A 144179-nucleotide genomic window follows, 5' to 3' on the forward strand; every position below is an offset into this window, starting at 1 on the left:
CTAACTCTCCCACTAACAACAACTAGAAATGTTTAGGAATCCATTTTTAAAATAGGTATTTAAAAATATTCGAGAGCTAAAAAGGTAGTGAAAACTTAAACCAAGATCCTTGAGAAAAAATAATTTATAAAGAGGTGAGCTTGGCAATGATTTCATATGGCAAATAATTTCTTTTTTTAAATTTCACTTTAAGTTCCAGAATACCATGTGCAGAACGTGCAGGTTTGTTGCATGAGTAAATGTGTGCCATGGTGGTTTGCTGCACCTATCAACCTATCACCTAGACATTAAGCCCCTCATGCACTGGCTATTTGTCCTGATGCTCTCCCTCCCCTTGCTCCCCACCAACAGGCTTCAGTGTGTGTTGTTCCCCTCCTTGTGGCCATGCATTCTCATTGTTCAGTTCCCACTTATGAGTGAGAACATGTGGTGTTTGATTTTCTGTTCCTGTGTTACTTTGCTGAGGATAATGGCTTCCAGCTTCATCCATGTCCCTGCAAAGGACATGATCTCATTCCTTTTTATGGCTGCATAGTATTCCATGGCATACATGTACCACATTTTCTTTATCCAGTCTATCATTGATGGGCATTTGGGTTGGTTCCACATCTTTGCTATTGTGAATAGTGTGCAATAAACATAGGTGTACATGTATCTTTATAATAGAGTGATTTATATTCCTTTGGGTATATATCCAGTAATGGGATTGCTGAGTCAAATGGTATTTCTGGTTCTAGATTTTTGAGGAATCACCACACTGTCTTCCACAATGGTTGAACTAATTTACACTCCCACCTATTTCTCCACAGCCTTGCCAGCATCTGTCATTTCTTGACTTCTTAATAATCATCATTCTGACTGGTATAAGATGGTATCTCATTGTGTTTTTGATTTGCATTTCTCTAATGATCAGTAATGTTGAGCTTTTTTGCATACGTTTGTTGGCTGCATAAATGTCTCCTTTTGAGAAATGTCTGTTCATGTCCTTTGCCCACTTTTTGATGGGGTTGTTTTTTTCTTGTAAATTTGTTTAAGTTCCTTGTAAATTCTGGATATTAGAACTTTGTTAGTTGGGTAGATTGCAAAAGTTTTCTCCCATTCTGTAGGTTGCCTGTTCACTCTGATGATAGTTTATTTTTATGTGCAAATCTCTTTAGTTTAATTATATCCCATTTGTCAATTTTTGCTTTTGTTGCAATTGTTTTTGGTGATTTTGTAATAAAATCTTTGCCTATGCCTATGTCCTGAATGGTATGGCCTAGATTTTCTTCTAGGATTTTTGTGGCTTGGAGTTTTACATTTAAGTCTTTAATCCATCTTGAGTTAATTTTTGTATAAGGTGTAAGGAAGGGGTCCACTTTCAGTTTTCTGCATATGGTTAGCCAGTTTTCCAACACCATTTATTAAATAAGGAATCCTTTTCCCATTGCTTTTTTTGGCCAGATTTGTCCAAGATCAGATAATTGTAGACATGTGGTCTTATTTCTGAGGTCTCTATTCTTTTCCATTGGTCTGTATGTTTTGGTAACAGTACCATGCTGTTTCGGTTACTATAATCTTGTAGTATAGTTTGAAGTCAGGTAGCATGATGCCTCCAGCTTTGTTCTTTTGGCTTAAGATTGACTTGGCTATACGGGCTCTTTTATGGTTCCATATGAATTTTAAAGTAGTTTTTCCTAATTCTGTGAAGAATGTCAATGGTAGCTTGATGGGAATACCATTTAATCTATAAATTACTTTGGGAAGTATGGTCATTTTCACGATATTGATTTTTCCTATCCCTTATCATGGAATGTTTTTCCATTTGTTTGTGTTCTCTCTTATTTGTATTATTTTATAGCTCTCCTTGAAGAGGTCGTTTATGTCCCTTGTTAGCTGTGTTCCTAGGTACTTTATTCTCTTTGTAGGCATTATGAATGTGAGTTCAATCACGATTTGGCTCTCTGCTCGTCTATTATTGGTGTGTAGGAATGCTTGTGATTTTTGCACATTGATTTTGTGTCCTGAGACTTCACTGAAGTTGCTTATCAGCTTAAGGAGATTTTAGACTGAGATGATGGGGTTTTCTACATATACAATCATGTCGTCTGCAAATAGAGAGAATTTGACTTCTTTTCTTCCTATTTGAATACCCTTTATTTCTCTTGCCTGACTGCCCTGGCCAGAACTTCCAATACTATGTTGAATAGGATGAGAGAGGGAATCCTTGTTTTGTGCTGGTTTTCAAAGGGAATGCTTCAAAGGGAATATGGTGACAGAGGGCATCCTTGTCTTGTACCAGTTTTCAAAGGGAACACTTCCAGCTTTTGCCCATTCAGTATGATATTGGCTGTGGGTCTGTCACAAATAGCTCTCATTATTTTGAGATACGTTCCATGAATACCTAGTTTATTGAGAGTTTTTAATATGAAGGGATGTTGAATTTTATCAAAGGCTTTTTCTGCATCTATTGAGATAATCATGTAGTTTTTGTCACTGGTTCTGTTTATGTGATGGATTATGTTTATTGATTTGTGTATGTTGAACCAGCCTTGCATCCCAGAGATGAAGCTGACTTGATCATGGTTCATAAGCTTTTTGATGTACTGCTGGATTCGGTTTGCCCGTATTTTACTGAGGATTTTTGCATAGATGTTCATCAAGAATATAGGCCTGAAGTGCTCTTCTTTTGTATGTCTCTGCCAGGTTTTGGTATCAGGATGATGCTGGCCTCATAAAATGAGTTAGGGAGGAGTACCTCCTTTTCAATAGTTCGGAATAGTTTCAGAAGGAATGGCACCAGCTCCTCTTTGTCTTACTTGGGCAAGGGTTGGTGTTTGTGTTCTATTCAGGCCTTCATCTGATTGGATGAGACTCACCCACATTGTAGAAAGTAATCTGCTTTCCTCAAAGTCCACCAATTTAAATATTAATCTCAGAGAGAGGGTAGAGCAAGATGGCTGAATAGAAGCCTTCACCAGTCATTCCCCCCGCCACCCCACATGAACACCAATTTAACAATAATCTATACAAAAAAAGGCACCTTCATTAGAACCAAAAATCAGGTGAGCAATCACACCATGTGGTTTTAACTTCCTATCACTGAAAGAGGCACTATGGAGGGTAGGAAAGACAGTCTTGACTCCCCAGTGTCACCCTTCCCACATCCCCCATCAGCGGCTGTGTAGTGTGGATAATCTGTGCAGTAGGTGAAGGGAGAGGACAGTGATTGTGGGAGCCTGCATTGAACTCAGTGCTGCCCTGCCACGGCAGAAAGCAAAACTGGGCTAAACTCAGCTGATGCCTGCCCATGAAGGGAGCATGTAGACCAGCCTTTCCCAGAGGGGAATCGCCACTCCCAGGGGTCAGAACCTGAGTTTTGGCAAGCCTCTCCACTGTGAACTAAAGTGCTCTGGGGTGTCAAATAAACTTGAAAGGCAATTTAGGCCATAAGGACTGCAATTCCTAGTCAAATCCTAGTGCTGTGCTGAGCTCAGAGCTAGTGAATATGGGGGGCACATGACCTACTGAGACACCAGCTGGGGTGGCTAATGGAGTGCTTGCACCACCCCTCCCCCAACCCCAGGCAGCACAGTTCACAGCAACAAAAGTGACTCCCTTCTGCTTGAGGACAGGAGACAGGACAGTGAAGGGAACTTCATCTTGCATCTTGGATATCAGCTCAGCCACAGTAGCATAAGGCACTAGGAAATCATGAGGCCCCCATTCTAGGCCCTAGCACCCAGACAACATTTCTACATATACCCTAGGCCAGAAGGAAATCCATTGCCTTGAAGGGAAGGGCTCAGTCCTGGATGATGCATCATCTGCTGACTAAAAAGCCCTTGGGCGTTGAAGAACCAGCAGCAATACCCAGGTACTATGTCAAGGGCCTTATGTGAGACTCTGATATATGCTGGCTTCAGGTGAGACCCAGCACATTCCCAGCTACGGTGACTACGGTAAGAGACTCCTTCTGCTTGAATAAAGCAGAGGGAAAAGTAAAAAAGGACTTAGTCTTGTACCTTAGGTACCAGCTTGGCCACAGTGGGGTAGAGCACCAAGCAGGCTCTTGTCGTCCCTGATTCCAGGCCTTGGCTCTTGGATGGCATTTCTGGACCTGTCCTGGTCTGGAGGAGAGCCCACCACCCTGAAGGGTGAGTCCCAGGCCTGGCAGCATTCACTACAAGCTGACTGAAGAGCACTTGGGCCCTATGTGAACATCAGCAGTAGCCTGACAGTACAGTACACCACTGCCATTGGTCTATGGTGGTGGTGACCATGGGGAGAGGTTCCTCTGCCGTGGAAAGGGAAGGAAGGGTAAGAAGGATTTTTGTCACATGACTTGAGTGCCAGCTTAGCCACAATAGACTAGAGCATCAGGTAGATTTCTAAGGTTTTTGACTATAGTCCCTGGCTCCCAAATGGCATCTCTGGACCTGCCCAGAAACTGAAGGAACTTACCACCCTGAAGGGAAGGACACAAGCCTGGTTGGCTTTGCCACCTGCTGAATGTAGAGCCCTAGGACCTTGAGTGAGCATAGGTGGTAGTCAATTAGTGGTTACAGTGGGCCTTGGGTGAGACGCAGCACTGTGCTGGCTTCAGATCTGACCTAGTGCAGTCCCAGTGGTGATGCCTGGGACTTGTGTCCAAAGAGATGCTTGTGTCACCCCACTCTTAGCTCAGTTCTCTCAGAAAGAGAGACTGTTCGTTTGGGAGAAAGTAAGGGAAGAGAACAAGAACCTCTGCCTGGTAATCCAGATAATTCTTCCAGGTTGTATCCAAGACCACCAAGGCTTCTATGAGTACCTCTATGCGTCTGCAAGAACCACAGTATTACTTGGCTTGGAGTGCCCCCTAATACACATACAACTTAGCTACAACTCCCAAGTCCCTTCAAATACATGGAAAAGCTTCTCAAGAAGGATGGGTACAAACAAGCCCAGACTGTGAAGACTATAATAGATACCTATTTCTTCAATGCCAAAATAGCAACAAACATCCACAAGCATCAAGACCATGATGTCACCAAATGAACTAAATAGGGGACCAAGGACCAGTCCTGGAGAAACAGAGATATGTAACCTTTCAGACAGAGAATTCAAAATAGCTGTTTTGAGGAAACTCAATAAAATTCAAGATAACACAGAGAGGGAACTCAGAATTCTATCAATAAATTTAACAAAGAGATTAAAATAATTAGAAAGAATTGAACAGAAATTTGGGAGTTGAAAAATGCAACGGACATACTGAAGAATGCATCAGAGTCTCTTAATTGCAGAATTGATTGAGAAGAAACAATCTGTGATCTTGAAGACAGGCCATTTGAAAATACACAGTCAGAGGAGACAAAAGAGAAAAGAATAAAAAAGAATGAAGCATAGCTACAAGATCTAGAAAATAGCCTCAAAAGGGCAAATCCAAGAGTTACTGGCCTTAAAGAAGAGGTTGAGAAAGAGATAGGGATGGAAAGTTTATTCAAAGGGATAATAATAGAAAACTTCTCAAACCTAGGAAAAGATCAGTGTTCAAGCACAAAAAGGTTATAGAACACCAAGCAGATGTAACCCAAAGAAAACTACCTCAAGGCATTTAATAATCAAAATCCCAAAGATCAAGGATAAAGAAAGTATCCTAAAAGCATCAAGAAAAAGAAACAAATACCATACAATGGAGCTCTATTGCATCTGGCAGCAGACTTTTCAGTGAAATCTTACAGGCCAGGAGAGCGTGGCATGCCACATTTAAAGTGCTGAAAGAAAACACTTTTATTCTAGCATACTATATCCAGTGAAAATATCCTTCAAACATGAAGAAGAAATAAAGACTTTCCCAGCCAAAAAAAAAAAAAAAACAGCTGAAGAATTTTATCAACACCAGACGTGTCCTAAAAGAAATGCTAAAGGGAGAAAGAAAGTGAAAAGGAGGAAAGAAGGAAGGAAGGAAGGAAGGAAGGAAGGAAGGAAGGAAGGAAGGAAGGAAGGAAGGAAGGAAGGAAGGAAGGAAGGAAGGAAGGAAGGGGAAGGGAGGGGCAGGGAGGGAGGGAGGGAGGAAGTGAGGAAGGAAGGAAAGAAGGAAGGAAGGAAGGAAGGAAGCGGCATTAATGAGCAATAAGAAATCATCTCAAGGTACAAAACTCTCTGGCAGTAGTTGACGACAGAAAAACACTGAATATTATGACACTGTAATTAATCTTTGTAAACTACATTTAGATAGAAAGACTAAAACATGAACCGGTCAAAAATAATAACTACAACAACCTTTAAATATATAGACAGTACAATAAGATATAAATAGAAACAATAAAAAGATTAAAAGTGGGAGAGTTTTGTAAGTTTTTATTAGTTTCCTTTTTGCTCATTTGTTTGTTTCTGCAATGTGTTGTCATCAGTTTAAATTTGTTTGTTTCTGCAATGTGTTGTCATCAGTTTAAATTAATGGATTATAATATAGTATTTGCAAGCCTCATCGTAACCTCAAATCAAAAAACATACAGCAGATACACAAAAAATAAACAGCAAAAAATTAAATCATACCACCAGAAATAATCACCTTCACTAAAAGTAAGATGGGGAGGAAGAAAAGAAGGAAGAGAAGACCATACAACAACCGGAAAACAACTAACAAAATGACAGCAGTAAGTCTTTATTTATCAATAATAACACTGAATGTAAATAGACTAAACTCTCCTATCAAAAGACACAGAGTGGCTGAGTGAAAAATAAAAAATAAATAAGACCCAATTACCTGTTGTCTATAAGAAATACCCTTCACCTATAAAGACAAACATAGACTGAAAATAAAGATACGGAAATAGATATTCCATGCCAATGGAAACCAAAAAAGGGCAGGAGTAGCCATACTTACATCAGACAAAACAGATTTCAAGAAAAAACTGTAAGAAGAGACAAAGAAGGTCATTGTATAATGATAAAGAAGTCAATTCATCAAGAGGATACAATAACTCTAAATATATATGCACCCAATACTGGGGCACCCAGATATAGAGAGCAAATACTATTAGAGCTAAAGACAGAGATAGACCCCAATACAATAATAGCTGGAGACTTAAGCATCCACTTTCCTCATTGGATGGATCTAATAAAGAGACATCAGACTTAATCTGCGCTATAGACCAAATGGACTTAATAGATATTTACAGAGCATTTCATCCAATGGCTGCAGAATACACATTTTTCTCCGCAGCATATGGATCGTTCTTAAGGATAGACCATGTTAGGTCACAAAACAAGTCTTAAAACATTCAAAATAACTGAAAAAATAGCTAGCATCTTCTCTGACCACAATAGAATAAAACTGGGATCAATAACAAGAGAAATTTTGGAAACTATACAAATACATGGAAATTAAACAACATGCTCCTGAATGACCAGTGGGTCAATGAAGAAATTAAGGAGATTGAAAACTGTCTTGAAACAAATGATAATGGAAACACAACATATGAAAACCTATGGGATAAAATGAAAGCAGTACTAAAAGGGAAGTTTATAGCTTTGAGTGCCTACATCAAAAAGGAAGAAAAACTTCAAATAAATAATGATTCATCTTAAAGAACTAGAAGAGCAAGAGCAAACCAAACCCAAAATTACTAGAAGAAAAGAGATAATCAAGATCAGAGCAGAAGTAAATGAAATTGAATTACAAAACATCAATGAAACAAAAAGTTGGTTTTTTGAAAAGATAAACAAAATTGACAAACCCTTAGGTAGACTAAGAAAGCAAAGAGATCCAAATAAATAAAATCAGAGATGAAAAGGAGGCATTACAATCAATACTGCAGAAACTCAAAGAATCTTTATTGGCTACTATGAGCAACTATATGCCAATAGATTGGAAAATCTAGAAGAAGTGGATGAAATTCCTAGATACGTACAACCTACCAAAATTAAGCCATGAAGAAATCCAAAACCTGAACAGACTAATAGCAAGTAATGAGACTGAAGCCATAATAAAAAGTGTCCCAGCAAATAAATGCCTGGGACCCGACAGCTTCACTGTTTAATTCTACCATTTAAAGAAAAACTCATACCAATCCTATTCAAACTGTTTCAAAAGATAGAGGAATGAATAGTTCCAACTTCATTCTACAAAGTCAGTATTACCCTGATACCAAAATCAGACAACTACACATTTAAAAAAAAAAAAAAAAACTCACAAAACTACAGGCTAATATCCCTGATGAATATTGATGAAAAAAATCTCAACAAAATACTTGCAAACAAAATTCAACAATATACTAAAAAAATCATGCATCATAACCAAGTGAGATTTACCCCAGGGATGCAAGGATAATTCCACATACACAAGTCAATCAATGTGATACATCGTATCAACAAAATGGAGAACAAAAAGTATATGATCATCCCCATTGAAGCTGAAAAAGCATTTGATAAAATTCAACATCCCTTCATAATAAACATTCTCAAAAAACTGGGTATAGAGAGAACATACTTCAACGTAATATAAGCTATACACAACAGACCCACAGCTAGTGTCATACTGAATGGGGAAAAACTGAAAGCCTTTCCTCTAAGGTGTAGAACATGACAAAGATGCCCACTTTCACCACTGTTACTCAACACAGCACTGAAAGTCCTAGCCAGAGCAATCACACAAGAGAAGGAAATAAAGGACATCCAAACTGAAAAGAAAGAAATCAAATTATCCCTGTTTGCAGATGATATAATCTTATATTTGGAAAACCATAAAGACTCCACAAAAAATCTGTTAGAACTGATAAACAAGCTCAGCAAACTTGCAGGATACAATATCAACATACAAAAAATCAGTAGCATTTCTATATGCCAACAGCAAACAATCTGAAAATGAGATGAAGAAAGTAATCTCGTTTACAAAAGCGACACATAAAGTTAAATACCTAAAAATTAACAAAAGAAGTGAAAGATCTCTATAATGAAAACTAAAAAACACTGATGAAAGAAATTGAAGAGGACACGAAAATCATGGAAAGATATTCTATGTTCATGGATTGGAAGAATGAATATTGCTATAATGTCCATACTACCCAAAGCAATTTACAAATTTAGTGCAATCCCTATCAAAATACCAATGACATTCTTCACAGAAATAGAAAAAAAAAAAACTTAAAATTTTATATGGAACTGCAAAAGACCCAGAATAGCCAAAGCTATCTGGAGAATAAAGAACAAAACTGAAGGAATCACGGGACCTGACTTCAAGTTATACTACAGAGCTTTAGTAACCAAAACAGCATGGTACTGGCATAAAAACAGACACATAGACCAATGGAACAGAATAAAGAACCCACAAGCAAATCCACACACCTACAGCAAACTCATTTTTAAAAAGCATATACATGGGGGAAAGACAGTCTCTTCAATAAATGGTGCTGGGAAAACTGGCTATCCATATGTAAAAGAATCAGACTAGACCCCTATCTCTCACCACATACAAAAATCAAATCAAAGTTGACTAAAGACTTAAATCTAAAACCTGAAACTATGAAACTACTACAAGAAAACATTGGGGAAAATTTCCAGGACATTGAAGTGGACAAAGATTTCTTGAGTAATACCAGACAAGCATAGGCTACCAAAGAAAAAAATGGACAAATGGGAACTCATCAAGTTAAAAAGAAAGAAAGAAAGAAAGAAAACCTTCTGCATAGCAAAGAAAACAATAAAGAGAATAGACAGCCCACAGAATGGACTAAAATATTTGCAGACTACCCATCTGACAAGAGATTAATAACCAAAATATAAAAGGAGGTCAAACAACTCTATAGGAAAAAAAAATCTAATAAGCCAATTAAAATATGGGCAAAATATTTGAGTAGACATTTCTCAGAGAAGACATACAAATGGGAAACAGGCATATAAAAAGGTGTTCAACATCATTGATCATCAGAGAAATGCAAATCAAAACTACAATGACGTATCATCTCACTCCAGTTAAAATGGCTTTTATCCAAAGACAGGCTATACAAATGCTTGCGAGGATGTGGAGAAAACCTCGTACACTGTTGGTGGGAATGTAAATTAAGACCACCACCACGGAGAGCAGTTTGGAGGTTCCTCAAAAAACTAAAAATAGAGCTACCATATGATCCAGCAATCCCACTGCTTGGTATATACCCCCAAAAAAGGAAATCAGTATATCAAAGAGATATCTGCACTCCTATGTTTACAGCAGCACTATTCACAATAGCCAAGATTTGGAAGCAACCCAAGTTCCATCAGCAGACAAACAGATAAAGAAAATGTGGTACCTATACACAATTGTGGACTATTCAGCCATAAAAAAAGAATAAGATCCTGTCAATTGCAACAATACGGATGGAAGTGGAGATCATTATGTTAAGTGAAATAAGCCAGGCTCAGGAAGACAAATTTCACATGTTCTCAATTACTTGTGAGAGCTAAAAAATAAAACAATGAAACTCATGGAGCTAGAGAGTAGAAGGAAGGTTACCAGAGGCTGGGAAGGCTAACTGGCGTGGAGGGTGTGCAGGAGGGGGAGGGGAATGTGGGGATGGTTAGTGGGTACAAAAAAGTAGAAAGAAAGAATAAGACCTAGTATTTGATAGCACAATACAGCGACTATAGTCAATAATAATTTAATGATACATTTTAAGATAGCTAAGAGTATAATTGGATTTTTTAAGATAGCTAAGAGTATAACTGGCCAGGTGTGGTGGCTCATGCCTGTAATCTCAGCGCTTTGGGAGGCCAAGGCCGGTAGATCATGAGGTCAGGAGATCGAGTCCATCCTGACTAACACAGTGAAACCCCGTCTCTACTAAAAATATGAAAAATTAGCTGGGCGTGGTGGCAGGCGCCTGTAGTCCCAGCTACTCGGGAGGCTGATGCAGGAGAATGGCGTGAACCAGGGAGGTGGAGCTTGCAGTGAGCCGAGACGGCACCACTGTACTCCAGCCTGGGCTACAGAGTGAGACTCCATCTCAAAAAAAAAAAAAAAAAGATACATTTTGTTACTTCATATTTTCCTACAATTTCATATAGGTGTATTTGTAAATACCGAGCAAAAATCATGTTGTGCTGGTTCATTTACTTTCCTCTGGTTTTGCAGTTAGTTCTACATTTTCATTTCTAATACATGGCTTTATGTCTTCCTTTTAAAAAACGATTAGATGACCTAATAGTTTATATATTTCTCTGATTTTTCAAACAACAAACTCATGCATTTATTTAGTTTCTATAAATGTTTCTGTTTTCTAACATATACATTTCTGCTTTTATTTTTTCTGCTTTTCTTGGGTTCATTTGATTATTTTATTCCTAACTTTTTAATTCAATGCTTATTTGTTATGACCGTAAGTATGTGGAGTGTATTTTTTTCAAGTTCTTTCCAACTATTATTGGATTATACTATTTAAAAAATGAATACACATAGAACAAAGTTTTCTAAGAAAGTACATTAAATCTATGTTCTATTTTCAAGGCTACTGGAATAGTAACCTTGACATATATAAAAGACGTGAATAGTAGCCTTGAAACATATAAAAGATGGGTGATCATTTACTTTTGTTACTCTTTGAAAATATGGCAAAATAGCATAACAGCAGTATAGCTTATGGCTGTGAACTTGGACTCTGCCATCTTGCAGCTCTGGATTAAACTCTCGACCTTATTACTTACCTGCTGTGCGATGTTTGGGAGGTTACTTATCTTCCCTGGGCTTCTGTGTTCTTATCTGAAAAAATAAGGATTTAAAAAACAAAAAGATATTTTATTACATAGGGCTGTCAGCAAGAGGCGAAGCTGGCTGGGCTTCTGCGTCCGGTGGGGACTTAGAGAACTTTTCTGTCCAGCTAAAGGATTGTAAATGCACCAATCAGTGCTCTGTGTCTAGCTAAAGGTTTGTAAATGCACCAATCAGCACTCTGTAAAATGGACCAATCAGCACTCTATAAATGGACCAATCAGCAGGATGTGGGTGGGGTCAAATAAGGGTATAAAAGCAGGCCACCCACTCTTGCATCAACCACCACCTCTTGTTTCATTGCAGGCTGTGTGCAATAACTGTTATTGCTGCTCACTCTGTCTCTGCGCCACCACTAACACCGGGAAGGTCTGAAGCTTCACTCCTGAAGCCAGAGAGACCACGAACCCACCAGAAAGAAAAAACTCTGGACATCTGAACATCTGAAGGAACAAACACTGCACACACCATCTTTAAGAACTTTAACGCTCATAGCAAGCGTCTGTGGCTTCATTCTTGAAGTCAGCCAGACAGAAAACCCACCTGGAAGGAACCGATTCTGGACACATCAGGACGATGAAAAGTAAAAATCTTTATGAAAAGTACAGAATAGTGCTTTGTCACGCAAGTTCAATTACTCTGCTTGTTTATGAAATAAGTGAATACTATACTTCTGGTTTAGTATAGGCTGATAGCATATCAGTATTTGCTTACAGAGGTCTGGACAAAAAGGCCTGGAATGGAGCATATTCATTCACCACGTATTTGTGAGGGTCCATAGCTTCCCCGCAAGGGCTTTCAATGGCCCTTGGAACAGAGTTTCCAGTGGAGCCAATATCTCCAGTTACTTCCATTGGCCTTGGGAGAGAGTACAAACTCCCTGGTGCAGCTCTGCACACCCTGGTCCCTACTAACATCTCCCAACCTTCATTCCCATTCTAATAAAACTGTTTCTCAAAAAAACCATAGTCTCTCTGCAGCTTTCTCTATCACAGGTTTCTCAAGCTTAGCACTACTAATACTTGGGAGCTAAATATTTGTTGTTGGGGACTGTCATGGGCATTGCTGGATGTTTAGAGCATCTTTGGCCTCTCCCCACTAGATGTCAGGAGCAAACCCCACTCCCTTCCCCAATTGTAACAACCAAAAATGTCTAGTCATGGACATTGTCAAATGGCTCCTTCCAGGCAAAGTCACTCCTAGCTGAAATCTGCTCTATCAAGAATGCTGTTACCCCTATTTGCCTGGCTAACTTCAACTTATTCTTAAAGTTTCAGCTTGGAAGTCACTGCTGTATCCCCACTGTCAAAACCAGGGCTTGTGTAATTAAACAAATAGGTGATCCAAAAACCGGTGCCATTATTCAGTACAAACGGAGAGGAAAGGGAGGGGTGGGGGCAGTCATGAAGTTAGGGAGCATTAAGGTAGTAGATTGGAAAAGGCACTAGACTTATGTAAGAAAATAGGATGGCTTTTAGCTTCCAGAAATGATTGGGTGAAAAGGTGACATCAGGCCGCCTGGTGGCTCACGGCTGAAATCCCAGCAATTTGGGAGGCCGAGGTGGGTGGATTGCCTGTGGTCAGAAGTTCGAGACCAGCCTGACCAACATGATGAAACCCCGTCTCTACTAAAAATACAAAAATTAGCTGGGTGTGGTAGTGGGCCCCTGTAATCCCAGCTACCCGGGAGGCTGAGGCAGGAGAATTGCTTGAACCCGGGAAGTGGAGGTTGCAGTGAGCCGAGATCACACCACTGCACTCCAGCTTGGGTGATGGAGCAAGACTTTGTCTCAAAAAACAATAAAACAAAACAACAACAAAAAATTCACATCAGTGAGGATGAAACTATAAAAAGAATGGATTAGGGTGAGAGGATGGAGAAAAGGAAGAGTTCAATTTTTGTGTTTTATTTTGTTTATTTTATTTATTTTTTATTTTATTTTGAGACAGAATCTCACTCTGTGGCCCAGGCTGGAGTGCAGTGGCGCGATCTTGGCTCACTGCAAGCTCCGCCTTCCGTGTCCACGCCATTCTCCTGCCTCACCCTCCCGAGCAGCTGAGACTACAGGCACCCGCCACCACGCCCAAGTAATTTTTTGTATTTTTAGTACAGACGGGGTTTCACCGTCTTAGCCAGATGGGTATCGATCTCCTGACCTCGTGATCCGCCCGCCTCGGGCTCCCAAAGTGCTGGGATTACAGGCATGAGCCAGGGCGCCCGGCCTACTTTATTTATGTTTGAGACCGAGTCTCATTCTGCCTCCCAGGCTGGAGTGCAGTGGCCCGATCTTGGCTAACTGCAGTCTCTGCCTCCAAGGTTCAACCGATTCTCCTGCCTCAGCCTCCCGAGTGGCTGGGATTACAGGTGCCCGCTACCACGCCAAGCTAATTGTTTTGTATTTTTAGTAGACACTGGGTTTCGCCATGTTGGCCAGGCTGGTCTCCAACTCTTGACCTCAAGTGATCCACCCGTTTCGGCCTCCCAAAGTGCTGGGTGGCGTGAGCCACCGCACAACCAAGAACTCAGTTTTTTAAGTAACAGTGTGAGAGGCTATAGAACAGCTCAGCAGGGATTCTTGAGGCCAGTGCTCATGGCCTGAGGGAGGGAGGCAGTCGCTGTTTCTCTTGCCTGGAGTTCGATCTGTGTCCTTAGGGGGCAGCTAAGGTTCTTGTGGAACCTACAAACTCCCTTTCTTCCACGGGCACCCCACCACACCAAACACACAGTTTCCCTACCTTCGAAATCACGCAAACACCGCTGCTGGAAGGAATCTAATGTTTAAATGGAACGAGGAAGCGATAAGTGAAGAGCGAAGTGGGAGAGAGAATGACGGTGGCCGAGAGAAGCTGTCTTCAGACCCTGCCTGCCCTCGCCCTGGGCCTGTGGAGTGCAGGAAGGCACTTTAATCCGAACAGCTAGTGCCATCTAGTGGCCGATCCTTAGAACTAGAGGAAAGGTTTCCTGCGGCCTGAACCAAAGAGGGTAAAAGCCGCCAAGAGGAGAGGAATGAGGGACTTGGGGAAGCAGGAAAGGATACAGGCAGTAATTGGAAAGACAGACATTAGCTGTTCTCTGGGACCCAGAATTCAAACATCCAGCTCGGGACAGGGCACATGCACTATATTCAGGCTGCCCGTTGGCGGCCCTCCATCTGCAGCAGCCCCTCTCAGGGAGGCCAGCTGCTCAGAGCCAGATCACTGCCCACCAATGCCCCTCAGACTTCTAGGCCTCTTTGTTTGCCCGATCATAAGATCCCTCACGCCTGGTTGATGCTGTTCCTTGCTGAAGTTTTTCTCCCAATTATTAGCAGCCTGTATTACCAGTGCTTGTGTATGTTATTTCTTATTTGGAAATCCAACAAGCTTTTAATTAGAGAAGCAACAGGAAGAGATATTAAGCTATATTAATGCACCTGAAAACCCAGCACAGCTAAAAGAAAAATAATCTCATAGATAACAGCACTGTTGAAAATTACAGGAACAGCTTCCAGTAAATAACTAAATGGAAAGTCCCAGAGAGGGTCAATTGTTGCCGATTAATATTTGTAGTAAAGTACAGCACTTGATAATGCTGCTGTTTCTTATTCTTATGGGAAGCAAACAACAAGAGTTGGGCTTTCCCCTTGAGATCCTAATTCCCAGATCCTGCTACAATGAATTTAATGAAAGTTTATCTTATAAATACTTCCTGCGCCAATAACTCCTAGAAAGGTCTCTAGGATGCTTTTCTTTCCAAGAATGTCACAGACATGACCATATCTCAGGTCTGAAGGCAAGCACCAAAGTATACTGTTTGCAAAAATGCCTACAATTATTCCCTTCCTTGTATGCATTCCTTGAATCTGGGCTCCCTTTGACTTATTTTGTCCAATTAAATACCGTGGAAGGCACTTGTTAATGCTGAGCCTGGGCTTCAATAAGCTAGCCAAGGCACCAGGACATTTGAGAGAGCTCAGCCAAGATCAACAAAGCCATCTGTAGCCAAGTAGGGGACCCAGAAGGAACCAGAAGAACCTAGCTGTTCCCACCCCAAATGGTCAATCTTCAGAATCATGAGCTAAGTAAATGATGTTTTGGATTTTTGGGGGTTTTTTTTTTTGGTTGTTCTGTTTTTTTGTTTTTGTTTTTGTTTTTTGTTGTTATTCTTGTTGTTGTTTTGAGACAGAGCCTTGCTCTGTTGTCCAGGCTGGAGTGCAGTGGCACGATCTCAGCTCAATGCAACCTCCGCCTCCTGGGTTCAAGTGATTCTCCTGCCTCAGCCTCTCGAGCAGCTAGGATTACAGGCACCCACCACCATGCCTGGCTAATTCTTATATTTTTAGTAGAGATGTGGTTTCACCATGTTGGCCAAGCTGGTCTCGAACTCCTGACCTCAAGTGATCTGCCCGCCTCGGCCCAGGATTACAGCACCCGGCTGATGGTTGTTTTAAGACCCTAACTTTGGAAGTGGTTTGTGATATAGCAATAACTAATAGACATAAGCATTATGACTAAATTGCATCCTAAAAAGTTTATGTTTCCTGACTGAATGGAAAACCGTGATACACATTTTCTTAAAGGGGGCATTTGAGGGACAGGCCAAATAGGATTAAGGAGGTTGGGCCTTCTCACGTTGCTGATCAGGGAAGTCTCTGGATTTCCCTTTGGAGTCATCCAAAGTAACCCTGGCTGTAAGAAAACCTATTCAATCATTAGCAGATTCTAGTTAAGCAGATAGATTAAATTTTAATAAGGTATAATTCTGGTTGTTACTATACTTACCTAACTTCCTCATTTATTTCATGCCTAATTTATTGTAACAGCTAATTTCTCTTACCCTAGATTTATTTCTACTTCAATTTATATTGTTGTCTACACTCAAACCAATTTTTGTCCTAATGTCTCTTTCAATATGCTGCTCCCCTGCTGAAAATTCTTCAACATCTCCCTATTTCCTACCACACAAAAATAGTCTCTGCAAACAAAGTTAGCAAAATTAATTAATTAAAAGTTAACAAATTAGACAATAAAAATTTTAAATGTCTTTTCTTCTAAAAATACGGTTAAGACATTGAAGACAAGCCACAAACTGGGGGAAGATATTTGTAAATCACATATCTGATGAAGGCCTTGTATAAATAATATGGATTTTAAAAACTCTCACAATTCAATAAGAAATCAAATAAGCCAACTTTTAGAAAAACTGGAAAACCATGTAAACAGCCAAAAAGATATGAGTAGCAAATAAACACATGAAAAGATATTCATCAGCATAGAGAAGTGCAGATCAAAACTATAATTAGATCTTGCTGCACACGTATTAGAATAGCTTTTTTTTTTTTTTTTTTTTTTTTTTTTTTTTTTTTTTTTTTTTTGAGATGAAGTTCCACTCTTGTTGCCCAGGCTGAAATGCAATGACTGACCTTGGCTCACTGCAACCTCTGCCTCTGGGGTTCAAGCGATTCTTTTGCCTCTATATCCTCTGCCTCTGCAGTTCAAGGGATTCTTTTGCCTAAGCCTCCAGAGTAGCTGGGATTACAGGTACCTGCCACCACATCCAGCTAATTTTTTGTATTTTTAGTAGAGATGGGGTTTCACCATGTCGGCTAGGCTGGTCTTGAACCTGCCTCAGCCTCCCAAAGTGCTGGGATTACAGGCATGAGCCACTGTGCCTGGCCAGAATAGCTTTTTAAAAGCTAACAACACAGAGCACCGGTGAGGATGTAGAGCAACTGGAACTCTGATATATTTCAGGTGGATATGCAAAATGGTACAACCACTTTGGAAAATGGTTTGACAGTTTCTTACAGGAGATAGGGAGAATTATTACATAAACTTTAGCACATTCACTCCTTGAAATTGTATACAGACTTTTAAAATAGCTAATTACAAAAATTGAGTTGAAATATTAGAAAATGATGAAGACATTAAATATAAAAAGTGGAGTTTATTATATTATAATATTAGTATAAAATACAGTTTACATTGGATAAAGATGAGTAAAACTAAACTTCTAATGTTTAATATCATTATATTGGTTAAATCTGAATTTACAGATCCTCCCAAATATGTCTTACTCGGGTATTCAGAGGTACTTACAACAATGTTTCTAAACACTTTTAGCTTTTTAAAAACTTTATTGATATGTAATTCAGATACCAACCAAGTCACCCACTTAAAGTATACACTTCAATGGTTTTAGTATATTCATAGATATTTGCACTCATCACCCCAGTCAATTTAAGAGCATTTCATCAACTCAAAATGCAACCTCACACCTTTTGCAATCATCCCTGTATCCACCACCCCCATCCTCTCTCAGCCCTAAGTAATTACTATTCCACCTCTGTCTCTGTAGACTTCTCTGTTCTGGAATTTCACATGAATGGAATCATATAATGTATATTCTTTGTGACTGGCATCTTTCACTTAGCATAGCATTTCCAAGATCCATCCATGCTTTTGCAGGTATCAGTACTTCATTCCCTTTTCTGGCCAAATAACAATCTATTGTATCATGTAGCACATTTGTTCATCTGTCAGTTGATGGCATTTGGGTTGTTTCCACTTTGGGCTACTATGAAGAATGCTGCTTGAAACATTTACATACAAGTTTTTTTTGTTTTTCTTCTTTCTCAATATAGACATTTACGATGATAAATTCTCCTATAAATGTTGCTTTAGCTGCATCCTATAAATTTTTGGTATATTGATCTTTATTTTCATTTACCTCGAAGTAGTTCTGAATTCTTTTTTTTTTTTTTTTTTTTTTTTTTTTTGACAGAATCTCACCCTGTCACTCAGGCTGGAGTGCAGTGGTGTGATCTCAGCTCACTGCAACCTCCACCTCCTGGGTTCAAGCAATTCTCCCTGTGTCAGCCTCCCGAGTAGCTGGGACTACAGGCATGCGCCACCATGCCCAGCTAATTTTTGTATTTTTACTAGAGACAGGGTTTCACCATATTGGTCAGTCTGGTCTTGAACTTCTGACCTCAGGTGATCCACCCACCTCGGCCTCCCAAAGTGCAGGGATTACAGGTGTGAGCCACTGCGCCCAACCACTTTCTGAATCCTTTTTTTATTTCCTCCTTGACTCATTGGTTATTGGGGAGTATTATTACATATTTGTAATATTTCCTGTTTTTTTCTGCTATTGATTTCTAATTTTATTCATTGTGACTGAAGAGCACACTTTTTATTATTCTACCCTATTTAATGTATTGATGTTTATTTTATTCCCTAGCATATGTCTTTCCTGGAAAATGTTTTATGTGCACTTGAGAAGCGTATATATTTTGTTGTTAAGTGACATGTTCTATAGATGTTGTTAGGTCTAGTTGGTTTGTAGTATTATTCAAGTCTTCTATTTCCTCAGCAATCTTCTGTCTGGTTGTTCCATCTATTATTGAGAGTAGGGTACTGAAGTATCCAACGATTGTTGAATTATCTTTCTCTCACATTTCTGTCCGTTTTGCTTGGTGTGTTTTGATGTTTCAGTATTAGGTGCATATCTATAGCCACTTCCACTTTCTTGTGGTTGTTGTTTACCTGCTACGTCTTTTTATCCAGTATTTTACATTCAACCTGCTTGTTTCTTAGAATCTAAAGTTGGGTCATGATTTTTAATCCAGCCTGACAATCTCTGCCTTTTGATTGGATTGTTTAACTTTTTACTGGAAAATAAATACATATATACACAGTATGCAAAAATGCATAGCTTAATGAATTATTATAAGCTAAATACCCTTGGAGCCCAGCACACAAATCAAGAAATGGAATTTTTCCAGGCCACCCACAGTCCACTCTGCCGCCCAAATTAACAATGATTCTGACTTTTACAGTAATCACTTCCTCAATTTCTTTAAAGTGTTGTTATGCAGTGTAAATCGCTACACACTATAGCCTCTCCCATTTCTTTGTTTTTCTAGTAAGCTTCTTTATGAAAGCAATATGGTTTGGTTCAAGCTGGCCTACCTGAAATGAGAATGGAAATGAGGCTCAGGCTCATTAAGAAGGCCTAGGTATTCAATAATCAGAAAACTGAACATCTTGCAGAGTTGCAGAATGTCAAATGTCTGTCGTGTGCTAAATGTCTGCCGTGTGCTAACGCCTATATATGAACAGAGGCAGAAGGTGGCAACATGACAGGAAATAAGATTGGGGCCGGAGAGGAATCGCATAAATGGGCAAAATGAGATCTGCAGTCCCCTGCCACCCTCTGCTGTCTGCCAGAGATAATGCCTCTTGCCATCATGGAGTGCCAGCCCTAGAAATGAGGCCTGAGGGCAAGGAACAGCTGGTTTCTACCCTCTGCTACTATTGTTTACCTTCAGAAGCAGAGGAAAGCCGCCACCTAGCTGAGACCTAGGATATGGTAAGAGACAGGAACTCTAAGGGCAGGATGCCCACTCAAGGGTCACAATGCAACATGCTTTCTGAAATTAGAGAGTAGAGCAGAGTCCCCACAATCAGATTGTTGATCAGCCTTTTAGAAAATCCTCAGAGCCGTTAAATGAGGGGGCAGGGATTACTTATCCCCAGATCTTGCCTGGCTTTCTGAATGATGCAAACAGGAAGTGAGCTGCTGGTGGAGGAGAATCCTCCTGAATCCTGCTCTCAAATGAAGCTGTGGAGAACAAGGGAAGAGGGAAACCCTTCCAGGGCCAAGCTGGAGGTCAGCCAGGTATGCTGTGTTGGAGAGCGAGGGCCGCCAGAAGCTGGAAACACCATTCTCTCCAGAGCAGCCAAGAATACGTACTGCTTCCATTGTTCTCCTGTTCCGCTTGGACAGCTGTTCTCAGCTGAACCAGCCCAGCCATGCACCGCCAGCTCCAGGGAATGCTGTGAAGGCACTGACGAGGTGGCGACCCCAGAGATCATCATAGGAGGTAGGGGAAGGCTTTGTGGATGAGCTCTCACAGCCAAATGAGGGAAACTAAGGAATGCTCTGGAAATATCCATGGCACTTGGGGGTGCTGGCCTGGAGGGCATCTCTATGTTATCCAGCCCTTGGAGTGCCACTGTGCTGTCCTATGTCATGGGCCCCAGTCCTGCCATCACAGATAGAATCCTGGAGGCTCAGTCCATAGGAACAACCCTTCGTCATGTGCTGGCAAGACAAACCCGGCTTAACAGAATCGACTTTAAAGAGCTGGTTCAACAGAGTCAGGAAGCTACCTTCAACCCAGCTCTGTGCCGGGTGCTATTAGGTATTCAGACGACACATAGGTGGCATCCTTCAAAAAGGCTTCGGTGCTCTTCAAGAAGGGGAAAACCAGCTTCTAAGGGCCACTTTGGCAATACTGGGGACATTTTTCATCATCAACATAGTTGGAGCTGGGATGTGACTTGCATTATCCGGCAGGGTCAGGGATGGTGGATGTCTTGCAGTATTCGGGGCAAGTCACACTAGAAAGAACTGTCCCATATCCTGCACAACTTTCCAGGGTCCTAACAGACCTTTACATAGGCAAAAACATGTAGGGTTTTACTTAAAACCTAGGCCAAGTGTAGGTTTACATTTAAACCTAGATCAAGAATACAACTCCTGGGCAGGGCACGGTGGCTCAAGCCTATAATGCCAGCACTATGGGAGGCGGAGGCAGGTGAATCACCTGAGGTCAGGAGTTCAGGACCAGCCTGGCCAACGTGGTGAAACCCTGTCTCTACTAAAAATACAAAAATTAGCCAGGCGTGGTGGCACACGCCTGTAATCCCAGCTACAGGGGTTATGGGAGGCTGAAGTAGGAGAATCGCTTGAACCCTTGAGGCAGAGGTTGCAGTGAGCTGAGATTGCACTACTGCACTCTAGCCTGGGCAACAGAGCAAGACTCCGTCTCAAAACGAAAAAAAAAAAAAAAAAGAATACAACTCCTGTTTATACTTAAATGCAAAGTATTTGGGGCATAGTTTCAAATCCACTGCATTTTCCCAGGAATGTAACTGCTTTGCCAATTAAGGGAGGATTAAACTCTCTCTTGTCAAAAACTTTCCTAACATGTTCATATTTTCGGGTAATCATGTCAGCGACAACAGTGGCCTTTGGGTCACTGGCACATGGGTAAGAGTCTGCACTTGCAACTGCTGCATTAAGGTGATGAGATATGTAAGTACAAGGCTGCACAGTGGCTCACGCCTGTAATCCCAGCACTTTGGGAGGCCGAGGCAGGCAGATCACGAGGTCAGGAGATTGAGACCATCCTGCCTAACATGATGAAACCCCGTCTCTACTAAAAATACAAACCGGGTGTGGTGGCGGGTGTCTGTAGTCTCAGCTACTCGGGAGACTGAGGCAGGAGAATGGTGTGAACCTGGGAGACAGAGCTTGCCGTGAGCCGAGATGGCGCCACTGCACTCCAGCCTGGGAGACAGAGTGAGACTCCATCTCAAAAAAAAAAAGAGATTTGTAGGTACAAGCATCTACTTCCTTATGCCTCCTTGTGTTTTCAGATGAGAGCATTTACTTATTGAATATAGGTCATTACAATTTAATGCTCCCTCTTTCTCCTTTATATTGCAGTTAGATCATTATAATGCCTTTGAAAAATTAAGTAATATATATGCATACACATACAGACACATATATAGACACATAGATACTATCAATTTCATCTCAGGAGAGTAAACTAGGTACAACAGTCAAGCTACATTGTGCTGAAAAAGGTTATTTCTGGCTCAAATTACATGTGCACATTGTTCTTTGCTCCAGCAGAGGGAACAAGAGCGTGCCAAATACACAGATTTTTAGTGTTTCAGCAACGAAGTGGCTCAGCTTTCTGCTGTTCATTGACCACAGCATGCCACATGGTCACACCCAACTTCAGGGACCTCAGGCCAAAGTCATCCAACACTGTTCCCTGAAAGAAAAGGATCAGAATATTTGGAAAAGCCTTAATGACAACCCAAGTGTTAAAAAAAGGAATGTGCAATTTTGTAGAGTTGTTAAGTCTTACGTTAGGAAGATCCTATCCCACACAAATTAGAGAAAAATAACTTCAACTCTAAGGCCAGTCTGCATCAGAGTAACCACAGGAGCCTCTTTGGAGGAGGTGAGATTTGCAAGGTGGGCTGTTAGGTTATGGGAACAGAGGAAGACTTTTCAAAAGTGGACTGGGTGGAAGACGGATATCATTCAGGGTGCTTTAAAGAATACTAGAGAACAGGTGGCTTATAAGCAACAGAAATTCACTTCTCATAGTTCTGGAAACTGAGAAATCCAAGATCAAGGTGCCTGCAGAGGTCCCAGATCAAGGTGTCTGGTGAGGGTCCACTTCCTGACTCATCCATGGCCATCTTCTCTCTGTGTCCTCACAAGGCAAGAAGGAGGAAGGGAGCTCTGTGGGGTCTCTCTGATAAGGACACTAACTCTATTCATGAGAGCTTCACCCTCATGACCTAATTGCCTCCCAAAAGCCCCACCTCCTAATACCATTCAGCAGCAGTTAAGTTTCAACATACGAATTTGGGTGGAGAGGGGGCCACAAACATTTTGTCTATTGTAATGTGGACAGCTAGAGAATGAAGTATCTTGAGCACCTACTGTATACTGACAGGAGCTGGATGCTGTATGCAAGATTTCTGTGGAGAAGCCATTTGCCCTAAGTTACACACTTTGGGGTGCCTTTCTGTTCTACCAGGCAGCCTCTGAGTGGGAGAACAGGCTGAACTGAGGCACAATGGCTGGAAAGCTAGAGGCCTGTTGAATAGAGAGAGGATTCTGGCCTGGCTATTGGGATCCTAAGAAGGAAAGGGCAAGTGGGCATTGTGGAGGACCCTGGAGTTCACTTATTTCCACCAGCTTCACTGGTTAACGCCTGTGTAATGGGATTTTGCTGTGCCCATGAGGCATAGGAAGATGAATAAAACACATGCCTGCCACCAGGCTTATAGGCCAAAAAAAAGGACATTTTCTCTTCTGAGGCTACAGGCCTTAGGAAGGCTTATGGGATCAAAGGACAGTATGGTTGTAGGACATTGGCACGGAGAATGGAATCAAGAGAGCCGCTATACAGGATGCATCGACCCTGGGCTCTCTCAAAGGCACAGTTCCTTTGTCCCAGGAGCATCTCTTGGGCAGCCACAGGTATTGGTTGCCAGCAAGGACAGGGACTACAGCATCCCTGGTCCTTTAGACCAGAGGACCTGGGCCAGACAGCAGAAGAGAGTGGCAGGTAAGCAACCATTACCGCCTGAGCTCTGCCTCTTGTCAGATCAGCAGCTGCATTTGATTCTCACAGGAGCTCCAGCCTATTGTGAACTGTGCAGGTGAGGGATCTAGGTGCATTCTCCTTACAAGCATCTAATGCCTGATGATCTGAGGTTGAATGGTTTCATCCCAAAACCATCCTCCTGCCACCCAGTCCATGGAAAAATTGTCTTCCATGAAACCAGTCCCTGATGCCAAAAAGATTGAGAACCACTGCTTTAGAAGGCTGCCTCTCTGCAGTGAGTCCAGAACCCAAACAAAATGCTTCAATGGATGTCATGTTATATGGAAAGCCCAGAGAATGCTTCAAGATCCCAACTACAGACTTCGGTTTATTTTAGGTTTTGTTTTTTGTTTTGTTTTGCCTTGTTTTATTTTGTTTTGTTTTTGAGACAGACTCTTACTCTGTCACTTAGGCTGGAGTGCAGTGCTGCAATCTCAGCTCACTACAACCTCCATCTCCCAGGCTCAAGTGATCCTCCCACCTCAGCCTCCCAAGTAACTGGGACCACAGGCATGCACCACCACGCCCGACTACTTTTTTTGTGTGTGTGTGTGATAAAGATGAAGTCTCACTACGTTGCCCAAGCTGGTCTCAAACTCCTGAGCTCAAGGGCTCCTCCTGCTGGGGCCTCCCAAAGTGCTGGGATTACAGGTGTGAGCCACTATGCCAGGCCCCAAATACAGACTGTAGAGTAAGTATTTGAAAAATGTTTGGTGGTCAACGCCATGGTTTAAAGTGAGTATCCTCAGCAGGAACTCAATGGAAGCTGACATTGACTGAGCCAGCACCATTGGAGATGAAGAATTATGACAGGAGAAAGGTTCCAATGGTTATAACTAGATATATGAATCACCTAATTTCTCAAGGGTAAGTTTTTGGAGAATTGTAGGAAAATGGATCTGGTGACAGTAGCTGGTTGCCATATTTTATTTTCACTACTGAACATAACTTATCCGGGTACAGTAGCCACACCTGTGATCCCAGCACTTTGGTAGGCTGAGGTGGGTGGACCACTTGAGTCCAGGAGTTTGAGACCAGGCTAGGAAATATGGAGAAACCCCATTTCTACAAAAAATAAAAATAAAAATTAGCCGGGTGTGGTGGTGCACACCTGTATCCCAGCACTTTGGTAGGCTGAGGTGGGTGGATCACTTGAGTCCAGGAGTTCCAGACCAGGCTAGGAAATATGGAGAAACCCCATTTCTACAAAAAATAAAAATAAAAATTAGCCGGGTGTGGTGGTACACACCTGTATCCCAGCTACCCAGGAGGCGGTGGGAGGATCAATTAAGCCCAGGAGGTTGAGGTTGCAGTGAGCTGTGATCCAGTCACTGCACTTCAGCCTGGGGGACAGAGTGAGACCCTGTCTCCAAAAAAAAGAAAGGAACTTAACTGAATTCATCTTATTCTCCATTGTTTATTTCCTGCTTTTTTCCCTCTCTGCTAGAATTATTGTGCCAGTGATAACAAGATTGTCATATCTGCTGCTATGCCCCAAGGCCTAGAAGAGTGCCCAGCTCATTGAAGGCACTCAGTCAATATGTGTCAGTGGGCTAGATGAACAGTTCTTCCATGCCCAGATCTAACCTGACCTTCAAGGCAAGTTTTCCCTAATCCTGAAACTGGATCTTATCTTTTCTGGGCCTTGTTGATGGCACATGTTTTTGTCTAGATTCTGTAGCAGTAGAGCCTGAAGTAGAGATCCTTGAGCAGGGAACTTACAGAAGGAGTGCACTGGGAGACACCGAAGGGCAGTGAGGAAGCAGGGACAGGTGGAGGAAGGAGCCAGGCCTCAGAAGAATCAGCCTTATGCTGATTCAGCAGGAGGCACTGATGTGAACCACAGAGGTTGTCCCACCCAGAAGCAAGGTGGCTGGGCAGTGTTACCCCTACACCCCTCAGTCACTGGCTACTGGCCACCCTGGATGAGAAGGGTGAAGGGGGTAATGTTACCCCTCAGGATTCTGCCAACAATTGTCTGCAGAAGAGGGCAGGGTAAGCTCTTAGCAACCCAACCTGCAGCTGCTGGACTGGGGAAGGCACCTGGTCCTGGCACTATCAGCTTCAGCGAGGATGCATTTCCCTGTTTGCCTGCTTTTAGAGTCTTTACTAACTTTCTTAAAAACAATAAAGCGTCTTGGGATCAAGATTCTTATCTCTTTAATTTTCATGTCCTCAAAAGCATCGGATGATGGACTTAGTAAATATCTCAATGAAAAGCCGAAGATGGATGGATCAGTTATGTTAGTGTTTACAATTTAGTGTGAAAATTCTTAGACACACGTTCACTTTCTAAATGACACCAAAGCCATGCTTCTTACATTTATGTGGTCTCAAGGAATAAATTTTCTGTATGATCAGAAAAAAAAGTAAATGTGTGCTTTATCAAAAAGAAATATAAAGGGTTAAACCACTGCAAAATCCTCTGTAGGTCACATTCTTTCTACAGGCAATGTAAGACTAAAGTTTTTCCTCCAAATGTAAATTATAGTAAATATTTTAACTTGTTCTTGCCCCTCATTATCTCACTTATGAGTCATTGTGTGGAAACAAGCCTGGTTGGCAGAAAAATCGAAACTGGGAAGAACTGCTATTTCCAAAGGGGAGCTCTTGGCTGCTCGTGTTAACAACCGAATGACCAGAAGAGGGCAGTGCAGACCCAGACGCTGAATTTTGCCCTAAGAAACCAAGATGGGGAACTTGTTGAGGGGCAGCTTGGTTGGGGGAGGAAGTGGCTCTGAGTTTCAGACATGTTCTATTGTCTGTTGCCTCACCCGCCACTCACGCTAAGTGACTGTGGTTGGGTCACGGCCCGCTGTAAGTGTTCCTCTGCTTGGGATCTGCCTTTCTGTGCTTCCAGGTTTGCTGCTGTAAACCAAAAAGTGCCTGCGATAGGTCTCAATTTAGACATTTATTTTGTCAAGGTTAAGGACTCATGCCCGAGAGACAGGTCTGTGCCTTTCTCCAAAGATGATTTTGAGGACTTCAATATTTAGAGGGGAAAGGGCAGCTAATGGGGAAAGAGGAAGACATTTTTAAAAGGTGTGGGTACGTAAGAGGCAAACAGTCGCATTCTTATGAATCTAATCAGCTTTTCTCTATGCGAGAGGGGGAAGAGAAACAGTCACTTATGCTTTCATCTAGCTCAGTAGATCTGCGCTTTTACAGAAGATAAAATAAACATAGGGCAGAGGAAGCAATCAGATATGCATTTGTCTCGGGGGAGCAGAGGGATGACTTTGAGTCCTGTTCTTTGTCCCGTTCCTATGAAGAGAAGCTATCAGTGTACTTTGTCGGGGTGAAATTCAACAGAATTGTTTTAGGGTTGAGACACTGGGACCCCACAAGGAATTTCCCAGTGGGCAAATCAAATTGTGAGGGAGAGAGGGAGTTTATTTATTTATTTTTTTTCCTTAAATCTTTGTAGCTATCTCATTTAGCAATAAAATGAGACAAGTTTGCCCCCAGTTCCCAGCTTCACTTTTCTCTTCAGCCAGTGATTTGGAGGTCCCGAGCATTTTTTTTTTCCTTTCACGCTGCCCTGTGGGCCGGGCCCAATCTCAGGCCTGGTGTTGCTGAGAAGCTCAGTGCAGCCTGGGCCTCCCATAGGCCACAGGGCATGCAAACCTCTCCTCAGACTTGAGTATGTGGTTCGGATGGGGCTCCAGCCAGTCACTGGGGGGCCAGTCAAAGCTGAAGAGGGACATTCTGAGGACCAGGGCTGGGTCTGATATTTTGATTGCTTGAGTGGGCGACATAGAGTGGTGTTTCCTTAAATTCCCCCCAAAGATAGAACTCATTCCGTTCCCAACCTAATCCTTTCTTCTGTATCCCTTTCACTCTGGTGGGAGGACTCCTTTGCAGCAAAATTGTGTCTTGGAGAGAGGTGGCAATGTGCTAGCAGCCCTCGCTCTCGGTGCCTCCTCAGCCTCGACGCCCACTCTGGCCGTGCTTGAGGAGCCCTTCAGCCCGCCACAGCACTGTGGGAGGCCCCCTCTGGGCTAGCAGAGACCAGAGCCGCCTCCCTCTGCTTGCGGGGAGGTGTGAAGGGAGAGGCACAGGCGAGAACCCGGGCTGCGCGCAGCTCTCGTGGGTCAGCGCGAGTTCTGGCCGGTGAGGGCTCTGCGGGCCCCTGCATAGGGAGTGGACAGCTGGCGCTGCCGGCCCAGGACAGTGAGGGGCTTAGCACCCGGGCCAACAGCTGCAGAGGGTGCTGGCCTGCACTGCCCTCGAATTCTCGCAGGGCCTCAGCTGCCTAGCCCCGGGGCAGGGCTCGGGACCTGCAGCTCACCATGTCCGAGCCTCCCCCGCCGCGGCCCCGGGTGGGCTGCCGCGAGGCCCGAGCCTCCCCTATGGGCACCACCCCCTGCTCCATGGCGCCAGGTCCCATCAACCACCCAAGGGCTGAGGAGTGCTGGTGCAGGGCATGGGACTGGCAGGCAACTCCCTGGGGCGGCGCCAATACAAGACCCACTAGGTGAAGCCAGCTGGGCTCCTGAGTCTGGTGGGGACTTGGAGAACTTTTATGTTTAGCTAAGGGATCGTAAATGCACCAATCAGCACTCTGTGTCTAGCTCAGGGTTTGTAAATGCACCAATCAGCACCCTGTCAAAATGGTCCAATCGGCTCTCTGTAAAGTGGACCAATCAGCAAGATGTGGGTGGGGCCAGATAAGGGAATAAAAGTAGGCTGCCCAAGCCACCGGGTGCAACTTGCTGGGGTCCCCTTCCACAGTGGTGGAAACTTTGTTCTTTCGCTTTTTGCAACAAATTTTGCTGTTGCAAACTCTTTGGGTCCACGCTGCCTTTAAGAGCTGTAGCACTCACTGCGAAGGTTTGCAGCTTACCTCCTGTCAGCGAGAACATGAACCCACCAGAAGGAAGAAGCTCCAGACACATCTGAGCATCTGAAGGAACAAACGGCGCATACACTATCTTTAAGAACTGTAACACTCACCGCGAGGGTCCACAGCTTCATTCTTGAAGTTAGCGAGACCAAGAACCCACCAGTTGCGGACACATTGGGAGCAAATAAGGACTGAAAACTGCCAGGTCCCTTTCACAGGGAGGGGCCTTTCTACTGCCACTCCATCATTTCCAGGGCTTGAGTGTGAGGCCTGGAACCTGCTTACTCCTTTGCCAGGAAGTGAGAATGAGGATCAGGACTGGACTTTCATGGGAGAACTCTCCATGGCCTCTCCCAACCCTGGGGCCACTCCCAGTGGATCCTAGGGGCAACAGAAGACCCCCAACTGAGCCATGCTGCTCCAAGCCAGCTGCCAGCTCTTCCTCACCCAGTCATTTCTGCTGCCTGGTTCTCAGCTCTGGAGCCATGGGGCAGCCTGGGATGAGGCCTGGGCTTTGGTGAGAGTGGCCCCCTGGTTCCTAAAGGTGTGGAGCCTGCCCCTAACTGCGAAGATAAGTGTGGACTGCAAAAGGACCAACCAGTTCCCTGTCTCACCACTGTCAGATGACTTCTAGGTCTACAACCCCTGGGGAGCCAGAATGAATCCTGGACCCTCCTGGGGAAAGCTACTCTGGTTTATATAACACTGCCCTGCACACCAGGCCCAAACTCAGGCCTGGTGTTGCCAAGAGGCTCAGTGCAGCGTGGGTCTCACACAGGCTACAGGGCATGCAGACGTCTCCTCCAAGCTGAGTGTGAGGTTCCAAACAGGGATAGGGCTCCAGTCAGTCCTGGGGATGCCCAGTCAAAGCCAAGGATGGAGACCCTCAAGCCTTCTTCTCTCAAGCCTGGGGCAAGAGATGACCCAGCCACCTTCCTCTCAACCAGCTGTTGGTTTCCGTTCCACTCTTCATAGACCATTAGCAGCATTTAATCCAAATGACTGTCCTCTCCTTCTAGAAACTCTTTCTTGGCTTCCCTGTCACTATACTCCACTGGTTTCCTCCTACATCCACACCCTAGATTTCTGTTGTCAACTGGCATCATTCAAATATATCCGGGTAAAGAATTTTCCAGAATTAAAGACTTGAATGAACAGATTGGCAAAAGCGTAACATGTGCCAAGCAGGGTAAGAATGAAACTGTACATCAACAATAAAGACCAAGCTTAAAGGCAACCAAAGAAGGAAAAAAAGTGTCAGACTATTTTTATCTTCAAAAACAATGTCAGTAGCAATCATAGTGTAAAAGTACTGAAAGAAAATAGCTGCCTAACTGAAATACATAACCACTTTCTGAACGTAATCCTATAAAGACGGAGTGTTCTTCCCTACACAGATCTACTTTAAAATATTCATTTCGACAAGAAGGGAAGATTAGAAATCAAATATTTTAAGCAAAGAAGTATATTGATAGAGCTCAATAAGCTCAAACTACAAACAATTATAATAACTATATTTAGAATTTTAAATAAGGTGTGTCTAAAAGAGTAGACAACAATAACAGATTCTGGAAATGTGAATATTGGAGAAAGTTACACATGCTTAAGTATGTATCTTGTTTTGGAGAAGGAAAGAAGGATGATCAACTTTAAAGTTTTATGGAAAAACATAAAATTAGGTATTTTGTTAAAATTGCAGAGGTAAACAACACAATTAGAATAGAATGTATGTTTGCCATATCAGTAAAAGAAAGGGAAGGGAAATAATGCAATGGAAGGCAAAAAAAAAAAAAAAAAAAAGGAGAGTTGAAACAAAGGCATGGCATGTAGACTGTAAGATAATGAAATAAGTTCAAAATGTCCTCAGTCGCAGTGAATAACCATAGACTAATTATGCCCATCTAAACATAGGCTATCAGTTTGGATTAAAAGAATTTTTTCAGCAATATGTAGAAAAGATATATCTAAAATATAAAGAGATAAGAGGACACAGTGAGAAGGCTCCATCTATGAACCAGACGGCAAGTCCTCTTCAGACACCAGATCTGCCAATTCCCTGATCTTGGACTTCCCAGCCTCCAGAAGTATTTAAACAGTCAAGTAAAATCAAGCTGGGTAATCATGGCAGAAAGTGGGCTTGATCCCTATGAATATGTTTGTTCTCATAAATATGCGATGAGAAGGCCGACCAGTCTGTTGTGGCAGCCCCAGTTCTGCTGCACAGACACAGATGCCTGCAAGAATGACCAGGACACTGTGATGATAATGGCATCAGTGATACTATGATCTTGATGGCCTGACTGGTGACTGCAGTGATCTTGTTCCTACTGAGTCCTCCTAATTGAAGAGGATCCGATGTACCTGAAAAGCCAACCAGTCCTCATAATGAACAAGATCCATCGGCTCCTCCTGTGGCTAATTTTGTGATATGGGAAGTGAAGGTGGTTAACACCTTGCAGGACCAAATGAACAACAATGACCAGAGTACTCTTAACTCTATAAGGACTGTTTTTCTTTTTGCATTTGCAATATGGGATGAGATGGTTTCCACCAGCCTCTAGAAATTTCACTTGCAAGCTTAGTTTTGCTTCCTTTATTATCGCCATTTCTAATTACAGCATATTTGAGTAAATGATTGCATTTTTAGAAGTTTCATGGGGTCGGTTGTCCTAAACTTAAACATTCCACTCATTCTGTTTGTAACTGTGATCATAATTTTTGTGATGATTTCTGGCCTGATGGAAGGAAATTTGAGCACTCTGCATTTAAATGTTTTAAATAGTTTTGATAACTTTTTAAATTCCTTTTTGATAAGGTATTTATAAAATTATTTGAGGCTGTCTGGGATTGTACAAAAAAAAATTAGAATCATACTGTATTTATGTTTACTTTGGTATGTTATTTGTGGGTGGCAGTTTTCTCTGGTTCCTGGGACTATGGCAACTCTTGGAATATTTACAAATTGCAGCTAAAACCTGTATCATCCATTACAACTGGCTTATGTGGCTAGAGTAGAAGAACAGAAGAAGTGAAATGGTTGTTTACTTTTTTCCTACCCCCATTAAAAATGTCTAATGTTAAGAAAACTTTAAATATGATTGATCAATATGGTAGGTGATTTACAGTCCATTATCTGACTTTGTAACATAGCCTTACACAGTTCATGAACGGAGGAAAACATTCATTCTTTCTGTCTTTGCTTAGTATAATCTATATGGTAGTAATTTAAGCTATGATTTATGTTTAAAATGAGTCCCTCTTGGGAAACTTCTTTTCTGTGCTAATATTTCCCTGCTAATATGAAACTATCTGAAAGCTGTATTAGGGCCTGTTAGGTTACTAACATTTGAATGCTTATTTACTTATTTACTGTATAATTTTATTTAAAAAAGTCTTTGAGGCTTTTATTATCCTTATAATGACTTATTTAAAATTTTAATGAATTATTAGTTTATTTCAAGGAAAATTAGAAGCACTCAAGGATCTTCTCCCCTCTTATCTCACTCCTGTTTTATTGGTAATGGGATGAGTTGAAATGAGAAGGAACATTAATATAAGTACAATTGTGAAATGTGTAAAGAAGTAAAAGTTGCATTGTTTTGCTCAGTTTGAAACAAACTGAATACAATAGCATTTTAAAAGTCTGCATGACCTATGTGGTTGTGGAAATGTTTTCTATCAAGTGATTGCAGATTATTTATGGGGGCTAGAAGATATTTTGATACCAATGTAAGGAATTTTTCCTCTGGAAGTCTAGCTTTTTACTTTATAAATTTGAGAAATTACTTGTATAAACTGAATAAACTTCTGTATGTCATTGCACAGTTAAAAAAATAAAGAGGCAAAAAATTGCAAGTGAATGGGTAGAAATAGATAACACCATGTGTACATTAACCAGAAAATTGTTGCAACTATATTACTATCAAACAAAATGGAATTTAAGGCAAAAAATGATAAGCATTAATAGAAACACAGTGAGGCATCCCTTAGTAGTAAAAACGAAATGCTATCCACCTCTCCTTCCTTCTTCTCTGAGAATTGTTGAAAATTTCACACCCTTGGATCCAACTCTTTCAATTCTAAGTCTAGAGAAACTCCTGCACGTGTAATAACCAGATCTTCATAAGACATTGTTTGAAATAAGTTCAAAATGGAAACTACATACGTTTCCACAAGGAGGACAATGACTATGCCTGGCATGTTTCTATGATGTAATATTATACAATTAAAAGGGAATCATCTAGATGTAAATGTACAAGTATGAATAAATAAGTAGCACATAGAATTACTTAGGAAACAAAGGCAGAATGATAGATCTAGTGTGATGCCATTGATGGAACTTAAAAGCACACAGTCACACATACTAAATAATGTTGATGGATATTTAGTATAAGTACAAAAACATAAATGGCATGGATACATACTAAGTTCTCATTAGTGGCTGCCTCTGGAAGGGGAGAGGGAGGGAAATCAAACTGAGAAATGCCACAATAGAGACCAAATTCCATCTGTCATGTGTTCTTTCATAAAAAAATTAAAATATTTGAATCAAGCATAATAGCATATTGTTAGTTCTGGGGTGGACACAGAATTTGTTATGTTGGTCTCTGCACTTTAGTGCATTTATTTTAAAAATTCATGATAAAAGGATGCCTTTTCTATATCTTGTCCATTCAAATAAGCCTCCTACTCATCAGTCCCTAGGAAAGTCCATGAGTAAATCAGCCTTCAGGTGAGGCCTGATCAAGTGGTTCCAATGATAATGCCAAGGACCCAATTTCCTTCTCCTCTGCCTCCCCTGTCGTCTGATTCATCTTGAAGATCCCTACCATGTTCTCTGAACAGCTCCAGTTGTTTCTCTCATAATTACAAATGACTGTGGCACCTGCCAGCCTCACATTCTCATGTCATGCTTTCCAGGGGACAAGAGGGTGTCTCTCCAATAAGCTTCCTCACAAAAGAGGAATCCCTCTTTCCCAGAAACCCTAGAAATAGACTCCTCACATGACCTGTGTGCCTGTCCCAGAGATAGTCACTATAGCCAGAGGAATGAGTGATAAGGGCCATGTGGCCTGGCTTGTTTATCTGGGCCCACCCCAGGCTAGGAGTGTAGGCACCCAAACCTTGTGTTTGATCATGAAGTGGGCACTTTCCATGAAACAAAATCAGGGAATTATTGGAGGGAGCTCAGGGCAACGGAGGCTGAAGCAGCAATTACAAATATTTATTAACCCACAGATCCCTTAATACCTTAATTATACCTTATCACACACCATGCCTGGTTGATTTATTTTAGTCTTCTCCACCTGACTGTGAGGACAAAATGTTTCTGGTTCGTTATTGATGCCAAACTGTGCCCTCAGTGCCTCTACCACATAGTCAGGTCCCAGTAAGAGATTCTTGAATGGAGGGGTAACAGCCACCCATCTAAAGAGTGACCTGAATGCTCCAGAGAGCACATGAAATCGTTTGAAAACAGGGACCTCAGAAATCTCTGGTTCTCTGCATTACAGGCTTAAGTCTTGTAAAACTGAAAAATATCTTCCTATGATGATAAATAGATAAATGTGGGTCATATCCAGCACTTTCCAAGCCCCTCTCTCTCACTTGGATCTCAGAAATGTGTTCACAAGATCTTATGTTTTTGGAAAATTTGGAAAAGTAAATTATTTGCCCCAAATTGGATAAGCCTGCAGCATCTCTCCACCCTAACATCTCCTCTACCACACCTTCTTACATGCTTGGTAGCACTCAACTGCCAGGAACACTTTGGGGATCCAACGGAGGGGAGGTTAAGTTAGACAGACACTCAGTTTGGTTCAGTGGGTTTCACATGAGTGTGTGCCATTGCTTCATTATACAGTGATATTACAATGTCCTTCCAGGAATACTCCTGTTGTTCACTCAGCATTATGTACAAAGGCAGAGAGAGGGCCAGAGATCATATCATATCATCATATTAAAATGTCCTACAGTGCCTGGCAATGTGCACAGTGCTGGAGAAACAAAGTTGGATGTGTATGGAGCCAGGTGCTAGTCTGTGAAAACAATCTTCCAGTCATCATATCTGTAAAACCGTAATTGGAGGATTCTGTTTTCATTGGTGCTGAGTCCAAATGTTCAATAATAAAATACACATTTTTATTAACTATGTGACTAAATTACACTTAAATTTTATGAATAGAAAATGATATAAATGTTGTCATCTAATAAAGAGATGATCAAAGAGTATGCAACCAAAACAAGTAGGCAAAAACCATCAGAGAGTAATTAATACAAAGATGATGTTGTTTTTCTGGATTTCATAATGTTTATGATAGTTGTCAACTTTTCTCATTCAAAAAATCCCTTATTTTTATACCTAATTTTAATTAAAAAGTTTTCATTTTGTATTAAAGAGGACTCCCCAAATTATATGAGTTTCCAGCTTCATAAAACCTAAATCTGCCTTTTTCATATCAGATAAAAATAGACCAGACAGACTGCCAAGTAGGTACAGTCTTGGAACTCTCTGTGGTGCTGGACCCAAGGTTCACTTGGCTCTCTCCATGGTACTTACTGCCCAAGCCAAAGCTGCTCCTGGTGGTGAATAGTTGGGTTTATTAATGGAAGTTAGGCTTAGTGTCATAGGAACGGATGCCTTTGTCCATGGAAAAAGTGTCTCAAGAGGGTTAAGGAGAACACTACAGATGACTCTCAAGTATTGGGGACACCCAAAAGATAAGGGCACCAAGAGTATAAGCTCAAGGAGAACTTGCCCCAAGCCATGCCTGAGTTTACATCAGGGGCAGAGGGGAGGAGGGACCTGGGGTGAGGGAGAAGAACCTAGAATACAATACAGTGCAAGTGGGGGCCTTCTGAAAGGGAAGAGAGAAAGAGGGTGACTGAAAGGGGTGGTCCTGAGAGGGCCCTGAGGGTCAGAACAAGGGCCCTCCCCATTGCATTGATGGAATATTTGCTGACTAAAGCTGAGATATCACGGCAAAGTCCCCATTCAGCTGAGAGCCTGTATGAATTGGAATGGATACACATGATGTCTTTGTACAGTTCTGCCATCTGCTAAGGACTGCCTCTCTGGCCTAGAAAGAGCATATGGAAGAGCTCTTGGTGACTGGGTTTCACCCACAGAATTTACAACCTTGCATCCAGGACAGTGGCAGAGGGAATTTCCATGTTCACACCAGAATAACTACTGCAATGGGCTATCCACAAGGGCACAGTGTAACAACACTGGGAGGCTCAGAGCATCTACATGAGTTCATTTGAAGGCAACTGACAGTCAGAAATTACAAGACCTTTATCCCTCCCAACACCCCCATCACTACTCTGAGGATCCCCCAAATTAAAAAGAGACTACTTGATGTAGAAACCACCAAGGCACAGAATCCACTCAAGAACTGCAGCCATAAGAGAGAGACTACCAGAAATTGTGCAGGCATGCTCTCACCCCTTGAAACTAGACTAGGTTGCAATGTGTGGGAAGACACAGCTGCTCACTTCTGATAAGGGGGGCTTTGTGGTCCAGGCTGGAGACTGTATTTCTGAGTTTGTTCCCAATATAGTAAAATAGGACAAACATACAGCCATATGACTGGTTTTCCACAGGTGTTGGATGAACCCAACTCACCACTAAGGACTGCCCAAAGATTTGGAGATTTGAGATTATGACACAAACTACTTTTTGCTGGTCAATATCCCTTCTTTCCTTCCAATGTTATTAAGGTTGCACTGCATTACCTGTCTTGCAGTGAGGTGTGGCCATGTGACTACACATTGGTTAATGAGATGTAAGCAGATATAGGCCTCTTAAAAGAAGATGACTGAAGAAGGGGAAGAGTTCTTTTGCCTTCTCCCATTTGCTTCTAAGTCCAGTGACATCCAGAGCTCCAGGGGCCCTGGAGCTTAGGGTGCCCTCAAGACTAGAACTCACCTGCTAAAGATGGAGGAGCAAAAAGATAGAAGCTTGAGTCCTCAGAAAGACCACAAAGCCACAGCACCGGTTCTGGACTGTCTACCTCTGGACTTCATACGAGAGAAGCAAACTTCTGTCTGCTTTAAGCCACTTTTTATTGGAGTTTTTGCTGTCATATCCCACTGAACTTGATACTAGTTGATTCAGAGATGGTCTAATACTTACACTGATTGAGACTGAATGGATATGTGCAGGCTCATTTCCTCTTGGAACTTGTTGCTTTCTGTTCTAAGACACTTGCCTGAGAGGAAAAGGAAATTAAAGCTCTTGTTGCAAATGTCTATGCTTGTGCTCTGCCTCCTGGAAAGGTAATCATTGTCCAGGTCCATGGTTCACAAACAGGGACTATATTGCCCTTCCAGTGTCCTCAGTTAGAACCTGTAGAACAGTGGATCTCAAAGTACTGTCTCAAGACCAGGAGAACAGGCACAGCTGAGAACCTTTTACAAATGCAAATGGTCCAGCCCTACCTCAGACCTGCTGCATCAGAAATTCTGGGGGTGGGTCCCACAGTCTGTGTTTTAACAGTCCCTCAGGTGACTCTGATGCAGGATAATGTCTAAGAATCACTGGGTTCCCAAGAGGAATTATACACAGTACCAGTAAAACAGAGAGCATCATGAGGAACAGCCAAGATTCAAGGCATTTTCTGAGGGGCTTGTGAGAAATGAGGGCTTAGTCTATCAATGTTGGGAAGTGGACAGAGGAAACAGAATTTTATAAATGCTCACATGGACTGAGGAGTTTGATGATCTTCACTGTTGCCAAGAAATTCAAGCTTAATGTGAAATTCAAGCCTTTCAACTAAATTTTGGCTCTTACCTTTGCTTTTTGGACGTGACCTCTTTCAAAGAACAAAACATATGGAAGCTCAATTCATTATGGTCACATCAGTGAAAGTAATATTTTTCTGAACACTAGGGAAGTCTTCCTTAGGAAAGCAGCCAGCAGAGGCTGACACACAAGGAGACTAATGTTCAGCCTTTGAGCATAGGTTCCTTTTTGGAAGCAACTCAAAATATCTGCTAAGTGGGTCATATAACATAGCCTGGTCATCTCCTTTAGAACTAAAAGAAGAGATGAGTCTGGAGAAAGAGGAGCAGCTACAGCCTCTGGAAGCAGAACCAACCAGTGTCCCAGCTTAGGAACACCCCCATGAACACCTGGGAGGCATCTGGTGAGTGATCTATACAGCCCTAGCTGATTGCAGGGCTAGCACACTATTGGGCTAAAATCCATCTTTTGATTGATTTGACTTCTTCACAGTGGCCCACCTGATTGCCAGAGGAAGCTGGCCCTGCATTTGCTGTAGACCTCAGGCCTGTTGTGGTAGTGGGCATTTATTATTCCCAGGATTTTATTGTTATGTTTAGAAAATCTTCAGGCTTGTGACCCTGACCTCCAGGTAGAATCCAGAGAAGTCCAATTTCCAGTCTTCCTTGTAGCAAGGACACAGCCAATCCAATGGTGTTACATGAAACTCTGATTCGGAAGTGGGCAACTTGAGGAAGAGGGCTGAAAGTAAAATCTGATTTGATGGTGAGAATAGCAGCAAAGCTCTCTGCTTTCAGAGGTGGCAATAATTGCAAAGCCATGTCCCTGGCATGGAAGAGACATCACGGGGGTGGCAGCAGCAACAGTGGCAGCAGGTTCGTCATCAGTCATGCAGCATGATATGGCTTCAGATACCTTTTCTAGTTTCTCCAGCCTTAAGAGAAATCTATGACCAGCTCAACATCTTTTTCGTAAATCCCTTTTCTGACCTAGCCAAAATTATCTTCTTTTACTAGCAACTGAACATTATGACCAATATGAAAATGGACACTGGGATTGTGACAATCAACAGAACCTCAAGGAAATGAGGGTTACCTTGAATTGATTATCTGGTCTGGCTGGGACTGATGGTTTGGGATATCCAGAAATATTAGGGGATGGGATCCTGGAAGCCAAGGATATACCTGTAGTTCCCTGGGATGAAATGCTCTCTGCAGTCAAGGTTTTGGGATATCTGGTAGGTACTCCCAAGGTACAATAGGAAGGTCATGATTTCACTCAGTTTCCATGACCCCTGGAGATCCTTTAAGGCCAAGACTTCTAATTTACTTTTCGGGTTTCATCCTAGGCTCACTCAGGCCCACTCTCATATTTCTCCTTTGGAATCTTAAAGGCCACTGGGCCTTGTATACACTGGATTACTCTGGGATGATCAAATTTTGGGGGTAGTCCTCTCCCCTTTCCCTTCCCCCTCCTCTCCTCCCTTCCCTCCACTTATGCCAAGTTACAGCCACCAGGAAAAATGGCAAAACATTTATTGAGTCATCTACAGCAGTCTGACATTCTTAACATCCTGGACAAGATTATGAGCACAGCATTAATGGCAGCAGCGGTAGCAGTAAGGTCTGTGGGGCTTATCTTTATTGTGGGAGATGAAACCCAGGCTGGTCCAGCTCCCACGAGTGAGGCAGGAACCACTCCAGCCCTGACAGAGGCAAAGCTACAGAAGACAGACATAAGACAAGACACACATGGCCAAGTGCAGAAACATCCCAAGACTGTGAGTTCAGGAAAATAAGGAATGGGCACACCAAAATGTCCCAGATCCTTGAAGATGACTCCCAAGGGCATGGCTGCTGTCACCCATATGGAAGTATCCTCTCTCTGATCCCAACAGAAAACTGAATCAGCTGATGCAGATAAAGCTAGAATTCTGTGTCCATCTGAGCCTTCTGGCGTCCCCCTTACTCCTGATGCTGGTGGTTTTACAAATGGGGCAAAGGTTAACTCAAGAGGGCTCAAAGCAGTAGATAAACAGCAAGGAGTCCCTTCCAGCAGTTTTCATCCCAAGAACAAGCCCACATCTGTGTAGTTTCCAAAATCTTTTCACACACAAGCCATCTCATTTCAACCTTATCCTTGGCCTGTGGGACTAACAATGCCAATGAAGTCCTCCCCATTACTCAGATTAGGAGGCCGAGGCCCAAAGAAGCTAAGCCCTGGATCACAGAGCAGGTGGCTAAGTCCAGGTTAAAAAGCAGGTCTCCCCACACCACACTGACTGCATTGCTTCTCCTGCAATAGAGTCCTGGAAAACCATCGGTCACCAGAGCCCCTCTCCTGTGCAAGGTTACATGCGTACTGCGTGGAAGCCTTGAGTGTCACATTCTGTTCATGTGCAGGGCTGTGCACAAACTGGTGAGCCATTTACTCATTCAGATTTTTAAAATATACTGGATCCCACCATGGTGGCAGGCACCATGCTAGGCCCACGTGTATCTTCTCATCAGCCCAATGGGGAGGTTTGACCTATAGATCTCCAAGTTTCCTCCCAGCTTTGGTATTTTGTGAGCCTCCTCAGAGACATATGGGGAATGAGTCAAGGTCAAATAAGCCAGGAGCAAAGCTTGGAGAAGCCCAAGTCCCTGCTCCTTGCTCAGGGCTCTTCTAGCTGACTTCCATGGTCCCTGGGCTCAAGGAGGACTTTGTGATAAACTATTAATACTTTATGATAATACTAAATGATAAAGTATCAATACTTGCTGGCTTCACTTTGAAGTGGCCATGAAGAGGGCAAGGGACTACTCAAAATAAAAGAGTCCCTTTGGGCTTTCCCTTCCACGAAGAGTGAGGGTCAGATGAGAGAGGTGAGTGGGCATCCTTGGCGGGGATTATAGATGCAAGTGTTTCTCAAACCTCGGGCTTGGCTCTAGCTCCCTGGCCCTGTTCCACAAAGAACCCAGCTTGGAGGGGGTGGGGTTAGAGAGGAGTCACTGTAGGCCACTGGATGTGTCAAGCAGGGTGACAGAGCTATACACTGGGACAGAGAATGTGGCTTGGACTTAAGTGGGGAGTCATGAAGTCTGCAGTGCTGGGGACCACCACAGAGCCACCCACATCCTGCACTAGGACCCCCCTCTCTGGCTCCCTGACAGCCTCAGCATCCTTGACTTGGAATCCCATTTCCCCCAGGATGAGTGTCCCTCCCTGACACTGCCTCCCTGCTCCCTGGCTGGACAGTTGTGACAGGGAAAGAGCGATTTCTTCATCCCAAGGATAATTCAGCCTCCCATGGGTGAGTTTTGTCCTTTAGGATTGCATAGAACGAGAACCCCCTTTCCAGGAATGATCATCAACAGGGGTGGAGTCTGACAAGCCTGCTCCTCCCCAGCCCCACTTTTCCCAAGCCTCTCAAGCTGTCTTCACTTGACAGTATTTCTTATCCTTTCCTGGCCCAGGCAAATACCACAGTCCTGGGGCCCATTCCAAGTAGATGGCTGGTGTTTAGACAGAGTTCCAGAGATGCGTTGGGCTACGTACAAATCATCTAGTCTTGCTGCCCATTTTACCGATTTGAAAACAGAGGGTCAGAGAAGGAAGGGTTTTACACAGACCTTATGCTGTCCCCCTACTGCCTGTGACCCTGAAGGCCAGAACCTCCTGGAACATTGAGAATCCATCAGGTATATCTGCTCACAAGACTGGCAAAAATTCATTCAGACAGAAAAACCAACCAACCAACCAACCAATAGGAACCCGGAACCTCTATGAGGACACAGGGCCAGGCTCAGGAAGCAGCAGACTGCATGGGGTTCAGGATTGATTTTCTTTTTACTGTTTTGTGATGATGTCTGTGTAATGCCAAAGTTTCTTCTTCCACAATGAAACAGATCTGCTGTTGGGAGTGATGATGAATGAATGGGGTCCATCCCCAGGGAGCTGCTCCTTGGATCTGGAGGTGGCCACTGGAGGTGGCACCCCACCCCAGCAAGGTATATATGGCTGCATCTATATATCATGCCCAAGGCACCTGTTCAAATGTCCATGACCTATTCCTTCCTTCCAGGCCATCAGCTTCCACTGTGGTGTCCAAATGGAAGGGACAGAGGGTCCATTTCCAAGAAATGGAAAATAAACAGCATCCTGTCTCCATCCTTCTACACACACACACACACACACAGACACACACACACACACACTCATCAAAACCTGATAGGAGGCACAATGATGCATGCCCTTTTGCCTGCCTTGGCTTTGAACTGGAAAAATCACTTAAGTACAGGGCCTAGAGAAGCAGCAGAAGTTGCCTCATCTCACAAATGGGAAAACTGGAGCCCAGAACAGGGAGCATCATGTCCACAGTCACAGCAGTCTGAACCCAACTGGGATAGAGTCTAGTTTCCTGAACCCCGGGCTCCTTCCAAGCAGCCCAGACCCCCTAGCAGTACCCAAAGTGCAAGATGGCCACAGGACCCTTGCGTCAGTACAGGTGGAGGGGATCATAAGGTCAGGTGCAGGGCAGAAGGACCACTGCACACTCCATGATCAATCTGAGTCGCCAAGCATGCCCAGGAAAGGGCAGGTAGCTCCTTTCTTCCTCTGGTTTTGCCAAAGACCCAGGGACTTACTTGACTGGCCAAGGACACAGAGCTCCTCTCTAAATTACAGCAGCAAGAGCCTTTTCCAGCCAATCTGAAAGCCTCTCCAGAAACATTTTCCCAAGTCCCCCAGGCCCCTTCCCCTTTATAAAATGAAGCAACATCCTCCTCCACCCAAAGTCCCCAAGCATTCCAGAACATCATCATGAAACAAGTCCACAAACAGAACTCGGACAGGAGTAATACCAAATGCTGACACGGAATGAGCTAGGCCACACAGGGACCACGTACTCTAGCACTTTCCTCTGCCTCCTCAGCTGGGCACCGCCCTATTGTACATTCTCAGGCTGAGGGTGTGCAACCTGCAGCTGGGGAGCCAGGGCGGGTGGTGGGGAGCAGCCGCCCCATCAGCAGCCGCTTCTGCTCCTGGGCATGGTGGGTGTGGCTTCTCCTCCCGACACCCCAGCAGCCCATGGTGAGTCAAGGTCAAGGGCATATAAGGGACATCTTTGCAAAGGTCTCAGAGATTTCAATAATTGAGTCCAGGCCCGAGGAGCTGGTGTCTGGGGCTCCACATCATCCATGGGGGTGGAGGTTGAGGAGCCCTGGGCCCCAGACTCGGGTGCAGGTGCTTCAGGATTCGCCGACATCACAGGCAGGCGGCTGGTACATCCTAGTCATGGCTTTGACTTAGGGGAGATGGGGAGGGGACGGCTTAAGGGCTCTCTGTGGTGGGCATGGTTGGAGACAGCTTCTGGAAGGCATCCATGAGGGTGGAAGAGGTGGAAGGGAGGTGACCAGAAGAATCCTGTCCATCTTAAGCTGGGGGTAAAACAATGGAGATGGCGAAGGTTTTCTTCCATGGGCCTCCCAAACTCCATCTCTTTCCCAATCACAGCCACATTTCTGGCTCTCAGCTCCTTTTGGATCAAATGAAAAGCACCAGAACCTTCCCTGACCTGCACACTCTCCACCCAAACTGAAGTCTCTGATGAGAAAAGCCTTGGAGCTGTCCCACTGCCCTGGGACCCAGGAGCTGAGCACCCAGACACCAAGATGCCAGGCGAGTGCCAGGAGGCCTGCACCAAGCGGTGTGCTGGCCACCCGAGCTGGCCCTCTGCTAGGCCAGGGACTTGGGTCCAGGACTGAGAAGAGCCCCACAGTGGCATGCACACTTGAGGGGTCACACCCAAAATCAGATGATGGGGGGCTGTTGGGGCAGGTACCACCCCAGCTCCCACAGGCAAGGTCTCTTCAGCCTTAGCTCACAAGGCCTCACAGCTGGGGTCAGGCCATCACTGAGGCTGACCAAGACACAGTGGGGTGGAGCTGAGACCCGACTGGAAGTCAGCGGGGACACTGGGGCAAAGGGGGAAGGGATGGGACAACTTTTCCAAATTTGAGGAGTATTTACATGTCTGGGGTCAGGGGACCACAGTGAGTGGGACCAGTACCAAAACAAGGAGGGGACAATCCCAGTCTGTGCCCTGCCTCCTTCTCCCCCCTCAGGAGCCAAGCTTCCGGCCCAGGGCCTGCCCAAGGGGAGGGAAGAGGCGCGAACATGCGTGGGCTGGCGCCTGCCTGCAGTCCCAGCCTGTGGATGGAGGAGAGGAGGAGGAGGGGAGCACGGCTCAGGTGGCCAGGTTGTCAGCAGGGAGGCCAGACATGCGGATTTGGGAGCTGCTCTTGCTCAGGATGGAGAGCTGGGTGCCCCCGTTCACCCCACTGCTGGCCAGAGACGGGTGTCGGTGCTTGAAGTCCACAGCAAAGTAACGGTTCACCTTCCAGCTTCGCCATTTTCGCTTGATCTCCGCTTGTACCTGCAGGGAGCAAGGTGGACATGACTTCCAGGTGGACATCCTCTCCAGCCTCCAGGCCCTCTGGCCTGGGGCCCTTCCCAGACTGGCACTGCCACCCTCAGCACCCTTCCCCCTCCCCAGTTGCAGCGTGCGGCCTTCAAGGTCTCCAGTGGGGGCTTTTAGCAGCTGTAGGCAGGGGCGCCTCTGAGGAGCTGACCTGAACAACCCCTTCCCCTGCCACTTTCTGAGCAAGGCCTCCTAACAGCTTCCTGTTGTTTTCAGGCCAGGCAGAGACTAGTCCATCGGGTCCTTCAAGAAATCTTTAACAAGCAGCCGCACAGGGCAGGTGGATCGGGAAAGGATCCCCTCTCTTGGCTGACCAGTAAGAGGGCTACACATTAGAATCACCTGGCGGGCTTTAAAAATTCCAGGTGCCCAGGTCATACCCCAGAACAATTACATCAAAAGCTCTGCACAAGACCCAGACATCATATTTTTTAAAGCTTCCCAGGTGACTCCAGTGGGCAGTCAGGGTTGAAAGCCATTAAATAATGCACCCCTCTGGGAAAACACACACCCATGTAGCTCTTAGCATGGTGAGTGGGGGCCAGGCTGGGTCTCAAGCTCCATGTGCCTTTTCAGTCAAGCACCTTTGTGCAGTGCACAGACTGCACAACTGGAAGCAGCACCTACAGCTACCCTCTCCAGTTCCAGCTCCTACTTCCACTGCAAGCTCTGAACAAGCTACATACATGCCCACTTCTAAGCTCTCCTGGCCACTACCTGCAGGGCCCTTTCTACCTCTCCTTGTCTGTCCTAATCTGATCCTTCTGTAGGTTGTCTGGGTGATCACAGAGCCCAATCTCTTTGTTGCTCAGATGCAAAGGAAGGAGGAGCCTGCCAAGGTGATGCAGCTAAGACCCAAGCACTGGTGCAAAGACTCCCGCCTACTCTCAAATCCATCCTAGCCATTCAGTCCCCACTGCTGCCCCGGCACCTCTGTTTCGGGTTGTGCTCAAGAGTTTCACCCCAACAGGGTACAGAGGGAGCCCCCGAACCACATCTCTGGCAATGGAATATTACTAGAAGGTTCCAGGTCTCTCCCTGGGTTCTCTTCCAAATTCTCAGTCTCCCTTTTATCAGGGGACAGTTTGGGCCAGGCTGGCTGGCCAATTAGGGGCAGCCTTGAGGGCTGGGCAGCTCCTGGCTCAGCAGCTGTGCCAAGCACAGCCTCATGGCCTATAGGTCCTATGCCCTGTGCCCCAGCCTTCCTTATTGTCAATTCCTCCTCACCATGGAGTGTCTTATGGAGAGGACCCTCCCAGGGAGATCTGCGCACAGCAGAGCTGACACTTTTACCAGGAGCTTTGCTCTTCAGGTGGGGCCTTAGCTGCATGGCTAGCAAAGTGGGACAGATTCCAGCACAGGGTGTGGGTATCAGGAGGTCCTGGCACCACACAATGCCAGGAGCTGTGTGACCAGCCCCTCCTCTCAGTGCTGGGAACCTGGCAGAGTCCCCTCTGGGGAGTCAGTCCCATGTGGCCGACAGGTGGCTCCCCTGTCTGCTTCCCAGAAAGCCCCACTTCCACTGCCAAGAAGCCAGAGGGCCAAGGTCTTACCTCGCCATTCAGAAAACAGTAGAGAACAGCCACCACAAAGCCCTGCGAATAGAGAAAGTAAGCCTGAGGATGCTAGCAAAGGACTTTCTGAAATGCTGTGTGGGGCATGGAGGGGGTGACTCTAGGAAGCAGAAATACACCATAATCTGGATGGGGGCACCTGCCCAGGGATCTGGGGTAAGATGGGACAGTTCTACTCTACCAAGATGGGCACACCCATGAGGCCACGTGGCTGGTGGGCAAGTCCTATCCCACAGATTCTAGCTTTGGATCTCACATTCCCTTGTTCAAATCCTTCCCATTCCCAAAGGCCAGCTTTACCCCACTTCCTATAAGAAGCCTTCCCTAAATGCCCTAGAATTTCTCTTGGCTCCTAACCAGCCTGCAGGCTTCTGAGGGTAGGACCCCTCCAGGACAGAATAGACCTGTGCCATCCTTGTCCACCATCTGCCCTCCCTGGGCCATCTTCCCAATCTGCCCTCCCTGGGCCAGATACTGTCATACACAGCAATGCGGAACACCACGCAGAGTAAGTACTTGGCACAGCATATGCACTTAGTTATTCTCTATATATTCTTTAAACCTACACTGAAAAAGCAGGAGCATTTTCCTGAATGCTGCAAATTAGTTCCTTGCAATCCCTGTGCCCTGTGCTGTCGCTTGGAGGTATTGGAAGAATGATAGCTCAAGGACCCCAGAACTGGTCAGCGAGCACAGAGACAGGAGCCCTGGGCTCTGACTCCTGGGCCAGGGCTTTGTCTATGAGCCTATGAGGCCAGTCTCAGATGAGACCCATGGTCAGTCTCACTAGACTAAGAACCTGGGCCAGGTTAAACGGCCTTGAAGTAAAATGGTGGAGGAGATCAAGTCAGATCTGGAGAGTAACTTTCTGACCATCAAGATCAAATCCTAATTCAAACAGCTGGCTTAGGGAGAGGCACTCTATCCCCAGACACTCCAGAGCTGCCCCTGCCTACGTCCGCCCACTGCTGCTCCTGCCTGCTTATTTCCTCACCGTGATTCGCCTAGCCCCTTACTCATTTCCAGTCCATCCAGTCCTTCCTCCAGGCACAGAGGCAGCATTCTGTTCGCCCTCTCATCCCCTCACTCACTCATGCCTGTTTGCTCGTGCACTTGTGCAGCTCACTGGGCTCTCTGCGGCCAGGCCCTGTGCTGGGGACCTAGAGGTGGGTAAGACAGAACTCAAGGGGTACATGGCCTAGAAAGCTGAAGTCAGGATGTGGACACACTGGGCTCTTGAGGACACTCCACCCTGCACCCCAGGCTGCTGGGAGGTGCCATCTCAGGTCACCCAGGGTGGGGGCCAGGATTGGGGACAACTGGTTCAGGATACTCAGATGCAGTGATGGACAGACACCAGTGTGTCTTCTTACAGAAGCCCTGAGTGTAGACAGCAGACAGGGCTCCCTCATCACCTCTACTCTAGTACTCATTTCACAGTCTAGGTTAAAGAGCCTCCAGCACCACCTGCCGGTGAGCAACTGGCTCCCAGTGAGTTCTGCCCTCCCCACGCGCCACACCTACCTGGAAGGAGCCCAGCCCCAGCTCAAACACGAGTCTTTCCCTTTTGCTGACGTTCTCTGGGGAGAAGGCGAATACCGTGTAGTGGATTCCGAATAGTGGGATGAGCAGCAGGGTGGACCGGGCCAGCCGCCTGTCGGGAGAAAGCAAAACATCTGCGCTGGGGACTTCCAGGGCTCAGGGCCAGAGCCACGGAGGGCAGAGAACTCAGCCCCAGTCCCTTATTCTCCCTCCGAGCCGGGGCCCGTGTCCACAGACCCCTCAGCATTCTCTCCCAGTGCAAGTGGCCTGGGCTGCCAGGACTCTCTAGGACATTGTGGGGAGACATCCCCAGTCTGCAGGGCACCCAGTCAGTAGCCTGTTCAGCCACTAAAAATGTGCACACGATTTACAGGGAGCCCGTGGGAGACGTGCAAAACCCTCGGGAAAAGCAAAGTCAGGGCAAAACACAGGGATCAGACTGAGAAGCCTGAGGGAAATGCTGGGTCCTCAGGCAGAGCAGCCGCTCTCCCGTTCCGGAAGAAAGCTCTTTGTGCCTGAAAGAAGCAGTTCTCGACGGGCCACAGAGACAGTTGGCTTTTCAGAGTCTAGGGCTAGCCCGGACACTCACCAAGTGATGGGGAGGTGCTGATGACAGGGAGGGAGGGAAGGCTCAGTGAGGGAACCACAGAGGAAGAAACTCGGGAGGGATTCTAGGGGGAACTTACTGACCCTGGGCATCGGCAATCTCCAAGTGGGCAGGAGGAACCTGCTGCTGGGAAACTGAGTCAAAGGTGGAGAAGAATGCTCTGAAGTGGGCCAGGCAGGGGAGGAAGGGCTGGAGGACTGCAGTGCTTTCTGAGGCAGCTCTCCCGGGGTTCCCCTGCCTGCCTCTGGCCCTAGGCTGACAGCAGGGTGGGGCTCCGTTCTGAAGGCACAGGGCCACAGAAGCCCACAGCTAGGACACTGGGACCATGTGCACTTGTGGGTCCTGCTCTATGGGGGGTGCTCCCAAGGGTTCCCCCAGAGTGGGCACACTGGCTCCCCGTGGGTCTCCCCAGAGAGTCCAGCTCTGCCCTGCAGATGCAGCCTCCCCCACATCTGCATCCGGCCCGGCTCCTCCAGAGAATCAGCCTCCCCAGCTCCCGGCAGAGCTAAGTCCCCTGGGGTGGACAGCAGGCATGAAGCAGTCATTTGATTTGGGGCAAATATACCACGTGTTCCTCTCTCCCTCATCCAGCCTTTCTGGGAGAGAACGTTCTGTTGAACATGGGAGCTCCAGATCTCTAGAGAAGCCGAACTCTTGGAGTCTGTGTGAGGCCCTTGACTTCCTAGCTTACACTAAGAGAGGAGAAGGAAGGAAGGAAGGAGGAGACACAGTGGGAGGAGGAGCAGCCTGAGGAGATCTTCAGGCAGAGGAAGCTCAGCCCGGAAAGGAAGAGGACCGTTGAGTGTGGGTGCCCACCCCTTCCCACCCTGCTCACAGACAAGGGCCAACAGGATCCGAGCAGGTTCCTGCTGAGCCCAGATGTAATCCTGACCGGTCCATCCTTCCAGCCTTCCTCTTATCTGTCTGTCTTTGACTGTGACTCCCTGAAGGTGGGAGTGGTGCCTCATTTATCTGGGGCAGGGAGCTGACACTGGGAAAATGCCTGTTCCATGAAGAAATCCATGTGGCACACAGGCCTAGAATGAGAGCCTCAGCATCCTCAAAACAATTATCTCTTGGGCGCTCGGGTCTTGTTCATCTCTGGTTATCCATGCCTGGCACCGGAAGGCAACAGGGGGTGCTTGTAGAAGGAATGAAAGTCAAGAATGCGGAGGAAAATGGCCAGAAACACGGGACACGGATGTCTTGGGGATTCCTCTGTGGCCCTACCTATAGGGGCTACTTTTAAAAAGATGTCTATTGAAGGAGTCCAGGAAAGGAAGCTGGCCCCAGAACATGCCTGTGGCCCCTGCCTTCCTCCTCCTGGCCTCCATCCCCACAGGTGGGACCATTTCCAAGTACCTGTCCCTGTAGTCTGAAAAGGGCCCTGGAAACCAAGAAGTCAAATCTCTCCAGCTTCCGTGGTGGCATTACATGGGACGGATTCAGAGTGTGAGAAACAGTGACGCTTCAGGCCTTTCCCAGCCCCAAGGTGGGTGCAGTGATAGTAGTGAGGGCATTCCACAGCACAGTCCAAGGGCAACACCTTCCCTCCCCGTCAGCCCTACAGCAGCCCCAGAACAGTCAGGGACTTCTGCTGAGGAGCCAGGGCATCCCAGTGGCCACTTTGGCAAATGGGGCAATAGGCACAGACAAGGGGTCTCTAGAGCCCAGCGTTCTGGGACTGTGCTTCTAAGCTAACCGAGGTCTCGAGACAGAAACATATGATGTGAGCCACTACCCATAATGACATGGGGACTAAGCCTCTGTCCTCCTGCCCTGAGGAGCCAGCAATGGGCAGAAGAGTCCTAAAATACCAAGAAGGGCATCAGAGATGCCCAAATTACAGTGGGCTGCCCAGGGGGACAATGGTACCCTGAGTAAAAGGAATGTCCAAATTGAGTCTGATATCCCAGCCAGAGACTCCCTGGGGCAAAGTGCTTAGGATTCCCTGGGTTCAAATCCTCCCTCTGCCAATTAGCGGTCCTTGAGTGAGTGACTTAATCTCTCAGCACTTCAGTTTTCTCATCTGTAAAATGGTGATAATACAAGGACCCAGCTCACAGAGTTCTTGTGGGGATTAAGTGAGTTAATGCTGACTCACACACAAAGTGCTATGGACACTGGAGTGGAGTTCCCTGCCCTGTGCAGGGGAAGGTCTATATGAACTCAGGCTCTGAGACTCTTGGAAATAATTTTGCAGTTGAAAACACTGAAGCTCAGAGAAGGTGGGGACTGAGGAAGGCCACACACCAGGCAGCAGCAGCAGAGAACATGGGGTGCTGCCTCCTCAGGAAGCACTCACAATGGCCGTAGATCCATCCCCATGCCCTGCACACCCACCCCATGACCATGAGGCTGCAGAGAACTCACAAGACACACAGACACCAACATGCAACAGCCAGGAATGGGTTTGGCCTGGGAGGCACAGGCTGGCTCTCCACTCTCCTCCAGCAGCGGCAGTGGCAGCATGCGTCCCCCACCCCTCCAGGATTCCTGGCCACAGCGTCGGCCACGCACACTTACAGAGTAATGGTGGACAGTTCTGACATCCTGCAAGAGTGCTGCTGAGCCCGCTGTGGCTTGCAGTAGCATTTCTGCACGCAGCTGCTGGGTGTGACAAGATTAGCACTTCTGTCAGCTGGGGGGCACCAGGCAGCGAAGAAACTCAGTTTACAGGTTAGGCAGAAAAGAAGAGGGTATGGAGACAGGGCCAGGGCAGTCACATGGAGGAGAATGAGGGAGCCAAGGGCCAAGACATGGGCAGCTCTGGACAGAGAAACGCACGCCTATATGTGGACATGAGTGTGCATGGCCGCACACACACACGCGCGCACGCACTCACACTCACACTGGGACCACTGATAGGTGGGTGGGCTTAGAGGGTGTGTGTATCCGGAAGGTGGCCTGGGCTAGGTCTCACACAGGGAGTCAGGGCTGCCTCCAGAGTTGGCTCCAAGCTTAAGAGCCCAGCCTCGTCGAGGTCCCACTCAACAAGACAAGAGTTGGAAACTCACGCTGCGGACCTTCTGCACTGCCTAGCACAGGCAACCTGAGCCTCTAATCAGGCCAGTTCTAGGCTTGGCTGTGAAGGTCAACTTGGGTGTCCGTCCACTGGTCTTTCCCCTCTACCCTCTCCCTCTCCTCTGGTCCATAGCTTCCTCCCTCTGAGCCCCCCAGCAACTCAGAATCAGCACATACACAGGGGACAGAGGTAAGTCAGATTGAATGGATTGTTAATTCATCCAGACCTAAACTATTCCAATACGACAGCCACTACCCATATGTGGCTATTTGAATTTAAATTAATCAAATTAAAAACCCACATCCTCAGTTTTTCTGGTCACATTTTAAGGGCTCAACAGCCACATGGATCTAGCGGTTATCATATCGGACAGCACAGACATAGGACATGCCCATCACTGCAGGGAGTTCTCAGGGACAGTGCTGGGCTGGACTTCTTGATAAAAGTTCAATGGGCAGGGGCTGAAGACTGACAGGAGCGCCTTTGGGCATGGCCCCATGGCTTTCAGAGACAAACCACTTCAAGGAGGGGGGCCCAGGCTGCAATCTCGCTCTACACTCTCCTGGGTGGACCCAGGACTTCTGTCTCCTCAGGGAGGTCTCAGGCTGATTCTCTGTGTCTCCAGTATGGTCCTGCTTGGACTTGGGCTGACACAAGCCATGAACACTTTCCCCTTCTCTCACAGATGTGTCAGAGATAGATGATGAGCTGTATCATCTTCTCAGATTGCAGAAGGGTTGCTACTTCGTTAACTCTCCTCAGGTACCACACGGCTCTGAGGCTCCTGGTGCTGGTCAGTGAATTAATAAATCAGATTGGACCTGATGCAAATGAGGACAGCTACAGAGACCACACCCTTAGCATTCAGGATCTGCCTTGTGTGATTCCAGTTCTTTAAGAGTAAGCCTGAAGGTACCTGACAGGTGGTGACGTGTCATTTCGCTGAGGCCAGAATTTGTGTCACACACTTCCAAGATGGGGCAAACCCAGGTTCCCCCGACATCTGTGCATAATGGATTTGGGGTTCCCATTCAATAAACAGCACCATTCAATTCACACTACACTGCGAGGTGGGAACTACAGATCCCCTTTTCCAGAAGAGGAATGCTGAGGTTTGGTTTGATGCTTTGCTACTCAGACTGCCACCCCCAGACCATCAACACCAACACCCCCTGAGAGCTTCTTAGACACGCAGAATCCTAGGTGCCACCTCAGACCTGTGGTCAGAATCTGTACTTTAACTAGATCCCTGGGAGATCCACATGCATGCCAAAGCTTGAGAAGCACTGTTAGGAGGTATTCATCTACCTGAGAAGCTTCTTCATGATTCCTCAATGAATGTCAAAGGTCTATTCGCACACATACAAAGAGACAGACTCAAATAAGTATGTTTTTCTCAATTAAAAGAGCTTAACTGGGTATACAGAAATGGTACCTATTCTATTCTTCAAATTTATTATGTACCTTGCCCTAGCTGAAAAGTTGGTTAGTCTCAGGCTGGGCTCAGTGTCTCACACCTGTAATCCCAACACTTTGGGAGGCTGAGGCAGGTGGATTGCCTGAGTTCAGGAGTTTGAGACTAGCCTGGGCAACATGGTGAGACCCCGTGTCTACTTAAATACAAAAAATTAGCCAGGCGTGGTGGCAGGTGCTTGTAGTCCCAGCTACTTGGGACGCTGAGGCAGGAGAATCACTTGAACCCAGGAGGCAGAGGTTGCAGTAAGCCGAGAACATGCCACTGCACTTCAGCCTGGGCAACAGAGCAAGACTGCCTCAAAATAATAATAATTGGTTATTCTCTCCTATGGCCAGTGACCCCTCAACCTTGGCTTGGGTAAACCACAGAAATCAGGATCCAGGAGACCCCCCTAACTTCAGCTGTTGCTTCCTACATGCCAACCTTAAACCTTCACCCCAAATTCTGAAGTTCTCCTCTGTAGTTCTGCTTTCTTTAGCTTCAAGATTGTTCCTGTCCCTCTTGGACCCTAGATGTTTCTATGGTAAACATAGACTCCTCCGATTTTGTTAAGGTTTCTTTGAAAGTATTCCAAAGACCATTTAGTGACAAGTTCCTGGGAAACTCTGCACCTGGCGAAGTTGTGTGGCACTGATGGGGGTCAGGGAGGGCAGATCAAGGAGCAGCTTGGGGGAGGACTGACCCTGGAGGGCTCTTGAAGGAGACGAGTCTAAGGAAAAGTCTCTCCCCAAACCTTCAATGGCTCTGCCCAAAAGGACTCATGGAAAAGAAAAAGAACAAACTGCAGGAAAGCCAGAGATGGGGCGGGAGACAGAAAGATGTCAGAATCTCTGAAAAGTCACAGTTAGGGAAAAGGGAAAATAAATTAAGTCAGGAAGAAGAGATGAACCTAGACTGGCTGATGCGATAAACTCTGAGTTGGATCCAAAAGAGACTAAAAGCTCAGGCAAGGGTGTTGGGTGGGGCTGTCTGGAGAACAGAGCAGCCTGACTCAGAAAGTGGGAGACCCTATCACAGGTGCAGGACCCACCCCCACGTCTGCCAGTCAGAGAGCCTTGGCCTCCAGGACTGGCTCCGCCACAGCTTCACTGTGTGTCCACAGGAAGGTCACAGCCATTTCCATGTCTCGGCACTCACATCTGTCAGCCAGGGATCCAGCACACAGTTTCTATGAGGGCCAAACTCCAGAAATGCTTCCGCAGCTGTTGTGTGCAAGGCTGGCTGGGCTACAGCCCTGGGAAACACCCAGAGAAACGCTAGACAGAGACACCTGCAGGGAGCCCTTTGCAGGCAGCATCCCTTTCTTCTTCATGTCTGCAGTCCTAGGGATCAATGTGGTGCTGGCCACTTGGCGGTCCACAGAATGTGGTGGACTAAGCTGAACACACTCCATAGGGTCTCTCCTGATACTAAGATGCTATGCCACCCCCAGAGCCCTGCCCAGTCCCAGAAGTACTACCTACCACACTGGCACCCCACTAGCAGCACAGCTCACAGATCCTGGGAACTTCCTACCCACCACCACCTCCTCCCCAACCACAAGGACGAGCCACCCCTCCACACTCCCGGCCAGCCCAGAGGGGTCCCAGTTGGGAAGTCTGGGCACCCTAGCTCAGGATTTTGCTCAGCCACTGACTGCTGGGTCATCTTAGGTGATGCCATTTTCCTTCTCTGGACCTCAGTTTCTCTGTCTGCAACATGAGGGTAACAATTCCCTGCTGCCGGCCCCTAACATGAACTTTGAGGATCGGGTGCTCCTCGGCAGGGGAGGAGGTGCTATGGAAGTGGAAGATGGAGGCTGTGTGAGCTGGAAGGCTCTGGCTATGGAGGAAGCCCCTAGACTGAAAGCTGCCTGGCTGCACTTATGCCTGGCCCCGGCACAGCCATCTCCAGAGATGTGTGCATCCTCCCCAGTGGGGCCAAAGAGACCCCATAGGAGTACAGATGGGTTTTCCCTCCTCCACCTAAGCTGCAGCTTCCAATGCTTGTCTTCCAGGGAGGAGGCCCCTGGAATTAAGCCGCTCACTTCAAGGCAGGGGGCGAAGGCTCTCCCCGAACAGTTAATGTCTACCCTGGAAGCCTCACCTCTCCCCTTTCTGAACCAGTTACCTGCTCACAGAGCTCAACTCCAGCTAACCCTGACCTACCTGAGGCTGAGTGCCAACCCCCGTTGAGGGCTAAGCCCTAACCCCCCTCACCCCTGCCCCAGACCAAGTTGACCCTGAGCACATGCTGAGCCCTGACCCAGCCCCTGATGCCCACTTCCCAAGTCCTGGCACTCATCCTACCAGGAGCATCAGTCAGAGAGGATGAGTGGCTCAGTGCCACCATCCCCCTGCAGAGGTCCCAGACCCCAACAGGTGCTTCTGAGGCTGGGTCAGGAACACCGTCTTGGTCTATGGAGGACAAACCCTTATCACCTGAGCAGCTGGAACCAACCTACAGGAAAGGGAGTGAATGCTGGTCTGAGGACACAGGCAGGGGGTCCTCTTGGGCTTTCTTGGGGACTCGCGGGCTTAAATTTGTTCTGGAAACAAGAGGAAAAAACCGGAGAGCTGTTGTGGGCAGATCTGAAGGGGCTTTGCGGCCCCACACATAACTCTGGTACCCCAGGGGACTCCGGCACAGCCCTGGAATCTCCCTCTCCCCTCAATCCCTGCCCTCTCACCTCCCCTGAGTCTGGCATTCTCCCCTCCTCTCAGTGCAGACACCTCCCAGCTCCAAGCCAGCTCTGCCAAGCACTCTGGGCTGAGGGGGCTTTCACACAGGCTAGAACCCACCAGGGGCCTCTTCTTCCAGGAAGCCTAATTTTGTACACTTGTTTAATGCTATCTTTTCATCTGTGCATTCCTTGAGGACAGGGATGATGGTGCTGTCAAGCTTGGGGTGAAAGGCCTGCCCGAACCATAGCCATGGCATCCTCCTTCCTCCTAGATTCATGTCACTTCACTGATAACTAGTTCCCTCAGCTGTAACATGGTGATTCTATTTGACAGTGGCTTACCTATTCCACCAGATTCGCTGGATGTTTGCGGGTGTTAAATGTGCATGGATGTGGTCGTGAGTATTTCCAAGTGACCTACAGCTCTTAGCAGTGTGGTCAATTGGATTACTACTCACATTGGCCGACAGGGTCTCCTTGCCCCTGTCACTCAAATATGCTGCTGGACAGAATGGGATCAAGCTGATCCCCTGTCCTCTGTGGGCACTCCCACTTGGCTCACAGACTTCATCCATCTGAGTTTTTAATCATGGGCACTCAAGACTAGCAGAGGTTTGGCTTTCTCTAAAAAAAAAAAAAAAAAAAAAAAAAAAAAGGATTTGCTGAGATTGCAAAGCGATTTGTTTTTAATGCCAGAAGCAAACCAACTAGCTGGATCTTTAAATGTCCCAGATTAATAGAGTACTTAAATGTATAAACCATGTGCTAATTACAAGTAGCCCTTATCTATGCATTAGGAAGACCTAACAAGACTCAAGGCTCCTGTGTGTGGAGAACCTGAAACCTTGGCTCACACTTCTTTCCCACTAGGCCCTGGGGATTCTTGCTGCCCAAAGCAGAATGTCTGAACTGGCAAAGTGTGTTCAGGGTTCAGTAGGGTATCCTATTTAGTATGGAAAGCTGAGAGGACCCCACAGAGAAGAGGCTGGGGGCCCTCAGTAGAAGAACAAATCCTACCAGGAAGGGGAGGAAATCAAGACCACTAGAGCTCAAATGAGAGATGAGGTTGACTTAGCTCCCTGCCAGCTTCAAATATGGGAGACAACTGTTAGTGTGTGACCAGATCCACACCCAAGCAGGAGAAACTGAGGCCAGACACAAGGGCAGTGTCCAACACTAGACAGGAGATGAGGCGAGCAGCGGGGCCCTATTTTGCGAATCCTTGAGATGAAGGCAGGAATGATGTATCTAGGGCAGGTTTTGTAGTAGCAGAGGGCTGGCCTCCCACCCCACAGTGCAGGGCCTCTAAGACTTTATGATTTATATTGATGAATAATTTTCCTCTACATAATATACACATATAAGCAAGAATTGGTAAAAAACTAGCAAACCATGAAAATAAAAACAGTAAAAGGATAGCAAAAAAAAAAAAAAAAGCACTTTTTCCAATGTGATGTAATCATTGCATAGGCAGAAAAAACCTGGCTGAACACCTCAGGCCCTGTGCTAGTCCCCCACCCCTGAGAAAGGGTTTCACATGGGGAGGTCCCCAGGCTGAACAGATTGACAGACCAAGAGCAAGCTCCACCTCCCTAAGGAAGCCTCAAGGAGCCTTAGGGAAGGATCTGGGATTTGGTCCCTAAGCAGTTCCTGCTTCTTCCCCCTAGGAGAATGACTGAGGAAGGGGGCCCTAGGGGAGCCCTGTACTGGGATCTCTCACTGCCCCACTTGTCATCTGTCCCACAGGGCAGCCATCAAGGTTGTGACCCAAGTCTCTGATGCAGGCAGTACCATGCACCCAGTGACGCACCTAGTGAAGATACCTCAGCTCCTCCTCACTTGCTTTCTTCTGAAGGAGCAGAGGAAGCCACACATAGGGCTTTTGCCTTACCAGCAGACGGACCCCAGGGACTGCCCTCAGAACCAGAGTGTGCCCATCCACCCCCCCCAGCCAACCACAGGGGACTACCAACCTTCCTCCCCAGCATCAGAAATGTCCTCATACCCCACACACCCAGCTGGTCATGCTCCCATTCACAAGGCCAGAGATGGGAGGTAGAAGGTGCTCTGTCTGATTTCAGAATGAGACAGGGCATAGAGAAGTGGGAAAGGGCAGGCAAAGATAGGCTGTTAGGGACATGACTGCAGAAATACTTCTTGCAAATCAAGTGGCCATGAAGTGGAGAAAGCCCTACGCTCTATGGTAAGAGGCTGCCCTCTAACCCAAGAATCCCCAAACAATCACATGTTCATCGGAAAGGAAGGAGTTGAAGAAATAAGACCACATGCAGAGGTAGAGCTGCCCTGAGGGCCAGTGGAGGAAAGAAAGTACCCCCATTCCAACACCCAGACCAGTGAAAATGTGTCCACCTGACTCCCTAGTGGGAACTGGGCAACTTCCACAGTCTGGGCTGGGGGTGGGAATATCAGGCAACAGTGTATCAAAGGTATTCATGAGCTTCCCATAGAACCAGGAACCCCAAAGGAAATTCAACTTCTAACCAACCAAGAACCTACCTCCCTTAAGAAATCTGGTGTTTTCCATCTTGACTCCTAGTCAGTCTCTCTGTCAGGCGCTCTCTCTCTCTCTCTCTCGCTCTCTCTCTCTCTCTCTCCCTCTCCCTCTCTCTCTCTTCCTGCCCATCCATATCATGGTCATGCAGCTGAGGAGCTCCTGGGTTTGCTTAATGCTGGAAGGGCAACTATATTAAAGGCTGTTTAATCAGAAGAAGATCTGCAAATGCCGATGCTAGGTCACCCTATCAGCAAAGCACAGGCCTTCTTCTGCCTGTGACCTGAATGCAGGGCCCGCGCGGCTGTCAGCAATGGCTGTGGCATCCACACAATGGTACTTACAAGTAGATGCTGGACTCATTGCCTCCCATGTCTGGAGACTGAAGTTTCTGCACAAGGATGACGATAATGCCAATAAAAAGCACAAAGTTAACCTGAGGAGCGAAAAAAAAAAAAAAAAAAAAGCAAATGAACATGATTCTTGGCAAAGACTTTCTATACCTCTGCCTCAGCATAGGCTATTATTCCTCCAGCAGGACCCTCCCCCACCTAGTCAAGATCCCATCTACACTTTTAATCCAAGATGGCGGCATGATAACTCGCATTTCTCTCTCCAGCCTCCCACAGTATCATTGAAATGAAGGAAGAGATAGTAGAAAAAGAATTCCATAGAAGTACGGGAAATAGGAAAGGACATCATGAGTAAGTCAGAAAAGTAAACCATTTCTAAAAGAGAAAGAGAAAACAGGATCAGGGTGATGGGAAAACTACAGCCCAAAAGAGATAAAGTAAGGCTATTGCAGAAGTGAGAGTTGTTCTTTAGAGAAATTCCAAGTTCAGAGTCATCAAATATGGGGAACCAGAATGGACAGCCATAAGCATTGCTAATTAAAGGGCTGCCTGGGAGTGGCAATAGTAGCATTGTCTTCAGATAAAGACTGGGGACAAAAGCTTCCTCAACAAAGTAGGAAGCTATGTGAACAGTCACAAAGGAGAAGGAAAGGGAGCAAAGAAACAGAAACAAGGCACAATGACAGGTCTACACAGGACTACACAATATCCTTTGGGTGTAGCCAAAGCAGCCCTTGGAGAAGAAAATGAAGAGCCAAAAACTAACTGATTAAAAAAATAATAAATACTGGAAAACACTTAAGCATTCAAATCAAAAGCTAGAAAGATTACCACAAATGTAACTTATATAAGAAAGAAATTAATAATTATAAAAAATTATCAGAAAGAAATAAGAAAAAATAAGAGAACTGATCAACAAAAATAAAGTTTTATTTTTGCTTTTATCTTGTTTGTTGGTTTTTACAGATAAATTTAATGACAAAGCCTGTTCCATGAGGGCAGGATTCTGCCAATCTTGTTCTCTGCTACATGCCCAGTTTGATCAGTGTCTGAAGTTTACAAAAATAAGCAATGGGGAAAGGATTCCCTATTCAGTAAGTGATGCTGGGATTGCTGGTTCACCATATGCAGAAGAGTGAAACTGGACCCCTTCCTTACACCATATTCAAAATTTAACTAAAGATGAATTAAAGACTTAAAGGTAAGACCTCAAACTATAAAAGTCCTAGAAGAAAACCTAGGAACCACCATTCTGGACATAGGCCTTGGGAAATAATTTATAGCTTTCTCCTCAAAAGCAATTGCAACAAAACCAAAAATTGACAAGTGGGACCTGATTAAACTAAAGAACTTCATAGCAAAAGAAACTGTCAACAGAGCAAACACACAACTTACAGAATGGGAGAATATATTTGCAAACTATGCATCCAACAAAGGTCTAATATCCAGCATCCATGAGGAACTCAATTCAACAAGCAAAAGACAAATACTTTTATTAAAAAGTGGAAAAAGATATAAACAGATACTTCTTAAAAGAAGATGTACAAGCAGCCAGCAAATATATGAAAAAATGCTCGACATCACTAATCATCAGAGAAATGAGAATCAAAACCACAGAGAGACTCCATCTCACATCAGTCAGAATGGCTATTACTAAAAAGTCAAAAGACAACAGATGCTGGGGAGGAGGCAGAGAAAAGGGAGTATGGAAACACTGTTGGTGGGAATGTAAATTAATTCAGCCATCATGGAAAGCAGTTTGGAGATTTCTCAAAGAACTTAAAACCATCATTAGACCCAGCAATCCCATTACTGACTATATGCCCAAAGGAAAATATATCATTCTACAAAAAAGACACATGCATTGGTTTGTTCATCACAACACTATTCACGATAGCAAAGACATGGGATCCACCTAGGTGCCCATCAACAGTGGACCGGATAAAGAAAATGTGGCACATATATACCATGGACTACTACATAGCCATAAAAAGAATGTAGACACATCCTTTACAGCAACATAGATGCAGCTGGAGGCCATTATCCTAAGTGAATTAACACAGAAACAGAAAACCAAATACCACATGTTCTCACTTAGAAGTGGGAGCTAAACATTGGGTACTCATGGACATAAAGACAGCAACAATGGACACTGGGAACTACTAGACAGCAAGGGAGGATGGGGGGCAAGGGTCTAAAAACTAACTATTGGGTACTATGCTGACTACCTGGGTGATGGGATCAACTGTACCTGTAACTTCAACATCATGTGATATACCTATGTAACAAACCTGCACGTGTATTCCCTGGATCTAAAATAAAAGTTGAAATTATTTTTTAAAAAACGAAAAAAAATCAATACCTGGTACTTAGTAATACTGTTAACTGTATGTGTTAGTCAATGAAAAAGGAAAAAATATAATTAAACAAATTTAGGAATGAGAAAGATGGCAAGACAATAAACACACAATATTTTAAATGATGAGAGAAAAGTGAACAAAATGAGGAAACAAATATTAACAAAATCAACTTAAGAAGAAATAGAAAATCTAAGTAGAACAATAACCTCAGAAGAAATTAAAAAGTAGTTAAAGGTGTATGCATTAAAAGGTACCAGGTCTAGATAATTTTATAGACCAGTTCCAGAATAACATTAAGAAAGATGTAATTTACATACTGCTTAATTGTTTCAAGGCAAATTAAAAAACAAAACAAAACCTTCAGGATTACCTATGAGGCTAACAAAATTTTGCTACGAAAACAGAATGAGGAGAGAAAACACACAGATACACACATGTGTACCTAAGACCGCAGAATTTTATGAACAATGCCAAAAACTTTAAACAAAGTATTAAAAAACAAAATTTAGCAATACAGTAAAAGAATAAACAGATCATGTTAATAAAGGTTTTACCCCAAAAACCCACCCCCAAAAATCTAATATTTGTTACAATAACAGACTAAAACAACGAGCTTCCATTATCCCCCATAAGACCAGCAAGTGTAATTCAGCAAAGACATGGGAAATGAGCGCTCTTGTACCTTGCTCATTGAGAGCAATCTGATCTGCATGAAAATGTTAAATGTACATACTCTTCATCCCAGAAATTAGACTCTTGAGATTTATTCTAAAGACATATTCACATATGCTCAAGATATGCACAAATATGTTCATTGTGGCACTGTTCATAACAAAGGAAAACTGGAATACTATAAATATCCATCACTAAATAAATGATTACTTGAATGAATGCCTCCAAAACACATTTGATACAATTTGTCACCCATTCCTGATTTTAAAAAAACAAAAAACAAAACAACAACAACAAAGAAACACTGAAGCCAACAAGAAAAACTTCCCAATTCAATGAGGGGTAACTGCCAAAACTAGAGCAAACACCATCCCTACAAAAACAAGGGCTAAAAGATGTAAACACTGGAAAGAAAGAGCAAAATCTATTTTCATTTGACGATTATATAATTTTCTACCTAGAAAATCCAGGAGAACCAACTGAAAAGGTATAAAAACCAGTAAGAGAGTTCAGAAGCATAACTAAGAAAAGACACAATACATAAAAAACAATAGCTTTCCTGTACACTAGCAATAGTCTATTAGAAAATACAATGAAAGAATGATTCCCAGACCCACTTAAAGCCCAAACTGGAAAACACCTTAGAGGTAAACATAGCAAGAACAGGGAAGAAAACTAAAAAGCTTAACCAAAATGACTCTGTAAGAAAGACTGAATACTTGGAGAATCATGCCACATTCTTGGAGAGGATGACTCAGTCTTTTAAGAAAATAAATTCTCTTCCAAATTAGTCTCTAAATGCAATGCAATTCCTACACAAATCTTAATTACACTTGTTTGGTGCAACTCGACAAGGATATTCAAAAGTACACCAGAAAGAGTAAACGTGCAAGGAAAATTTGAAGAAAACAAAAGAATAATGAAGGGATAATCTGCATACCAGAACATGCTACAAGGTTACAGTAACTAGCATAATGGTGCATCTGCCATGGGAATGGACAAATAGATTAGTAACCTAGAATAGAAAGTCTGGAACCAAAGACCAGTATATTGAGTGTTTATAATAAAATGACATTTCAACATAATGGAAAAAGGATTCAATAAAAAGGATTGAGAGGGTAGGATGTCCATCCATTGAAAAAATAAAATTAGATAAAATTGAATATCATTTCAGACCAGACAAAACAGTAAAATTTCAGCTGGATTGAAGATGCACATGTAATAGCCCACAAAAAGTGTAGACTTTGTTTTACATCCACAAAAGTGTTACGAAACAAGAATAACACTTTTATATCTTGGGTTGGGAAAGGCCTCTATCAACCAGAAATAAGGCTTGGAATTAACTAAGAGAAATCTTGACCATTTGACTATATAAATGCTACGCAGAAATCGCAATATACTTACAACATATACAACATAGGAAGTGTTAACTATCCTTTAAACTGTAACTAATAAAATCTGATAGAAAACTGAACAAGAGAAATAAACAGGAATATCCACAATAACAACAAATTGCCAATTAATGTTTGGAAACAAATGCTCAGTCACCCTAGCGAGATGGAGAAATGTACATTAAAATTAGAAGCCAGCAATCCTCCATAAACCTGTGCAAAAACTTAAATGATTGATATTATAAGTGTAGACAATGAAATGGGGAAGTGAGCCACTCTTCCTCAGGAGGCATAAATTATTAAAGGGTTTTTGCAAAACAATTTGGGATCTGAAATTTTAAACGTGTACCCCTTTCAACCCAGCAATTCCACTTCTAAGGATGTATTCTAAAGAAATATTTCTACATGCTCAAAATTATGCACAAAACTATTTCTATCTTTTGTAATAAGGAAAAAATGGGATAATCTAAATCTCCAGTGCTAGGGGAATAGCTAAAGAGTTTGTGCATCCCTGTTACAGATTATCATGCAGCCATGACGGAGTAGGAAGTCAGGGTTGTGTGGGGACTCTTTCATTTCTCTTCCTTACATGCCTTTCTGCCCAAGACCCTGTCTCTTCCCTTCCTCTTCATCCCAAGGACACTCACCATGATAGAGCCAACCACAGGGCCTTTGATCACCCACCACAGAGCTGTGCTGTCATTCATATCCCAGCAGCTGAAAGATGGACAGAGAGAAGCAAGATCGCGTCCGTGAGTCGGCAGCATAGAAGCCTGCAGGACACTGCCCCATCTAGCTGGGCGCCCAACACTTTCACCACTGCAGCTCTCTGAGGAGAAGAGAGCTCTGGCTAGAAGAAGAGCTCTCCAGCGGGCTGCAGACTCCAGCCTGGTCCTGGCTCTGAAAATCCCCTGCTTCTGAGCCTCTATCTTTCCCTCCGCTCACCTATCAAGGCAGGGCATGAAGCCCAAAAGTCAGGATCACCAGTGAGCTCCTAGGAAAGGACCATTTTTCCCCATAAGACCTACAGCTCTTAGGATGTGACCTCCCCCTCAACATGCTTCCTCCCCTCCCTAAAAGGAAAACAGGCACTCAGCTGAGTGCAGAAGTAGACAAGGGCTCAGAGACCTAGCACATTCTCTTGCTGGGTTGCTGGTTGAGACGCAGCTGGGTGGGTCACCTGCATGGGGCCAGGGCTCAGGTGGTGCCCAGTGCTGGGCTTTAGTCTGGGCCTGGCATTGAATGGTGTGTTGGAGGCAGTTCATGTGAAGTCAGGGCAGCTACTGAGAACCCATCTGTAAGAATCTACTCTGTGCTGTGGCCCTAACTCCTGAGCGTGTACTAACCCTGTGTCATCAAAGTAGAGTCTCAGCGTAGCCCACACCGTCACACACACAGTTGGGGTCCCTGGGAGAACAAGAAAAAGAGGTCCATGAGAACAGGAAAACCAATATGGCCAATGTCCACTGCAGACCTGGGGCTCCCAGAGGCTATCATTCCCCCATGACACTTGGAATTCCTGGGAATTCTAACTGTTCCTCACACCCAGGCCTCCTAAGCGTCTACATCTCCCTCAGACCAAGGGCTGTCTTGTCTCTCAGAGGACTCCTGGGCATAACTCCACCCTGAGACAGTGGGCTGTCCACAGGCAAGAAGAACGAGAAAGAGTCCAAGAAAGAGCCTAGGCCATTAGACTCGGGCAGGGCAGTGCCTCCTCCTCACCTGACACTTCCTGAAGGCGGAACCAAAGACACACCTGGACACACCTGACCACAGGACCTGAGCCTGTCCAAGCCACAGCCAGAAACCTACCCCAGCCAATAATGGTGTACCAGTAGAAGTATCTCCTTTCAGGGAAGAAGGTCTCCACCAGCAGAGTGAAGAGGTACAGGCCCTCGATGAACAGCCAGAAGTAGTTGGACACAACACAGTAGTGGAAGAAAACCATGATGGCCTTACATTCCACCTGCAAGGAGAAGCGCCAGGGTGAGGGGCGTGAGCCCAACAGGAACAGGAGCAGGGGAGAATCCTAGGGCCCTTTGGCTCTGGCATGCTCAGGCTCAAACATCCCAAGGATCTAAGAGAGTCAATATTCCTGGATCAAAGAGTTGAAAATTGCAGCATCCCATGATTCTGAGTCAAAGCTGTTCATGGAGGCAAAACTGCACACACAGGACAAAAACAGGTGGCAGACACAGAGCTTCCTCATGACTAGCTCATCCTCCTTCACTTTCCTGCTCCTACCCTCTCTCCCACAGAGGAGGGAAGGAAGGAGAGAATCAGCCAGAGGACCCTGCAGGAGGCTCCTTGGTATAATGAGGATTTGGACACCTTTCTGGTAGGGGGATACATATTCCTGGCTTCCAGAACTCTCTACTCATAGAGGCTCCCCAAGCATGTCCTCTGGTCAAAGCCCTGGACTTTACACTCTTCTTCCTAACTTACCTCCTCAAAGACCAGCTTCTCTGCATGCTACCTCCTCCAGAGGTATGAGACCTGGGGAGGTGTCTCTAAAGACCCCTGGCCAATCAGCACCTGGGCTCCATCCCAGGCTAGTTAAATGACCAGCATCAGTTTCCTCGTCAGTCAAGTGGGATTTGGTGTTCCCAGCTGACCTTCCTCCACTGCCTTGCCAAATGAAACACGCAGGGTAAGAGACAGGAAACATTTTGGCTGCAAGTGATGTCGTACATTGGCTCATCACCTACTAGTAACTTAATTCATGAGTTTTCACATAAACCAGGGGTGGTAGGGCAATGCCTTCACCTGCAGGAACACACTTGACCTGCAGGATGTCAGGCAGGTAATGTGCGTCCTAGGGAACCAAGGGGATGGTGCAGGGCCTTCCAGGCAGAGCCCTAATGGGCCTGCTCGGCTCACTCACTGTGGAGATGAAGCAGTGGTTGCTGTCCTGCTCCGCATACAGAATCCAGTCTTTGATGAAGACAGAGATCGCCCTCAGCATGAACGACACAAACAGGTTCATGTGGATGAAGTTGCGTGTGCAGTGTAGCTTCCTACATGAGTGGGCCAGGGGAGAAAGAAGCCTTGGACCCCACAGCATTTCACACCCACCCTCTATGTGGGCATCTGTGGTGGGCCAACTCTGTGGCTTTATCTCAGCAGGTCTCCCACCCAGGCCACCCTTCTGCCAACCTCTAAATCCTCACTGACTTTCAGGCCCCTGTAACCCAGATCCACCACCCCACATGGCCAGACTTCTCCCTCCTGTGGCCTCTGACTATCTAGACCAGGAAGACAAAAGCAAGTAATGCAGATTTCCTGCCCGGGCTCTGCCTGGCTGCATAGCCCTGTACAAGTCAGTTGCCCTCTCTGGGGTGAAGTTTCCCATCTGTTATCCTTGGAGTCGGGGAAATGCCTTCCAAGGGGTCTTCTAGGGCTGACATCAAGTGGGAGAGGAGAGATGGGCCAAGGCCTCTGAGGCCCTGGCCAGTTCTGGTGCTTGCTTGAATGTTGCTGAGGGTCTCACCGGAAGCGACACAGGATGACCATGGCAGTGGTGAGGGTGACGAGGGAAGTGCTGTAGCCAACCGTGTAGAGGGCCTTCACTGACAGGTAGTAATAATTCTGAAGGAGATCACAGGACAGGCAGGACTTCATGTGAGACCTGCCCACAGCCAGCCTGCCTCGGGCCTGCACGCAGTCTCCCAGGCCAGGGCCTGCCCACCTCCAGGCCTAGCTCCTCCTTCCTCTCTTCTGCTGATGTCATCTCCACCACCTCCTATCCCTGGCCAAGCCTCTTACTCCCCTTTGCACAGTGTCAGCATTCTGCAGATGCTCAGCACATGCTGTTGAAGGCAAGAGCGCTGTCCAATCAGAACAGACCGCAGCCTTGGCCTGCACAAAGGTCCAGGAAGCCCCCTGCTGGGCCTGGCATTAACCCAGTGGCATTAATTCCAGTATCCTGGAAGAGCAGCCAGGTGTAGGTGGGGAGGAGTAGGCAGCATCCCAGCTGCTTCTCAGCCCCGGCAGGTGCTCATGAATGCTGCCTACTGACCTAAGTTTCCTCAGCCCCACCCTCATCACCTCTGAGGAGCAGGGTGCAGACACTCACCTGGTCCCCAGTCTCAGATTCATATTCATCAAACCCACAGGCATCAAAGTAATGAGGGAAGGGCTCCGACCAGCCATCCTCCGTGCAGTTCCGGCTCACCACTCCCATGTCTGCAGCAAAAAGAAAACTCAGCGAGGCCCAGAAATGATTAAGAGGGCCCTGAAATTCTAATGCAAAAATGACGTGTTCAGTGGGAATTCCTGGAAACCCCTAAGACCAACTGGGAAGCATGGGGAAAGGTTTCAGAAATCAGTGATTGCTGATCAGAGAGATGGAGAGACAAGGAGCAAGCTCATCTCAACCAAAGATGGGGAGACTGCACCAGCTGACTTCAGCATCCCTGCATCCTTCCCCTCTGGAACATTTCCAAATGCTCATCAGGGATGGGCCTGAGTCCTCCCCTGGGCCCTGGATCAGCACTTCTCAAACGTCAGTGTGCAAAACCACCTAGGAGACTGATTACAAATACAGATTCCAGGCCTGCCCTTAGGGATTCTCCGTCAGGAGATCTGGGCACTTTCAGGAATCCCCTCTGGTGACTGCAGGGTGTGGGTGGGGTCCTTGGCACACCTGGGGAACACGGTTTGATGTGATGCTTCCCCTTGGTGCTCTGAGCCTCACAGCTGCTGCAACATCTCGCATCAAGGGGACACAGCGCTTGCTTCATTAACAAGGTCCAGATTTCCACTAACACACGGCCGGATCTTATGAAGATATATATCTGGGTTTCTTTTAAAGTGTTGTCTTTCAGAGTTTGGGAGGGCTGTTTCCTGTCACTAATGTACTTTAATTCTATTTTGGTTGACTTTAAGGCCATTCAGTGGTACACTCAAGAGGGTGGGATCAGTCATGGCCATTAAATGAATCATGTGCTGGCTGCACAGTAGAGTCCAGGCTGGGTTTTGCCCTGCCCGGGGCTGTGCCAGTCTTTCAAGGTTGCTTTTTCATTCTCCCCTCACCCGATGGTTTATAATGGTGGGCCACTCATGTCCAGGGCAGGGGGCTGAGCAAGCAGCTCCCTTTTTCTCCAGCCCAGCACCTGAGTGTGACCCAGCCTGACACTGGAAGTATCTGGTCTATCGGGACACGTGTGGTTGGTTCTTCCCCTTACAGCATTCAAAGACCAGGACATTGTATAAAACAAGAGACACCTGCAGAAAAGGAGCTCCAGTACCCATATTGTTGAACAGAAACCTCCCCTCTGCAGCCAACGCCACCTCCAGGGAGCTCAGGAAGGAGGCAAGGAGGGCAGCAGGTCAGCCCCTGTGGGAGGCAGAGGCCAAGAGAGCAGATCCTTCCAGTTTTCCAATCTGTGTCCCTCGCTTCCTGCATTAGAAGATCTAAGGCCAGTTCTCTTTAGCCAAGAAAGTCAGAAATGAACTTCCTGGGATGTGGGTAATTCTGCCAGAAAGGAGAGTTCTGCCCACAACAGGGAGACTGGGCCCAGCCCTTCTCCAGCTCTGAGTTCTACGGCACAGGCTAAGGGGGAAGTTTGGCAAGCCCAAGGAGAGCAAAGGAGCTCACTTCTGTCCCACAGCTGATGCCAAACTGTCCCTTCTTCCAGCAAATCTGTCTCAGGCAACCTCCTTTTAAGTCCCTCTGAACACTTCTTTCAGAAAGTCTGAATGTCCCAGGGAAATCACCACTGTGGCCAAGTTCCTTCCCCTCCTGGGGCCTCATTTCCTCTCTGCTTTGCTCACATCAGGATGGTGGGAAGAGGAAAGGGAAGCTGCTTTGAAAAACAATTTTAAAAAAAAAAGTGTTCTAGAAGGAAAAGCGGTTTCCTTTCTTTTATTTTCCTTCTTTCTTTTTTTTCCTTTTTATAACACAGTGTGGGCTCAGAGAAACATAAACCCTTTTGTTCAGAACTGTTCTGTGAATTTGCCACTGTATTGTTCTGATAGAAATCTCCGGAAGATGGAGTGCTCTTGAGATTGTCAAAACCCCGCAGTGATTGTGCCTACTTCACTAGGCTGATTTGCCCCAGTAACTGCACAGGAACACAAAACTTGCAGGCAGCTTTCCCAAAGGGGTGCCCGTCCCGGGATCAGCCCATCAGCATCACCTGGAAGACTGGCGAGACAAGCACATTCTCAGGCCCCACCCCAGGCGGAATGAATTACAGACTGCCAGGAACCTGTGTTTAACAAGCGCACGAGGTAACTGTGATGCACGGTTAAAGTTTGAGAGCCACTGTTCTACATGTTGGAGTTCAGAAACAGTCAATCCCAGAGTTCTTTATTTGAAGTCCACAAAGAGACTCTAAGACATCCGTGTCTCCCCTGAAATTCTACACATGATGTTCTGCCTGTGTGCTTTTCCATGAAGATAATCTGTACCTTTATCAGAGAAAAAAGTCACCTGCCAAAGATCACACAGCCACAGAGGAGCAGAGCCCAGCCTGGGATGGGGTTCTCAAAGCTCACACATCAGCAGATGCCCTTCCCTCCAGCCAGTCCATGGTCAAACCCAGCCTAACCCCTTACCTGAGAGATCTAAGGAGTTACTGTCACCAAAATCAGACTCTCCTGAAAAATACAGACATAGGCATGTATCCAAATGCCTGGCTTACAGTTAGCTACTGTTTACTCTCCACCCCAGAAGGCTCAGGCTACCCCTGCTCTACAAGAAGTAGGGGGTGGGGTCCTCGCCAAGAGGCAACATCACACACAGCAGCCGCGCACCTTCCTCACACACTGCACCTTCTAACACCACTCTCCCTGTCTTTGCATTTCTGTGATGTTCAGGATGGTCCAGGACTCAGTTCTCCACCACCACAGGTAATGGCAATGGGTACTGCCAGGAGAATGGGAGGGCCTCCAGAATGGAGAGGAATGGGAGAAAATGAAAAGGGATGGTTGGGCCTTTTCAAACAATGGGCAAAAAACAGCAAAATGGGTCCAGGGCTTGGGGTTTCCTTTTTGGTGCTCAATCCTCCACCTCAGCCTCCAAAACTGCTCTTCATCAAAGGGAATCTGGAAGACTTCATTTTCAGACAGTTTTTCCTCTCTTCCTACTCTTTATTCCCATTTCCACCCTTTTCTTATGCCAAAACCCCTGCTTGAAATGAGACCCCATTTCCACCCCACCCCCCCTTCTCAAAACTCCTTTCCCAAGGTCCAGCTGACATGCCACCTCTTCCTGGAAGCCTCCCCTGACTTCTTCACTATTCTGCCTGCATGCTGCATCATTCACTCTTCTGTTCTGTTGCTCACTGTGCATTCCGGCTTCTTAGCTGTCAGGGATGTCAGTATCTGCATGGACTGATCCACATGTTCAGGTCTGTGCATATGCACATATATGCACCTGCACTCATGTGTGAGCTTGTTTCTTAGCCCCTCCATTGGTGAGTATCATCCTCCCAAACAAGCCTGTGATGGACCTGAGGTCGTGCCTGTGTTGTGCATCTTCCTGTGGCCCCCTCCTCCTCCCACTTCCAGAATGGCCAAGGTTGGGGAGAGGGAAGGGAGGAAAGAGGAAAGAACCTGATCCCCAGTGAGCCTCTTATTCCACCCCCACCCCAATCCCAGCAGCCAGAGCCTGAGATCTCCTGAGGCTGGGTTCCTGCTGGATGGACAGAAAGACAGCGGTCTGTCCTCACCAAGGTTCCTCTTACCAATGGTTTCGGTCTCCCAGACTGAAACAGAGAGAAAGAGAGAGAGAAAAGTCAGAGGTGAGCAACGGGGTAAGAAAAGTCAGGGGCTGCTCTCCTTGGGTCTTGCTGATCACTTCCTCCTCCTTCCCAACCCCAAACATTAAAGAGGGCTCTGGGGGACCCAGAAGGCATGAGGACTATAAGCTGGGGACATTGGAGACCTTCAGAACAGAAACGAGTTGAAGCATTTGAGAAGAGGAGGGAGATTAGTGCTCCCACATGTCCAATCTCTCCAATATCCTACACAGCCACAGTCATCACAACAGGCTACCTGGGAACCGAGAAGAAACAGAAGAATCCCATTCTCTCCCTGCAAAGTATTCAAGGCAAGTCTCACCAATCAAGCTTTGTGAATAGAGGTGCTAAAAGGCCCTGCCTTAATGAACCATTAAGAATCAGGTGTAAATAACACCTTCATTGTGTCACTGCCAGAGGAAGGAGGGAGTGTGGAGTAAAGTGTATCTTAAGAAAACCTTATTTTACTATTGATTCATTTTTGCCTTTTGTTGTTAAGAAGAAGGAGTCTGGCATGGAATCTGACCCAGAGTAGACGTTCAATAAACAAACTTTAAAGAAATGACAGAATGAAAGAAATACATGAATGGAGGAAGTGATTAAGTTGGCCTCTACAGGAATGAATTGGAAATCAGGCTGAATCACTCACTGGCTGCCACCACGCCTGACAGCCCTCCAGTCCCACTGTATCTCTCACTGCAGCGCTTCCGCTGCGTGTATCCTCTTTCAAAATTCACTCTGGCCTGCTCAGGTCACACCCAATCCCCAAGCCCTCAGATGGGAGAGTTCAATGCCACCCTCCTCCTGGGCCGCCCGGTGGTCTGGAGGTGGAGGTATTGCTGCTGCAGGGTGCAGCACATGTAAACAAACCTTGGGGTGGGAGCCAGAGACAGGGGCCTGGGACCCCCAACATATGCCACTATTTTCTCTGCCACCTCCCGCAAGCCCCTCCCCCTGCAGGGCAGAGTCGATTATTGGAATTTGAGGTTTGACAGCAAATTGGCAAATTTGCCTTTTGCCTCTCAGAGAGGACAGGGGACTGCAGCAGGTAGGACTCAGTGCTGGAGTGGAGCCTGGAAACTTGCCTCTTCTAGAAGGACATCAGCCTAAGCCTTAGGCTGGAAAAGAAGAACGCTAAGGCCAGGTCGCATGGCCACACACAACTCGGACCCCTCTGATACCCTAGGGAGCCCCCGCCCATGGCTTCACAGCCAGGAGGTGGCTCAGTAAGTCACCTGGCTGGAGCCAGCCCCGCCAGCTCTCTCTGCCCAGCCCCAACTCAGTGCCTTCAGTTGGCCACCCTGCCTCCTGTGACACTCACAGGGATGGGGTAGAAGGCCTGTGGGGGAGTTCACAGGTCCCAGCCGAAAGGCAGGAACCGTTCTGGAAGAGCCCAAGGGACCCACATCCAAAGAAGCCATCTGCAGCTACCCCTTCCCCTCAGACACCCCCTGCAAGGGAGATGGGGCTACCGGGGCTTCTGCCTGTAGGTAGAGCATCGCCTTCTCTCCCCTGCCCTCTCCCTACATCCCACCTGTGCACAGAGCTCGGCCACTCTGCGCACCTTGTGGGCTCATCTATCATTTTGGTGGTCCCTGGATATCTCCACAGCACTTCAGTGCCCCCCAGAGACCTCAAACACAGATAAGCCCCGAACCCAGGTCTGCAGGACACTGCACCCACCCAGCCTTCCCTCTCAGGGAGGCACCATCGCGCACCCATGCCTCCAAGCCCACGTTCACGAGTCACCGACAGCACTGTGACACTGTTCCCTGTGTGTGGCACCCTTTCCCCAGGCAGCCCAAGACCCAGCTCCTCCCAACTTGAGCCCATGTAACTGCCTGAGGGCAGCTAGGGCCCAGAAAATGCTCTGCTGAGCAAACGTGAGTGTGCGCCGGCCCCACTGGGCCTTATGCCAGCGTCTAAGTGGCTCTGAATGTGGATGTGGGTGTCTTGTGTCCAGCTGCCTTCCCCACGCGTCTCATTCTGCCTGAGGGGGGTGTCTACATGCACGTCTCTCTCCATGCCTCCCACTGGGCGCTGAGGATCTGTGGCTGTGGGAGGATGGTGACAATAATCTCAGCTAACATTTACTACTGCACATTCAAAACGCGCCAAGTCCTATGCTAAGTGGCGTCCACAGCATCGCTTCACGTTACCATCACAGACGCACCTGGGAGGGGGCCACGGGGCCACATACCCAACTGACAGACAGGGGCCCGGGCTGGAGGGTGAGTGACAGCCGGCATGGATCCCATACGTGAGGACACAGCCTTGCTGTCATCCACAACCACGGTCCCCAAGTGTACCTGTGTCCCCGTGTGTGCACGTGTCTCTGGTTTCATCCCCCACACCACATGTGAGCTCGGGAGCAGGGACTGTCTGCCTATAGGGTGGCCTCCCTGTCCTTGGTGCTTGCCTGGGGCAGAGTTTGGGAAGCAGGCTAAGCCAGCGTGGCCTAAAGAGACTGGGATAAACCCACCTCGGTCTGGGTTGAAGATTCGGAAGAGCTCAGGGCAGCTGACCAGGACCATCTCACCCACGTGGGCCGGCTTCCAACACGTGATGTTGTCCCACATCCCAGGACAGCCTGTGGGTAAGATAGTCATGGTGAGAGGGGCTAGCCACACACACCCATACACACACATCACACACACCAACATACACAGCACACACACCACAGACACCACACACAGCAACCTACATGCTACATACACAACACACACACACCAACAAACACACATCACACACACACCACACCAGACACCGTGCACATCACACATACACACACACTACACATACATCACAGACACCACACAGCAACACACATCACACATATACAACACATACCACACACATGCCACATAGACCACACACACATCACACATGCATCACACACACCACATACACCAACCACTTGAACATGCACCACACACATCACACACACCACACACATATATCATACACACCACACACACACACCACATTCACACCCACACACATTACACACATCACACACACATACAACACACACATCACACATGCACCACACACACATTACACACACCACACAGAGATCACATACACACCACATATACCACATACACTACACACACACATCCTATACACACCACACACATGCACCACACACATCACACATATACACCACACACACATCACACAACACACATCACATACACACCACACATGCCATACACATACACATCACACACACACCACACATCACACACACCATACACATGTATGCACATACCACACACACCACACATGAATGTGCACACATGCACCACACCCACACACACCACACATGAATGTGCACACATGCACCACACCCACACACACCACACACACACCACACACACATCACACATGTACACACACACACACCCACACTTATACATACATACACTGAGGTGTGCTCCACGGCTTATAAGCCAGGCCCTTGCAGGGGGCCGGAAGTGGTTTAGCGGAGGGAAGGCAAGGCCTACAGTCTGAGGGAAGGCTCAGCCCTGTACCGGGAACATCCCTCAAACAGGAATGGAGACACAAGGCACTTCAGGAGCACCTGGGTAGGGAAGGAGGGAGCCCGCACCTGTTTTCATACTGCCCCACACCCCCGAAGCCCCACAGCCTCACAGCTGCACAACCTCACAGGATTGTGGGGAGGGGAGACACACCAGGCCAGGGCTGGAGCCCTAGGAATGAGATGCTGAGATGCAGGGGTCTCTGCAGCAGCCTCTCCCACACGCCCCACCCTAGCCCCTCCTCAGCCACCACTGAGGGGTCCCACTTCAGACCCACCCCCTCAGCAGGGCCCCCCACCCACCCTAGGGGGAAAGGCAGGAACAGGCTGGTCTAAGGCTGCTGCTCCACTCCCCCCACCTACCCCCAAGGCAGGCCCAGCAGGGGACACAAATTCATCAGCTGGAGAAGAGGGGAAAGCCAGCCAGGCAGAAGCCTGCACGCGCCAAGCCAGAATTGTGAAAGGACTCGGAACCAGAAGAGGTGGAGGCAGGCACTGCTGCAGAGGCCCCCACAGCATCTCCAGGCTGATGGAGAGGAAGGGACAGGCCAACTGAGAGGTGTTTAGGAATCCCCAAGATTTGGTGCCTCATTGGACATGAACTGCGAGGAAGAGGAAACTGTCAAGCTTGATGACCAGATTTTCAGGTCTAGGGGTCCCAGCGGCTCCTCTGACCCCTTTCCCCCGGTGCCCGCCTCTCCTTCCAGCTCTGCCAGCCTCTGTAGAGTTCCCTGCACTGCCTGACGCCACCTTTTCCTGCTCCATCCCTGCTTCTCTGGCTCTGTCCTCCCACAATGCTGAAACACCTCTCACCAAGGTCACCAGAGACCTCTTCACTGCCAAATCCAAGGAACAATTTCAGCCTTTACTGGGTCCCCCCCACAGCCCTGACTGAATGCAGGTGCTGGTAGCTGCCCTGCCTTTGGTTGCCCACCCTGCCCACCTTGGATGAGCTCACCCTGCTCATGGATGTTACAGAATTGTATGTGGACAACTCCCAGTCCTCTGTGCTGTCCACTCTGAGAGGGTAGAGCCCACAGCTGGTTGCCTGCTGGACATCCCCATCTTGAAGAACCAAAGATGATTCAAACACTGCAGTCCAACACTCAGTGCAGCATCTCCTACTCAAAGCTGATTGCCTGTTCCAGCCCCAGCTGGAAACTTGGGAGTCACCCCACTTCATCTCCTTCCCTTTAGTGCTCCTGATCAAGCCCTTGCTGGTTTTACCTTGAAACCTTGTGCAATCCATGCCCCACTCTCTATTCCTTCACCCTACTCAGTGAAGGAGCTCAGGACCCCTCACTGAGACCACGGGTACACAAACCCCATACAGCTATGACCACAAGCTTTTCAAAATGAGTATCTGGCCATGTCACAAGCCCCCCACCAACAATCCCACGCTTTCTGGGCTCTTAGCACCCTCAATCCTTAACGTGGTACTTACGACCCTACCACTCACTTTTCCTTCCAGCCTGTGGGTAGTGGTTGAGGCCATGGGATGAGACAGCTCACTTTGGGAAGGGACGTAAAGTGAGAAGAGCATGGAGGAGGGAACCCTGGAGATCCCATATTTATGGAGTGGGCAGAGGAAGCACAGGTAGTGATGCAAGCAGGAGAGAGTGGCAGAGGTATGGCGGGGAGGCAGGAGCGTGGAGCGCCAGGCAGCAGAGGGAAGCTGCAGGAAAGCAGCCTGCAGCTGTTAGGGATTATAAAGGAAGGCTATGGAGAAGGCTTCTGTGCCACGTCAGGGACAGCGAGTGACCGACAGCACCCGCCTCACAGGGCTGCTGTGAGGATTAATGAGTTCATATGTGCAAAGCTGTCAGAACAGAGCCAGACTCACTCAATGCCTCCTCACTGCTGTCAGAATCATTAATTTCATTATCCCAGTTAGGTGTCCCTGGGAACCACTCCCCTGAAAGGCCTTCATAGGCAGGGAGGTGAAGCAGGGACCTGCAAGGTGAGATGGCCAGGGCAGGGCCGATGACCGGCCCAGAGGACCCCTGGGAAGGTGCTGGAAAGAGGAGGGGCTTGGAGCAGGGGCCATGAGCTCACAGTCTCTGTTAGGGTCCGTGACGCTTGAGTGCTGTTTGGACCAGAAGGTATCCACAGCTTCTAGATGGAGAATATCCTGTCTCTCGGAATTCACACCCGGCTATTTTGGAGTTCGCACCCAGTCACATTGGCCCATAGCATCCTGCTCATGAAAGACAGAGTTTGGGAGCCAGAGGTACCATAGAAAGCTCTGAGAAGAATAACCCAAGAAGGCAAAGACATTAAAGGCCAGATGAGGGGAGCCGGGTATCAGGTCTCATAGCAATAGGCCAGTCATCGATAATTCCTGTGTAACCGTTAGCAGTGAACATCTAGCCAGCATGTGCTTGGCTGTGACATCATGTCCTTGAAAGAGACCCAACAGCACATCTTTGGCTGCAGCAGCCCATGTTGACCGTGGAACGGCCGTGGAGCGTGGCTGCGTCTGGCCCATGCCCCGGGAGCCCCAGCCAACAGATGTTCCTTTAATGGGGAACATTAGGCCCCGGCACAGCCAGCTGCTGCTACCATCTGACACTGCCGAGGTCACAGGGCCACTTCAGAGAGAATGAGCAGGGTCATGAGGGTTGAGGTCAAGGAAGGCTGCAGAGGTTGGGCGGGTGGCACGAGGGGAGAAGGGGGTTCTCATGTTGGCAGCAGAACAGGGGATGCATTCTCTTAACTCCTGTTTACTGAGTACCTGCCTTGTGCCAGGGACCATCTATGCACCAGGGCCAGATAGTGGAGAAAAAGACAAAGCTGTGAAATTGACGTTTGAGGGCAGAGTGAGGGGAAAGGGCAGGTCTCTACTCAGCGTCAGCACCGGAAGCCTTAAAACTTGAGTTCTGATCTCCTGCCACAGGCTCACTTGTGACTCAGGCCAGTCACCGCCCCCTCCACCATGATTCACATTTCCTATGTGCACACGGACAACTGAGTGTCTCTGTGAACTCCCAGCTGTGAGTGACCAGAGCTCAAATCTGGAACAGAGATTCACCCGGGACCTATTGGTGCCCAGAGGATAGCTGGGGCAGCTAAAGGTGCCTAAAGGGCATCTGCTGAAGTGCCCCACCCCAGCCCGGGGCCTGGGAGCTCTCAAGATATATCTGCCACAGTTCTCAAAGCCCTCCTGGCACCCCGTATGTCCCCAGCCTGGGCGCCCTCTAGAGTCCTGGAGACAATTTGTATAGTACCAGGGCAGCTGGGAAACCTAGAATGAGACCTCAGGACCCCAGGACCCGAAGACAATGTCCCTGACCCTATCGAGAGCTCGAAAGCCTCCACTCAGCCCTCTAGCCTGCATTGCTGGGGTCTCAGGAGACTCACAGCTGCCTCCCTGGGGCTCCCTAGAATGCCCTGGTGCCCATTTCTCTTGCAGTTACCACCTCCCAGCCCAGCACAGATGGGAAGACCCAGCAGGCTCCCACCTCCTCTCCTCTTTTGAATGGAAGTTGCTCTGGCCTCAGCGGATTGGAGCTGAATCCTCCCAGGCCCCTTTCCCTGGAGCTTGGGAGGATGGGAGTTGGGTTCCTGAGACAGCCTTGGGTTTTTCTAACTAAAAACAGCAACTGATTTTCCTTCCACTCACACACAGTACGTCCAGCTTCTACAGACCCATATGTTCCACACTCCAGTCTCAACAAAGCTAAATTTTGTTGAGACTGGAAGATTTCAAGATGCCTTTTCTCCTTCTTCTCCCCCTCCTCCCCCTCCTCCTTTTATCCTTTTTTTTTTCTTCCCACTTTCTTCTCCCTCTCTCTCTTAATTACTCATTTATTCAAGACATACTGAGTCAGACGATGCAGAACAATACAAGAGTGAATAGAAAGGGCCCAGTGTCTGCCTTCACAGAGCTCTTAGTCCAGTTGTATTAATAATTTTAGATTTTTATCTAAATTTTTGGAGATGCCACTGGATGGTGTATTCATTCCCCACTGCTGCTGTAAGTTTGTGAGCAAACTTACTGTCTTAAAATGGCACAACTTATCATCTTATATTCCTGGTCAGAAGTCTGAAATGGGTCTCATTGGGCTAAAATTAAGGTGTCAGCAGGGTTACCTTTCATCTGGAGGTTCTAGGGGAGAATCCATTTCCTTGCCTTTTCCAGATTTAAGAGGCCACCCACATTCCTGGGCTCATGGTCCCTTCCTCCCTCTTTGAAACCAGCAGCTTTGCATCCTCAAGTCTCTCTCCTTCTCTGATTCTCCTGCCTCCATCTTTCACTTGTAAGGACCGATGTGATTATTCTGGGTCCACCCAAATAACCCAGGATAAAATTCTCAGTTCAAGATCCTTAATTCCCTCTGTAAAGTTCTTTTTGCTATGTAAAGTAACACATTCACAGGTTTCAGGGATTAGGATGATGTGGGCCTCTCAGGGCGGGGTGGGGAGCATTATTCAACCTACCACAGAGAGGCTTTAAGACAAGGAGTCACACTTGGATTTGATTGTGTGGGGAAGATCATATAGTCCAATAGCAGAGATGCAGATATGGGGAGGCGTGTTAGGACATGGCTGTAGTCTAGGGGTGGGATGAAAGAGCTGGATTTGGAGCGATGGCAGCAGAGTTAGAGAGGAGTCCTGTGTGGGACAGAGTCAAGAGCAGAGCTGACAGGGCTTGGCCACACACTGGACCTAGCTGGCAAGTGTGCAAAAGACTATTAGTGCTCACCCACATCACATGACTGAGGGCACGCCAATGGTGAGAGGGTGGAAATGTGGAACCCATCTCTAAAATATCCCTCACAAGCTTCCACAGCCTGCCTCTCTTCCTTCTCAGAACCACCCTTGAAGACCACATGTTAAGGGTAGCAGTGTTCCAAGATGGAAGAAACCTGGATCCCTGAATGACTGTGTGAAGTCGAGCTCCGCCTCCTACCTCTGCTGACCACACTGGCCTATGATACATGCAAGCAAGAAATGTTACTGTGCTAAGTCTCTCAGATTTTAAGATTGATTTGTTACTGCTGCAGAGTCGAGGCCATCCTGACTAACACAGTACAAGGGAGAGAGGCACCAAGGATGTCACCCGGGTTTCTGGCTTCTGTGTCTGGATGAACAAGTGGATTGATGGGTGGATGGATGGGTGGGTGGGAGGATGGATGGATGGATGGATGGATGAATGGATCATTTACCACAGTGGAAAGGGCCAGGTGAGAAGCAGATGTTGGGGGAATTAGGCAAGTTGGAAAGCAAGAGCTTAGTCTGGGGTATGTTCAGTTTGAGATGGTGCTAAGAGCCAAGAGGAGACAGCTGTCGAAGTAGGCAGCTGGAGAAAAGTCTGGAGTCTAGAGAAGTAGCAACTGGAGAAGAGGGCAGGGAGCGGGCAGCACAGGGATGCTATTTAGGCCACGGACATGGATGGTTTGTCTAGTGAGAGAACAGAGATCAGGGAAAAAAAGAGGAGAGAACAGGCCTGGCCCCAACAGAAATGCCAGCATTTAGAAGAGGCCTTGGCTAAGAAGACTGAGGAAGAAAACCAGGACAGGCGAGGGACACAGCAGCCAGGAAAACATGTTTCAGGGAGGAGATGGCCGAGTGCAACCAAGGCCAAGTTTCCGTCCTCCCCTTCTTCCTCCAGAGGTTGAAAATCAGAACAGATCCTGTTCTCTGTGAGACCTCTCCACTCCTGACAACACTCCAAGTCTCATGGCTCCATCTGTGTATAGGCCCCCACTGGGGGACATGGGGAGAGGAATGCAGGCCCGGGGGTGGGTGGGGGAGTGCTGCATACACTTTCTGGAGCTGCTCCCACCTAAGACATTATAAAGTGCCCAGGAATGGCAGTGAAGTGTAAAGCAGGAGGGAAGGGATCCACTCAGGCAGGGCGACTGAGAGAGAACGCACGAGCTATTAGCTTTTGTCTGGAACAAAATAAGGAGCTAATCCTGGGTTGTCATGGTGATGATTTTGTCCAGTTCTACAGTGTTCAAAACTCCATAGAGCAGGGCACCAAAGAGACTCAGACAAAGCCGTGGTCCTTCCTTTGAGAAGCCACCTGAGGATGCCCGGGTATTGTTAGAACAAGATCCCCATTTTAGCATGCAATCCAGGGTAAAAACAATTCAATTTACCGAAATTTACTTTACAGCCAATGTTTCTGTTCCATAAAATGAGGACCCCGCTGTGAGCTGAGTGCTGGGGGTGGCATAGGACTAAAGATGCTGCCATCCCCTTTGGAAGTCAGTGGTTCTCAAGGTATGGACCGCAGACCGGCAACACCACCTGGGAACTTGCTGGAAATGCAGATGCTCAGGCCCCATCCAGATGTACTGAATCAGAAACTCTTGGGGTGGCCCTAGCAATCTGTTTTAACAGAAGATCTGATATTCAAGTTTGAGAATGACCAGACTTCAGGAAGACACAAGTTTGGATAGAAGTGAAACCCTCTGTCAGGGAATAAGTTCCTCAACATGAGGGTCCCTGCAGCACCACCCTTTCCTCAGGCTTGAGGACTGTTGAGTCTCAGAGCAGCTGAGAGGCCCAGACAAGAAGCTCCTCCTGCTCTAAGGATGGGGAAGCCTTGGGCCAGCCCTGATGTGCTTCCCTCCTCTTGGCCTCTCCCCTCTAATGAAGGCAGAGAGGACTGGATCAAGGCACTTGGTGCCCTGGACAGGCCTCTGAGACCAGGTCAGAATAGCAATGAGCAGGCCTTTCCATCCTCCCTCCAAGCCTGCTCTCTGCTGCCCCTGCTATGGCCACCACAGGCCTCCTCTTCCTTCTCCACCAGAGTGTGGGGACCCCCATTGAGGACCACACTGACCAACACTGCTTAGATGCAAGGAAGGTTTCTGGGCTGATGAAAATCTGCAGCCCTGCAAAGAGGAGATGCTGGCTGGTCTCATCCTGGGCAGGCAGACTGCAGAGTGAACAGAGCCTGGGGGCTGTGTGGCCTGGGGATGCCAATTCCCAGGTACAGGTGTTCTTTGTCCCTCCCTTCTGGTCACGAGAGCACTGCGGGAGAAAGGGCACTTCCTGTCTGAGATAACAGACCTGGGTCCCATCTCAGAGCCAGCTCTGCCTCCAGTGTGGTTGGCCAATGACCACCACCTCTGGCCTCAGCCTCTGTGGGCATCATATGACAGAGCCAACTTGGTATTGGCTCAAATCCCATTAGCATTTAGGGGTTTGGAACCGGGGACAAAATGACTAACTATGTCTCCAAAGCTCCTACTCTCCTCAATAAACACCTTTAAAACATGACAAGGATTTTGCAAACAATGCAAGGCAGGCTGCAAGCTTGCTTTCACTCCCTATGGCCATCTCTCTGGGCTCTATTTTTCACTCCCATTAAGCGGCCTGCTACCATGGGTGCCTCCTCTCAGTGCATCTCTGTCTCCTGGCTACCATTCTGAAGGCCACTCTGCACAGCACCATCCTAGGTTCTCCTTGGGGTGGAGGTCCCAGGACCAGTGAGGAGCAGGGGCTTGAAGGAAACAAGTGCCTTCCTGGAGCCCCCTGGAGTCCCCCAGCCATGCACACACAGTGCCACGGACATAATTCAACTAAGATCAGGGCTCTTGTTCCAATGGACTCATATTACTAGATTTAAAAGATTGTGGGAGACACACAAAATATATAAAAGTATGTTAAAACTCTATAAAAGACACTGTTGTGAGTTTACACTCACAGGCATTGGAACAAGCTGTCAGGTTTCCTTTTTCAAGTGTGTTTCAAGGACATCAGCTGACCTTTGGCCAGCATTCTGTGCATGGTGTGTGTGCTTGGGGACCACCCGGGCAGGGAAGGTGCAGGAAAGAGATGCAGCAGGAGGGCTGGCATGGATTAATAACACAACACATAGATGTCGATTCTTTGGTACACTCAGGTTTGACTCGGCTAGTAGTGAGCTCCCCAGCCTGGCTTATCTGGGCCCTGAGGGGCTACTCTCTGCCTGAGATCACTTGAGTACCCTGGTGGATGCTGCGCTCTGGTCAGTGGTTCTCAGACCTGTATACACTTTAGAATCACCTGGAGGCTTTTAACACAGATCTGCATGGAGTCCTCCTGACCCAAATGCTGAGGACTTTGGTCTGGAGAGGGGCCTGGACATCAGCATCTTTAAATGCTCCTGGGGGCTCTACAGTGCTGCAGGTGTGATGACAGGAGTGGAGGCCCATCTTTCACACGTGTGTTTAATTTGGAGCCAAGAAGCCCAGCTCCAGCCAGGGCACCCCTAAGAGCAGGCCAGAGGTTCTTAAGGTGCAATGGGGTAAAAGTAAGGCCTTCCCTGGTGAGTGACAGCAAGGTCAACACTCTCCCTGAACTTGAGGTCCCCTTGAGGGGAGTCCTCCAACCTCAGCCTGCAGGGCAAGCTCTTCAGACCACAACCCCAAAGTGAGCGGGATGGACGCTGCTTCTCAGGACAGCTTCCCCAGGGGCCTCTCCTCACCCTGGGCTGCCCCTCTCCTTCCCAAGCAAGTCATTAGAGGCCGAGACCTCATTCTATCCTGGGTCTCAGAAACACAAACACCTGTTGGCCTTTTCATAGCTAAGGAAAGGGCAGACCTCAAGCACATTTCAGGGCCCCTCTCTCCCAAGGCCTCTTTCCAGCCTCACTGCAACTGCCTCTGCTATATGACCTTTCACCCTGGCAAGGGGAAAGCCGAGGGCCAGGGTGTCTCCTCACTCCTCTTCTGAGCAGCAAATGCAGCCCAGGGGTGAAGGCATGAACTCCAGAACCATCCTCATGCACACCTTGGCTCCACCTTCCCAGCTGAGGGGTTTACTAGGTAAGAGACAAGCAACCTAACCTCTCTGTGTCTAAGCATCTTCATGTGTTAAATGGGGGTAAAACTCTACGCAGCCCATAGGTTGCTGAGGGTTAAATGAGTTATTGAGCGTGCGCACGCACACGTGTGTGTGTGTGTGTGTGCGCGCGCGCACGTCTGAGAGAGAGACAGAGAACCCAGTGCCCGCCTTGAAGTGCTGGCTGTTACAGTGCTCACCCGCCTTACTCACTGCTCCCCTTCCACCCTTCTCCAGCTGAACGCCTCTCTCCTCCTTCCCGTACTCTCCGTCTGCCCTCTGAAGCCCAGATCTGGTCCCTAACCTCTCCCCTGCTCTTCCAGAGAGCCTCCCAGGATTGTTCCAAGTGGCACTGACCTGCTTCCTAGAGATGTCTCTCTACTCCCCAGAAGAACTGGGATCTAGCAGAAGGTGGCAGCCCTGGAGACCCCCAACACTCCAAGATGACAGCTCCTAATAACTACAGTGTCTTAGTTAAGCGCTTAGCCAATGCCATATGCTGTCCTTAGCACTTCTCACAGGCTTTTATCACTTAATTGCAATAATCCCAAGTGGTAGGTATTATTTTTCCTCCATTTTTCAGACATGAAAATTAAGGTATTAAGGGCCCTTCAAAGATCCCACGGCTGGTGCTGGGGCTGGGGCTGGGGGGGGTGCTGGGACCCAGAGTGCATCACTCTTCAGAGGTGGTGCATCCCAGAAGTTGAGGGTACAGGCTGCCTGAGGGCAAGTTCCACCTCTGCCTCTTAATGGACTATGTCCTTAAGCAAAGTACCTCTTTGTGCCTCAGTTCCCTTATCTATAAAATAGGGGTCATAATAGAACCACCCCCAACCCCCAGCCGCTGCGGTGGTAGAATGAAGTGCTGGCACAGAGCCTGGCACACAGGAAGTCTATAGAGGGCCTGGCTATTAACATGATCCACTCCACCCCACTCATTTTAAAAGAGAAGATCCTGAGGCCCAGAGCAGGAAAGGGCCATGGAGTTGGTGGTCCAGCTGGGCCTTTAGTCTTTTCCTCTTCCCCACCTAATGGCTGCCCTTTGCTTCTGCTTAATTAGCTCAGCCCCACCCCATGATTCAAGGAAGGGGACGAGTAGGGAGAGATGAGGGCCCCTCTCCTTTAGGCAGACCGTGAGAGGGTGCAGCCTCCTCTCCCATCTGGACAGGGTTAAAGGAAAGCTATTCACTCACCTCTTGGAGAATCCTTCACACCCTGACCTCCTATGACCAGCCCTGACTCACAAGGTCCCTGAAGGCGGACAAGCGGAGCCCCTGGAGCAGTGGCAGAGATACCAGCTCAGTGGGAGCCAGTCACTGCTTTCCCCCACCTTCAACTCCAGTGGAGACGGACATGAAGTACACAGTATCTGCTCCCTGGGCCCTCAGCCATGCCCCCTCAACAGCCCAACCCATCTGCTCCAATTCTGAGTTCCAAATACAGGAGGTTACTCACTACTGCCAAAAACACCAGGCTCCTGCCTCTTGTGGACTCCTCAGCCTACCGTGTTCACCCATTCGTCTATCCCTCAATTGTCCACCGCCTTCAAATGCCTACCTGTCCCTTGGGCCTAGCTCAAGGGTTCTCAACACCAGCTTCTCATTAGAATCGCCTGGGGAGCTTTTAAAACCTATGGTGACTATGATGGACTCAGGCTTCTGATTTAATTGGTTTGGATTGTGGCTGGAGTACATTTTTCTGAAGGCTCCCCAGTGATTCTGACGTGCAGCCAGGTTTGAGAAGCGAGGATCCAGTTTCAATATATGAATCCTTCCCACAGAGAACTTATCTCTTCCTCTCCTGAGCAGACCTGCAGGTGAGACCTGCTCCCCAGCACCGGCCGGGCCCCTCCAGGGATGCTGCATGTCCAGCCTGGCATCCATCTCCCTTGTCTCTGCTGCAACATCCCTGTGGACAGGCCTGTCTTGCCCTCTCAGCCCAGAGTTCAACAAGCAGGTGTGCAATTAAACTGCACACAGCTTACACTGAGGTCCCTATCCCACCCCAGCCCCTGCCTCTTATTCTTCCCTCCTGGATGCTTTTATTGCTCAACCCCAAATGTATCCAAGACACGTGATGCAGGAGCAATGGCCCTGGGTTGGGAGCAGGACACCTGGATTCCAGACCCACCTCAGCCTGATCCTCCATGTGATCCACACCATCCCTGCCCTCAGGGCTCGGCAGTCCCACCCTCCAAACAGAGACTCGGACCAGATATTCTTGGGGTATTCTTTGAGTCTCCTCCAACTGTGTGCCCTTCTGGGCCCCCTGCCTCAGTCTCCCTCACTGGTGGGGCTCCAAATCCCCATTCAGCCTTGGTTAGGGCTGAGCAAGAGCTCAGCTGGAGGCAAAGGCCAGCAGAGCCCAGAGTAGCTCCCTCACCAGTTAATGTTCACTGAGAAGCAACTGGCCGGGGAGCTCCGTCCAGTGGGACCATTCCATTTAACTGGGCTGCGGATTAATCGAGTGCTTAAACAGATGGTGCTCAGAGGAGCCAGGAGGATCCAGAAGGAAAAATGAATCCCTCCCGCCTGAGCAGAGAGTCCTACCCTTAGGCAGCATGGAGCCAGTCCTCCAACGATTGAGGTGAAAGTGAGGCTGGAGAGGCCTCTGTGATGCCCCCTCCCCCAAATCCCCAACTTCCCCCGAGGCCAAGAGCCGAAGGCACCTTTGCTCTGTGAGCCTTAGCTTCCCATCTGCACAATGGGGAGTTAGGAGGAGAGGGGTTCAGTGGGGCCACTGGTTCTCACCAGGGATCGTGTCACTCCCTTGGGACATTTGAAATCTTGGGAGGCATTTTGTGGCTGTCATTGGGATCGGGGTATTACGGGCATTTAGAGGGAAAGGCTAAGAACGCTCAATGTCCTGCAACGTGTGCTTCCTCCAGCGCAGGGAAGCAGGACCCTCCTCAAATGCAGTCCCAGGAGAAGCATTGTATCCAAGTCTTCAAGACTGCAGTTCCTGCTGCTGCTTTCTTCTCTGACTTCTGATGCAATGAGCAGAGGAGATCGGAAAGGACCCCACATTTCCTGCCCTGGGTTGACCAAGTGCTCTACAGCTCAGCCACAGGCAACAGCTGTGTCCCTGCTGCCACCAAGCCCATTCTGCCTGCTAACAAGCTCTTGACAGCCACTGCCCAGCCCAGGCACCAACGCTATCCTAGCCCCTGTGGGAGAGAAGGCGGCCATGTCCAGTCACCCAGAACAGCTGTGAGGCATCCAGGCCACACTAGCCTTGAGGACAGCAGCCCCAGCATCATTGCCCAGAGCAGATCCAGGACATCAGTATTCCAAACGGCTTTCTGAAGGCCCCAGAAACCCATACCCTTGACCACTCTCTGCTAAGTGAGCCTGAGAACAGGGAAACAGTTCTAAAAGCTGGCACTGGGGATGTGACAGGCTCCCTGCTGCCCCGCTCACCTGGAGAGGAATCATTGAAGCCCATCAGCTCATTGGCCCTCTGGATCTTCTCCAGGCACATGGATTGCTCCTTCTTGAAGATGCAGTCAGAATGCATGGCGGGGGCCTGTAGGAGAACACAGGATGTACGGTGGGAGCAGGTAGGAAGGCCACCTGTAGTAGCTCTCCTACCAAAGCCCCAGGGGCAGTGTCCTGGAGGGAGTGGGGAGTAGAAGCAGAGAGGAGAGTGACAAGAGATGTCAGGGCCAGCAGGGGCCCTGACATTCACCTTGAGAGATACCATGAGGGCTCTTCTCAGTCACCAACCCAATGTGTGGCTTTGGACAGGTCCCACTCCCTCCTGGGCTCTCAGTTTCCACATCTTATAACAATATTAGCAAGTGCATATAGCACTTCACTCTGTGCATGCATTATTCTGAGTGTCATATGTGTGCGTGTGTATGGATATGGAGAGTACTATGCAGTACTATTTTTATCATTTTCCATTTTACAGATGTGGAAACTTAAGTACAGAGATGTTAAGTCACTTGCTCAAAGTCATGTGGCTCAGTAGACTGAAAAGCCAGGATTCAAAGCCAGGAGGTCTGACTCCAGCAGCCACGAGGCTACGACTGCAGTTTAAAGGAGAAAACAAGTGGTAGGGGAGAAGTTAGGCTGAGAAAGCTCATTGTCTGTTTCCTCCAGGGACTCAGGAAGAAGGTGCCCCCAGCAGCTGCAGGCTAAGGAGCGGTGGTGCCATTTAGTGGGGACTACTCACCATCCTTATTTACAGAAGGAGAAACTGGGGCTCAGAAAGGTTAAGAAACTCCAGCCCAAAGTTACACCGCTGGTTAATAGCAGATATGGGCTTCAAGTTCAGGACCAAGTAACTTCACAGTCTATGCACTGCTATTATGACAGCTGCTTCCAAATGCTGTCGCTTTAACACAAGACCCCAGGGCAGGGATGGTTCCCAGGGGTGTATCAGCAAGTATGGAGGCAGTCACAAGGCATTTGAGTTGCCAAGGGCCATGTTTGGGGACACAGTCCAATCCCTAGTATTCACAGATGTGCAGGCAGTTCTCAGGGAAAGGGACGGGCTTGTCTGTGGCCACACAGTGAGTCAGGGCAGAGGCAGGACTGGTACCCAGGGTTCTGAGGACAGCCTCACCCACTGCTATTCTGAACTCTCAGGTAGAGTGGTGGGACCAATACCTGGGAGTCCTCCTCTGCCCACTCCCCATTCCCACCTTTGCTCAGGGAGAGACCTGAGCAGGGGGCAGCCTCCTGAGTTCTGTCCTGGCAGGGTATTGTGGGCTGGTGACGAGAAAATCGAAAGAGCCTTCTGCAGCCCTGAGCAGGGTTCCTGCATTCAGCTGAGCAGGTTGTGTACTGTGCAACTCTAAAGGTTGCCACACATTACCGTCATAAAGATTTGTAAATTTTGTAATCATTTCTAGTCAAATCAGTACAGGGTCTTGAGGAAGGCATGTGTTTTCTGATTCACACAAAGGCACTGGGTGGCCCACTGGTGGTGTTGGCAGAAATACCAGCCAGATGAATAGCTGAGCTGAGGGCACACATAAAACATGGGTTCTCTGGAGTGGGGGTTCAGGTGAGCCTGGGGCTCCCAGAGAGACGTTCCTGGGCCCTTACCATAGGCAGCAGGAGGACAGCAGCCAGGGAAACCTGCACGACACAAGCCATGACGCTTCTTGGCCAGCACCACTGGCCTCCCACTGACAGCAGCTGTGGGTCAGCCCCAACGTGGCTCTGGGCTAGAGAGGAAGGAAAGATGTGAATCCTGTGAGCCCAATGCAGTGGCAGGGGGCGAGACCACCTCCCTTCCTTATTCCCCCAGCTCCCTGCAGCACGGCTTTCAGCCTGCAAGGATAACCCTACCTCCCTGCCTGCATCCGTCTTGCTCGTTCTTCTTCTGCCTTGCAAACATGTGCTAGGCACTCAGTCTGTGCTAGGTGCTGGGATACTATGGGTACACACTGGCTCAGCTCCACCAGTCTCCTGGCATGGTCTGGAATGACTTTCTCCTTGGCAACAGAGGGATTGCCTCCCCAAATCTTCACATTTTCCCCCTCCTCCACAGTGACAAAGCTTTCGCTGGTACATGCATGCTCACCTAGAGATGCTATTTCCTGGTATCTCTAGACTGGAGGTGTGGGCACATGATGAAGTTGTTAGCACTTATAGAATGTGGGTGGCAGCCTGTGGCCACATCTGCACCCTCTGTGCATGAGGTCCTGGCATGATCTCTGCTCTTGCTCTTTAACCCTTCCCAAATGACAAACCCGACTTTGACAGTGTGGACATGAACAGGATCTGAGGGGGGTAGGGAGCAACGCTGCGAGAGGAGGCAGGACCGCCAAGTGACCTTGTGGAACCCAGCCACCCAGCCTGCCTGGAGGCCCACCTAGCTCCAGACTGTTACACCAGCAGGAAACCACCTTCTAGCTAATTACCCCCTTAAAGGGCCTCTTTGTTCCAGCTGCCTGGCCTGGTTCCCTAACAATTACACCCTCTTTTTGCCCTACCTCACTCTACTTCATCTTCGGGATAAAGCCTTAAACCATGACACAGAAAATACAGTGACAGCTGAAGCATGTGCTCAGACCTCAGAGCTGCAGGAGCTCCAAGGGGGCAGGTCTGCAAGGACTGGGGCCACTGGTGGGGACCAAACAGATAGGTTACAGGGAGTCGAGAAAGGAGGCTGCAAGAGCCCAGCATGCTCCCAGGGGAATAGTATACTCTGCTTCTAAAACTGATCATTACGACATACACCCTACAACACAGCAATTCTGCATCTGATAAATATTTGCACTTGGACGAAAAGAAGCACATGCAAGCACATTCGCCACCGCATCCTTTAAAATAGCATCAACAATAAAAAATGGGACAGCAAAGCATCCATCAACAGGCACTGCTAAATAGGCTCCAGTAGAGCTGTGCAATGGTTATGGTTATTTAAAAATTATTATTACTATTAAATTATTATAAAAGAGATTGAGTGGATCCATATCAGGGCACTGCTAACCCACAGGTGCCTGGCCCAGGAGGCCATGGGGGGCCCAAGCAAATCCTTCATGTGCATCCCAACCATTAGTCCTTGCACACCCCCCTCAGCGGGCAGAGCTGCTGCACCCCAGGGGCCTTTGTGTCTCTCACTCTCTGCCTAACCACATCCCCTCCCTCTCTCCTTGCCTCCCACAGGGCCTCTCCAAGCTCAAGCTGGAGATAAGCAGGCATCCAAAAAGCGGAAATAAAACCAGCTGCAGGAAGGCTCAAAAAGAGGGAGCCCCCATCTCCCCATATTATGCACCAGGGCTCAATCAGAGATGTGGAGGGAGGCCTCAGATATCCCCAAGAGATGCTCCAAGAAGCCTGGGGACCATGGCAACACTGGCCCAGCCTCTTCCTGTGGGTCAGGGAGGACAGGGCAGGCTGGGGAAGCACTGGTCTCAGCACTCCTGGGCACCCTGAGGCACCATCTCTACCAGGCACTCAGGCTTTGGTCTCTGTACCAGCTCCTAGGGCTTGCCAGGCCCCTGGTGGCCACAGGCTACCTCTGGCGTGACCTAGCACTGGTGGCCCCCAAAGGGCTTGGTCACTTCTACCAGCCCTGGGAAACCCAAGGCTCTGCCTGCAAAGAGACAACCCTGCTGACTTGCCTGGCTGCGAGGGAGGAGTGTCTGGCACCAGTGACCCTCGGCAGAGGCTGGAGGCCATCTCTCTAGGCCAGCAGAGTGTTTTGGGGAGATCCTGCAAGGCAGAGAGCCTCCAAGATCAGGGGTTGATTCCCTGCATCTTCCACAACCTCGGGCCACAAAGGTGAAAACAGAGCTCCTTGCTCTCAGCAACACCTTGAGATGGCAGCAGCACTACCCCTGTTAAGACTGGGCTGCCCCCTAGCGGATACTCACTGCTTCCCCAGCAAAGCCCTAACCTCTGACCCCAGTATGAAACCTGGGCTGCCCACTAGAGTCATCTGAGCTTTCCAAAACTACCCCTGCCCAAATGAATCAGAAGCACTCAGCTGTGGTTCGGGCAGCAGTGGTGTTTAAAGTTCTCCAGGTGATCCTCTTGTATAGTTAGGATTATAAAGCCTCTATTTTAACCTTTATTAGAAGCCAGGGAGCTGGCACAGAGGAAACCAGGATTTTGAACAGCTCTGGTGGGGTGGGAGAGCGGGTGGCAGCAAGCAGACAGTGAGTTTGTGTTTTGAGGATTTCAGATTCTGTTTCTCTCTCTTTCACACACACACACACACACACACACAGAAACAGTTCCACAGAGATGATCATAAACACATGTCAACCCTAGAGACAAAGAGACATTTATCCCCAGGGCCACCACTTGAAGATATCAATATAAACTCCCATGATGGGATACACAAGGTAGAGATTCTTTCAGGGACCGACAGGCAACCACACACACACACACACACACACACACACACACACTCCTTCGCAGACACATAGAGGACCACACACAGAAAGAAGATATGTGCAGATGCAAGCACACAGCAATTCAGATGTTGATATGTCACATATCAGACTGTAGATATACAGAACAATTCACACTGACACACACTCACTCAGCAAAGGCCTTCAGCTATAGAGAGGCAAAAAGATATATTCGGATTCAGATATGGGTGCAGATATAGGCACGACACACACATACACACGTGTGTACATGCATGCACACATGCAGGGATGCCCAGACTTTCAGGGGCCTCGCCCGTGCTGTGGGAAAGACAGCTCCTCAGCTATGGCTGCAGTGGACTGAAGACAAGCTCCATCAGAGGCCCTAGCCCCGACCCACCCCCAGCCCTCTGCTTCATCACCAGGCTGTTTACCAGGAGACAGGTGTGCCTCCAGCCCAGTGACCCAGGGCGCCTCCAGTGACCCCGCTGGGTCAGTGACTAGGGCGCCTCCTCTGGAACTAGACCCAGGGTTCCTGATTCCCACTGTTACCTTCTCTTGGTCCCCACACCCATTACAGTCCACCCACTGCCCAACTGGACACAGACGCCCCTGCCAGCAAAGAGGAGAAGAGAGAGAACCTGGGAGATCCCAGGACTTGACTCGGCTGGGGACCTCAGGAATCAGCTCCCACAGCCTCTCCCCTCTCTGGGTGGTAATCCTTTCAGGCACTTCTGCCCCCACTGCAATGCTGCACTGCCCCCCGCTGAACAACGCTCAGAGTTTACAGACTTAGGCCGCCTGCCCCAAATCAAGTGCTTCTCTGCAGTGTCCCTCTGAGATGCGTCCCCTCACTTGTTGGCCACCCCAGCCCTGCCAGTGGCTCCTCCTCCTCCGGACTCTCCCAAGCTTCTAGTGACACCCTCAAGGGACAGGCCAGGCCCCACGACTGCAGCCCAGGGTTGAACTCTCCCCTCCTTGAGGATGGATTTCAACCGAGCCGCAAAAGTGACTCAGGATGGGAAAACAGGTCACCTCATATTCCCTGGCTCTCTCTCTTGGGTCCAGGATCTGTTGGGGCAGATAGTTTTTAAGGATGATTAAAGTTACCTCCTGGCATTTAGTATAACAGACTTCAGACCATTTTGCCAGAAGTTTTTGCCCTAGGAGCTTGGGAAAACAGCTTAACTTCTCTGTGCCTTCTTTTTATCATCTGTAAAATGGGAATAATATTAATGTCTGTCTCACAGATGTTACAGTGAGGCATCAGCAAATTTATACAAATAAACTATAGAGTATATACTATAGCCTGGCACTCAGTAAGGGCTATACATGTGTTAATTATTATTATCTCACCACTTTGTGTTCAGACTTTTTGCACCCTCTTGCTGTCACCTCCACCCCCACAGCACCGTGTAACATTCAAAATGGGAACAGCAGGCCTCCTGTGATTTTATTTACTAGTGGCTAACATTTATTAAATACTCAGTACGTGCCAGACACTCTTCCAAGCAATAAACATGTGTTAACTCATTTAACCTGCCTGAAATAGTTACTAGCATTAGCTCATTCTATAGCAGAGGTGACTGACGCACAGAGAGCGTAAGCAACTTCCCCAATATCACACAGCAAGTCCCTGGTAGAGCTGGGAAGTAAACCCAAGCAGTCTGGCTCCAAAGTTGGTGCACTCCATCCCTATGCTTCCACTGCCCTCTCTTACTGGTCAAAGGAAGATCAGTTCAGAGTCCACTGGTACCCTACTAGGGACCCACACACACACCTCCAGGGGCTGGTCAGGCCCGCCACTACACCCATTTACATATCTATATCTAGTTTCCTCCTTAGGAAGAGTTCGTGACAGATACAACATTTCAGACCTGAAATAGACTTTAGAGCCCACCTCCCAAGGTGCAGATGGGGAAACTGAGGCCAGAGAAGGTGACACACTTTCCAAGGTCACACAATATAGAGCCTGGAGGCTTGCCTGGCAGGAATGGGATGTGTGGCAGATACCTGGTCTGTAAGGGAATTCAGGGGGATCCCAATAGCACACCATTCCCCCTTCCTCCTCAGGCTTCGTAAGTCCAGCCACCAAACCTGGAGTTAAACTGACTACAGCAGCCATGTCCTCCTCTGAGTTGCTGCACCAGGCAGCGGTGGCCCCTGCACACAGAGGATGGCGTCATCAGTCAGCACACGGGAGCGAGCGGTGACTCACTGGGCTAGCAGACTTTCCACATCTCTGTGCAGAGGGGACTCAGAGACCCTCCAGCCATCCCTGTACTGTCCAAAGCCCGGCAGAGCCCTTCTGCTTCCCCTGGCTGAAGGCAACTCTGCTCTTGAGATGGGCACTTGCCCCACTCCAGCGTCTGGCCCAGGCCCACAGTGGGAAGCTCTGATGTCCCTGTGCCCTTCCCAACCAGCCCACACAGAGGCACAGGTTCCTCTGCCTCACATGAGCCCACACAGGCGTGTGTGGACAGCCTACCCCACCTCTTTTTGGGGCCACACAGCCCTGGGACTCTCATCTGCCCCTCATGGGGCTGGGGCCCTCTGTGCCACCTCCTAATGGAATCCTCTGGCCACTCAGCATCCCTCCCCATTACAGGGCAGGACAGGCCTGGATACCAGAAAGGAGATGGCCAGGCTAAGTACATCACTCACCTCCCCTGCTCTCCCCATGCTCCCTTTACTCATGACACAGGAGCTGGACCGCCCCTACTTCCTCCTCTCCCTCCTAGGGCCAGGAACAAGGGAGAGAAGGCTGAAAGATGAAACACTGCGCCCCTCCCACTCACCCCTCAAAGGGAGGGACTGAAGCTGCTGCAGGGAAGGAGGGGAAACTCTCTAGAACCTCCTTCCTTCTCAAGAAGACCACAGCCGATAAAGGGCACAGACAAACTCCTGGGCCAGGGGCCTCCTGACAACGGCAGGCGTGACAAGGTGGCAGGAGTCAGGCCACCAGATGGGCCCCAGTGATGATCCCACTCGTGCCCTGCATTTTGTACAAGCTTGGGTGGGGAACCAGGTCCAAGGCAGGGAAGGGCCAGGCTGGGGCACCCATGAACGTTGGCAGTATCATCCCATCTCACTGATGAGGCTCTGAGGCCCTAGGAGACCAGGAAACTTCCCCAAGGTCATGCTGCAGAGTCCTTCCCAGGGTCCTGTGAGGAGTCCTCTTCCATACTGGATAGTGCAGGGACCTTTCCTGACCTGGAGGTGTCAGGGAGTGTACCCCCTGGGCCAGGTAAGAGGACGGGGAGGAAGAAGGCAGAAGATAAATGTGGGGAGAAGAGGGAGGTAGGAAGGGAAAGGATTGCGGGAATGAGAGGAGGAGGGAGGGGAGGAAGGGGAACAGGAAGCCTGGCCAGAGAGAGGCACAAGCTTGTGGACAGTATTCACTGAGCACCTACCAGGCAGGGTGTATGGCTTGGGGAGGAGTAGCTCTGCACTGAGAGCCTTTCCCTTTGTGCAGACCCTGGTTAAGCTTCAGCCTCTCCTAAGCGAGCATGAGCCCAGCTCTGATGTGCGTGTGCCCACAGCACCTGGCACAGGCAAGACACACGAGTGCCCAGAAAACTTGGATGAGTGCCCCCTGGATGGATTTGGGAAAGTGATTCCAGGGTGTCAAGCAGCACAACAAGATATCAGGAGTTGGTGAGGTGGATGAGAGGGTGGAGGGCTGGTGCCAGTCTGTGGAAGCTGGAGGGTTGTTCCACCGGACAGGGGTAGGGCAATGAAGAGTTCTAAGCAAGGGAGTGGAGTGATCAGCTTCTCATTTAGAAAATATCCCTTCAAAGGCTGGGGAGCAAAGACAAGGGGGGAAAGTGCAGGCAGAAATGTACCCTGAGGCCCTTTTCTGGATCTAGGGTAGAGGTGATGGGGTACTAAGCTGAGCAGGAAGGCGGTTGGGATGGAAAGTGGGGGACAGAATCCAGAGACACGGAAAAATCAGACAGGAGTGTCTCCTTGGCCCATCCCCACCACAGGTGGCAGGAAGGAAATTTCAAGAAGAGGCAGTAGAGAAAGGAAGAAACACAAGGCAGGACCTGGTTCACTGCACAAGCCCACAAGCGTCAGATCAGTGGCTGGGAAGTTCAGAGGTGCCTAGGAAGGATACACACACACACACACACACACACACACACATATGTTTGTCTCAGTCAACCCTCTGCAGTGCCCATTGATCAGGAGGAAAAGATGAAGGCAGCTAAGGCAATGCATGGAGTCTGTGGAGAGCTGGGATAAGGGTCCAGCTATCCTCCAAGGTCAACCCAAACCCCCAACACCACCTCTAGGAAGCCCACTCAGGCAGCACCCGCCACCTGCCCTTTATGACCTTGCCCTCCTCCACTGAGAAGCCTCAGCCCTGAGATAAGGAGCCCGTCTCCTCTGAGCTGTTTCAGGTCTTGTCGGGTTCATTGTGAGTTTCGAGTCTTGTCTAGAAAAAAGGGGCATGCCCAGGTTTCCGTGTGGCTTCCCCACCCGTGGGCATGGGCACAGACTTGGACACAAAGGGTGAATGGTAAAGGGGGCTCAGGAACTGTTTGGCAAGCTCAAGTGACAGCAGTCAGTTTTTCAGTCCTGAATGCTGTCTCCAAGTGTCTTTAGAGTGGGGGAATCGATCACAGGGGCAAAGCAGAGGCCAATCTGGTGGAGGGTGCTGAGGCTAGGCAGGGAGCCTCTCCTGGGCCTGACCCATTAAACAGACGGGCACTCTGAGCTCCACGTAGAACGGAGCGAAGCATCCAAGGTACCATCAGGCATCTCCAGCTATCAACGCTAAGTCCCTCCCTTTGTCAACCTCTCTGACCATTTCTCTTTCCTAACCTTACAACCCAGGAGCTGGCAACCCCTTCCAGCCAGTCAGATCCAGCCTGTAGCCTATTTTTGTATGGCCAGTGAGCCAGGAATGCTTTTTACATTTCTAAATGGTTGGAAAGAATTAAAAGAATCATATTTCACGACACAGGCAAAATGTATGAAATTCAAATTTCAGTGTCCATAAATAAAGTTTATCAGAACAGAGCCATGCTCACTTGTTTACATATCATCTAAGGCTGCAGTAGGCTACACAGTAGAATTAAGCAGTTGTATATGGACACAAGCGTAAAATAATTGCTATCTGGCACTTTACATTAAAAGGTTGCCTACCCTTGTTCTAGGCTCATGCAACACACGCACACATGTGCACGCGTGCACACACACACACACACTTTCCTCCCTTCAATTCAACATGCAGCTGGACTTTTACTAACGAAGACCTTTGTGATCTTCTTTGGGCAAATATCTCTGAGTCCCTGGGTGTGCCCAGATCTGTGTGAGAGGGTGTGTCTCAACATCCATTTGTCTTTCTGGTGTTGCTTGTCACTATTGTACCCCAGCTCTCTGGCAGGTGTCATAGAAAGCCTATATGCCTTTCTAGCTGTGTGTCACTCCCTCTCTGTGTGTCACTGTGGGGGTGGCTGTCACCGTTTGCCTCTGACGGCATCCAGAGCTCGGTGCAAACACGTTGCAGCTGGGGCGTTTCCAGTCTCCATCTTGCCAGGCGGCTGGACCACTAAGCCCAATTCATTCAGACCCTGGAATCTTAGATTCCTCTCCTCAGGGAAGGCTGAGGGTCTCTGAGGCCTCTAGGCCTTCCAGGGTGGAAAACCACTTGGCAGCCCCTGTCTTGACCAGGACAGGAAACTCATTGTCACCTCCAGTGTCAGCCCCATGGTGGGTGGGTCTCAGGCAAGCAAGGCCTCCCTGGCACCGAGCTAAACTCCGGCTCTGCACTTGGCACATCTTGGTTCTGCCCTGTGGCAGACAGCACAAGATGTCCTCCACTTAATCAGTGCCAGCCCCAGGTCAATGAAATGCTTGTCCCTGGGAGGGCGGCAACCTGGGATGCTCCAGCCTAAGCCCTGTCCCCAGGAGAAAAGCCACCCTGTGGCCTTGGCTTTCTTAGCCTCTCAGCCACATATACTATAAACTCCCATGTGTGTATTTATTTATTCGACACAAATTGAGGGAGTGTCCCAAAGCTGATGCACAACAGAGAGAGGTGGCCATGTGAAAAAGCATGGGTCCCAAAGTGTTTCTCCAATCAATCCCCTGCCAGCCTGAACCTTATACAAAACAGGACTTAATGCACTGCTTAGCCTAGATCAGTCCCAGCGCAGAAGAGGGATCCTTTCAGAGGCTCCCCACAGACACCTCCCCTCACCACACATGGTGGCAAACAGACTTTTGGGGGTCTTGCTCCAGACACCCAACCACCCATGAATCACCCACGGCCAAAGAGGAAAAGGACCGGGCCCGCCTCCATTGTCACCCCACACACACTTGTTGATGGATTGGTTGGAAAATCTGGCCCAGGGCCTGCTCAGCGTGTTCCATCTCCAATTTGTATGTTCAGATTTCGGCTTGTGTCCAAGCTGGTGCCTCTGCCTGCCCTCCCCAAGGTCAGTGAGGAGCAGAACTCAGCTTAGGACTGGGGACTCCACCAGTCCTACTTGTACCCAGCACCAAACTCATTTAATTGGGGTCTCCTGATAAAACCCGGGTGCCGCCTGCTGCCCCTGCCCCCAAAGGCTCAAACATAGTTTTCCATCTTCTTGGGAATCCTACTGCCACTCAAAGCTTCCACCCTGACCTTCAGGATGCTTGTCTGTCTCAGGCCAGCTTCAGTCCCAGGGCAAGTTGCCCCCCATATGCTGCGCCCAGCCCCTTCCCATCCCCCAGCGTCTCCCCAGGGCCGCTCATGGGAAAAGCCAAATGCTGTGTCTTTGGAGAGGGCCAGGGGGGGCTTTGTGGGACACTGTAAGGCTAGGGAAGATAAAGGGAGTCTGACGCACCTGCACCCAAAAACACAGAAATGGTCGGAAGAATTAGCAGGTGTCCACTCCCCACCCTCAGCATCTTCCAAAAGGGGGCTGAGCTCCATCCAGAGGTGAGGCTCCGCTCCTCAGCTCCACGTGAAATGCAGTCGGCTTCCGGCTGGGTTCCCTCCTGAGGGTCTAGCTGCATCCATTGGTTCCCCTGTTCCTTTTGAGCCCCCTAACCTGCCAAGGTCCCGCCGAGGATGTGGCCTCCGCCCCCCGCAGCTGCCGCAGGAGCCTCTGCCTTTAAAGGGGCAGGGGTCTGGGCGGGCCCACTTCAGCCTGGGAAGGCCAGTGTCGTTTCCTCACAGACCCCGCAGGGCGTTTCTTCTGGGACCACCGAATCCTTAGCATCTCCAACCCCAGCCCCTCCGCGCCACGGGAAACCGAGACGACGCTCTTTTGAACAATCCCGAATGTGTCACCACAGAGGGGCATTCTACACTGGCCCCTACCCCAACCCCTACCTAGCACATTGCTTGCCCACCCCTCAAGCCCGGTGCGGACTGCGGTACCTAGCCCCGGGGGACTTTCTAGCCCTGCCTTCCCGATCCGCGTAGGTGCGTCCGTCCGCCTAGGGATAGGGCGGCATGTCACTCCGGGTCCCTCTGGCCTCATGGCTTCCCTGCCCCTGGTCTCCCTTCTCCGCATCAGGAGGGGCGCGAGATAGCTAGGCCGACCCCTACCCCGGCAGGCTGCGGCCATCGGCCGCCCCGAGCGCAGCGCCAGACACTTGGGTTGGGGGGTGTCATCCTGACGCGCAGGAAGGGCGCACAGGCGGGAGGGGGCTTCATTTCGGATCTGGGAGGCTTGCCTGGCGCCTGCCCTCGCCGGCTCTCCGTCGGCGGAGGTCGCGGCTGGAGGAGACCGCCAAGCCAGAGGAGGGGATCCGAGGTCCCGGCTGGGCGAAGGTTCTGGAGCCAGGGGAAGACAGCTGAGGCATGGAGGGGCAGCCGCGGCAGGGCGACCCTTACCTGCTCACTGCGGGGCCTGTCCGTGGGGCAGCGGCAGACTCCGCAAAGGACGCGCAGCCTGCGAGTCCGCGGCCCGCGCGGCGCGGGGATGGGGAGCGTGTGCGCCGAGGAGAGCGCGCCGAGCCGGGTCTCCGCACCTGTGTGGCCGCGGGCGGCCGGGGTCCGTATGTCCCTGCGCGGCGGCGTGTGCGTGTGCGCAAGCGGGGACCACGCTCGCCCGGAGCCGCCGCAGCCGCCGTTAGTCCCCGCCCGGGGCCGAGCGCAGCGCCCCACTTCGCCCGCCCCGCGCGGCGCGGCACGGCAGCCCAGCTCAGCTCAGTCCTGCAGGAGAGGCGCCGCCTCCGCCGCGAAGCCAGGCCGGGCGCTGGAGGGAGGCGACAGACCACCGCCTCCCGCTGCACACTTCGCAGTCTGGGGAGGGGGTGCTGCACGCCAATGAGCGCCCGGGGGCGGGGTTAGGCCGAGGGTTGTGCGGTGCGGGGCGCGGTGGGGCGCGCGGTAAGGGCCCGGGTGGGGGGCGCGGTGGGGGCGCCGTGCTGCTTAACCTCACCCCACCAGCAGCACAGACCTGAGCAGGAGCTGCGGCGGGAAATCCCAGTGGCGGGAGTCGGGGGCGCTGAGGTGGAGGCCTCAGCAGCCTGTCATCCCCGTCTCCTCTATCTCTGGGCCTCCTGGGCTTACCACCCTCTTTCCACTCCCTCCATCACAGCCAGGACTAGAAAGCCTTCTTTCTTCTCCCTAGGTCCTCAAGATTTCCTGTGTATCAGAGCCTGTCTTCCCCCTCCTCCAAGAAGACTTCCTTACCAGGCAAGTCTCAGACCCTCCTTGGGCTCTTCTTTGCCCCTACCGCCCAGGTCTGGGAGGGTCGGCTAGTTTTGGGGTGCCTGTCGCGATGTACTCAAATGTGACCCTCCCCCCTACCCCCGCGGGAGAACGACCAGAAAGGGGATGGTGGTGCTTACAGGACAGAGACAACTTAAAATATCAGACTGCCTGGCTCCAGTCCCAGCTGTACCACAGCTCTGTGAGTTTGGGTAAGTGGCTCAGCCTCTCTGAGCTTCAGCTTCTTCATCTGCACAAGGGAACAGTAGTACTGGCTGCCAGGACTCTTCACAGCAGCAGTAAATAAAAATGGTGCACTCACTCCACAGTAGTTTCTCCCTGGTATCATTGATTCGCCGATGCTGAATAAATTACTATTGCTACTGTTATTACAGTCCTGTCCAAACTCCTCCTAGTAGAAATGGCTTAATAAGGAGAACTACACAGACAAAAGTGGCCTAGAGGGTTGGCAGTGAAGCCAAACCTTAGCTGAGAGTAGTTAGCTACCCATTCCCAGGCAAGTTCTCACGCTCTGCCCACCCCACCCCAGCCCCCATCCCACAGCTGCTCCTGCCTGCCTCTGCCCTCAGTTTTTGGTCCCTGCCTCAGGCATCAGTCTCTTAGAGCATCTCAGTTCTGCAGCCAAGCTCTATTCTTGCCCATTCGAGTAAATTCTCATTCAGCTTCCCTTTGGGCCCAAGTTCTAGGTATGGCCACCTTGTCGAGGAGGCCTCAAGGAGGGGGAAGGAGGAGGGAGAACCCTGAGCCTTCCTTTGGGGTCCCCAGTCTACCAAAGAGGAAAGGACCTGTGGGTGGAGAGGAATTCATATGGAAACTTGAAAGAAGCAGTCTGAGGTCCCAGAAAGACACGTGGAGGTTCCTAGGTCCATGTTTCTCTTTACTGACCAATGGCCACTGGCCACTGACCCCCATTGACACAACACACTGGTAGTCTGATTGTCTCATATTCCTTTCAGTCCAGGAAAGCTTCCTGGTGGAGGAGAATATCAGTCTTATCTATATCAAGAAAGAATGAAGAGAATGGAGAGAAGAAATAACGGAAAGAAAAGGGCCAGGTGCTGTGCTAAAATCAGACACAGACAGGACCTCCCTCTAATCCTGGCTAACCCCTTTTTAGCTTGTTGCCCTAACCCCTGAGAGCTGATTTCTTCATCTGCCTCCAACTCTGGTGTTGTGAAGATCAAATGAGATGCTATGTGTAAAAGCTTTCTGTAAACTGTGAAACTAAGTGTGAGGGAAAGGAGGCTGCCAGGAGTCTCAGAGTCAAGAGGGACTTAGAATGCAGGACGTAGAGGGCCTGGGAGTGAGAGGAAGGGTGGAGATCAAGGTCGTCTATGGCAGACCAGCCCATCCTGGGAATGTGGATGCCCAGACTTCCAGATAGAGGCCCCCCTACTCTGAAGTTCAGCATTCAGTTCCAGATTTATTCCCTTTCCATACTCTCGGTTCTTCAGTTTCCACTGTGGGTTCCAGATCCCCTGGAAGGGGCCAGTGGGGCTGGAAATCCAGATCCTACTCTACCTACTGCCCACCAAACCAGGCATGCCCCCATCTACCCAAAAGGGGCACTGTTTTCTAGTGGATCCCCCTAGAGGCAGCACCTCTCTAAAGCTCTTAAAGATGCCATGTAGGCTAGCAGCCCTCGTAGACTTCGATTCTAATTCCAGCCCCCCGAGTAGCATCAGCCTGGGTGAGGCATAGAATACACATTAGAGATGGGATCCAGGAGGGTTGTCTAGTCTCCTTCTCTATGCGTGGGGTGCCTTAGCCCAGAGGGGCAACAAGACTAGCCCAAGGACACACAGGCAACTTTCTTATCAGAAATCTTATCCTGCTGCCCAACTTAGTGTTGTTCTACCTTGTGAGCTCTTTCCACCCCCTTAATTCTGGAAGCCACTCAGGCTTTCACGTCCTGCACTGCTCTCCACCTGTCTCAGGCATCCACTGTAGTCTCTCCAAATAACCTTGGAAGAGGAGCTATGCCAATTCTGTTCCCCGAGATTAGGCCTCCCCAGGGACAGGCTCCTTTTCTCTGCCTCTCCACCCAATCACCCCAAAAAAATCAACTTCACCTCAAGATCTAGCCCTGACCTTGTAAGCCAGCCAGCCTACCACTCCCACCCTACCCCTACCTGCCTGGCTTTGGGAAGACCTGAGGCCAAGGGACCACCCCTGGGAAGTCTTCTCTCAGAGGACCCCTTGGGCTACCTTCTCTTTCCTAGGGAGGGAGGCTGGGGGCCCCCTCACCAGCTTTTCCCTGCCTTGAGGTGCTCACTGCCTCACTCCCTTCCACAAGCCAGCCAGCCAGCCAGGCGGGCAGCAGCTGAAAAATATGGGTTTTAATTCAATTTTCTGAGACATGGCTGAGGGAGATGGATGCCAGGCCACCCTACCCAGCATTCATCTCTCCTGAGCAGCAGTTTCCTCCCTAACTACAGGGCCCCCACCCCAGCCCACCCACTCCACCCCACCCCACTCCAGCTTTTACGCTGCTCAGACAAGAACAGCACACACAAGGACACAGGTGCTTTATTGTAGACAGCTGGCATCGACCGAATGCTCACCATGTCTTGCGCCAATGCTTGTCAACCTTCCGGGCGCTACAGACTCCCCCCGGGGAGCTTTTAAAAAGTACCTACACCCAAGCCTCACCACCCAAGATAATTAGACAATTGGTCCATGGTGAGGCCTGGGCAAAAGAATTTTTTATAACTCCCCAGGGGATGCTAATGTGCAGCCACGGTTAGTTAGGAACCCCTGTCGTCAGCCCTCTGCTAATGCTTTGCGGGCAAGCATCCCAAGATAGCATGCTCATATGTCCAGAACAGGTTAGAAGTGTGCTGAGATGCTGGTCCCTCAGCCTGCTGGGCAGCCATAAGCAGCCTTTTCCACTTTCCTCAGGAGACATATAAATGTTTTCATTTTCCACAGGCACCAGGGTATGGAAAGGCTGGGAAGCAACTGCTTTTTGTGCATTGGCCCATTTAATCCCTGTTTTGGGAATGCTGTGAGCCTTGAATGCCAGACTGTGAAATAGTGTTTCTGTCTCTGGGAAAGCTCCATTGAGAATGCTGTCTGGTCTGCTACATCTGCAATGGGGTCAGATGGCCAGAGAAACACTGAGGAGCCCCAGGTGCCTCAGGGAGTGCTCCCTAGAAGGCCTGGAAGCATCAGTAACAGAACAGAGCAACAGAGAGGCTTTGGAAAGCTTAGCCCCCCAAAGCTGGGTAAGCCATGCCCATTGCCCCGCTAAGGCCCTTTGTCCCTGAACACACAGGCTGCGGAGACATTCCAGTGGCAGGGTTGAGTTCCCCTGGGAGGCCCCCCACCCCAGAAGCAGCCCAGATGGCCAGGTGCACTCCTTTCCCCTGATGTCTCATAGAGGAGCCAGGAGGTAGCATCCTCATCAGATGAACCCGTGCCATCTAGAGCCTTTTCAGTCACCCCATGGACCCTGGTCCCCAGGACTCTTGGAATCCTCTGAGAAACCAAGGGAATGAAGGTTAGGTTGCTTAGATCCATGATTTTCAAACTGTGTTCCAAGAGCTCTAGAAATCCTTGAAGCTGCCTCACAAAAAGCCTGGAGTCAAGGAGGAGTCAAGGGGATACCCATGTTCAGAGATGCCTGGGAGCTCCTTAGAGATTAGGCCTGAGTCCTCTCTGTCCGCCACCCACCACAGGACACAGCAATGCGTGAGGACGAGCAAGGGGAAAAGTGCTGTTGGGAGTGGGGGCAGGTGGGGCCAGGGGACAAAAGACTTGGGCCCTAAATGCTAAGTGCCGACTTGACCATTTAGCACCCCCTTTCACAGATGAAGAAAATGAGGCTCAGGAAACAGAAATGGTTTGTTCTGTTATGGGGCTAACTAGTGGCAGAGCTCGGCCAACACACCAGGTCTCTGGGCTTTTAGTCCTGTGCTCTATCCCCAGAATCGTGACCTTAGAAGGGAAGACATGCCTCTAGGGAGTTGGAAAGTGTGGGTGTGTTGGGGGTGGGACGGGTGGAAGAAGTAATTTCTTGAAGCCTGGGGCAATAGCAAGAGACATATGTGAAGAGTCAAGTGCCCTGAGTCTCTGTCCTTTGTGTACATAAATATCCAAATGCACCCTTACCCCCAGATGAGCATATGCTCAAATATACATACTTATTGCTACACCTGAGTATACTGTGCACACATACACATGTGCATTTCCATTTAATATGTATGCCCAGAGGTGCATTCACATACAGTCCAAGTATGTGCATGCACTCAGATGCGCAGGCGTGTGCACACGCACACACACACACGCCATCCACAGATCTGGAATAGGAAAGCACATCTTTTCTACCAAGATAGAGATATTCCCTCTCCTGCAGACTCTCAGGCAGGCAGCAGGCCTGTCTACAGAGGCATAGCTTCATCACTGTCAGGCAATTCTTGTCAGACAGTGAGTGACACTTTCCATTCACCTACTGTAGTCTCCTCCTGGAGACACAGCTGTTTACACATGGGAGCTGAGTACCCCCCAGGGCCCCTGGTTGAAGGAGAATGAAATATTTCCATTCTCACTTCCAAATCTCTATCCACAGGACTTCCTTTTCTTATCTCTACCCCTATCCTCTCCTCCATCTTCTGCACACCCTGGCATTTGTGCATAGTATTCTTTGACTGCAGAAGGGACCTTCATGAGTATCTTACAAATAGGCCATATCATGTGTGTTCAGGAGCCACATTGCACATGCCCTGCCCTCTGCACATTTGCTGTCCTAAGTGGTCTGGGTCTGGCTACTCTTGGAGTGAACACCTGTACCCGCTCTGCCTGTCCCCCTTTGCAGGTGCTGCAGTCAATCTAGGTCCCACCTGATGTTCCTATAGCTTCCTGGAGCCTGGCTTGACTGCTTTGAAAATAACAGTGTGCTCCAGCCCCAACACAAGTCCTGGCTTTAACGCAGGGCCACGGCAAGCATGGAGGTGTGGAAATTACAGATAATTTGTGTGGGAGGAAGCAGCCTGCATGAGGCAGGGATACAGCCTTTCCCAGAAAAGCAGCTCAGGATAATATGGGGCCTGTGACAGGCTGAGCCCTGACTTGGTGTCATGCAAATAATGCTGATAATTATATTAAAAGTAGGGCAAATAGAACAATCTTTGATGAGCAACTTTGGGAACAGGTTGGCAGTTGATGAAACAATCTTTTGCTACAGGTGATGGGAGGACTGCCTGCGAGAAATTCATTGAGGCACCCAGGGCTCTAGCCCTCAATCAGGGGCTGGGAAGGTTAGTGTGAGCTGGCAGGATGGGGCTGGCCCAAGGCCTTGCATACAATCAAGGGTCCTATAACAAGTTGCAGGAAACAGTGGCTTAAACAAGCGCACGTTGTTTATCCCACCATTCCCATGGGTCAGGGTCCGCTGCTCAAAGTCTTATAATGCTACAGTCAAAGTGAGCCAGGCCTGGAGTCTCATCTGAGGATGTGGGGTCCCCTCCCAAGGTTGTTAGCAGAATTCTCTTCCTTGTGGTTGTAGGACTGAGGCCCTGAGCTTCTAGAGGGTTCCCACCATTTGCCACCTCGTGGTTCTCTCCACTCATAGCAGTGTGGTTTGTCAAGGCCAAGGGAGAGAGACTCCACTGTTTCTCCATCCTGGATTTCTAGGCCCTCTTCTTCTTTTTTTTTTTTTTATTATTATTATACTTTAAGTTCTAGGGTACATGTGCACAATGTGCAGGTTTGTTACATAGGTTTACATGTGCCGTGTTGGTTTGCTGCACCCATCAACTCGTCATTTACATTAGGTATTTCTCCTAACGCTATCCCTCCCCTAGCCCCCCACCCCCCGACAAGCCCCAGTGTGTGAATCTCCCTGCCCTGTGTCCATGTGTTCTCATTGTTCAACTCTTACCTACGAGTGAGAACATGGCGGTGTTTGGTTTTCTGTCCTTGTGATAGTTTGCTTAGAATGATGGTTTCCAGCTTCATCCATGTCCCTGCAAAGGACATGAACTCATCCTTTTGTATGGCTGCATAGTATTCTATGGTGTATATGTGCTACATTTTCTTAATCCAGTCTATCATTGATGAACATCTGAGTTGGTTCCAAGTCTTTGCTATTGTGAATAGTGCCGCAATAAACATACATGTGCATGTGTCTTTACAGTAGCATGATTTATAATCATTTGAGTATATACCCACCAATGGGATTGCTGGGTCAAATGGTATTTCTAGTTCTAGATCCTTGAGGAATCGCCACACTCTCTTTCACAATGGTTGAACTAAGTTACACTCCCACCAACAGTGTAAAAGCATTCTCTAGGCCCTCTTCTAACGGGCTAATGTAATTAGCTCAGGTCCTCTCAGGATCATCTCTCTTTGGATAAACTTGAAGACAACTCGTTAGAGCTTTTAGTAACATCTGCAGAATCCGTTCCCCTCTGCCACATAACTGGCCTGATCAGGAGATCAAAACCCCATCTTATCTATAGGGCCCACAGTCAAGAGGAAGGACTTGTACGGGCTTGTATTTTAGGGGGCAGGAACCTTGGGGACCTTAGAAGCCAGTCTACTACAGTCCCCCCACCTTCTAGCCTGGAACGTGACAGCTGGGGTCAACCCATTGACCAAGCTCCCTGAGAAGCTCCCTGGAATGCGAGAGCCCATGTCAGTCTTATTCCACCTCCAGTGCTGGGCGTAAAGTCAGTGCTCAGGAAATATGTATTGATTGAACAAGTGAGTAACCAACCCCTGCCTCCATAGTACCTTGATGGGGAAACTGAGGCGCAGAGAAGGGAAAGAACTGTTTTAAGTCATCCAAAGCAACAGATGACAAAACAAAACAGTGATAGGCACTACAATTTACTAAGGTCCCATGCTATCTTGCTAGCTTGTCTCCCTGGATTGTTGTAAAGCTGTGATTAGGAATTATGATTATCCCAGGTTTACAGATAAAGAAACCAAGTCTTGGAGAGGTGAAACAACTCATCCAAAGATGCTGCTCGCTCTCTCCCTCTCTCGGCTCCACCCCAATGTCTCAGATGATCCCTTTTCTATGTGCCATAGTCTGTGTCTGCCAGCAGGACAGACTGAGTGCAGGGTTAGGAGGCCAGGCATACAGCGAGGGCCGGGGGCGCCTGGATGCATCCTCCCTCCCGTGCCTCTGCCCAGCCCCACTTCCTTCGGAGGGGAATTAAGTCCTCAGTCTGTTTCACACTGGGACAGGGCCACCCACAGGGGAAGAGGTGTTTCTAATTACTCATAATTAGCCAGCCTGATTAGTCCTGTCATGAGGGATTGTCTCTTCCAGCTCTTTCTTTTGTGTTCTGAGGACACTTATCTGTTAAGGAGGGGATCTATCCGCAGTGGCCAGGGAGGAGAGGACACACAGGAATCTGACTGCAGCCGGCAAAGGGGTCTTGGTACGCCCACAGCAATAAGCATCTCTCTGAGCCTGCCCCTCCCACCAGGTCCCCCTGGAAAACTTAGCCCCCCAGCACAGAGAACACTGGTCCGCCTTATTGGAAGAAGAAACCTGGCTCAATCCCTGAGGAACATGTCTGTCCTGCCTCCCTTTCCCGGATATCCATATAGAGCACCCCCTCACCTTCTTTAAGTCTCTGTTTGAAGGTCCTTACCTGCCCTGTGTAAGCTACACCCTCCATCACTCTCCACCCCTCAACCCTGCTTTAGGACACAGATTTTGAAGCTAGATTATTGGGTTCAAATCCTGGCTTTGCCATTTGGACAAGTTACTTAACCTACTGTGCTTCAGTTCCTTCATCTATTCAGTGGGATTGAACCATCTCATCTACCTTTTAATGTTAATATGAGATTTAAATAAGTGAATACATGTAAAGCATTTAGAACAGTGCCTAGCACAGAATAAGTACAATATAGTATCAATTATTCATTGTTTGCTCTTTTTCTTCGTAGATCTGACATGTTGCATAGTGTCTGTCTATTTGTTTCAGATCTGTCTCCCCTAAGTGAATGTGAGCTGCTTGAGGGCAGGGTCTTTCTTTGCTCAGTGCTCTGTTCCCTGTGTTTAGAGGTGCTTAGAGCAGCTACTCGTGTTTGTTGAGTTGGTGAATGAATCCCACCTTCCCTTTCTCCAGATAGCAGGTTCATTCTTCTCTTCACTCTCAGAAACTGCAATTTAAAGAGAATAAAAGTGCATCTCCCATGTCCCCATCATCTCTTAATCCCTCTCACCATGATTCATGGCCATAGACTGCATTTCTGGAATGACAGACTCCCCTGAAATACAATAACTCAATTCCAGAATACAAGTAAATGGTCTGAGACCCAGGTCACAAACCCACATCACAAAGTCCTGGAATTCTAGAATTCATGGAGTCCTAGAATGGACGACAGGACTTGAGAATTCCAGGATGAAACTCTACAATCTTCAAATGTAATCTGAGAATTGCTGGTAGTAGGACCCAGGAATCTTGGAAAGGAAGCCCAGAATTTCAGAAGAGAGGCTTGGAATTGGATCATTGGGAGAATCTGGTGAAACCAGCTGGCTTCCTTTCACTGGCTTTTTTTGCGGTGATAAAAAGGCAAGTGGTGCTTGTGTGTGCTCAGAGCCGAGGGGCAGGGTGAGGGGCCAGGATAGCGGTGGGAAAAGAGCTCCCCTGTGAGTGTTGCTAGGCACCGGCACCAGGGAAGGAGAGGACAATGGGGCTGGCCTGGCTGGGGTAGGTAGAGCCGAGGGCTGAATCCTGATCAGAATGCTGGGGGAGGAAGAGAGGGAGGGCTTCGGGACAGCACACAGAGAGGCGGGCATAGCCAGGCCTAATCCCATTACAGCTGCTCATCCAGCTGCCAGGGCTGGCAGGCATCAGGCCTTGGCTATGCCCTCCCCTCCTCCAATTGTGGGCTTAGGCAGCAGAGGGCTTTGGATTCAGAAGTTTCTCCACCTTGTTCTGAAGTCCCTACCCCAGAGCAGGAGTGTGACTGTGCCTTGAGCCCTGGCAAACTTAGGGCTAAAAGTAGGGTGGGGACAAGGGGGGCTGGAGGATGGAGGAATCCCTCAAGGAAATAGATTGACCCAGGATAAAATGGGGATACTTTGTAAGAAATTTTGGATATACAACAGAAGTTCAACTAACGACCTTGACACTAGTTCTACCCAAAGAACTAACTCAACCCCAGCCAGAGCTTCCGCCCAGGTCAGACACTCAATCCTGACTCCATCCCAGTTTGGCCTCTAATCCCAGCCTCAGAACAAGTTCCTGCTCTGGCAACAGACTGACCTGTAACCCTAACTCAGGGCAGAACCCTGATCCCAACTACAGATTCCTTGAAAAATGACACTTAGATGAGCCCACAGATAGCGGAAAACAGGATTCATCTTAAAAAGTTCAAAAGACCAGTGGACTTCCTTAAAATGGTCAAATGGAGCCCGCTAAACATGCTGGCTTATGGAAACCTACAGCTGCAAAGACTTGAGCTGCAGTCCCTGTTAAAGCCCACAGCAAGCTGACTCATCCCCTTCCTGATGGAGGAGAGTCTTCTGCTCCAGGAACAGTTCCACTCCAAACCCTGAGCTCTTCCCAATATGGGAAAGAGTATCTAGAAGGAGATTGGTGGACCAGGCAGTTTATTTGACCCAGAGTCAAGACACAGGGAACAGTGTCTTGGGGATGGAATCAGCAATGTTGGAGGAGATGCTGATTGTGGTGGTGGGTGAGTGATCCTGGAGGGAGGTGGCCCTGGTGGTGTTGGAGGTGGAGATGCAAACTTTGATGATGTTAACAAATGGAGACGGAGCTATAGATGAATGTTCCTAAACCCAGCAGTAGCCACATACTCACGTGGGTCTTTCAACTTTTCTTTACTCTCATTGTTTTTCTTCATGAGTCGGGAAATTTTTAGGAGGAATTTTGTAACAATCCAAATAACAAATCTGAGTCTGTGTGTTCCCTGTTTCTCCTTTTAGCATCTCCAAGGTGGAAGAAGTTATCTTCTTCCCATCAATATGGCTGCACAGCAGAGCTGGAGGCTTCCCCCTTAGACACTCAGTCTGACACAACTGCTCACTCCCAGAAGTTCAAGGGAGTTCTGTCTGGGAAGGATGGATGGTCTCTCTCAGAGCTCCAATCACCTGCTCCTTTCTGATACTTCTGCCACCTGATCCCATGTTCACTTCTCAAGGAGGGCAGCACTGTAGATGTGTTCATCAGGACACTTCTTCTTTATTGGTAGGCTGCTCTTTGCCACAAAAACCATTTAGCATCCTACATGATTAGCATTCTAGACCTTTCATCTTGACTTTGGTTCTAAATGGTAGTGTCATTGCCCAGTTACTGTGACATTGAAAACACCCTCACACATTTTCAGCATTGCCCACCCTTTACCCCTTAGAAAACTATCTTGAGATATTATCTATGAAAGACTTGCAAAGAGAGTGGCCTCAAATCTGTTTAAACAATGTTATCCCCCACCCCCACCCCTACCTGCAGGTAATAGAAAGTGAGGACTTTAGAAAGTGAAAACCTCTGAAGATACATTTGTTGGGGACATCCAAGCAAGGCAGGCAGGAAGGGAATCTTCCTGTCACCTCAATCAAGTAAAAGGAGCTTGAAAGATTCTTTGGAGATCTTGGAAAGTTTCCCCTGAAATTGGGTGACTCAGGGATGGGCAGCTGACTGCACAGACACACATCCCAGAGTGAGGTGTAGGAAGAACAATGGACAGTTTGGAGGATAAGGTGCCAGAAGAAGCGTGGTAAGAAAAGCAGTTAGAAGGTGAGCAAGACCAGGTTATGGCCATGAATGCCAGGCCAAGAGATTGAATTTATTCTTGGAGGATGCAAAGCCAGGGAAGAGCTTAGGGCAAGGAATGTTAAGCAGGATCGCTTGGCTGCAGGGTGGAGGATGTACTGGAGGTAGGGAGATCAGTTGGGAACCTAATGAAACAGAGGACAGATGGTGAAAGGCTGACAGAAAAGGACAGGGCTGGATCTGAGAAGAAAATAAGATAAATGAATGGGAACCATTTTTGAAAACTCCAAGGGCAGGACCCATAAGAAGAATTTTTGTTATTGTTTTTAATCACTTTTTTAAAAAAGAAGAAAAATAGCGAAAACCTCTGGAGAATAAATACCTTGAGCCATTGCTGGCCATTAACATTTTAGCACAAATTCAGATTCATCCATACAGCAATTAAAATTTAGCACAGTCAGAGCACTAAAGAACGGACACTAGGTGGGGTGAGGAAAAAGGAAAATGTGCCAGCAGGAAAATGCAAGATCTAGGTGGGAACAAATCTGGACGCCTAGATATGGAGTTGCTGATACAGACAGAAGCAATAAGCGGGAGTGTCAGACAGACAGCTCTAGGCTGGTGTTCACATATATGTCCCTTCCACAACCTACCAGCCAGCCTTAGGATCCCGGTAAGTCACTTAACTTCTTAGACTCTCCATTTTTCCATTCGTGACTCAGGGATGATGCTGTCTATCTCACGGGGTCAAGTTCTGTAAAGGACCTTTTAAACTGCCGAGCTCTGTGAATTCCATCAGAATGCTGAAAGTCATCCTTGGAAGTGGTTCTCCATTACCGTTCACTGACTTGCAGCCAGGCCATCAGCTACCTGTCTCCTTAAAATTAGTTTAGTCTCTTTCAGGGAAAGCTTGATTAATCTTAATGTGTACAAGATGGGAAGGACAAAAGAAAAGAAGTGAGAATTCATGCAGCTAAATGTTACATTTACCAGAAACCCTTTATGGACCTCAGTTTCCCTGTCTGTCCAATGGGAGTGACAATATTTATCCTCATTATTTATAGAGAATCCAAGGAAATAGCCCCCATTCCTCTAAAAACCTTTTTTTTTTTTTTTTTTTTTTTTTTGAGATGGAGTCTTGCTCTGTCACCCAGGCTGGAGTACAATGGCACAATCTCAGCTCACTGTAAGCTCTGCCTCCTGGGTTCATGCGATTCTCCTGCCTCAGCCTCCCAAGTAGCTGGGACTACAGGTGCCAGCCATCACACCAGGCTAATTTTTTGTATTTTTAGTAGAGATGGGATTTCACCATGTTAGCCAGGATGGTCTTGATCTCCTGACCTCGTGATCCACCCGCCTCAGTCTCCCAAAGTGCTGGGATTACAGGCGTGAGCCACCGTGCCTGGCCACCTCTAAACTTTTTCAAGCAAAGGGACTATAGTCTTTCTTTTCATTTCTTGCCACTCACTAACTGTGATCTTGTTTTTAATTTTTTATTGCTTCAGTTTTCCCAGCTGTAAAATGTGAAGAATAATGGCACATAGGGTTGCTGTGAAGATTAAGTGTGTTTAAATGTTATAATGCCTAGGATAGTGTTTGGTGTGAGTCTACCTTCTAAGCAATAGCTATTACTACTGCCACTACTCTGCCACTACCACAGCCATCATCACCTATCCCACTGGCCTGGCATTCAGTGGACATTCCATGAGTGTTTGCTGAGCTAGACTGCTCATGGATTTGAACTTGTGGTGGGAAGTGTGCAATGTTACACAGGAGGGGAGCACAGACCCAGCCCTCCTGTGCTCGCTGTGCTTGCTACTCAGAACCTTGGCTTCCGTGACCATCTGAAGGGCTCAGAACGGACCTTTCAAGATTAGAATTCGGTAAGGAGAATTAGAGTAGCTCCCAGTTTCCAGATCCTTCCATCTAATGTTGGACCATGCCAAGACCTTCTGAATGGCTGCCCTCTTAGCCGACTTGACCCTTTATAACCTGGGTCCAGATCAAGAATCCAATGTCAGTTGGTTGAAATAGGACTTCTCTCCAGAGGTCCAGAGCCATACATCCAGCAGCCTATTGACCCCAGTGGCTTCACAGACATGTCCAGCCCAGTCTTTCCAACACCGGACACAGGATCTGCGCCCTCCCCGCCATGTCCCACCTCCACAGATGATACCACATTCATCTCCTGGATAAATTGGAAATCTGGGAGTCATTCTTCACACTTCCCCAGCTCTCATGATTCACCTGAGCAACGAGCATTTAGCACAGACTTCCTGTGGGCCAGGCACAGTGCCAACCACTGAGGTGGCAGTGGTCCCTGCCCTCCTGAAGCTTATAGTCAGATGCAGTACACAGAACTGGAACAATAATTGCACAAATAATGTAAAACAACCTGTGATATTGAAATAAAGAATAGGGTGCCATAAACCTATGTAACAAGACAGCCTGAGCTCACCCAGCGGTCAGGGAGGCTTCCCAAAGAAATAGTCAGTTTATCTTAGATCTGAAGAACAAATGAAGGGAGCTGAGCGCTGGGTGGGGACAGAGGGGGTGAGGATACTGCAGCAGAGTAAGAAACAAGAGCAAAACTGTGAGTAGAGAGGGAGGCACCAAGCACTCAACCCACTGGACTCAGACCAGCATGACTGGAGGACAGACAGCAAGGGAGAGAGGTTGGATTTGAGGCCGGAGGGCCAGGTCAGACCTTGGGGGCCCATCAAGGCCTGGGGTTTTACCTCAGACCAGTGGGAAGCTTCTGAACACATGACAAAGCCTCATTTGCATTTTAAAAATGTCACCCAGGATGCAGGGGAAAGATCGGGTTGAAGGATGCAGGGAAATCAATAAGGAAGCTTGTTGCAGTAGATGAGGCAAAAGATGTGATTTGGACTAATGGAATGGTGGGAGAGGTAGAGAGAGATGGAGGATCTGGAGACCACCTTAGGAGATAAAGACAGCAGGACTACAGTTCCCAGATTCTCTTGCAGCCAGGTGTGAGGTGTGACTAAATTCAGGGCAGTGGGGTGTGAGCAGGAGTGATAGGAACAACATCCAGTTTGTGCCCCTGAAGGGAGGGGTATGGCCTCCCCTTTCCCTTTTCCCTCCCCACTGGCTGGAATGGTGATGCAATGGTGGGAACTAGGGCAACAATCTTGGGCAAAGAGGAGGAAGCTGCTTTGTAAGGAGAGCAAAGCCACGTGATTTAGCAGGAGTCCTGCCCCACCCCCACCCCCCCTCCCCGCCACCCAACCCACCATTGCCCAAACCCGTGATTACGGAACTGGCATACCAGCCCTGAATTGCCTACTCACATTTTTATGTGAGGAAGAAAGCAATTTCTATTTTGTTTGGGCACTGCTATTTTGGGTCTCTCTGCTACAGCTGCTGAATCAAATATTCACAGAGTGGTGGATTACACATGAAGATGATGGAAAAGAGAGGGAAGGCTGGCTGGCCCTAAGGTCCCTGTCTTATACCACTGGATGTATGGTGGTCATGTTCATTGACACAGGGAGCCCTGGTTGGAGAAACAGACTTTGAGATGGAGGGAGGCAGTGGTGGTAAAGATTATGAACTTGACTTGGGCAAGTAAGTTTGAGGTACCTTGAGGGGAACACAGGGAGAAACATCAAAGGAGCAGGCAGGGCACTCAGAAGAGAGATGGAAGTTGGAAGAAAGTGTAATCAGAGGGTGAATTAATCTGCAGTTCTCAACCTTGACTGCAGAGGAGAACTTGGTAAATCCTGACACCTGGGTCCCAACCCAGAGATTCTGAGTTTATCAGGTCTGGGAAGCAGGCCTGTCATGGGCATGTTTTTAAAAGCTCCCCGGGTGATTGTAGTGTGCAGCCAGGGCTGAGAACCACCGGTATGGATGGCAATTGAAACCATGGGAGTGGATGAGATGGCCCAGGGAGGAAGGATAGAGTGAGAAATGAATCAATCTTCAGGTCCTGTCGATTGCAGTGCCTCTTACATCTTCTGGGCCCTGCTGGGATGTGAGAAAGAGCGGGTGACACGTAGCAACTGTCCAGCCATCCCCAGCACAGCACCCATATGGACTGTGGCAAGGAAAGCCAGATAGGAAGCACAGTAGTCCTCTCAGACAGGGCCTTGCAGTGACATCACTGGTCTGTCTCCTCCCTCCCTCCCAGGGCTGCCTCTTGGCCACTAGGAAGCTGCTCTGGTCTTCACAGCTGACCTGGCCACAGGCTGACAGGGAGTGGGCTCCCCTCTCCCTCCTGGGAAGGAGCCCCTGCCCAGGGCAAGACCACAAATGTCTGTCACTGCAGCTGATGACCCTGTCTTCAAGTGCCAGGCCAGGCTGCCCGGCAAACACACAGATGAGCACTCAGGGACATCTACCACTTACTTATTATATGACCAGCCAGTTTTTTGTTTGTTTGTTTTTCTAGGCCTCAACTTGCTCATCTGTAAAAGGGAATAGCTATGCTCAACACTACCAAGAAGGTAGGTTTTGTTGTGAGCATCAAAGTCATTAATGAAACAATAAGAATTTATGAAGTACCTTTCATTGGGCCTACCTCTACTGTCTTTTGGATGAGAGTGGACAGAAGAGCAAGAGAGAGACAGAGAGATGAAGGGAACCTATAAAGTCCCTAGTGCTCTTAGGGAGCTTACAGAAGAATGTGCCAGACGCAAGTGAAAGCCCAGAAGAGAAAAAGCCCATAGCATTTAGGTCAGGAGGAGAATGTGGTTTACAGGGCTAGGGTCAGTGGGAAAGGGAGGATGCAGGCAGGCCCACCATAAGGATTTTCCAAAGGGTCAGCCAGACCCGGTTTTGAATGTCAGCGTTGCCACTCTCTGGTTATGTGCCACTGGGAAAGTTACTAATTGCTTATCCTTTCTGAGCCTGTTTCTTCATCTCAAATTACTCAGCTTAATGCCTAGAATATAGTAGTAGTCAATAGTAAATACTAGCTCTTTTTGTTGTTAACAGGGTTATACCAAATTCAGAGGGCTGTGAGTGAACTTGCAAAATATCTGTCCTCGATTAGATGCTCACTATATATTGGTTCCTTTTCTTCATTTAAATTTAATCAAGCAAACCTTCAGTGTGGCCCAAGGGTAGCCCCAGAAGACTGTCAATGCTCTGTAACAGTGAGGTGTCCAGCAGCTTTGTGGTTTGTAGGGGAGAGGACTGTGGGAGACAGAGCTGGGGTGACCATCCACAAGTGTGAGAAAATGGTTATCCACCTAGGCTGCTAGGATAGGATGTGAAAGGGCAGACACAGGGCTAGGAGGACCTGTCTGACACAGGGAAGGTCTAGAAAGAATCATGCCCACAGTGGGTGGGTGTGGGAGGCACCCACTGGGCAGGAGCACTGTGGGAATGGGGAGGAAAGGAAAACCTAGAAGAAAACCTTTCCTGGATGGGCGGTACTGTGGTCTGAATGTGTCCCCCAGAATTCATTTGTTGACACTTAATCGCCAGTGTGATAGTACTAAGAGTTGGGATCTTTAGGAGGTGATTAAGTCATGAGGGTGGAGCCCTCTTGAATGGGATTAGTTCCCTTATAAAAGAGGCTGAAGGGGGTGCCCTAGTCCTTTTTGCCCTCTGCCTTCCACCTCAGGGGGACGCAGCAGCAAGGTATCATCTTAGAAGCAGAGAGCCAGCCTTCACCAGACCCGGAAACTTCCGGTGCCTTACTCTTGGACTTTCAGCCTCCAGAACTGTGAGGAATAAATTTTCATTATTTGGAAATGACCCAGCCTCAAGTATTTTGTTACAGCAGCACAAATGACTAAGGCAGGTGGGTACATGTATGGATGAATGGGTGGGCTCCTGGATCCCGTGTCCAGGCAGACTTGGATAATTGGCTGCCGAGCCCCTACCCTGATGCCTACTGGTTCTCCAGTCCCTACATCTTCCCCTGTTGCTGTGCCTCTGGGACCAGGATTGCCTATCCTGCCCTGTAGGAATTGCTCTCCCAATGTCTGGACTGTGGCACCACCCAGATCCCTGAGTTGGAGGATTCTCCCAGGGCTGGCTGCAACCTCAGCTCCCAGTCCCTCCACTGGGACATGCTGGCAGGTCCTAAGTAACTTGAAGGAGTCTTCCATGTCCCCTCTGCCCAGGCCCTGCTCTTTCCTTCTTCGGGGTCAGGGGGAGGGGGAAGCATCTCAATCTGAGGTTGTGTTTCCCTGTGCTCTGCAACCTCCATTAAGGGAGTTGCCTGACTTCCTCTCCCAGCACCTGACCTGCCTTCTTGATGACCAAGCTTCCTCCTCTGTGTTCAGAGCCTGGTCATGGTGTTGAAGTGCTCCTTGATGGGGTCTTGGAGTTCTCAGAGAAGATGCCAGCCTGATCTGAGTGTCCCTGAGGCCCCTTTGTGGTTCAAAGGCTTTCAAACATCGAGGTCAATGAGCTTGTTCTCCGGGCTGCAGCCTGAGCCTGGCCTCTTCACAGGGGTTGGCCCTGGGAGGTAAGAGAGAGGCAGCTTCTGCCTGTTTGATTTGGGGCCCTGGGCATAATTAGTTGAGGCTCCTGAAAGTTCTGGCACATGTATAGAGCTTCATCCATATTTGCTGAATAAATTATACCTGGAAGGGACCTTAAACACCACCTGATCTAAGCCCGTTTATTTTTTAGACAAGGGGGTGAAAAGTACTAACTTGCTGGGAGTAGAGAACATGATGGGTGGTTCCGCCTTCACCCTGTAGAAGGTCGTTCCCTTAGCACGTTCCTCTCAGAGCCACAAAGCTAGGTTGGACTTGTGTGCCTCCCCTCCAGCAGGACACGCTCTTTCTCAGCCAACAACACATCCACTCTAGGTGTTTGCCTCTAACAGTGATCCGAAGACACTCTCCTGCCACACATACCCTAGTGATGCAGGAGGCAGTCTCCACGCCCCAAAGACATGAACTGTGGATGATGGAATCTCAGACGGATGCCCTCCTTGTTAACATCACCCTCCCTGGCCAGCCCCCCTGGGTGTGAGTGACCAGAAGATCCCAGCCACTCAGCAGAAGTAGAAGCAATTGGACTGCAGAAATCCATGAAAGAGAATGGATTTTCTTACTGTGTGCAGAGTCTTTAATTTCCTGTGTTTGCCCCCAGAGGGCTTTTTCATTGACAAAGCACTTGGTTCTGCGGGCAGTGCGGTTGAAGGGAAGCTGCTGATGGGGAAATTAGTGACAGGGAACGAGCAGAGGCTGGTAAGCTGGAATGGCAGATCAAGGAGGCGGTGGAAGAGACAAAACCAGGCCTGGGCTAGAGGTGGGGGGTGCCCAAGGCAGCCAAGAGTGGGCAGACTGAGGACAAAAGCCAGGTCGAGTGGTGCCAGGATCCAGGTGGCAGTGAGCAGATGTCAAACCAGAAACACGTGCTGCAGAGAACAGATTCCTGGAGACAGAGACCTTGTGAATCAGCTGAGAGACAGCTGGAGCGAGGGATGGGGGCCAAATGGAAACTTCTAGTGCCAGGGTCATGACACAGAAAGCTCAGATCAGAGTTTCTACCCACCTTTCCCCTCATGTCCTGAACCCCAAACTCTGTCAGAGCCCAGAGCTGAATGTGCTTTTCAAGGAGGAGAAACTTCTCTTATGGCCTAAGAAAGAAAGAGTAGTCTAGAGAAGATAGGGTTGACATGTTTAAGAGAGATCAGGGGAGGGAGTCCCACATCCACCCATTGTGGGCATGATTCTCCCTAGACCTTCCCTGTGTCTTTTGTCTTCACCCCAAAGAAGGATATGTTTATCTTTAAAGGATATTTATCTTAAGTACAGAAGTCACTTTGAAGCAGGTAGGGTTACCTGCTTCAAACGAGTGACCTGGGCCACCCTGCCCACACCTCAGGGCTTTCCTCCTGCCTCAGCTGGGGCCACTTGACACTCTCCTGCTCCTCCATGTCTTTTCAGGAACCAGAAATGCCTAGCTGCAGGAGCTCAACATGAAGCTGGCCACCCTGGAGGGCTTGGGCCTGGAAATGAGCCCAGCTCCCCAGATGCCCTACCTTGGGTCAATGAGCCCTGCTGCTATCTTGCTTGCTCCAGCCAGCCAGAGGCTGACAGGCAAAATGTGAGTGAGCCTGGAAACTGACCACACCCTCCCACTTGAGATACTTCTTCTCCTGCCTAGTCTTCCTTTTGCCTCACTGGAATCTCTCTCCCAGCCTCCTGCATTGATCCTTCTCCATGGCTCACCCTCTAACTGCTGGTATGCTTCAGGCTCTATCCTAGCAACCTTCTCTCCAACATCTACAATTTCTCTAGGTGATCGCATTGCCCCTCATGGCTTTAAATTCTATCAATGTACTAAGTCTGACCCCCAAATGTCTTTCTCCACCCCTGGTGTCCCTCTGCAAATCCAGCTGCTTTCTTATATGTCTATAGTCGTCTCAAACTTAGCAGGACAAACACAGAACTCTGGAGCTCTTCTTCCAAGGCCGTACCACCCCCAGCTTCCCCATCTCAGCAAAAGGCATCACCCCCCACCTCGCTGTTCACAGCAAAGCCCTACTGAGTGTTCTTGCTTTCGTCCCTTCCCTTACACATCACCACGCCCACTCCATGAGTGAGTCCTGAGGAGCCCCTGGGAACGCTGAACCATCTCCCCTCTCTCCATGTGTTAGTCCATTTTATATTGCTAAGGAATATCTGACGCTGGGTAATTTCTAAAGAAAAGAGGTTTATTTGGCTTATAGTTCTGCAAGCTGTACAAGAAGCATGGCATCAGCACCTGCTTCTGGTGAGGCCTCAGGAAGCGTCCTTTCATGGTGGAGGGGGAAGGGGGAGCAGGTGTGTCACATGGCGAGGGAGGGAGCAAGAAAGAGAAGAGGAAGTGCCAGGTGCCTTGAAACAGCCAGCTCCCAAGTGAACTAACAGCCAGAATCCACTCATTACCATGGGGAGGCCATGGAGTCGTTCACGTGGGATCTGCCCCCATGACCCAAACACCTCCCACTAGGCCCCACCTCCAACACTGAGGATCACATTTCAACATGAGATTTGGAGGAAACGAACATCCAAACTCTATCACTCTGTCACCACCATTTTCATCATAGCCAAGCCACCATCCTCCGGACATCCAGACCCTGGAACCAGCTCTATGTTTACTCCCTGTGTGGCCTTGGGCATGTTACTTAACCTCTCAGGGCCATAGTCCCCTCATATATAAGCTGAAAAATAGTAACAATAACTCCCTTATGAGATTGTTGTGAAAACTAAGTGAGGTACATAAAACAGAAGAGTGCTAGGACACAAGAACCGGTACAATGAGTATTATTGCTAGTCAACTCAATGCTGGGCAACTGAAATATAGTTTGTGGTCCATAAATGGGAATTATATATGGAGTGTTAAAAGTTCCAGTAGCCACATTATTAAAAAAAAAATAAGTGGAATTAATTTTAATGATATATTTTATTTAACCCAACATATACAAAATTTTATCATTTAAAAATGTAATCCATATAAAAATACAAGTGAGATATTGTATTCTTTGTATTGTGCTGAGTCTGAAATCTGATATTTTATACTCACAGAACTTCAGTTGGACTAGCCACATTTCAGGTTTTTGTTTTGTTTTGTTTTTTGAGACGAAGTCTTGTTCTGTTGCCCAGCCTGGAGTACAGTGGCAAGTTCTCGGCTCACTGCAACCTCCACCTCCGGGGTTCAAGCAATTCTCCTGCCTCAACCTCCCGAGTAGCTGGGATTACAGGCACACACTACCATTCCCGGCTAACTTTTATTTTTAATAGAGATGGGGTTTCACCATGTTGGCCAGGCTGGTCTCAAACTCCTGACCTCAAATGATCCACCCACCTCAGCCTCCCAAAGTGCTGAGATTACAGGTGTGAGCCACCATGCCCGGTCATTTCAGGTATTCAAAAGCCACATGTGGCCAGTGGCTACTGCATTCAGCACAGGTCTAAGTAGTTGTGATGCTTCCCTTCTTCCTGTACAGTAGTTTCTCAACCTCTGCACCGCTGACATTTTGGACAAGCAGTGGAGACAAAATCTGAACCCAGAATATATATAGAAAGAGCCACAGGCTAGAGTACAGTGACCCTGGGTTATTCTTTTTTTCTTCCTCTTCTTCTTCTTTTTTTTTTTTTTGAGACAGAGTCTCACTCTGTTGCCAGGCTGGAGTGCAGTAACGTGAACTTGCTCACTGCAAGCTCCGCCTCCTGAGTAGCTGGGACTACAGGCACCTGCCACCACGCCCGGCTAATTTTTTGTATTTTTTTTTAGTAGAGACGAGGTTTCTCTACTGTTAGCCAGGATGGTCTCGACCTCCTGACCTCGTGATCCACCTGCCTCGGCCTCCCAAAGTGCTGGGATTACAGGCATGAGCCACCACGCCCAGCCCTGACCCTGAGTTATTCTGAAAGAGCAAGGACCCGGGGACTCCAACATCTTGAGCAGAGTTTCTCAACCTCAGTATTATTGACATTTAGGGCCAGATAATTCTTTGTTGGGAGTGGAGAGCTGTCTGCCCTGTGCATCGCAGGATGTTTAGCAGCATCCCTGGCCTCTACGTACCAGCTGCCAGTAGCACTCCTATCCTCACGCTCTGCTGACATTGCTAAAAATCCCTGGGGGTTGTGGGGACAACACCCGGTTGAGAGTCATTGTTCTAGAGTCTCTTCTGGGTCAGTTCCTCGAATGGCTTCTCATTGCACTGAGGAAAAAGTCCAGACCCCTCACAGTGGGTGACTGAGTCCCAAGATCCAGCCCCTGCCTCCAGAATGCATCCCCTCTTCTCTCGTCTGCATCCCCTACTCCTCCCAAGCCTCCTTGTTCAGTTCCCGGACAAGGCCAAGTTCTTTCCTTCAGTACAATCTTCTCCAACCTGGTCCCTTGACTTGCCCCACTTCTCCCCTTGATGCTTACGTTGCTGATTGCTTCGTATCACTCTAGTCTCAGCTTAAAGCTCAGTGAGTCTTACCAGATACCTACCTCCCAACCCCAAATCTAACATCACTTTTCACCCACCATCCATCCTGTGGTTGAGTCTTTGCATGCTGTCTGATAATTTTTCTAGGTTACTATTGTCTGACTCTTTCCTCTAAGACACAAGCTCCAGGACCACAGGGACCTTGTCTATCTTGATATCACTCCCTTCCCAGCATCTGAAAGAGTGCCAGGCACTGGATAGGTGTTCTCAATTAATATTTGTTAAAGGAACCTATGCCCTTTCTGTACTGGCCTCTGGGTCTAGGCTCACGGTCAACAAACCCTCCCCCATGCAACCATGTCAGGAATCTCCCTTGATTTTCCAGTGTTTGGTCAAAGAGTTGCTGCCTCTCCAGTTCTGCTTGGCAGACTGCTACATACAGCAATTGAGGTTCTGCTCCATTCAGTGGCACCCTAGGGAGGTGTGAGGGACTGAAATTCATGCACTGCAGGGCCAGGACTGCCTAGAGAGGGCGTCTTTTATTCTAATTCACGAAAGGGGCCCTGAGGGCCGACAGCATCCTTGTCTATCTGGCTGCCTGATGGTGCCAGTTGCCCCCTCCCAAGGGAGCCCCCCACTGCAGCAGTTGTGCCTGCTGGTGCTGAAAGCCTCTTGGTCATTTGTGGGACCCAACCTGGATGGGGGAATGCCTGGATCTCTGCTCTTTACCTGAGGGTATGCTGTAGGTAGGACAGCACCTCCTTCCCTTACCCTTGGTCCGTGGGTGCCGCCCTCCCTGCCCAGCTACTCACATACAGAAGCAGCAGTCTGTAGGACTCTTTACTCTCTGCACATCCTGCCTTCAACCCCATGTCCCAGGGTCAGCTCCAGCTTCTGCCTCACTCAGGACAAGGGTGGAATGGTGTCGTCAATGCAGGACTGGCTGTGATCTAAAACAGAACTGCCCAGCCTCCAGAGCCTGCAAGTCCTGGGAGCAGCAGAAAAAACTACAAGGGCAAAGCCATCCTGGGAGAAGAGTCCTCACCAGTGGCATGGAGTGAGCAGCAGCGGGTGGTTTGGAGCAAATGGCCCTGGAGACATCAGCTAATAAATGCCCTTGAGACATCCACCCTTCAAAGTCCTTCAGTGGCAGTGTGGGCGTCTGTCTGAAGGCCATTAGCCATCAAAGCCTGTCCATTCCTCAGGCCTCTGTCATCCAGGCTGGGTTCTTGTCTTAGACCATTTGTCTGGAGGGTCAGAGACCTGGCCCCTCCCATTTGATAGATGGGGAAACTGAGGCCCACAGCTGAGAAACTCCAAAGAGAGTGTTCTAGGAAGCAGGGGTCACTGAGAGGGCAGTGTTGGGAGGATGAGATGGGAGGGGGCAGCTGGGGCCTCTTAGCTACTTTCCCAGGCCCCCGGGCTCCGGCGCCCCACCCCTCCCAACTCAGCCTTTGTCTGATTTGCTCCCTGTGACAGCTGGGGAGGCTGGGCCTCACCCTGGCTCCTGCCATCAGCCATCTCTGTGTGGCACTAAAGATCTGCGCGGGAGCCAGGCCCGGCAGCAGGCTTGGCAGGCAGCTCTGCGTTGCCCGGGAGACCACGGAGGAGGAAATCTGCGCCACACGGCTACCGAGGGCCAGATGGCCAGTGGTCCCAGAGGTGCCTCTCCCAGGGGCCACAGCCGCATGTACACACTGCTGTGGTCCCATGGATGCTGTGGGGTGGATGCAGAAACTGAGGTGCAGGGGGTGAGGGGCAGATTCATTGCCACTGAAGGTGTGTGACCAGGAGCTGAGGACAGAGCCCGGGCCCTTCCTCCCGCACGGGGCGCTGATGGCCTCACGAGGCTGTAGCCAAGAACATGGTCAGAGGGGCACATAGGTCTCTGTGGCCAGGTCTCTCAGGCCTCCACCTGGGCCCCTCTGGGAGCTAAATTTCCCTCTGGAAAGGCCTCAGACTCTATCAAAGACCTCCATTAACCCTTGCCCTTGGGAGCAGCTGCCTTGTGTAGGCCCAGAGTCTGAGGAAGGCTTCCAGCTCTGGAAGCATAGGATATAAGTGGGCAAACACTGAGAAGCAGAGGCTGGGCTCTGTGTTAGGCCCAGTGGGAAGTCAGAAAAGAAGTGCTGAGATTGGGAGGCAGGACCCATAACCAGAGAACCGAGAGCTGGCTGGGCCATGGAGATGGGAAGTCCACCAGCTTCATTCCACATGGGAGAAAATCAGGGTGTGCTGGGTGAGGGGAAGGTGCAAGTCTCTCAGGAAGGCTGTCTCTGGCCTGGTCTTCCTTCCTTGAAGCGGGACTGAGGGAGAAAGAGAACAGAGAAGGGCCCACTGCAACCTGTCTGCAGGTGTCAGGCCTCTTCAGACCTCCAGAGACTCACCCACAGAAGACCCACGATCCTCAGGTGGGCACAGCTGTTCTGCTCAAGGTGATTCTAACATAGCCGTTCCTCAGCCCTGCTATGTCTGGGATCCGAACCTTCCAGCCCAGTGCCTAGAAATGCTGAGCAGCCGAAGGCCCTGGGGTCCAGACCTCAGAGCACCTATGACCTGCCTTCAGACAGCCCCGAGGCTGGTGGGTGACTCAACCACTTCCTCCAAAACATGAGTCAGTGAAGAGCCCAGACCTGGGCCTGCGCAAGGGTTGGAAGGTGAGGCTGAGACTCCTGGGGCTGGGAGCCGGTGGGGTGGGGCCATCAGGAAGGGATGGGGAAGCTGTGGGAGTCTTCCCAGAGAAGGGGAGGGAGAGAGCACAGCCAGCCCTGTCCCCACCTTTTGTGGAATGTCTGGAAATACCCGGCAAAGCTCCTAGCCAGGATCGTGATGGGCCCCTTCCGGTATAGCAGGGGATGGCTTGAAGCTCTTCAGCTCTGGCACTCAAACATAAATTAAACGGGGAGAGGAGTCGGGCAGCCTCTCAAGGTTCACATAACTGAGCTAAATCACTCTACAGCCCGCTCCTCCGTGGCGCAAACGGAAATCCCCCCACCTGCTGGAGCTTGTCACGCAGGCAGGGCAGCGTCTGCTCCCTGAGAGCTCCGAGCTGCCTGCAGCCCAGAGCCTCCCGCCCCCAGCCCCCGCCTGCTGCCTGAGCTGTCAGCCTGACTCCCAAACAGGCTGATTATCCCCATCTGGGGAAAACAAAACATGTCAGCAGCGGCGCCTGAGAAGAGGGCTGTCTTCTTAGTGAGAAGTAATCTGAGGAAAACTCCCAGCTCTGATCTACAATAGGAAGTGAGTGAGCGACCTTGCTGTTCTTGACATTGCTTTCTCCTGACAGGGACACAGGCAGGCCTCCACCAGCATCGCCTCCTCCGAGAAGCCTTCTGGGCCTGGGCTGACCCTGCCCAGGCTGTCTGCAGGGTCCCCTGACCCTCCCAGCGCCCACTGTGAAATTTCAGTCAATATTCCCCTGTGTGGCCCTAGAGCTTCCGTCTATTTCAGAATGAGACTGTGGGTCACACCGTTTGTTGCTTTGTAGGGATTTTGGAGATGGCTCTAGGCTAGAAGACTTGTGGACTCCTCCAGGAAGAATGTTCCGGTGGAATGGGGAAGCCTGGGAAGGCCGTTGGGATGCAGTGCAGCTATAGATCCAGCTTGTCTCCCTTTGGGGAAAAAAATAATCATGACTTGGACCTTCACACCCTTCACAATTTCCTGTCTCCGTGCTTCCCCACGGGTTCCCTCCACCTGGGATACCTACATTTCTTCTATCTTAGTTGCCCCTAAGACCCTAGTCCAAAAACAAAACCCCAACCCTCCCTAGCTGAAGGGGTCCTCCTGCCTCCAGTGAGCGTTTGCACCTCTAGCTGGCATGGTGTTCATTTGAGGAGATGGCAGCCCGGGCTGCTGTGGTCTCACCTGTCAGCCCCTGGATCCAGCCTAGGGCCAGAAATGGTCAGTGTCCTGGAAACATGCTAAGTGAGTGAAAGTGAAAGTTTGCTCTCTCCCAGCCTAGCCTCTCTCACGGCTTCCACCTGTGTTAGCTGCTGGGGCTGTCACCTCCATCTTCTCCCCAGTTTCTAAGGAGGACCCTTGTCATGACACTTTATCCAGGGCCCTCCTGCCTGTCCTCTCAGGGAGGGAAACTAACATTCCCTAACTCCAACATGCCTCCATCCTGCCAGGTAAAATGATAAGCATTTTACACACTTATCTAATCTAACACTCAGAGCAACAATGCTGTGTATTTGCTGTAATGTTAGCCACCTTACAGATGCAAAAACTGAGGCTCCGAGAAGATACAGACCTGCCCAAGGTCCTCAGTGGCAGAGTGAGGATCAGTGTTCCAAGTCGCTTGTTTCCGAGCCAGGGCTCTTTCCTCCGCAATAGGCCACCTCATTCAACCTTCAACCAGAGTTCTGGTGACCAAGCTTCAGACAAAGAGGGCTGCTCCTGGGAGATCCCGCACACCACAGCTCCCCTCCAGGGTGGACACTCATTATTATCAGCTAACTGTTCTGAGCATTTACCATATGTTGCATACAGGGCTAAGTGTTTTGCATAAATTGACACATGATAAATTGCAGAAGAGGAAACTGAGGCACAGAGAGATTAGCAAACTTGCTGAAGCTCATAGCTATTACATGGCAGTCTATCTTCTTAATAGCATTCAGGCTATGTGACACAGAAAATGTGGGTTATCTGCCTTTACTCTGCAGCTACACAGAATGCCCCCACACCGTTGTGGCAGGGTGTGACCTCCCCTCTCCACGCTGCCTGCAGCTCCTGAGGGTAGCCCCAGAGTCCACCACCCTCTCTCTCCAAACTCCCATCCTGACCATGAGTTTGTCAAGGGCGGGGGCCAAATTCAGCCTCCTTCATTTCCTCCCACAAGGGAGCAGATACCAGAGTCAAACGAAAAGGGAGCATAATGATTTTACATGTGCATTTATGATGTTTACTCTTCCTGCTTCCAGAGCAAATGTAAGGTGGTTTAGAACATTGAAATGCATAATTAGGACAATAAAATTATTCTTTAAAACAGAGCTGTTGGGATGCAATCAGCAGGCAGGAAGATGGAGTTCTAGTAGGCAGCTGGGAGGAATCAGGCTGGGATGTAAGAACTTGGGTTTGTGTCCCTGGCGGTGCCACAAACAACCTTGTGTAAGTAACTCCTTCTTTCTTAAGTCTCAGTGTGCCTATCCATAAAACAGGCAGGCCAAATAGAGAATGCAGAGGGACTGAAGTCGAGGGACAGTTTTTCAAACTCTACTACCTGGAGCCCTAGGAGTTCATCAAGGACACTTAGTGGCTGATACCGGTGGGCAGGAAGAGCAGGGTCAATAAGTGGGCCCAGGCCTTCCACCCACACTGCAATCAGACTGACTACTTTCATCTGTTTTAGTCATTTGAGCTTCTAAGATGCCCAGTCCTTTGAGCTGCTAAAAATGTTTGAGAAACCACACTGGACAAGACTTTCTTTAAAGACCTTTCCATGTTTAAGCCCCTCTGCTTTTCTTCTTGTTGCCAGCTTGCCTACCCACAGCAAGCCTCAGCTCTGGTCATAGCCTGGCATTCCTGATCTTGGAAGGACGTTTGAGCACAGGGCTGAGATATGGGCATCCCTTGGGGAGGGGGCTATAGTTCAGGGGTTCACACGTGGTGGAGGTTGCTAAAGTGGAAGCCAGGATCCTTTCCTCTCCAGGTAGGAGCTCACTCTCTGTCCCCAAGACCCAAGACTTGGGCATCGGTCTAGGGAGCTGATATGGTTTGAATTTGTGTCCCTGCCCAAATCTCATGTCGAATTGGAGGAGGGGCTTGGTGGGAGGTGATTGGATCATGGGGTTGGATTTCTCCCTGGCTGTTCTTGTGATAGTGAGTGAGTTCTCATGAGATCTCATGGTTTGAAAGTGTGTGGCACTTCCCCCTTTGCTCTCTCTCTCTCCTACCACCATGTGAAGAAGGTGCTTGCTTCCCCTCTGCCTTTTGCCATGATTGTAAATTTCCTGAGGCCTCCCAGCCATGCTTCCTATTAAACCTGCAGAACTGTGAGTCAACTAAACCTCTTTTCTTCATAAATTACCCAGTCTCAGGTAGTTCTTGTTAGGAAAATATGAAGGAAGAGAGAGAGAAGGCAACTCGATGGCCAAACAGGTTTATTTACAGGAATAAGCCTGTGAGGGGTCCCAGTCAGGAATCTGGCTGAGACCCTGATTGCTTACAAACTGAGGTTTTTATAATAAATTTCTATAGGAGAGGGGTTGGGGAAGTGCTGGCAGGTAGGAACCTTCTCCAGGGGACTGGAGAAGGATGTGGTGGTAAGGGCCATCAGGCTCTGCTGTGGTTAGGGTTGTTACGCTCTATTAAAAGTATGGGCAAGGTTAACACTTGCTTTGTTTCTGGGAACACCATCACCAAGGTAGAAAACACAGTCACCAATGTAGAAAAATGGCATCACTATTGTTAGTCCCCATATTTCTTTACAGCAGTGTGAGAAGGGACGAATACAGGAGCCATAGATTTCAAGGGTCCTCCCTCACCCCTCCTCAGCCCACGTCTGCAGGGCCTCCGTGCTGCAGGCAAGCATAGGCTGCTGAAGGAGATCACATCAGACATAGGTGAACACACAGATGGTCCAGATAAGTGCCTGTCCACCAGTGGGACTGGATGTTCCAGGTCCAGTGGCTGCAAGGATGACCCAGTCACTGCCCAGATCACCAGGTGGCCCCTACATGTGCCTCAAGGAGGCTGTGCCATCAGCTCCCCGCTACCAAGGGTGCAGACTCCCTCCCTCAACCTTTGCCATAGCTGTGAGCACTGATTTTTGACCACTGTGATGGGGAGGGCAACACAGAGCCATTCATGCTCCCCCAGCCAGTGCTCCTATAGCCAACTTGCTGGTGGACTTTGTCACTTCAAAGTCTAGTCTCAGCTTCAGCCTCCTATTAAAAGTCTAAGCCCCCAAGCCCAGTCATAAGTGATCCATGAAATCAAAGGTCTGAGCTGCAGCATAAAATTCAAGTTCAGTCTGAGTACTCCTGTACTCCTGGAAAGAGAAAGTTCTAGGTCCTGGGAGGGGGCAGGAATGAGGATACACTCAGGCCTGTGGTGGTCTAGTCCTCTGGCCCTGTAGGTGGGAGGAAGAGAGAAAAGCAGGTAGGAGGGCAGATGGCCAAGACCCAGGGCAAATGCGCTGGGAGAGGGTAGAGCTGCTGTGAGTCAGCTTCCCCATCCATGAGCACAAGATGGGACTTTGGGGTCCCGGAGTAATGCAGCCCCACATTCTTTCCAGGACAGCTTGGAGACCCCAGCCTACCCAAGGGGTGCTGACAATAGCAGACCTGACTTGGCTTCTGAGACTTGGGCTTTTTCATCAGCAGCCCCTAGGAGGACTCAGAGTCCCCATGACCTCCTGGTCACTGGGCCTGCTAGCCTCATGCCTCACCTTACTCTGTCTCTGTAGCACTGGACACCTATGACCACGCCCCTCAGCCTCCTTGATCCTACCCACTGCCACTGCCTCCCTGGGTAAGCCTCGCCCCTCCCCTTCAAGGAGGGTGGTCCCCAGGGTGTGGGTCCTGACCTTCTTGTCCTTCTTGCCAGTAACTCTCAGCCAACACTTGAACTGGGACACAGCACAATCTCTGTGGGACGGGGGACTGTGTAGTTAGAGATGTCTCCCAAGGGGGTCCAGAACTCGGCGTAGGGAGTACAGGGCAAGCCACCCTCCAACATCTGGAAAGGCCACTTCATGCCATTGGCCCTTACCAGGCCTGATCAACAGCTTTATGTCTCAGGGGAATATCTCTGGGGCCCCGGTGGTTCTGGGTGAGTTTTGTACCATGTCTTGTTGGGGGAGGGGTTTAGGAGCCTGCATCTTGCAGGGGAGAAGTCTGGGCCAGGTCCCTTGACTCTGGCATTTTCTTCTCCCCTCCGGCATCTACCTGGGACTGATGGCTGCTCTCGGACCTTGCTGACACCCTTTGATTCGGAAGCTGTTCTCTTCCTCCCTGCTCCATGTGCTGCTCATCACCCGCCTTTCTCCTGAACTGTAGGCTGAAAGCTCCAGGCCATTTTAGTCCAATTTTCTCCTCAAATAGGCAGGTGATTGTAGCATTAAGACCTGGTACATGCTGTTCAGAATCAGCAAGGAGCAATAAGTGGGACAGATAATGAGAGCTGTCGGGCAGGAACTGAACATGTCCTCTCTCCTCCCCACCATGTCCCCAGCCCTCAACACCCCCTAAGGTTTCTCTCCAGAGATCAAATTGAAAGGAGTCTCCTCAGGCACAGGAAGTCCCAGCCTCCCCAGCTGGTAAGATCCTCCATGTGGCTCTGGGCAAACTACCTGTTTTATCTCAACCTTAGTTTCCTCATCTGTACAATGGACATTAATATCTCCCTCAAAGGGTGAGAAATGTTTTTTAAAGCCAAGGAGGAAGCCAGTCATTGGAAACAGTCGCTGTTACAGTCCGTCATCAGCATGGATTCTCTCACCATCCACGGCAGGCTGTCTGAGCCAGGCTCATTCTCCTCTTTTCTGCGAATAAGGAGACAGGTGTGCAGGAGTTAAAAGTTGCCTGCTGTCTCTGCATCTGTTTGAAGCACCCCAAGCAATAATAGTACATATTTGGCTGGGTGTAGTGTCTCACATTTGTAATCCCAGCACTTTGGGAGGCAGAGAGGGGTGGATCATCTAATGTCAGGAGTTCGAGACCAGCCTGGCAAACATGGTGAAACCTTGTCTCTGCAAAAAATACAAAAATTAGCCTTGCGTGGTGTCACATGCCTGTAATCCCAGCTACTCAGGAGACTGAGGCAGGAGAATCACTTGAACCCAGGAGGCAGAGGTTACAGTGAGCTAAGATTGTGCCATTGCACTCCAGCCTGGGTGAAAGAGTGAGACCCATGTCAAAAATAATAATAATAATAATAATAATAATACATATTTATGCAGACCCTATGATGCCCCAGGCTCAGTATTCTACTTAGATTATCTCATTCAAACATCACATCACCACCTTAAGATGGTTATTTTATTATCTCCAGCTTATAGATGGACAAACTGAGGCAGACAGCATTCAAGCTAGTTGCCCCAAGAATCATTTAGTCAGCAGCAGGCAGATATTTGAGCTCAGACAATCTGATCTCCGACGCACACTAGGCCATGCCCCCTCACAGACCACTCGATGCCCCGTGACTCCAAGGACCAGTCACCTGGAGAGAGAGGGAATGAACCTGGATGGCTCAGAGTGGTCACCAGCTCATGTGAACCAGGAGTCGTTCCTGAAGAAGGTACATTTTTAGCATTTTCTATAAACAGGTAGATTCTGTTTTGTCTGACCAACGGTAAGGAATGGGGACAACAAAACCCTTCTGGGCCCTCCGTCTCTTCTCCCTTCCGCCTCCCTCTTGGCCTCTTTCTTTTCTCCAGGTCTCCACCCTACCCTTCCCCTCCCTCCATACTTTTCCACCTGGAGCTGCCTCTGGCTCACTCATCCTGTTCTCTCCCTTTTGTGTTTCCCCAAATCTCCATATGTCTACCTGCACCTCCCCCATGAAAGTGGCTTCCCGTCCCAGACAAGGACAGAGTGTGAGAATGAGGAGAGTGTGTCGCTGCTCACCCTGGCTGCAGAGCTTACAGCACAAAAGCCAGCATGTGCAGATCTTGGGCTCAAACATCCTGGGCCCCCGCCCCACCTTCTCTGGTCACTTCTGGACAGAGAGTCCCAGCTAGCCAGAAGTGACACCCATGCCTAGCCTCTCCTCCAGCACACCTGCCCCTTCTCTCTCTCCTCTCTTCTTTCCATGTACCTTCCTCCTGCATTCATTCATTCATTCTGCAAACACTGATCCAATGCCGATTCTGTGCCAGGTACGAGGCCTGGGCCTGGGGGTCAGAGGTGAAAAGGACACAGCCCAGGCCCCGGGAGGCAGAGGAGTGGCAATTCCTCACGTTATGTGAAGGGCATACAGAGGCTTCCACAGAGAGGCTCGCGGAGCCTGAGAAATGGGCCTGTTCTCTGGTATTTGGAAAGCCTCCTGGTGCATTTCCTGGTGACCCTGAGCTGATTCATCTCATTTGAACATGGACGTGTTGATGACCTACCTACCAGGGCATTGATGACATCTGTTCTGAGGCTTGAAGGAGGATCAGGAACTCCTGGGGATGGGCCCATCCTCACCCAATTTCTACCCTGCCCCACACTCCTGTCCCCAGCCAGCATGGCTGATGCCCAGGGAGGCCAGGGGCACAGACAAGGAAGGGCAGGCGCTGCTCCCCCAGCTCTCTGACTGAGCTGGAAAGAAGGCACAGAGTTCTCCCTTCCCAGTTGGGAAGCCTCCACCCATTCTCTCTTTCATAGCAAATTCTCCTTCACCAAGACCAGCACCAGCTTCCAGCTGGGCCCTCACCCTGTACCCCTGCACCTCACATCTGGGCACTGACTTGGCCTTCTGGGGTCCTCACCCTGATCCATAGCCAGCTTCCTATCAGCATGGCCTTGTCCTGGGTGACAGGCTAGGGTCAGGAGATGGGGGACAAGGAGGAGAAGAAAGTCCAGATCCTCACCTGGTGTCAAGTACTCCTGCCTCACATCTTCCCAGGTCCCCCCGACCCCCCACCCCCACCCCACCCCGAAATGGTCAGCTCCTCCTCCTGCTGGCATTGGTGGTGCTAAGGAGGAAGTGTGGGTGAGCATGGGGCCTTCTGACCTCCCTCCTGGTTCATGAAGTGGTAGGAAGTGGGAGACCACAGGAGCTGGGAGGGGCCCCTGGCAGATAGCAGGAGCTCTAAAGGTTCTGGGGGGATGCTGGGGGAATGAACTCAGGAGTCCCCCAGCAGCTCAGAAGTGGCTTTGGTCTTCTGCTTGGGCCCAGGTGAGAGCCAAGAGGAAAGATTAACTCTCTTGCACCCTGCTCCTCAGAGGACCTGACTGCTCCTTACCACAGGAAGACAACCTTATACAAGGCTCTTTATTTAACAGATGAGGAAACTAAGACCAAAGAGGCTATGTGAGGCACAGATCAAGTTCCTTGGGATGCACCAGATGATGTGGGCCCTGTGGCTGTGGTGGGCTGTGGGGTGGGCATTGCTGCTCATGATGAATGCCACCTCCTTCCCCAGAAGAGGAAGAATAGAGGTGGCCCCCACTGAGTATTGCAGAAGAGTAGCCGTTGCTACCCACCTGCCAGGCCCAGAGAGTGCAAAGCCGATTCCAGCAAGACTTTGCCTCCCATTACCAGCCCTCTCTCCCACCTCCCTCCTGCCCTACTCACACCCAGGAGGGGTCAGTAACTGGCTTGTAAACTGGAGGGTGGCTGGAAGAGAGAAGGTCAAGGAGAACAAAGAAACTGGACATGTCCCCACCCCCTGCCCCTTCCACTGCAGGTTCCAGCCCTAAGTGGGGCATGGGGAAAAGATGCGCCATTAAATCAATTTCAGAATTTTAGTGAACATCTTGTCTGTGACATAGGAGTGAGCACAAAAGACATGGGATCTGCCTGAGTTTTCAGCTCATAAAGCAAGCAAAGATTTCTCCCATAATACAGTTTAAAAGGGGCTGTGTGATACAAAAATAAAATGTCTTTTCAATAGACCCAAACCCTGCTTGTTCTGGTGCCTGTCCCAATAAATGTGGGCTAAAATTAACATCATTCCCAAACCTTTGTGGTCTCGTCTCACCTCGATGGGACACATCGCTTGTCATGTACTCACAGGAGCACATACATTCTTGGGTCATCCTTCTGTTTATCTGCCCTGGGTACCTCCAGCTGCAGCTTGCCACTAACCCATTCAGTGCCTTTGGCTAAGGAGGTCTCTGCCCCACTGGGCTCCAGTTTCCCTATCTGTAGCAGGATGAGACAAATGAGACCATTTCTAAGGGCTTGGTTTATCTTAACTGTTCAGGGTAACAGCAGGGGTTCCCTCATCAGTGATCTTGAGAAGTCTTGGGTCTAGGTGGGCAGAGGAAGCTGGAATGAGGACAATAGTAAGGAAAAAGGCAGAATCAGGGAACTCTACATAATCTGGATTTCTGGCTTTGTCTAAGCAGTTGGACTCTGGCAGCATTGACCCAGCATGTGACAGCAGTCAGATGCAACATGTAAAACAGTCCCTTCATCCAGAACCAAAGCTCTCCCCTTAACCACACTCCTTACCAATCCCCATTGCTCCCCATCCCTAATGCCAGCTGCATTCTACCACTGGACCTGAGCTGTTGCTTTAGTAGAGAATGATTACTCTGTCACTGTGTCACTATCAAAGGTAGAAAATTGAACTGGAGGATGAGAGGACTTGTGTGTTTCAGAAAAGATAGCAAAAGGAGACTATTTCCTTGGAAAGTACAACATGTCGACCCACCACTTGCCTCGTCCTGTGCTCTTATTGGATGTCCCAGCCTGAGGCTTCTAGCAATTGAATCGGGGTTTTCAAGCCAGTCAGAGGACCGCCTGGCCCTGCCCTACTTGCTGCTCCCTGCTGCCCCAACAGGACTGAGGGGTCTGCACAGGCTCCAAGCCTGCTGACATTCTCTGGGGTGCTCCCTCCTCCCCTTTCTTCACCCAAGCTAAGACAACCTTCTCTAGACCCAGAACCTCCTGTGGCAGCAGGGGAAGCCCATGCCTCCTCCCAAAAGTAAGAATGCTTGCACGGCAGACGCGGGAGCCCGCCTGGAGCCAGGCTGGGTAGGTGAGACGTGGGGCACTAAGGGGCCTTCCTGGGTGAGGGTCTTTCCTGGGACCCTCACTCTTTACCACCCGCAGATTCCCACTTGCAGAACCAGCCGATACTAGAATTAATTCAGCCCCCTCAGGCCCTCTCCCTCCCTCCCTCTGCTGGAGTTCCCACGACAACCAGAGTTCACCTTTGATGCCAAAAACACTGCAAAAACAACAAAACTCCACCCTCCACTAGGAGGGAAGTGGGGCAAGGCCCTTCCTCCATATCCCCCCCAAAAGAAGCACAGGGCTGGGAATTTGGGAATCTGCAAGGGACTGGAGGCCGAGTGGGTGAGGCAATTCCAAAGGGACTTTTCCATTTTCCCTCCTGGGCTGCACTCCGTTTTCTGCATACTCACTGGTGGCTTACAGCTGACCCAGGGTTCTCTATAGTATCCATCTGATCTGGCGCTATTCGGGATGGTGGGCAGAGGACTGTGGGGGAGGGGGCAGTGCAAGGCTCAGAGGAGAAGCCATAGCCCAGGTATGTAGGTTCAGAAAGAGCCCAAGCTGCCCCACTCTGCCTGGCCCAGGCTGTGTGACCTCAGACAAGGCATCTCCCTCTCTGGTTCCCTAAATCCTCCCACTTCACTCCTTATCCCCCCCTACTTCCTTCATTCACACCAAGGTATAAGTGACTGATAAGTCTTCAAGTGGCATGAGGAGTGGGCCTGTGACAGTGGCATTTCAGTCTTGAGGAGCCAGGCTGAACATCGGGGAGCATTTTCAACTTTTCTGAGATCGCACAGATGAAGAAGGGAGTGAGTCTGACTCTCTGCCCAACCCCAGCCACTGCCCACACCGGTCCCTTCAGGGGACAAACCACCAGCATGGGCCACTGCCTGAATGCTCACCATGTGAGCTGAAGGACAGTCATCACCCACATCTTGCCCTCCATCCCATTCCCCTAGGATGGGGCAGCTTCTGAAAAGCAGCGGTTGGGCAGCAGGAGTGGGGAGGAGTGTTGGGGGAGGAACAGTGGGACTGAGGTGATGGGAAAGGACAGACAGTGAGCCTTAGAGCCCGTATTTGGACCTGTGAGCAGAGAGGAGTGGCATCTGGTCCTAGCTCTGCCCTCAGCTCCCTCAGCACAGTGTCCCCTCCCTGGGCCTCAACCTCCTGAACAAGGAGAGAATTGGATGAACAGTGGTGGAGAGCACGACATGATGATGTCCCACCAGACTGCACCTCTGTGGGACCTCGCCTTCACCTGAGACCCCAGGCTCCCAATTCAGGTTGTGGAATGAAGGAAGGAAGGGTGAGGAGGAAGGAGAGGTGGTGGGCGTGGAGGTCAGGAGCAGAGGCAGGTGGGGGGTGCTGAGACCCAGCAGGTGGCCAAGGCCCAGCCAATGGGGGCAGGTCAAGGAGCTGCCTCTACCTGGGGCCTCATGGTCCCTGAGTTAGGGCTGGGAAGGGAAGCTAAGAGACAGAAGGAAGTTGTTGTGCCCTGCGGGATTTACACCTGCCCCTAAAGCCCAAGAGGGGCTTTAGACACTCACTGACAGATAGGGAGACCCCCAGGTAAACAGTTACGGCGCCATCCCTGCATGGGAGGTGGAAGCTCTCCTTAGGGAGCTTCAGGAGAGAGTAATGAGGTGGGTGAGTATGATTCAGCTCTCCCTGAACGTGAGCTATCTGAGCAGAAGAGGCGTCCCAGAGAAAGTGACAGCAGAACTAAGGCCAGCATGAAGACCTCATGGGGCAAAAAGCAGGGCAGCAGCTGGCAGGCAGAGAGGGCCTAGCAAAACCTAGAGGATGGCAACAGCCAGGAGCATGGGGGACCCATGGGAAGGGTGTGTGTGCATGTGCATATATATGTACCTTGTGTCCACATATGTGTGTGCACATGTGCGCACATACATGCATGTGTGTGTGCATGTGTTTGTGTGTGTATGACTGAGAAAAATCAAGAAGTGGGAAGGGGCCACAGCATGCAAGGCTCAGGCTCCTGAAAGCCTTGGCAATCCTACAGTGGAGAGGGCAGATTGGGAGGAGATTAGCAGGACACAAGGGGACCAGCCAAGAAGCTGTGACTGTCCAGAGCAGAAGGCACAGCTCACCTCTAGCACCCTGACACAATTCCACCCAGAAAATCTTTCCTGAGTGCACACTTTGTGATAACTGGCAACACTTTTGTAAGGCTCCTGTGTGCTGGACACAGTTCTAAGCACTTTGCATGCACTAGCTGGTTTAATCTGTACAACAATCTAATTTGCTAGTGTTCTTTTCATACACATTTTATAGGTGAGAACACTGAGGCATGCAACAGTGATGGAACTCTGGTTTTCAAATCCAGGTAGCTGCTCCAAAGTCTCTGCCCTTGGCCATCCTGTGCTCCTGTCTCCTGCCCACCTGGCACAGGCAATGTGCCAGGTGGGGGCAAATAAAACATAGACCAGACATGCTGGAGCCTAACCTATGGCTGTCAGGAGTGGGAGGAATAGTGAGAAGAAAGTGGCTTGGGGAAATACTGGGAGATGACATTTCATTAAGAGGCTATGGGGGGAGCAGTGACAGCAGTGGCAGTGGCAGTGGGGAAAGGGCTGGGGCACTGCCAGGGACTGTTCTCCACTGAGGTGGCTGCACCTCACTGAGCTTCTCACTGAGGCCCAGGTGGAGGCGGAGGAGTCGGCACACACTAGTGACAGTTTCCCCACCCACCCAGCCCTGGATCTGTGCCCAGCCTCTCGGAGGTCCCAATTAGAGCTGCGATGGGAAGACTGTGAAAGCAGAGAGGTGCAACAGGAGGGGCACAGCCACCATCACAGCAAGAGCAGCAGAAGAAATGTCCCCGCTTACTCTGGACACACCTTTCTCCTTGGGGTCTGTGGTGACCCAGACCTGGGTCCCGCTGAGGCCAGAGCACAGTCATTGACAGGGACTACTCACTCATCACAGCCTCCTGAAAACCAAGGCCATTCTCCCTCCTCAGGTAAAATGCTGATCCCTGCCCAGACCACAGTGGACTTCACCCATCCATAATTTAACAAGTACTTAACACTAAATATCTTGTAACATTAACTTATAACCTGTATAATTATAAAATATATTTCTATGAGTACATAATATACAATCTGTATATAATTATAAATTAATTATAACATTAATTAACACGTTTAACAACTCCATGCCTACTTTCTGCCAGGCACTGGGCCGGCCTCCGGAGGCAGAGTGGGCAGGTTCACACACCCTGGGCAGGGCAGTCACGAGCCTGCTTTCACAGAGCTTGCAGTGTGATGGGAAGACAGGACAAGGCCGGGGAGGATGCTGCAGCATGAAAAAGGATGGGCAGAGGGGACACCCGTGCAATTTTGGTGAGGTGGGGAGGGCTGCAGTGCTGTGGAAGCCTTCCTGGAGAAGTGACATTTAAGCTGACACCTGATGAAGAAGGGAGGTCAGGCAGAGGAAAAGAGGCGAGGAGAAGGAGAAGACAGGGAGAAGAGACAGGGACAACTCTGAGGGCTCAAGGTGAGATGTCAAGTGTGATGAGCACTATTTGGACTCCAGAGCACTCAGGGTGGGAAGCGGGGATGCAGCAGATGGGCCTGACGACAAGCCTCCTGGGCTGGGGCGGTGAGGAGCTGCCAGGGAGCTTCCGTGTGTATTTGGGCATGAGCATCATGATGAGATTGACAGAGGTCTCTCTGAGCCAAACTTGGAAGAACGACACCACTTAAGAGGCAGCTGCAGTGCAGTGGAGAACCGATGCATGGGCCAGACTGGTCAAGGTGGCAGTGAAAGGGGGTGACCAGAATCAAGAGGAAGTGGAATTTGAAGTGCGTGACGGCTGCCTGTCTTGGTGGGATGCATAAGGTGAATGGCAGGATTATTCCCTATGGCAGGACACAAGAGAAAGAGCAGCTTTGAAGGAAGTGGGGATGAGATCAGCTTCAGAGATGTTGAATGTGGGGGCCTGCGGTGCACATCACACACCCAGGCCTCTGAGGAGAGAGCTGGGCTGGTGAGTGGAACCAGGGATTGTCAGCATGGAGAGGAGCCAGGAGGCTTACGCGGCCCTATCTAGATGGCCTTCAGGAGACTTCTGGACCTTCCCCAGTCATTTATGTTCTCTACACAGAGCCCTGCAAAGGCCCCACTGACAGGAAAAGACAACCAGAGGAGACAATGGGAAGCAACATGTTTGAAAAGGAAAGTGGAGGAACAGTAACTGCCTTAGCAGAGCTGAGAAGGCGGAAAGCTAACTGCTTGTTGGGAGATGGATTCTGCCTGGGCACCTGGAAAGTCTCAGGACATAGAGCTCTCAGTTCCTCTGAAAGCAGGAGCGAGGCTGGACACAGAAGCAGTGGTGAACATCTCCTTTAAAAAGGACTTAAACAAGGACTTAAACACCGCCCATTGCACCCCTAAATTCCCTTCTCACCTGGCTGAGGATGGAAAGTTTACTCTCACAAGAAGCACACCCAGGAGTCTCAGGTCTTGGTGACTCGGGCTGTGAAGCAGCGTGGAGGACGAGGCACCATACTGGAAACAGGGGATTACACACAGAATTGCGGGTCTCCAGCCCCTAGCTGCTACTCCACTTGCAGAACACTAACCATCCCCAGAGAGAAATTAGATAGCTCCTCTCTGGAAAAGCTAACCAGCCCAAGAGGAAACAGACCTAGAAGCATTTGGACTTGCCACCGGATCACCTCCAGGAAAGCCCATGCCGGGACAAGCCCTGTCTATGCACACATACTCTCCTGTCAGATTGTTGGTGCCTCTGTCTTAACTATGGACTGCTACCAAGGGTCCCCAGACATTTTAGAAATGCCTCCTACATGAAAGACATCAGCCAGAGAGGAGGAGCTAAGAAAGGACTAGACCGACAGACAGAGACTTCAAGGAAACAGAGACAAATAGGAGAAAAAACTAAAAACATAGCCTTAGAAAATTAATAAAATATATTGCATACATGGGGGTTGGTAGGCAGGATGGGGAAGAACAGAAAACTTTTTTTTTTTTTTTTGCGCGACGGAGTTTCGCTCTTGTCGCTCAGGCTGGAGTAGTGGTGTGATCTCGGCTCACTGCCACCACCGCCCCCCAGGTTCAAGAGATTCTCCTGCCTCAGCCTCCTGAGGCTTGGAGAAACAGGGACCAAAGATTGCTGCTTTTCATTCTAAACCTTCTAGTATAATTTAATTATGTGATGGTATTATCTGAATTCCCCAAGTACAGTTTTTTGAAAATTCAATCCCTGTATATCCCTAATCCGGCCTGTCATTTAGTAAGATCTCAAATGTATGCTACAGAAGGAATGGAGGGAGAGATCCCACAACAGGAGGCATTGGGAAGGGTTTCCTGAAAGAGAGAAGACATGGGCTGGGCCTAGAAGTCTGTGTAGGATGTGGATGAGCAGAGGGAGGGACCCCAGTTTTCTGGAGTAGGAGACGATAGAGCAGAGGGTCTTCAAAGACAGAGCAAGTTAATTTGTCATATCAGTTAATCATTCTAGGAGTTTCTGAATTCTAAGAGAATTCACAAAGAAATTCCCAAAGGGATGGAGGTGGAAAAGCAGAATGGCAGTCTCCTTGGCTGATGGGACCTCTCTTGTCTGTTTGCATATAACTCTTAAACAGTTGCAGTCCCTTGTGAAGGGACCACATGGCATCTCCCATCCCTTCCCTTCTGCAACCCTCAGTTTTCATTTATTATTTCTTTCAGAGTGGGAGTACTCACACCTCTTATAGCAGAATTATCTGCAGAGCTTTTCCCAAATATTGCCATCTTGATCCCATTCCCAGAGGCCAACCTCACTGATCTAGGAGGAGCCCCAGGACTCAGGGCTGGGGTAGCACGAAATGAGAAAGGTACTTGTTCTCAGGCTCCTGCTGGCACAAGGTCAAACGCTGCCTTTATTTAAGTTTGATGTTTTGTTCATCATGGATTTTTTAATTTTGTTTTGTAAATATAGGACATTATTGTGTATTTTGGTTATGGGGTTTGGGGCACTCCTTAAATTTTGCAGCCCAGATGATTAGGTAATCTTTAGCCCCAGCCCTAGTAAATATCAGCAGTTTTGCTTGAAGCCCTGCCAGGGTCTGAACCATGGGGTGTAGTCATTGCTCCAAAGCCTCCAGGGAAGCAGGGCAGGGATTCCCACAGCCCTGCAGGAGATGCAGGACAGGTTCCAGATGGGGCAGCCCTGAGCTTCTGCAGGCCTTCCAGAGCAGAACCAGCAGCAGCCTGGCCTGGGTGACTCCCTCTGCTTCCAGGGGCAGTGTCTAGATGAGCAGAAGGACTCCATTGCCCCTGTTCTATGCTGGGAAACTTCCATGGAGGGAAAAAAGCCATCTGCACAACCTTCTTTTTCTGGAAAAGTCATCCAAATAGTTCCCCGACACAGAACCCTTCAATTTTCCGAGGGAGTAAATTAAATGCCTGCTCATTGCTTGAAAAGCTAACGCTCCTCACATTGGTTTGAGGAGAAATTTTCAATCCAATGGAGCTGAATTTGCGTGAGAGCTAATTATCACTTACCATGTGCGAGACGCTGTGCTGGAGCTTTGGGAGGGTTATCTAAGCAGACTCTCGTGTCACCTCACAAGGCAGATACCATTATCACCCTAATTTTACAGATGAGGAAATGGAGGCCCAGAGAGGTTGAGTAAATTGCTGGAGGTCATATCGCTGGCAGAGGGCAGAGTTGGTTTTGACGCTCTGTCATCCTGACCCCCGTCCTTGTGAGTTCTCTATCATTCTGACAATAGGAGCAGAAATGTCCAGCGTCTAGACTGGAGCCAGCAACCCGGGGTCCTAGCACGGAACCACTGCGTGAGCTTGGGTAAACATGCTTTCCCACATGCTGTTCATTTCCTCACCTGAGAACAGGGAAGGGGTCAGCTGTGCTGGCCATTCTGGCCCGGACATGCAGGGATCCTGTGACTGGAGCCATCTGGGCATTTCCAGCAGTCACGTGCTCTGCTGTTGTTTGTTCTGAAGATGCAGGAGCCGTAGAGGAAAAGAACTCACAGAGAACGGCAGTGGGAATATTCCAGGCCAGGGTCTTGGAAACCACCTTAGTCACCTTCTTCAGGATCCCCTGGTCAGAGAATTCAACAGCTCCCAAGCTGTGAGGGTTCCCTCCTCTTCCCCCAAGGATCTTGGATCAGCAGGTAGAGAAGGGTAGAGAAGAGGGGAGTGCAAAACTCACTATTAGTAGGGGAGATGAGGAGCTGATCTTAGAGAGTACAGGCAGGGGAGTCAGAGAGCACAGGCCTACCCAGAGGGCCTGGGGTGATGGGGCCAGGCGGGGATGGAGCCCCGAGAATCCCCCAAGTGCTCAGGAAACAGGCACTCCCATGAAATATTTGTGTCTCCCTCTGAGGCAGGAGGGAGAAGGGAAGGAAAGGCTACCTGAGGTCCCCAGTCTGGGAAGAGGAATGCCCCCGCACCAGCCTGTGAGAGGGTGGGGTGGAGAGAAGGGAGTCCAAGAGCTGAGGTGCAGCAAAACCTCCTACAGGGAAGCAGGAGCAGTCTCGGAAGCTCAGATCCGCCAATGGGACAGGCTTGAGGAGCTGAGAGCTCACGGCAGTTGAGCATGCAGCTGACAGGAAGCTGCAGCCCTCCCTCCAAGAGACAGAGTAGCCTGCCATGTTCTCCAGAGCACCAGCGAATCCTGGAAGCTGCAAACTCCTGGGAAGTCTCAGTTGGGACTGAGCCACCACAGAGGCAGTGTCCAGTGACCAGTGGCTCTTCCTAGGATGCTTCCTTCTTCCTTGGTAGCCAAGTGTGAGGCCAGTAACTTTAACTGGAGCCCTGCCGTTTGCTGGGTGAATGAGAGAGGACCCTGGGCCTGCTAATGGCTGCTGGAGCCTCACTTCAATGCCACTGTCCCTCTCCTGTGGGAACACACAGTGACCACAGTGTTCCACATAGTTTTTCTTCCTTGGCTAGAAACCAAGATGCTTGTCCTCTGTCATCAACTCTTTCAGTGCCTGGCTGGGAAACTATGTGGTCCCCAAACCAGAGGGTTACACTCAATCATCACAAAGGGTCCTGGTGTATCAAATAGCTGTGGTTCTTGGTGACTTGGGGATCCCATGACCTTCACCAAAGATATGTTCCGATGGTGCATCTTGATCTCCTATGGCGGAGGAACACGTGATTCTCATGCAACATCTCAGGACCCCAGTCACCAGATAGCGTGAGAGATTCAGGAGAAAAACAACTGGCCCTGCAGAAACAGACATACTGACCAGATCCCTTTGATCTGTAACCTCCTGACAATAGCAAGGTCCCAGCTCCCCGCCCTGCCTCCCTCTTCTCTCCTTCCTGTCTCCTTCCTCCCAGAGCTTCTTGGTCCCCAATTACTCAGAGCTGCAGGAGGCCTGCCAGGGAAGAAATTAGAGCTACACATCAGCTATTCTATATTTACCACCTGATGGCTGAGGAGGATCTATCTTCTGCACAATTAAATGAAAAGATTTTTAATATCGGCAGGCAAAGGACTCTAGCAACAATGGAGAATTAGGTTAGAGCCAGCAATTGGATTAGCGCCGAGCTGTAAGTGAAATGAGGACTCGGACACGGGAGGGTCATACTTATCCTGGTGACAGGCCCTTCCTTGGTGTGGTGTGGGGAGGGTCTGGGATGGCGAGACCCAGGTTAGGTTCCTGAGCCTGGCCCAACCACCATCCCTGAGGACTAAAGGCTGGCAGGGGCAACCTTTCCCAGAATCCTCTGCAGAAGAGGAAGCCCTCGGCCAGGTGCAGGGGCTGAGCAAACACAAGGGTCTTCATGGATGCTACCCTGGGGCCCCACTGACAGTCAGGAGCTTCATCCCCAGCTGAGAAGTAGACCTCACCCATGTCCTTGAACTCCTCCCTAGTTCAGGCCCTCCTCACCTTTCGCCAGGGCTGCTGCAGCCATCCCACCACCTCATCTCTCTTTCACCTTTCAGTCCGACCTGTGAGCATACACAAATCACTCTTCCCTAAGCCAGCCTCCTTCCCTGAAGTGTAGCAGAAGAATTCAGGGACACACAGGTTCCCATGTGACAGTTATTGAGGGCACAGCAAAGATGCCACAGTTGGAGAGGGTGCAGACAAACAACTATCCCTTCCCTTTTTCTCCCAATTTTGCACTGAGTTATTTTTTCAAGATTTATTAAATGTGAAATGCATGAATGCACCCTGTCTTTGCTAGGTATGTGTTTGGGGACAAATTCCAGCACTGCCTAGGGAGAGATGGCACATGCATCTCACGTTGTTTCTGGCTGCCATCTAACTTTGCTAGGCCACTGCTGCTGTCCTGACACAGCAAACTTAAATTCCTGGCTAGAAACTAGGGCAAGTCCTTCCCATCAGCTTCCTGGAGGTGGGTGTCATGCTTCCCATTCCAAACAGAGCCATGGGAGGTATCCAGTCTGACCCTGCCTCCTGAAAACATGCAAGCTCCTGTCCTGTTCGTGCGGAGCTCCAGAAGGGAAGACTCCACAGCCAACTGGATCTCTCCTAGTCACATTCCTCTTTCTCACTGACAGTGAGTTCTTCCTTCCTCTCCCCTAAGTCTCTCTGGGAGGGGTCTAAGTTTCCTAGCATTATCTCAAGAAAAGAGAGAAGTCAGCTGGTGATTACGAGAGAGCAGCAGTTTACTTCCCCCAGACTCTCAAATCTAATAGCCCTGAGTGTGAACCGGGCATCCTAGATTGTTATCCCCATTGCACAGGGTAAAACGGAGGCACAGGAAGTAAAATGGCCACCAGAGAATTAGGTGTAGAGAAAGGCTGTCCTGGGACCCCCTTGCCCCAAGATCAATAGGTGAAAGCATAAACTTTACTTCCCGTCATTCCACTACGTGCCCAGTCCTATGCTGAATTGGAGTTGGGATGTCAGCAAAAGCGCAATGTCTGAGATTTTCACCCAATTTACAAGTTAACAAGCTAGCCTGCTATTGTTCCATGGATGCCAGCCAAAGTTACAAGACTCCTGGGTCAGAAACAAAGGACTTCATCACTCACAGCAAAAGCACTAGCCAGAGCTGCATAGGATTGCTTCGGTTCTCCGACGTCACCCAAGTCCCACAAAGACAATGCAAAGGGCCCATGTTGGTGAGTCACGCAGTGGATCACGTTACAGGAGAGTAACACTGAGCTTGGAACATTTGCCACTTCTCTAGCTAGTGGAAAGAAACCTGGTCTTTTCCTGGTGGGAGGTGTTACCACATCTCTCATGGCTGCTCATGGCAAGTACAGCCTTGCAAAACAGCCCGGATAAAGAGCGACCAGAGCCTTGCATTTTCAGCACTCCCAGCAGGAATGTTCAGGGATAGGTCCATGGCAAATTGTCTCATGGTCCATGGCAAATTGTCTCTCTCAACTAGGAGAAGAGAGGGCCATGTACCTGCCCTCAGGATGCTCCAGATGACCATACCCATAGAAGCTGCCTGGTACATGCACAGCGGATGCCTCCTTGCAGTTCCACATTTTCACTATAGAAGTAACATCAGGAAGAAGGGCTGGGTTCCTGAATATCACACAGTAAAAGCAAGTATCTAAAAAGAATTGTTGTGGAATGAGGTCTGAGTGAGACCCATATTAAAACACTGAAGAAACATATCTAAATACATCTAGCCAAGAATAAGACTATACTCATAGAACTTCATGAGTGTGACAGTTAGGATAAGAAAGGGTAGGCCGCAGTAACAAATATCCTCAAAATCTCAGTAGTTTAAATCTTACACAGGTTTTTTTCTTACTCATGCTACATGCCTATCACGGGTTAAATCGGGCTCTGCTTCAGGCCCAAATGGATGGTTCAGTCAATATATATGAACCTTTTCCAGTACCTGAAGTTGTAGGTACATGGTAAAGTATGTATTGACTCTTCTGAAACAAATAGAGACAGGATCTCAGTCTGTCAGCCAGGCTGTAGTACAGTAGTGCAATCATAGCTCACTGAAACCTCAAACTCTTGGGCTCCAGTGATCCTCCCACCTTGGCCTCCCAAAGTGTTGAGAATACAGGCCTGAGCCACCACGCCCAGCCAACTCTTTTATTTTTCTTTTTCTTTTTTTGAGACAGGGTCTTACTCTGTTGCCCAGGCTGGAGTGCAGTGGCGTAATCTCGACTCCCTGCAGCCTCTGCCTCCCAGGTTCAAGCAATTCTACCTCAACTTCTTGAGTAGCTGGGATTACAAGTGCCCACCACTGCACCCAGCTACTTTTTGTATTTTTAGTAGAGATGGGATTTCACCTTGTTGGCCAGGCTGGTCTCCAACTCCTGACCTCAGATAATTCGCCCG

General features: G+C 48.9%; 1 protein-coding gene and 1 pseudogene across 10 annotated transcripts; one reads left to right on the plus strand and one right to left on the minus strand.

Annotated features, from left to right (window-relative positions):
• Positions 1-30859: 30859 nt before the first annotated feature.
• On the plus strand, positions 30860-31299 carry LOC114676747 (small integral membrane protein 14 pseudogene; annotated as a pseudogene).
• Positions 31300-39002: 7703 nt separating this feature from the next.
• Positions 39003-98209, minus strand: ADCYAP1R1 (ADCYAP receptor type I). 10 transcript variants are annotated; one of them, XM_077996958.1, is made up of 18 exons: positions 97867-98209; positions 87247-87368; positions 85612-85717; positions 72350-72457; positions 69814-69834; positions 68684-68725; positions 66198-66307; positions 65613-65710; positions 65007-65139; positions 63935-64088; positions 63469-63529; positions 62770-62839; positions 57691-57782; positions 54616-54699; positions 50197-50280; positions 47046-47175; positions 45501-45542; positions 39005-43902 (listed from the first exon to the last, which is right to left on the minus strand). In XM_077996958.1, exons 2-18 carry the CDS (start codon positions 87295-87297, stop codon positions 43714-43716), a joined length of 1575 nt encoding a protein of 524 aa, XP_077853084.1. In that variant the 5' UTR covers positions 87298-87368; positions 97867-98209; the 3' UTR covers positions 39005-43713. The 10 variants fall into 10 exon arrangements, with proteins under 10 accessions (XP_014989246.1, XP_028701725.1, XP_014989248.1 ...); XM_015133760.3 differs by lacking the exon at positions 54616-54699 and having other exon boundaries at positions 39003-43902; XM_028845892.2 differs by lacking the exon at positions 50197-50280 and having other exon boundaries at positions 39003-43902.
• Positions 98210-144179: the final 45970 nt, after the last annotated feature.

The sequence above is a fragment of the Macaca mulatta genome, chromosome 3 (assembly GCF_049350105.2).
Source record: "Macaca mulatta isolate MMU2019108-1 chromosome 3, T2T-MMU8v2.0, whole genome shotgun sequence".
Taxonomy (NCBI): domain Eukaryota; kingdom Metazoa; phylum Chordata; class Mammalia; order Primates; family Cercopithecidae; genus Macaca; species Macaca mulatta.

Excerpts from the sequence above, each read along its gene's own strand:
- ADCYAP1R1 (XM_077996958.1), bottom strand. The coding sequence starts at position 87,297 with ATGGCTTGTGTCGTGCAGGTTTCCCTGGCTGCTGTCCTCCTGCTGCCT. Across the intron at positions 54,700-57,690 it reads AATGAGTCCAGCATCTACTT|AACAAATTTAAGCCCGCGAG; the intron begins GTAAGTACCATT and ends TCTTGTTTCCAG. Across the intron at positions 50,281-54,615 it reads CAGCATTCACTCCCTTTCCT|CAGCTGCGTGCAGAAATGCT; the intron begins GTAGGTTGGTTC and ends TGTCACACCCAG.